The sequence below is a fragment of the Pseudochaenichthys georgianus genome, chromosome 9 (assembly GCF_902827115.2).
Source record: "Pseudochaenichthys georgianus chromosome 9, fPseGeo1.2, whole genome shotgun sequence".
In the NCBI taxonomy this organism is placed as follows: Eukaryota; Metazoa; Chordata; class Actinopteri; order Perciformes; family Channichthyidae; genus Pseudochaenichthys; species Pseudochaenichthys georgianus.
In genome coordinates, this window is record NC_047511.1 from 15,132,865 (window position 1) to 15,235,435 (window position 102,571).

General features: G+C 41.5%; 3 protein-coding genes across 6 annotated transcripts; all 3 read left to right on the plus strand.

Moving 5' to 3' along the window:
* Window positions 1-9,846: 9,846 nt before the first annotated feature.
* nos1 (nitric oxide synthase 1 (neuronal)) lies at window positions 9,847-59,719 on the plus strand. The gene is made up of 29 exons (XM_034090960.2): window positions 9,847-10,352; window positions 13,081-13,850; window positions 17,487-17,589; window positions 23,908-24,045; window positions 30,147-30,286; window positions 31,120-31,282; window positions 31,468-31,559; window positions 33,557-33,698; window positions 33,795-33,934; window positions 34,827-35,001; window positions 35,570-35,671; window positions 39,253-39,447; window positions 40,072-40,157; window positions 40,707-40,851; window positions 42,350-42,454; window positions 42,542-42,600; window positions 42,691-42,807; window positions 44,271-44,445; window positions 45,387-45,525; window positions 46,185-46,263; window positions 46,463-46,656; window positions 47,367-47,536; window positions 49,167-49,377; window positions 51,281-51,368; window positions 53,289-53,410; window positions 53,694-53,842; window positions 54,556-54,750; window positions 55,512-55,630; window positions 56,759-59,719. The coding sequence occupies exons 2-29, from the start codon at window positions 13,162-13,164 to the stop codon at window positions 56,772-56,774; spliced, it is 4,248 nt and encodes a 1,415-aa protein (XP_033946851.1). The 5' UTR covers window positions 9,847-10,352; window positions 13,081-13,161; the 3' UTR covers window positions 56,775-59,719.
* A 268-nt stretch (window positions 59,720-59,987) lies between these two features.
* On the plus strand, window positions 59,988-78,599 carry lrrc74b (leucine rich repeat containing 74B). Of its 4 annotated transcripts, none has more exons than XM_034090274.2 (10): window positions 59,989-60,237; window positions 61,709-61,892; window positions 62,496-62,629; window positions 69,572-69,704; window positions 71,311-71,517; window positions 73,143-73,252; window positions 76,743-76,858; window positions 77,300-77,378; window positions 78,158-78,253; window positions 78,352-78,598. In XM_034090274.2, exons 2-10 carry the CDS (start codon window positions 61,715-61,717, stop codon window positions 78,466-78,468), a joined length of 1,170 nt encoding a protein of 389 aa, XP_033946165.1. In that variant the 5' UTR covers window positions 59,989-60,237; window positions 61,709-61,714; the 3' UTR covers window positions 78,469-78,598. The 4 variants fall into 4 exon arrangements, with proteins under 4 accessions (XP_071060445.1, XP_033946165.1, XP_033946164.1 ...); XM_034090273.2 differs by having other exon boundaries at window positions 59,989-60,205; XM_071204344.1 differs by lacking the exon at window positions 77,300-77,378 and having other exon boundaries at window positions 59,988-60,205; window positions 76,743-76,853; window positions 78,352-78,599.
* A 5,082-nt stretch (window positions 78,600-83,681) lies between these two features.
* On the plus strand, window positions 83,682-92,458 carry nipsnap1 (nipsnap homolog 1 (C. elegans)). The gene is made up of 10 exons (XM_034091967.2): window positions 83,682-85,118; window positions 86,598-86,725; window positions 87,399-87,444; window positions 87,876-87,970; window positions 88,793-88,863; window positions 89,044-89,184; window positions 90,555-90,586; window positions 90,719-90,813; window positions 90,996-91,079; window positions 91,846-92,458. Exons 1-10 carry the CDS (start codon window positions 85,048-85,050, stop codon window positions 91,908-91,910), a joined length of 828 nt encoding a protein of 275 aa, XP_033947858.1. The 5' UTR covers window positions 83,682-85,047; the 3' UTR covers window positions 91,911-92,458.
* Window positions 92,459-102,571: the final 10,113 nt, after the last annotated feature.

Sequence of the window (102,571 nt, forward strand, 5' to 3'; positions counted from 1 at the left end):
CTCAAATATGTTGATTACTCTCTGCGAAACCAGTTAAATGGGCTAATGAGAGAGAGGCGCTCCAGATTTGACGTGGCAACTCTACCGTGAAGTCAGAACCTCTGACTCTTGGACTTGTGATGTGAATTCTCCGGCCGAAGCTCCAAATAAATCATCAGTGTTTGACATCAAAGCTCCTGCTCTTCCCGTGTCTCTTTCCTGAGTCGGTGACTCCCACTGCATTGCTGCTACACAGAAGTTTCCTCTACAACAGGTGCTCATGCTATTTTGACTACCACACTGACCTAGGTATGTAATATTGCAACAAAAACATAAGCTGCTCAAAATCAAATTTGATTAATGTATTCCACAATATCATGTACGTGTTGTAGCAACACACTCTCACTCCCTAAGCGTCCAATAGCGACGTTTGGTCAGTGTCTGTGGCGTCCAATTGTGACGCTCCTAGGCTCCTTCACCTTAAAGGTAATGTGAGCGTCCATTCCCATTGGATAATGGAGAATTGTACACCCGGATGTAAGTATTCCTCTTACTGTCGATTGATTTTACAGTGATATCTGCACTACTCATCGACTAAAAAACACCAGATTATCCTTGTTAAATACACAACATTGATTGGCTTAAATTGTGTGCAATGCTTTTGTATTTTTCCCCTTCGATTCGGAGAAACAAATATTTGTTCTGAGTAAAGGATGGCAGAAGACACTACACTACCCAGAATCCCCAGCTATCGTTTGGACTACACCATGTGCTCTGTTTGACAAACCCCGATAGTCCTCAAGCTCTGTGATTGGAGAGTGTGCTCCGAGGGTTAAGCCGATTCTCGAACAGCACTTGAAATGGGATGGAACCACAGCAGACTGTCCAAAACTGGATTTGAACGGGTCCACCGCGTCCCCCCTCCCCCACCCCGTCCCCAGAACTACACATGCTGGCTATTCTGTTTCGCAACATGTTCTCTATGGCACGTCTCTACTGGGAGTTGTAGTTTTAAAAGACGTTTTCGTATTTCCCATAATAAGAAGTTGCCAGTATTAAACTGTGTACATCCCTGGAGGTTTAGGGGACAGGAAACACTCATATTTAAAACATATAATTAATAAATGGGTGAAAATTGCTTGTGCCCATTATGGGCAGCATTAATATATACCCACATGCCAGCTAAGGTCAGAAGAGCTTTATTTGACAGCTGCTCTTATGTTTGTGACCCCTCCTGTTGTTAATTGATAACATTACATTAATTGATAAGCCTGAAACATGCACTTGTCAAGGTTCAGAGGCACATTTTGCAAATATAGCAGTAGCCATCGATCATCTTAAGATAAGATATACTTTATTGATCCCAAGTTGGAACATTTGCGTTACATCAGCATGTGTAACAGTTGTAAATATGCGAATTAGTGTTGATACTGCAAGGAGACGTATTGTGTGAAAAGAAATGTAATATGTTGTTTAATGGCTGATATATTTATGATCCACGTCACGTTTTCAGTTTTGGCGGCAGTTCTTCCTGTTTGTCTAGAAGTCTTCTCAGCAGGACTCTATAAATACAGAACTACGGCAGATATGTAATATTTAATGCAGCCGAACCGTGTATTACAATGCCGTTATGTGATGACTTTCAAAGAGAAAAGCAAGCACACTCGGAATAAAGTATTATTATTTTTTTTTTTAAATGTTTTCGGTCTGTTTCCGGTATTTGTTAATGACGATGTGCTCTGAGATGTGAGACTGGAATTGCACAGGGGAAAATAACGTAGGCTATCTTTAGATGCGGATTTTGTTAAACTAATATGTTTAGGCTGTGAACCAACACTATACATTGACAGGGAAGGGGGTAGCAATAACGATAACACCATTAAACAGTTACACAACATAACAGAAATAATATCGATAGCAGCGTCCCTAGCAACCACCTTGGTAACAATGAAAACGTCGCGATTTCCTGAAGTAATCTTCGTAATAACTAGCAAACTACAGATCATGTACATCCACTGCACACATAATCTGAAATAACAACTCCTATTTCTCGCATCAAATGACATCAAAACGCATTTTAATGGCCAAACTAACTTTAAAATAGGCATTTCCCACCGAGAATAAAACGAAGTTCGGCCATGTTTTCTTTTTCTGCAGGGAGAAATGTGAAGATCATGTGACATAGACGCCAGCCATCAAATGAATGGTGAAAAAACGGGGTTTGTCAAACAGAGCACATGGTGTAGTCCAAACGATAGCTGGGGATTCTGGGTAGTGTAGTGTCTTCTGCCATCCTTTACTCAGAAAAAATATTTGTTTCTCCGAATCGAAGGGGAAAAATACAAAAGCATTGCACACAATTTAAACCAATCAATGTTGTGTAATTAACAAGGATAATCTGGTGTTTTTTAGTCGATGAGTAGTGCAGATATCACTGTAAAATCAATCGACAGTAAGAGGAGTACTTACTTCCTGTTAGGATTTGTCTGTGTTGGTATTTTTCTTGTCCTTTTCTATCTTTGGGTTTCCTATTTTATTTTGTAAAGTGTTCACCCCCGTTTCCTGCCTGTTTTCTTTCTGTTGGTTTCCCTCTCTGATTTCCCAATTGTGTTCACCTGGTACCTATGTGTTTTCTCCTCCCTCCTCACCTGTCTTGTGTTTATGTGATTAGTCCTGGGTGTATTTAAGTTCTGAGTTTTCTGTCTCTCTTTGTCGGGTTGTCTTGTGTATTGGCTTGTCCTCGGTGAGTGTTCTGTTCTGTATTTGTCAGCATAGCCTTGGAATAAAGGAATTATTTTTACGTTAATCTGCATTTGGGTCCTACCTGCTTCACACACCGGAACACTTCCGGGTGTACAATTCTCCGTTATCCAATGGGAATGGACGCTCACATTGCCTTTAAGGGCAGCCGACATAAACGAATGCCGTGCTTCCATGAGCGTCAAATCCCGACGCAGATGGGAATACATTGCAATCAGTTGAAAGCTATTTGCGTCCCTTTATGACGCTGAAGGAGCCTAGGAGCGTCACAATTGGACGCCACGGACACTGACCAAACGTCGCTATTGGACGCTTAGGGAGTGAGAGTGTGTTGGTTGTAGACCACGGGTGTCAAACTCAATTTCATCACGGGCCACATCAGCATTATGGTTGCACTCAAAGGGCCGGTTGTAACTTTAAGACTATATAAAAAGACATATATAAATATTGAATATATATAAAATAATGTATTATATTACATTATTGCCTCTACATTGGATTATTATCGGAAAGGGTAATAACTTCTTAATTAACTACGTCTGAAAGCAGAAGTCTGGGGCAAATAATTGCAAGTCTCTTCAGTAAGAATGTCACAATATGATTTTAAAAGAAAAGCCACGTTCTGGAAAAACAAAAAAAGAGAAGTGACACATCTATTTATGAGAAAAAAGCTCATTTTAAAGGTCCCATGTCCTGGCCATTTCTACTGATCATAATTCCATTGTTGAGGTCTACTAGAATATATTTAAATTGTGCAATTTTCCAAACCCACATTGGTTTCTCATACAGCATCTCTGTACAGAGATCTCTGTACAGAGATGCTGTATGTCCTGTATGACGTTTAAAATGTGCCTTTTTCTCATAAATAGATGTGTCACTTCTCTTTTTTTGTTTTTCCAGAATGTGGAATCAATCTGCCTTGAAACCAGGTGTGAATCAAGAAGGTTGTTCTGATGGAGATAACAGGAGAGTTGTTTAAAGACAGTTCAAGTGTTTTAGACAGGAACGGGAGGGGAGAGACAGGCCAGTTTATAACATCAGACGGGTTTAGAGTGGGTTTCTTTAGGAGAGGGTTTACTCTTGCCTCCTGGAGACTGTTTGGAAAGTGACCAGAAGTTAGAGAAGTGTTGATGAGATGGGTGAGAAACGGTAGAAGACGATGCACATGTCCAATAAGATGCATGAGATTGTTTCAGTTATAGTTTATGGCACTTTCCTCCAATGTAAACCCTCCTCCTTCCTCCAGGAGCTGGCAGGTCAAATCCATGAAGGAGTGGCCTTTGACCATTTTGGGCCACTCTACAAAATAACAATTTGTTTGAGGCTTAAAATGAATATAATGCAAATGAGATTATAATCATTTGTTAATAACGGCTACTATAATTGTCTGTGGATCCTAGTTAAAGGCCATTACTAATTAACCAAGATTGGTGCTTTCCAATTAATCACAAGGGTAAAACTCTTTTTTATTATACGCCAGGATTGTGTTATGAATTCCAGAACAAATTAGAGACATGAAATGAAGGAACATTTTTACTTTAAAGTCAGTGTTTGTCACACACATCAGTGTAAAACAAAGAAAAACAAATAGGATAGGAGCTCAGGCTGTCAAACAGGGGAAGCTATAATACATTAAAGACTATAGCCTTACACTGGCTCCCTATAGAACACAGGATATAATTTTAAATTCTTCTTCTCGCCTACAAAGCCCTTAATGGGCAGGCGCCATCTTACCTTAAATAACTCATTATACCCTACTGTCCTACTAGGGCATTGCGTTCCAAGAATGCAGGGTTGTTGGTTGTTCCTAGAGTCTCTAAAAGTACAATGGGAGCCAGAGCCTTTTCTTATCAAGCTCCACATTTGTGGAATCAGCTTCCAGTTTGTGTTTGGGCGGCAGACACCCTATCCGTTTTTAAGAGTACGCTTAAGACCTTCCTTTTTGATAAAGCTTATAGTGATAAAATAAAATAATCTAATAAGTGTGCATTGACGTAGATACGTTGTGCCTCTTCACCTATACATTTTAGTTCTTACTCTTTCACTTAAATCCTAAAAACTTAGATCTTATATTTAAAACTTTATCCAAAACCTTTCCCCTCTCTGACCTCTCGAGGTTCTAATAGAGGGTAACAGGTTGCAGAGAAGGCCTAGCCCGGCCCGGGAGTGTGGAACGTAGCCACAGACCTACTCCTTACCTCTAACCAATTCCAGTGGGGACCTCTCTCCCTGCGTGCCTCTCCACCTCTGTTTCCCACTTCTTACTTGCTACCCTTTTCCCTCAACCTATCCTAAGGGAGTGCATGTATGTAGACACGTTAGTTTAGCTGCTATAGGCTTGGACTGTTGGGGGGTACCTTACTCCGTCTTTCTGGCTGTTTGTACTGTGTACTCTCATGTTCCGATTAACCCAGCTTCCCCCAAATCTCTTTTTTGTGTCCATATATACGCCGGGATCCTGAGTCGAGGCTGATCCTGTTGCTGTGGTCGTGTGTCCTGGATCCTCTATCCTGAGTTCTGGATCTGAGTCCTGGACTTCGAGTCGTGGCTGAACCTGTCTCTGCGCTCCTGCCAGACTCTCACCATACTACTTCCCTGATGGCTCCCACAAGATTGCTGACGTCCTCGTGGATTCATCTTCTTATTACAGACACATGCATTTCCAAACATTTGGTCTACCTATGCTGTAAATGTATTATCTCTTCGATTTACACACGGCATCTATTGCACGTCCGTCCGTCCTGGGCAAGGCACTCTCACTCCCTAAGCGTCCAGGAGCGACGTTTGGTCAGTGTCCGTGGCGTCCAGTTGTGACGCTCCTAGGCTCCTTCAGCGTCATAAAAGGACGTAAATAGCTTTCAACTGATTGCAATGTATTCCCATCTGCGGCGGGATTTGACGCTCATGGAAGGACGGCATTCGTTTGTGTCGGCTGCCCTTAAAGGCAATGTGAGCATCCATTCCCATTGGATAACGGAGAATTGTACACCCGGAAGTAAGTATTCCTCTTTCTGTCGATTGATTTTACAGTGATATCTGCACTACTTATCGACTAAAAAAACACCAGATTATCCTTGTTAATTACACAACATTGATTGGTTTAAATTGTGTGCAATGCTTTTGTATTTTTCCCCTTCGATTCGGAGAAACAAATATTTTTTCTGAGTAAAGGATGGCAGAATACACTACACTACCCAGAATCCCCAGCTATCGTTTGGACTACACCATGTGCTCTGTTTGACAAACCCCGTTTTTTTTCACCATTCATTCCAATGGCTGGCGTCTATGTCACATGATCTTCAAATTTCTCCCTGCAGAAAAAGAAAACATGGCCGAACTTCGTTTTATTCTCGGTGTAAAATGCCTATTTTAAAGTTAGTTTGGCCATTAAAATGCGTTTTGATGTCATTTGATGCGAGAAATAGGAGTTGTTATTTCAGATTATGTGTGCAGTGGATGTACATGATCCTTAGTTTGCTAGTTATTACAAAGATTACTTCAGGAAATTGCGACGTTTTCATTGTTACCAAGGTGGTTGCTAGGGACGCTGCTATCGATATTATTTCTGTTATGTTGTGTAACTGTTTAATGGTGTTATCTTTATTGCTACCCCCTTCCCCGTCAATGTATAGTGTTGGTCCACAGCGCAAACATATTAGTTTAACAAAATCTGCATCTAAAGATAGCCTACGTTATTTTCCCCTGTGCAATTCCAGTCTCACATCTCACAGCACATCGTCATTAACAAATACCGGAAACAGACCGAAAACATTTAAAAAAAATAAAATAATACTTTATTCCGAGTGTGCTTGCTTTTCTCCTTGAAAGTCATCACATAACGGCATTGTAATACACGGTTCGGCTGCATTAAATATTACATATCTGCCGTAGTTCTGTATTTATAGAACCCTGATGAGAAGACTTCTAGACAAACCTGAGGAACTGAAAACGTGACGTGTATCATAAATATATCAGCCATTAAACAACATCTTACATTTCTTTTCACACAATACGTCTCCTTGCAGTATCAACACTAATTCGGCTGACTTTTATATTTGATCCAATTGGTAGATAGGCTGTATTTACACCATAAAGGTGCACAGCTGATATAAAGGGACACCTAGTGGTTAAAGCATGTTATTGAATTTCATTATTTTTATTATTAGATATTAATAGGATCCCTATAAAGTATATTCATTACTCTTTATTCTCTACTAATAGTTAATTAAAGACTGTATATAATGACTATTTTGCACATCCCTTTCAAGATTTCAAGATGTTCTAAGGTTTATTGACATATCATATGTCACATCCTACACAACTATGGTGTAGTTATGCATTGAATAAAAAACTTGGGTCGCAGGTTCCTCAATAGTGCATTACAAGACATCTATCAATATGTGTGCATACCTCCAGCAATGTTAACTATGTTGAAGCACTTATTTTAACTGATATTATACATAATGTATTATACTCTTATAAGATGTATGTAGATATTTCATCTCCGGCCTTGTCAGGTATTGAACAATCAATAAATAAAGAACACAGAATTGTTAAATATAAAGCACAGAATTTGTGTGATTATACTAAATGATTTACAAATAAACACAACTGCATATTTACAACTGTTACACATGCTGATGTAACGCAAATGTTCCAACTTGGGATCAATAAAGTATATCTAATCTTAAGCTGATCGATGGCTACTGCCATATTTGCAAAATGTGCCTCTGAACCTTGACAAGTGCATGTTTCAGGCTTATCAATTAATGTAATGTAATGTAATGTTATCAATGAACAAGAGGAGGGGTCACACACATAAGACCAGCTGTTAAATAAAGCTCTTCTGACCTTAGCTGGCATGTGTGTATATATATTAATGCTGCCCATTATGGGCACAAGCAATTTTCACCCATTTATTAATTATATGTTTTAAATGTGAGTGTTTCCTATCCCCTAAACCTCCAGGGATGTACACAGTTTAATACTGGCAACTTCTTATTATGGGAAATACGAAAACGTCTTTTAAAACTACAACTCCCAGTAGAGACATGCCATAGATAGAGAACATGTTGCGAAACAGAATAGCCAGCATGTGTAGTTCTGGGGACGGGGTGGGGGAGGGGGGACGCGGTGGACCCGTTCAAATCCAGTTTTGGACAGTCTGCCGTGGTTCCATCCCATTTCAAGTGCTGTTCGAGAATCGGCGTAACCCTGAGCACACTCTCCAATCACAGAGCTTGAGGACTATCTCACGGGGTTTGTCAAACAGAGCACATGGTGTAGTCCAAATGATAGCTGGGGATTCTGGGTAGTGTAGTGTCTTCTGCCATCCTTTACTCCTGGGAATGGACGAATGAAATGGAATTTGTATGAAAAATACAAAAGCATTGCACACAATTTAAACCAATCAATGTTGTGTAATTAACAAGGATAATCTGGTGTTTTTTAGTCGATGAGTAGTGCAGATATCACTGTGAAATCAATCGACAGTAAGAGGAGTACTTACTTCCGGGTGTACAATTCTCCGTTATCCAATGAGAATGGACGCTCACATTGCCTTTAAGGGCAGCTGACACAAAATAATGCCATGCTTCCATGAGCGTCAAATCCCGCCGCAGATGGGAATACATTGCAATCAGTTGAAAGCTATTTGCGTCCCTTTATGACGCTGAAGGAGCCTAGGAGCGTCACAACTGCACGCCACGGACACTGACCAAACGTCGCTCCTGGACGCTTAGGGAGTGAGAGTGTGTTGTCCTGGGAGAGGGATCCCTCCTCTGTTACTCTCCCTGAGGTTTCTCCCATTTTTCCCTTTAAACTGTGGGTTTTCTCGGGAAGTTTTTCCTTGTAAATGTAACATTTGTGATATTGGGCTATATAAATAAACATTGATTGATATAGGCAACATGCACCAACAGCTAATCATCTAAAACTCAATATAACAGGAGGATTTGTCTAAATTAAATATATTCATTATTATGTTTGTCTCTTTCAAAGTTGCTCTTTACATTGACCCGGGACATGACCTCCTCAAGCATGCATCAAAAATACATCTGTTTTGCGATATATTTTAAAAACTTGTTACAAAAGGGAGTATTCTGCAAATGGATTGTAAGGTCATCAGGTTAGCTGATTTACAGCTTTTGAGGGTCATCTCAAAAGAAGTTGTGCAGTGTGCAGGATGACTGTGCTTTTATTGCACAAGAATGGTTACCCTCATCCTTCCTGTCTTTTAATGAAGGTGGATTAAACCTTAAACCTTTGAATATTCACCTTTGTATTGGTCATTTTGTTCTTCATTGAAACCATGTTGATATAAATTGTTAGAAAAAAATAATCACTTAATTCATAGCAACCTTCATTCATAGCAGTTTCATTACATTTCTTAAAAAGCTGGTAGTCCCCTTTTTAAAATTGGTTTCGATTGAGTGCATTTAGTGAGCTGAAGAGCTTCCGTCTATTTGAAGCTCCCCGCATAGTTATCTAAAAATGGATTCCCTAAGGGTACAATTTAAAAACCGTGTAAAGGTAAATCCTCAATAAATACTGTTTTTTTTTAGCTGTGGTCTCATTTACAGTTTCTTTTAATCTGCACTTTGTACAGGGCTCTCAATGGGATTTTCTCTGGGCTGGATGAAGGCTAAATATAATGAATAACATCTCGAGAAAAGTGTTTAGCGTCTGCACTGTTGGTCTCCTGGTGCTCATTGATCTGCCATCATACAATTGGATATTAATGGAGTATTGCCATACATGCCAAAGCAACATACATAAGGGTTGAGTGAACCAGGCAGGACCCAAATGCAGAATAAACAGAAAATACCTTTATTTCAAGGCTAAATAGTAACATACAGAACTCTTCCCCGTGAACACAGTCAAAGACAAACAAGGATCTCACAAAGACTAACAGAACACACAGAACCTAAATGCACACAGGACTAATCAAACAAACAAGACACAGGTGAGGAGGGAGGAGAAAACACAGGGCACAAGGTGCACACAGTCGGGTAATCAGGCAATGAGGGAACACAGACAGGAATCCAAAAGATAGATCTAGACAAGACAAAACACAATACAGACAGATCGTGACAGGTTGTTTAATCCCAGAGTTGCAGTTCAACCTTCTGCCCTGTACGAAACGTTTTGACAATGCTCAAAACTTCACCCCCAACTGGACTAATGTGACTTTATTGCAAGTTCAAAAAGGTTAACAGTCAATAGTCTGCATGTTGGTGTGACACGCCTTGCCTTCCCCTTCCCTCCCTCCGAAGGATCTAATGGGACTGAGTATGTGAAGAGGGACGGGTGTTGCATGCTGAGTGATGACGATAGCCGACCTAACTAAACCCACCCACAGTTAATTTGAATGCCCGCGCACGGCTCTCTCCCTGCGCGTCACCGTGTCTCCCGTTGCTCCGCGTTTATAAGGCGCCCCGGTGCGCAGAAAGGCACAAGCATGCCTCGTCTCTAGAGAGGCAGAGCGCATCGAAGTGACTTGGAGACATTGTTGGATGACAGACCTGTGCGGCTGCTGCTGAGGAAGAGACGCGCAGGAGTTGTATCCAAGTTCACTGCAGCGGGTCGTTGTGAGAGTGACTCTGTTCTCAGGGGTGAGTAGTTGGATTTATTTACCCGTGCTCCCTTTATTTGTTCTTTCTGTGGTTGCGCATTCCCCTGGTTGGTTCGGCTGTAGAAATCTGTAATGGAGAGATGGAGCGTCCACTAATGTGCGGACCTGCGGCTAAGAAAGGATGCATTTATTTTGAAAAATGTCTTCGTCTCAACAAATATAGAAGTTTTAAGCCTTTTTAGTTTAGTGGTTTTTCGTATTTTTGTCAAACAAGTGTCGACTGAACTTGTTGCTCTTAAATTAACGCTCGATGGGAACATCTCGTGCATTTTCGCCGATTGCATTTTCGCAGGGTATGAAATCAGATGCATTTTAATTACTTTTTCTTCCATGTTTATCCGAAAATGTCTTTCACATTTTTTTATTTTGTTTTAAAGGATATTTATATCATGTTATCTTAGCATGTTGGGATTGTAGCAGTACGCAGTTCTGTAGCTGCTTGTAGGCTGCGTTTGGAGTTATTGTGATATCAGAAATACCAGGGGAAGGATTTGTTGTTTTTTGCAGTCAGGGAAATATATGACCAAATGGTAGCACCATCAGGTTTATCAGATGAACTGATGCATGGATTTGAAACCTGAATTGCTGTATCGTAATTTATGTTAATGAACAAAAACTAAGCCAACCTGACTGTGAGATCCCAAACAATTAAACTCATATTTATTTAGTAAAGGTCGCCGTGTAAACAATATAAACATATAAAAATTAAGCTCAGGCCCCCACTACAGAAAAACGCCATATCCAAAGCAAAAACGTTACAACGGAGGGAAATCCCTTAGTATTTAGAGAAACAAATCTGGAATGCACTTTTAATAACTGGAAACTACCGGAGTGTAGAATAGACGGAGAATCATCATCAGATCATATAACCCTGTGGGAATTGGTCTCACCTGTAACATATATTTTTAATACATATTAATAGAGAATCTACCTCCCCAAGCCAGACGCAGCAGCATTCTGAAAAAAAGAGTTAATATTCAGAGCACATTTCCATCAATATATTCACCTCCATTATTGGTAATTTATGATCTTCGTAGGGGGCAGCAAAGAGTGAAGATTAAAGGCCCGCCTGCTGAAGTTATTCCTGTGCCCCAGGACAGTTCTTATGAACCTGCGTCACTTTTTCCACTTTAAAGGCCACGAACTGTTAACCAAAGCCCTGACCTGACCAGGTCAATGTTTGATTGAATCAGTGGGTGAGGATTTCATTTGGTTGAATTACTTTTTTTATTTTACTTGAGGCAAGAATATGAACCTTTTCGTGTGTGGAAGTTGGATTTTTATCACAGACTCATAGCCATTACCTCTGCTGTTGGAATAAATACAAAAAACAACCTTTGAGAACTGAAGCAGAGGTGTAGAGAAAACAAAAAGTGGCAACGTTGACAGGCAGCTGTGAAGTCGGAGCGCTGACCTTGGTGCTGAATTGTTCCCTCTATATGGCGCATGCCTGCCCTCATTTACTGACTGCGTAGCACACGTACATTTTTTCTTTTTTTGACGTACTATACATTCCACGCAACGCCACCCACGCGGCCAGATGCTACGACTTCAAAGGAGGTAGAAAGCTTTATTAGCGTCTGGCAGTGCTTGTATGAGGGAAGAGGCTTCTTTTTGTTTCTTGAGTTAATTTTGAGAGCAGGAACAATGAGGCCCGAGGGGACATAATGGGGCTCGAGGAGCGGAGGGACCGGCTTTAGTTGCATGCCTTCTTGTTTGGCTCAAAAGTTAAGATTATGCAAAGACACAAGCGAACATAATGTGGCAGTGCATTAATACCAGAAGAGGCTGATGTATTGGCATTTCTTAGGAGTGCACATGTTGTGTTTATTAGAGGAAATTAGCCCTGTTTATTCTCAATATTTGAGGAGATACTTTCTTTATAAACACCATAAGTAAAGTTAGTATAGTTTCAAAGGTCTCTCAACTTTGTGGGGAATAAAAACGATTATCTTGGAGATGGAGTAGGAAAGTATATCAAACTTTGATTATTCAGTCATTTTAAAAGTCCTACACCCACACCAGCAAAATACTGTAGTATATCTGAAAGATTATATGCTCATCATTATGCTGTCTGCACCTATACGATGATAACATTTGATGGGTTAACCGTTAAATACACCGTCTGGTGGTTTAATCTATAATAATCCATCATACAGTATTTATCACTGATCATGTGTTTCCCATTTCAAATGTAATATGCCGTAACTATAGCTGTTAAATAAACATAGCAGAGTTAAAGGTGCAATATTTCCGTTTATTCAAATTCAGTGACATAGAGGTGATAAGGAGCATAACATATACATGCCACACAATTGTACCAATTAATTGAGTGTGTGTGTATATATATATATATATATATATATATATATATATATATATACACACTTCATCATTGGAAAAAAGAGACTGCAGTTGCTCACTTCTCTAGTTTGATCAATATTTATCTTTGGAGTCTTACAGTTTGGTACATGTTTGGCCACTGTAATGACAGTATTGATGATCACAGAAGTACCAGCAGGCTGGATGATAGACTTTGATGTGCATGACCACATTTGTATTGGTAGCTCAATAGCAATTAATGATCCCTATCATATTACACTCTCCTTGAGTGACTCATATACCCGCTTTGACTTATCAACACACTGTAAACAAATCATGCAGCAAAGGTAATTTCTATTTCCTCTCCTCCTTCTGTTGCTTTTCAGACAAATCCCTGGGGACACACATATACCCAGACTCAAACACACACGGGCGATCACACACACACACACACACACACGGGCACCATGCAGGAGTCAGAGCCCACAGTGTGCCAGCTGCAGCCCAACATCATCTCAGTGCGTCTTTTTAAGAGGAAGGTCGGTGGGCTGGGCTTCCTGGTGAAGCAGAGGGTGTCCAAGCCGCCTGTCATTGTGTCGGACCTGATCCGCGGGGGGGCGGCAGAGGAGTGCGGCCTGGTGCAGGTGGGCGACATCGTTTTGGCGGTCAACAACAAGCCCCTGGTGGAGCTGTCCTACGAGCGGGCCCTGGAGACGCTGAAGAACGTGATGGTCGAGAGCCACGCCGTGCTGATCCTCCGCGGGCCTGAGGGCTTCACCACCCACCTGGAGACCACCCTCTCCGGAGATGGCCGCCAACGCACAGTGAGGGTCACACGTCCCGCCTTCCCACCCTCCAAGTCCTACGAGCACTGCTCCCCTCTGAGCCCCTTCAGCCCTGGGCAGCAGCAGCAGGTCAACAAGGACCCCCAGCTGAGGGCCATTGAGAACCTGTCCACTCCCTCCATCACCCAGTCCATCCCCCAGGACCCCCTGCTGAGCCGCGGGGCGCTCCTGTGCAACGGGATGGAGGAGAACAACGAGCTCCTGAAGGAGATCGAACCAGTGCTGCGCCTCATCAAAAACAGCAAAAAGGAGATCAATGGAGAAGGCCAGAGGAACGTGGGGAGAAGAGATGCCCAGATTCAAGTGGCCAGGTAATATGTGATGTGATGCTTAATGATCCCTCATTTAAAGGAATACCTCACCTATGAAATGACATGCGAATATCAACTACTGCCCTGTTTAACCTTATATTCTTGCGAGCACTATGTCTTGCAGGCTTCTTCGGTGAACGAAGGAACAAAAAACTGAGAAAAGTATTAAATGGGGATTTTTTTTTGGTAAACTTTAGAAACATTTATGCAGTCTCAGTTATCCAGTCATACGCTAACAACTTCCTTAACAAATTAATTATTTATTAATTACTGTATGAAACACTACTTGCCCATGCTAGTCCAAAATGCATTTGGCTGTCTTAGAAAGGTCTCCCATTTATTTCAGTTCAAGACTTTTCTCAAATGTTTGACTCTTCCTTCATCGTGGCGGCATGTGAGACAAACAAAGTTTTGTGAAACACCTAGTAACACCTAGTAAGGAATTGATATACACATGGTCATTTTCTGTGTGTAGTATTCCTTAAGAGTGTCTTTGTGCTTGGTCCCTTTCACATTGCAGGTTGGTGTCAGAGGCTAGGGAGGATAAGAATCACAATTTAGATCAAGAACTCATCAACAAGGTGGTTATTAAGTGTACACCTGGCCCTCTGAAAGGAAGTCCCACTCACTTTGACACCCTGCCGTCCCTAAACTACTTGACCCAGCTATATTGTATTAGCAGCTACAGACAGGCTCTAATATGACTCAGAGTACAGTGCTAAGTAATTACTGTCTACATGCTGAGCTCAGACAAACATCAATTAAGAATACATGGCACAGAACATTCATCAGGTCTACTTAGTTTGCTATTCTTCCATTACTGGGGCTCTTTCTATAGGTTCATATGAACTTCTTTAAACCAAAAATGTAGCTTGCCCATGGCAGTTTCAAAATATACCAAAAGCAGCGAATAAGACCGATGAAGTTTATATTATTATTGTTGCCGATGGTTGTTGTAGAGGAGCTGTAGATTTTGCACTAAAATCTGTATCATGGTCAGTAGCGTCTGGAGCACGAACGCAACCCTGTGATCCGCCATTGTTGTTGTTGTTGGCGAAATGCATCAGCAATGACGCGGGGGTGAGCAGCAGAGGTGGGGAAAGGCGGGGCTATGGCGTCATCGTTTTCAGGAAATTATCCTATAGGACGTACACCGCAAGCGTTTCGTCCTCAGACCTACCCACTTTGGGAGCCGTCATCAAAAGGCATCGAATTCGGGCTCCGAATCCGAGTTTCCGTTTCAGCCTCGTGTGGACGAACCGTCTATACGATAGAGAACGTTAGCGGATTCAACTGATATCGTCTCCGTGTGGACGGGGCCTTAGTTTGATGCTACAGTTAATAAGATGGACAGCATTTGTTTCATTAGTGTCGGTTTCAATGTCACAAAGTAGACCCCAGTTGGCGTACACAAAGCTCGACTCACACTCGTCATTAGACCGTTCATTATCATCTTCCAAGACAGCGAATCGTTTCTAAACAGTCCTTCTTGGTTTGTGAGGTCATTTGCAGCAATGTTTCATCAGGCAATTCGTGGAGGAGTGTGAAAATCTGTATATGCCGCACGTCTCCTTTTCAAATATTTTGAAGGAAGACTGACAAATGTTAGACTTAAATTGCTTTTAGCTTGTCTTAAGTGTTCATTCTGTACCAGCGCTTCACAGGGCTTCACAGTCTGAGCCCATATTCTACCCCCGACTCTAAGTGGTCTGCACAGTGTACTGTTGATATTGACGTCTCAGTTATCTGCTATTGTACTCCTACGACCAATTGAAATCCAATTGAGGCTTCAGTCTCCTTCAATCAATATGTCATTATTGACCAACCCATGTATATCCTCCTCTCTTTCATAAATACACTTTTAAGTGGTTAATTGAATTGTACAAACATGGGGAACGGTGAGGTCTTGTTAAATGGCTTTCTTAATAGGGTTCAAGCGTATATATTATTTAAAAACATGTTGACATTTGGTCGGCACTAGGAGAGAGCTTACCTTATTTGATTTACTCTTATGGCTTTGAAAAAATGTGTATGAGAACAATCATTAGTATTTATTATTATATATTATTTTGAAAGGGCATCAATATCGAATAAACCCTAAAATAATTGTAATCGATTTGCTTGGAAAGGAATGGCACATTATTGCTGATTTTATTTTTTAACAATTCAGCATGAGGCTGATGACGCTCTTCGTCAGAGCTAATGACTAGTGACATATGCAACTTCTCTGCATGTTTCTGCATGTCTGAACTCCACTTCTGAATGGAGGGGGATAATCATCCTCATGCAGATTGCTATGATAAAGAGATATAGTGTGACAGGGAGTGTGAAGGGAAGCCTGTAAGGATTTACAATTAGCATAGACACGTGATGATAAGAAAGTTAGGAGGGTGGGAAACTGAATACAGTAGACTGGAACTGCGTTTGGGCGGTTTTGATTGGAGGAACGCAAACTGTGTTTATTCGTTTATTCATGTCTCGTGTTGTTTAACACAGCGGCGTCACAGTGTCCTCCCTTCCCCCTTCTGCTTTAGTCTCTTACGTTCTTATAGTTACAGCTCAGTGAGAGACCTCCCTGTTCATGTCGTAAACTGTATCCAATGTTAAACGAAAGTCAAACATCTATATTGGAACTTGGTTATGACATGTTTAAATGACCAAATGGGATTAAGCCAGAAAGAGCTTCACTTGCAAGCCGTCAGCCGTATCTATTTCCTAATTCACACTGAAAATAAATTGATGTTTTTTTATATGTATGGAAATGGATGTCAAACTGCAAAGAAATAGTATCAAAAAAGACTGTGCCTTTTTATTAAGAAAGACCTCATATCCTTGAAACATTTTTCAATGTTTTGGGACTTATTTAATCTGATAAATAGTATTTGTTATCTGTAGCCTCAGGTCATTTGAAATGGCCTACAGGCAAAACGAATTGAATAGCAGACTTAACATGTTCTCACATGTCTAAATGCAGAGAGCAAAGTATGTTAGCTACTGCTGAGAAACCTTAGTAAAGTTTTAACTTCCTGGGTAAACTCAGTTCATGTCGTGAAAGTGCTATAGTGAATTTTCTTTTCCATACTTACAGCGTACCTAAACAAATATTACAAAACATTATTGAAATGCAATGACACATGCAATGACAACACACCTTTTGCAATTCACTTTTACTGTACTGTAGGTCTCCGTCCCCGTCGTACAAGGGTCTTTCCTTAGGAGCTTTTGTAGCATACGCCCACTTCTTTGAGTGAATTTAGAGCACAGCTGTGGAGAAAAAAGACTTAGGCTGACCTCCATGAAGGATCACATTGTCCCAATGCAGCACCGCAACAAGTGTAAACAAGAAACACTGGAGAGCCTGATGGAAGCCAAACGATCCCATCTACACACCCACGGAGGCCTGAAGAGAGAAAACACCTATGTGGGTGTGCAGAGATCCCTGAGTAAAAAGCATTTTGCAGCGTGTACAAGTCCCTGGTTCATTTATTTGTAAAGACAGAAGAAAGGTGGCTTGTTCACTGTTTCAATGCCATTCCAAGTGTGGCATTTTTTTTTTTCTTTTACATGAAATGAAATAACTATATTGCACCAGATGTGAGCAAACACACCTGACAGAAAATTGTTTATGACTCCCAGGGACCTTGGCGTGGGAAATGGCACGTCTCCCCAGCTGGCGTCAGATAACAACAGAATGCTGGAAAACATGCCGGTGGTGCTCCACAACGCTGACACTAACAAGGTAAACATGAAACAAATGTTCAAGCCTTCAAATGATTTTCCGATTAAGAAACATCACTTGTAAGCACACAATTGTGTAGCTCTAATCTTTCAGATCAATAACCTGCAAATCCTCCCTGTGTTTATGAGCAGGCCGGCTACAGTTAGCAAATCTTTGCAGCTGTGTAATACATGTGCATCCATGTCTGAGTATTTTTTGTAGCCCTTTGCCTTCATCCACACGATTGGCACTTGCGATGCTTTCAGAAACTGAGCCCGCACATCTGTGTTGCTTCTTTGCTCATCGTAGTAAAGCCTTTGCTTAAGATCCCATCACCTAGGCATTAGATCCTTCCGGGAGGTAAGCTTGTGCGGCATTAAACCCCGCTTATGCCTTCCACATAGAAGGGTCTGGTCACAAGTCTGTGACAGGGATAGTGTCGTAATCTGCACATGGTCTGCGTTATCTACCCACTTGTGACGCCGCTCGATCCCTTCTCAATGGGACCGGATGGGGCAAAATGATTCCAGGAGGTCTAATGAATACATGCAGCTGCTGATCCGTCACTCTATCAAGTGTGTCTCCTGTAGAAACGTTCCAGCCCCTCAGACCTGCAGAGAAGAGAGTGTTAATGTGCATGCTTATGAGAATAATTGTGTGAGAGTGATGGAAAGAGGAAGGGAAGAAGGGGGGTGGGTGGGTGGGGTGGGGTTGGGTTGGTTTGGGTGATGCATTCTCAGCAGTGGCACTAGAGGATATGTACGTATGATAGCTAGATATTTGTCTTGGGAGTGTGTGCTCGGACTGAGGACATGCATGCTTTTAGAAAAGTGTGGGAAGTGAAAGCAGTGTGTGTGTGTGTGTGTGTGTGTGTGTGTATCAGTGTCCAGTATATGCATGTGTACTGACTCATGCAGCAAGAAGCTCCCCTGCAGGCGTTTCTCCAGACACTGATGCTGACTTTGATGGCTCATCGCTAAGTGTTTAATTCGATAGACTCAAGTCAGACGGTAAAAGAAATGTCAGGAAATGTAAGGCAGATGTACATGGATTGCTATGTTAACGGCCAACACGTTTCTCACTTTGGAGAAGGATATGCTCTTGTTTTTGCTTCTGCTGCTGCCTGATATAATGTTTGAAAAGCCTGTTGTCTAAAAAAGGTGGTTAATGTTCCGTCAAATTCCACCAGCTAGCTTTTGATTATCCATTAAAAACAGAGAATATGTTCTCTTTCTATACACGCACGGGCTTAATCACCACTAATTAAATCCCGATTGTCAAACCATAAATGCACATGACTAAACCATATAAATATTTAACGCGTACCATGTCTTTCCATTTCTCCGGCTGTCAGTCTCACTTTCTTCTTTTCTCGTTTCCCATTTACCCCCTACCGTGCGCTCATCATCTCCATTTCCCATCAGACATTTTAATTGATGGGTGTTTAAGGGAACTTTTATTCTATAACTGCATTTACCAGAATGACTGTGGTCATTACGCCCCGTTATGAAATTATCTTTATCAGATTATCTCCAATTATCTTAATTTCTAGCTCCATAGATGCTTCCTACTGTTACATCCACACCTTATTTTTGACATTGAGGCTTGATGACATATGATGGGGTTTCAAAAGTTTGCGTGGTCCAGCAACTTCTCCCAGTAATATGGACAAGATCAGGGAAGTGTGTCTCACAAAGAGACTGGACTTTGTGCATTCGAACACAGATCGATTACAATCAGTTTATTATCTCTTTATATTAGGATAAACTATAATGTCAGATATTTTTCTCTACATTTGTAGAGCTTTACAATATTATCGTGGCAGATTTTGACTCTTGACTCTCAGTAGGTATGTTTCTAGGTTGTTGATTTCAGTCAGAAGTAGATAAAAGCATGCTGTCATGTCGTGGGAGACTGATTTCGGACTTCAATGAAAACTGTTGCTGCCTGATTTTGAGTCAGCTGTAGCTAGCTAGGTAAGTTAACGTGAGTGGGTTTAAAAATGTGTTCAGCTAACTTTAGTTTTTTGTTTAAACTTCTCGTTTTACATTGAACAACAGGAACTAGGCACAGGTAACTCTTAATGTCAGGATCCAGTGTTAAGGAATATTTTGCGTAGATACCTGCCTTTGACCCAGTTCATTCTTTACTTGGTCTCTCATGCTGCCTTGGGGTATTGATATTATCTCTCATACCCTAGTTACTTTAGTCAATCATACTCACATATGCTTTATTTGACTAAGGATTGTGCAAGATGGAATCTATGGCCCGACCTTGGCTCTTACATCTTGGTATCATGAATGTGTACTGATACTTCACTGTCCGTGGTGCTGAAGCAGCAGATGGATTTGTAACTCTGTAATATTCTCTCAGTCTCTGCCTTTTTGTGAGTTTTGTTTTTAATATATTATATTCCCATAGCTTACAGGTATAACTTTAAGACACCCACTAAGTATAGGGGATTACTTAAATGTTCTCAATACAAAATTAAGAGCGTAAGGATTTTCTACACACAAAGGATTTCTCTATACAATACTAACTTGACTAAATTATGCTTTTGATTTTGCAAAGGCTAACAAAAGACACCAGTCTTAAAAAAGAACCTTGAAATGTGGAGAAATCCAAAGCTTGGCTGTGTCGGGGATCAATCCCTATTTACTATAGAGTGCACAGTATTTACCATCTGCCATCTGATTGTCCAAATTGTGAGTAAGTCAACCCACTATAAAGTGCTTACAAATTCCACATTGTAATAAGTAAAATAATGACTTTGAAGAATCCCACAATGCAAAACTACTGCTCAGCAACACTTCAGCAGACATGATTAGCGTTTAATGACTAAACCATTGCACATCTATTATTTAGGGAGTTTTGAATAAGTGAAAAAGAGAGTAATTTTGCCATTTAACAAGTCAGCTGAACCTACTGGATCAGGGGTGTCAAACTCAAGGCCCGGGGGCCAAATCCAGCCCGCGACTTCATTTTGTGTGGCCCCACAAGAGCTTGCAAAGAATATAATATGTTTATTATACGGTTACATGCTACTTTACAGAAGCACATTGCCCATAAACAATGTCCCACAATGCATCTCAAATTCGACTTTTTCTCAGAATTTGACTTTTTCTCATAGATTTTTTTTTTCTTCAAAATGTCACTTATTTTTTGGTTTTTCCAGAATGTGGCTTTTCTTTTAAAATCATATTGTGACATTCTTATTGAAGAGACTTGCAATTATTTGACCCAGACTTCTGCTTTCAGACGTAGTAGTTAATTAAGAAGTTATTACCCTATCCGATAATAATCCAATGCAGAGGCAATAATGTAATATAATACATTATTTTATATATATTTATATATGTCTTTTTTATATAGTCTTAAAGTTACAACCGGCCCTTTGAGTGAAACCATAATGCTGATGTAGTGTGCTGGACTTCAAATTAGGGGGTAGCACGTTCAAGTCCCACTGCAGTCAGCATGTCGTTGTGTCCCTGGGCAAGACACTTCACCCCAATTTGCTCCTGTGGGGACTACCACAGTACAGTACGCTTTGGATACAAGTGTCTAACAAATGACATGTAATGTGGACCGTGATGAAATTGAGTTGGACACCCCTGATTTAGGGGAAGGAGAAGCCCAACTGTAACTGTGTACATGATAGGATGTATGATTACCCAGAAGAGCATCAGCAGGGGCGCTGTTTGCCGGCAGGCAACAGCTTGGGGCCCCGGACCAGAAGGGGGCCCCCAAAGAAGGTCGATAAAATCGGTCCAAAGTTGTGTATATTTACAGGGACTGTTGCAAAAACCAAGCAGCTTATAAACATCAGATTTTAAAACAAAAAGTGTTTAACAAAAAGGAAACGCCATTAAAGATGTTTGGGGTTATTTTTAATCCAAGATATGCTGGTTTGAAACTGTTGTTACGAAAAGTTCCAGCATTTCCTGTTTCTGCCAGAGAGAGGGGAGTTCGTCCCTAAGCTTGCCGCTGTTTTTACACTCTCCACCTGGAAGAAGGGAGCCTCGTGACAACAGACGGAGTTCACTCCATCACGGAGGGGAAGTAGCTAGGGTGTGGTTTGGAATTGGGCCTCAGTTTCGCAATTGGGCCTCAGTTTCGCAATCTCCACTCCGCCAGGTTTTTTTGGGATATTGTAAGACCTGATTTACAAGAAATGCACTGGGTGGGTGGGGTGGTTTTTGGCCTCAACATTTGCATGGTTTTAGAGCCTAAATCTTTAGGGCCTAAATCCATGCAAATGTTGAGAGGCTCTGTATAGTTGCAACATCTATACAATATATATATATATATATATATATATATATATATATATATATATATATATATATATATATATACTCCCCCTTGTGGCCAAAGGGGGACATAACTCTTGTCTTCAGGTGTATGCTTGAGTGCAGTCACGTTACTTCTCTCACGGCATGGTATAAGCGACGATCGACACGACTGTCTGCTCAGTGAGTTCGTTCTTTGGCACAAATCACACCTCATAGATGTACTACAGCAAAAGTATTCTCCGTCGGGACTTCAGTGGGAACACCACGCCGTTATCTTGATTCTGATTGGCCAGAAGACATTATCAAAGATGTTCTATTGAGAAGACGATCACTACGTGACAAAAGTTTTCAAAACCGTTTCTAGTCTTCGGTATTTCCAGACAAGTGGCTACTGAAATCAATCTTACTAATTACTATCTGTGCAATTTACTCTGCGAGTTGGCGGACTTTATTTTGCTCACTTTAACATCATTTTTCATGGTGGGGCTAAGCCATTTCTTGGTATGGGTGTAGCCTACCCCAGCCATACCCTGGCGCTGCCACTGGTGGGATGTATGGGGCGGGCCATTCTGCGCATGCGTTAAATATTTTAACGCAATTAATTCAAAAAATAATTACCGCCGTTAACGCGATAATTTTGACAGCATTAATATTTATATATGTCTTTTTATATAGTCTTAAAGTTACAACCGGCCCTTTGAGTGCAACTATAATGCTGATGTGGCCCGTGATGAAATTGCGTTTGACACCCCTGTACTAGATGCATTTGCCAAGCTATGATTGGACAATCTCTTTTAGCGGGAGGGATCTCAATTGAGCAATATATTTGACACACAATGACCTCCCTATCTATCCTGGCTGATGTCAGTCCTTTCCAAACATGTAGTTAATGGTCACTCAATAGCTGACTTTCCGCTCATATAAATGTTTTCAGGGGCGAGAAAAGATGCTACTTTAACTCTGACATTTTAAAATGACATCAGAACGTGTGTATTAATGAGGGAAAAGTAAACTGACATTTACAGGTTGTTCATATAAACAGACTTTGTTAAACGTAAATGCCAGAGCTATAGCTTCCGGTCAGTGCGCAACAAGCATTTATAAATGTTCATACACATAACTGCTCTGCTTTTCCTGTCCCGGCTTTAATTCTCTGATTTTTCTTTGCCTGTTTGACTGAGAGATTGTTACGCTCCGATGGTCTTCCTTCCTGGCCACAACCTCAGTGATAATGTGGCATATCTGAGCCGCACCGTCGGGGTTACTGCTGTTGGCGCATGAACACACAGGAACTAAGCGCTTTACTATCAGTATGTGCAAAATCCAATTCAATCCATCTCCTTCCTCTCCGATGTTTGAGAGGATGCAAAATAACAATGCGGCTCAACTGGCGTGACTCTGTCGGTATTCAGGTCCCAGACGAGTGTGATGATTGTGGCACAGTTGTTCAGGAGATGCTCCACTGTCATTAACAATGGAGATGATGAAAGGGCTTCCAAGGTGTGGGATTGATTGCGTTGCTAATTGGACATCTCTCTGTGCCTTTCTCTTGGAACGTGTACAGTTTGCTTCGGGGTAAAATTGCAGGCACTCATTTTAGTCAATACAGCCACCATATTGGAAAACCAAGTGAGCCAAAGTAAGCTTGCCATCAACCTGCTGTTAAATGTTGATTGCCTTTATCCTTGAGTGGGAACTAAACCAGAACTGGATAGGGGAGGCAATATGAAGAGTTTCTGTGTTGGTGAGGCTTGAACACAATGACAAACTGATGATTCCCGGAGAAGAAATGGTCTGTGTTCCACCAAGAAAGCCTCCAAATGGTTGCAAAAGTTCCTCCATATATTGTTTGTTATTCCCATCTTAAACCTGCCAATCAATGTCCATTAGAGGTAGTTTGAGGACAATGAATGACTGTCTCACAGTATGACTCATAAACAATGTATCCAGCTTGGAGCAAAGGTATCTCAGAGGTCAGAACCCATTAGCCATTATTCAAAGGCATGACGTAATGACTCGTGTGTCCTTTTCTGTGTGCTCTTTCCAGCCCCCGGCTCAGGGTAGGACCTCACCCACTAAGTCACTTCAGAATGGAAGCCCCTCCAAATGCCCCCGCTTCATTAAGGTCAAGAACTGGGAAACTGGCACCCACTACAATGACACACTCCACCACAGCTCCAGCAAGGTAAGCCATATGGAAATCCGCTCAATTAAGGGTTAGATTAAGCCGTCTGCTTCAACATTTACATTTGTTGCTGTGGCAACCATACCGGCAAGGATAAGAAAGATGTTGTGATTCAAGTCGTCATATAATATCCAGGATTTCTATGCCAGAGATGAACCTTATGAACATGAATACATTAGGAAAATGTTTGCTGAAATAAGAAATGAGAATTCCATCTAATTAAAGGACAAACCGGGCCGTGCCTTCCAAATTGACACACAACATTTCCTGAGAAAAGACAACTCTCGATAAGACAACATTGGCTATTGAAAATCAAGACTATTTTCTAATCTAACATTGCAAAGGTTAAGGCACAGTTAGGGTTAGGAAAAGATACTGATATGGGTTATTACTTGGCTAATGTTGGGGTACCTTCATCATCATGGTTACAATAATACACATTTAGTCTATGAGAAATTACAAACATTTCCTGACAAGTTTATGATTTCAATCACTGGTTTCAAGATTCTTTAATATGGCATGATGTTCATTTTGCGAATGATGGTATTTGCTTTAGGGCGGGGCTACCTTGTTAACAAAAGGTTACTGCAATGGACCAGTTTTGGTGCTCTTTGACTTTTAATTTTACAGTGTGTTTTCAGCTCATGAAAGTTAATTGTAATATGTTGGTAATCTAAAACCGTGCTTACTCTATCCCTTACTTTAGAAACAATGTGCCTTTGTGAGTGAACAACTCATGCTTCGGTTTTTCTTGACCCATGCATGTTGACTTTCGGACACCTGAAATGGTTATTTCCCAAAACCTAGAAAACAAAAAGTTTGAATGACGTTTTATCCCTTTTCATCATCGGTTGTTATCATGCAGCCAAAGCTTCTCCCTCTAGTTAATAAGCCAGTCTAACAAGCACAAGGTGAACCCCGCCGTTTAAGCATTCACCCCCAAATCACAGCAGCCATTTGTGAACAGCAAACAGCAGCCTAATTGTTAATTACTTTGGTGACTTATCGAACACAGACTGTGCATCCCCAATGTATGGCCTCTAATGGCATATTCAGATGTATTATATATCACAGACGCTGCTGTATTCGAGGATGATCCGTCTTTTACGAAAAGGACAGCTGGCTGGCATGAATGCCCAGAGCGGTATAATGAGCGGACGTGCTGGAGCACGAGTGATTCCTTTGTTTTATTTTTAACACTCCCTGCTTTACTCATCCATTACCCCTTTTCACTCGGTCACCTCTTTCTGTTTATATCTTTCCTTCTCTCTTGTTGACAACACTCTTTCCTCGGCTTCCCTTTTCTTTCAAATTATCCCTTTTATCTTTGTTATTACTGAATCTTTCGCGCATTTTAACTCGATTTACATTTAAATTTTTGTTGACTGGCTGTGATGGTCTGTTTGTTGTGTTGCTCAACATATTTGTTTCTCTGTTTTTGTCGAGCGAGGGTTGGATTTGTTGGAAGGCACACAGGGAAGTTTATTTTGGACGGACTGCCGGTCCACGTCTGAGTGTTTGGACAGTGCAAGTGTGTGGTTCAGCGTAACAAAGCCAATTTTAGTAGCGATGGGGTCAGTGTCAAATTTCCTCTTCGGCTGCACGCCTGCGCTATCCGTCCTGTTGTCCGCTCTGGCTCCCTCATTCCATCTCTCTCTAAGCTGGTGAAGGCATTTAGGCAAACCAAAGTGACAGCTGACTTCATCTCTAATCATATTAAACTGACCACACAAGGTTGCTCTCAGCTATGAGCAATTTTCTCCCTGCATCTCTCTGTTTACTTGTTTTCTCTTTGTTTTCCTCGCTCTTTCAGTCTTCCTGCCCTGCTTAAAAGAAGGATACCAATCCATGACTCACCGACTTACTCATTCATTAACATGCGTGCCAGCCATGTGTGAATAATATCATGAAAGAAATTGTAAAATAGTTATGATCCCTTGTTTGCAGTCAGAGTCCGGAGCTTAAAAACATGACCTTGCGTCTGAACCCTGTGGGACTAAATATCAAGATGAACACTTGTCAGTGCAGTTGGATGTGATCCTGCCTGTAGGCCTTTACCTATTAAAATATGTATTTGTTCTAGTTTATTTCTTATTGACACTTTATTTATCCTTGAAAACACATTTAAAAGAGAGGCTTACTCATAGGCACCCTGAGAGCCTTCTCTCAGAGGGATAAAGAAGTGAGGAGATTATGGCTCACACACACAGTAAGAAAAGGAAAAAGTGAATACAATAGGAAAACACTTGCGTAATTCAAGCATGCCCTGGGTCTGTGTCATATCAAGCAGAGACCTAGCGGGTTAATCTAAAATGAATAGAGGGGGAATATGATAGCTCTCCATCCATCCATCTTCTCCCGCTTATCCGTGGTCGGGTCGCGGGGGTAGCAGTTCCAGCAGAGAGCCCCAAACTTTCTTTTCCCTGGCGACATCAACCAGCTCTGACTGGGGGATCCCAAGGCGCTCCCAGGCCAGCGAAGAGATATAATCCCTCCACCTGATCCTAGGTCTACCCCTTGGTCTCTTCCCAGCTGGACGTGCCTGGAACGCCTCCCTAGGGAGGCGCCCAGGTGGCATCCTAACTAGGTGCCCGAACCACCTCAACTGGCTTCTTTCGACGCGAAGGAGGAGCGGTTCAACTCCGAGTCCCTCCCTGATGACCGAACTTCTCACCTTATCTCTAAGGGAGACACCAGCCACCCGGCGGAGGAAACCCATCTCGGCCGCTTGTATCCGCGATCTCGTTCTTTCGGTCATGACCCATCCTTCATGACCATAGGTGAGGGTAGGAACGAAAATGGCCCGGTAGACAGAGAGCTTTGCCTTCCGGCTCAGCTCCCTTTTCGTCACAACGGTGCGGTAAAGCGACTGCAGTACCGCTCCCGCTGCTCCGATTCTCCGGCCCATCTCACTCTCCATTGATCCCTCACTCGAGAACAAGACCCCGAGATACTTGAACTCCTTCACTTGGGGTAAGGACTCATTCCCTACTTGGAGTGGACAGTCCATCGGTTTCCTGCTGAGAACCATGGCCTCAGATTTGGAGGTGCTGATCCTCATCCCAGCCGCTTCACACTCGGTTGCGAACCGATCCAGTGAGTGCTGAAGGTCGCAGACCGATGAAGCCATCAGAACCACATCATCTGCAAAAAGCAGTGGTGCAATCCTTAGTCCACCGAACTGCAGACCCCCCCCCCCCCCCACGACTACACCTCGAAATCCGATCCATGTATATTACAAACGGGATTGGTGACAAAGCGCAGCCCTGGCGGAGGCCAACCCTCACCGGAAATGGGTCCGACTTACTGCCGAGGACCCGGACACAGCTCTCGCTTTGGGAGTACAGAGATTGGATGGCCCTGAGTAGAGACCCCCTCACCCCATACTCCCGCAGCACCTCCCACAGTAACTCCCTGGGAACCCGGTCATACGCCTTCTCCAAGTCTACAAAACACATGTAGACCGGATAAGCGTACTCCCAGGCCCCCTCCAGGATCCTTGCGAGAGTAAAAAGCTGATCCGTCGTTCCACGACCAGGACGGAATCCGCATTGTTCCTCCTCAATCTGAGGTTCGACAATCGGCCTGACCCTCCTTTCGAGTACCTTGGAGTAAACTTTCCCGGGGAGGCTGAGTAGTGTGATGCCTCTGTAATTGGCACACACCCTCTGATCCCCCTTTTTGAAAAGGGGAACCACCACCCCGGTCTGCCACTCCTTCGGTACTGTTTCCGACTTCCACGCAACGTTGATGAGACGTGTCAACCATGACAGTCCCTCAACACCCAGAGCCTTCAGCATTTCCGGGCGGATCTCATCCACCCCCGGGGCTTTGCCACTGTGGAGTTGTTTGACGACCTCAGTGACCTCCCCCCCGGGAGATTGGCGTTGATCCCCCGTCATACTCCAGCTCTGCCTCTAACATAGAGGGCGGAGTTGTCGGGTTCAGGAGTTCCTCAAAGTGTTCCTGCCAACGCCCTAACACTCCATCAGTTGAGGTCAACAACGTCCCATCCTTACTGTACACAGCTTGGATGGTTCCCTGCTTCCCCCTCCTGAGGTGTCGGACAGTTTTCCAGAACAACTTTGGTGCCGCCCGAAAGTCCTTCTCCATGTCTTCTCCGAACTTCTCCCACACCCGCTGCTTTGCCTCGGCCACGGATGAGGCTGCTGCCCTTCGGGCCTGTCGGTACCTTGCAACTGCCTCGGGAGTCCCCCGGGATAACAAATCCCTGAAGGCCTCCTTCTTCAGTCGGACAGCTTCCCTGACCACCGGTGTCCACCAGGAGGTTCGAGGGTTACCGCCCCTTGAGGCACCTAGGACCTTGAGACCACAGCTCCCTGCCGCGGCTTCGGCAATAGAGGCTTTGAACACCGACCACTCTGGTTCAATGTCCCCAACCTCCACAGGAATGCCCGAAAAGCTCCGCCGGAGGTGTGAGTTGAAGGCCTCCTGAACTTGGGCCTCCTCCAGACGTTCCAAGTTCACCCGAACTACACGTTTGGGCTTACCAGGTCTATCCAGAGGCTTCCCCCGCCACTCGACCCAACTCACCACCAGATGGTGATCAGTTGACAACTCCGCCCCTCTCTTTACCCGAGTGTCCAAAACATACGGCCTCAGGTCCGATGATACGATAACGAAATCGATCATGGACCTTCTGCCTAGGGTGCTCTGGTACCACGTACACTTATGAGCATCCTTATGTTCGAACATGGTGTTTGTTATGGCCAATCCATGACTAGCACAGAAGTCCAGTAACAAACCACCACTCCGGTTCAGATCAGGGGGGCCGTTCCTCCCAATCACGCCCCTCCAAGTGTCTCCATCATTGCCCACATGTGCGTTGAAGTCTCCCAGCAAGACTAAGGAGTCCCCTTCAGGAGCCCCATACAGGACTCTTTCCAGGGTCTCCAAGAAGGCCGAATACTCTGAACTGCTGTTGGGTGCATAAGCACACACAACAGTCAGAGTTTTCCCCCCCATAACCCGCAGGCGTAGGGAGGCGACCCTCTCGTCCACTGGGGTAAACTCCAACAACGAAGCACCTAACCGGGGACTTGTGAGTATCCCCACACCCGCCCGGCGCCTCACACCTTGAGCAACTCCGGAGAAGAATAGAGTCCAACCCCTATCCAGAAGTAAGGTTCCAGAGCCGACGCTGTGCGTAGAGGTGAGCCCAACCAGATCCAACTGGTACCGCTCCACCTCCCGCACAAGCTCCGGCTCCGGCTCCTTCCCCCCCCAGAGAGGTGACGTTCCACGTCCCCAAAGCCAGCTTCTGCCGCCCGGGTCTGGTCCGTCGAGACCCTCCGCTTTCACTGCCACCCTTCTGGCAGCGCACCCGACCCCATCGATGTTTCCCGTAGGTGGTGGGCCCGCGGGACGGAGAAGCGGAGGTGTTGCCCACGTTGCCTTTTCGGGCTGTGCCCGGCCGGGCTCCGTGCCACCGGGCCCGGCCACCAGACGCTCGCCGACGAGTCCTCCTTCTGGGCCTGGCTCCAGAAGGGGACCCCGGGCTTCCTCCGGGCCGGGTATCCTCACTTCCTGTGTCGTCTTTCATGAGGTCTTTTGAACCAATCTTAGTCTGGCCCCTTGCCTGAGACCAATTTGCCATGGGAGACCCTACCAGGAACACAAGGTTCCAGACAACACAGCCCCCAGGTTCATCAGGGCACACAAACCGCTCTACCACGGTAAGGTGCTGGTTCTTCGGAGAGATGATAGCTCTGCCTTTTGTAAATGAATAGGATGCCATTTTGCATCTAGTCGCAACACAGAGATGAGTACAGAAACTGGCTCTAGTCAGTGAACAGTAATCCCGAAGACCTCTGAAATATGTTGAATAATTCTTCGTCCAATTAAAAGAAAGGAACACCTCTACGTTGTGAACTGGGAGGCAGCATTGTGTCTTCTGTTAGTCTTTTCCTTTAGTTGAAAGTAAATGTTGAGGATATTTGCTGATATAATATCAGAGAGCTGTACCGTATATGCAATGATCTCCTGGCTCTTCAGATGGATTTTTGGCACTAACGAAAAACAAACAAGCAGATTTAAACCCCCGAAATCCTACCTGATTTGTCATAATATTGTCTCATCAGATGCCACTCTGTAATGAGAACGTGTGCATGGGCTCCGTGATGATGCCCCCTGTCCGCAAACCAGACGAGTTCAGAACCAAAGAGGAGCTTCTTCCACTGGCCACTGACTTCATAGACCAGTACTACACCTCTATCAAAAGGTAAGCACGGCCTGTAACAGCTGATAGTTGTGACTCAATGGAGTGCTGCAGAAAATGCATTTGTGTTCGGCCAACCAGAAAGTAGGCGTCACACTGGTTCCCTTCACAAAAAGCCAATAGGATTTTTTAAATGCAATTTTAGAGTGAGTGGGTTGGATAGACTGGACATTAAAGGGTAGGGTAATTACTGACATATTTTTACGTCAGAATATCACAAAAAAGTTAAATCTCTAAAGCTTGTTGGCCGCTGAAGTTATTTTAGGAATCTTTTCAAAACCTCATTCAAACGACCCATTGACTTGTGTTAAAGGGACTTCTGCGCAACAATGATGACACTTCTGGGTTTCAGAACTCACTCCTGCATGTTTGGGTAGAGGAAAATAATAAAATATAAAGGTTAAAGAAGACATAAATACCTATTTGTATTGTTTTTTATCTTATAATAATAATAATACATGGGACTTATTATAGCGTTTTTCATGAAACTCAAAGACGCTTTGACAGAGAATTAAGAGGAGAAAAAAAAAGACAAGAGAAAATAAAATAAATAGATAACAAAGAAATAAACAGAACAGAAAATATCTTCTTTCTTTTATCCACTAATGTCTGTGTAGTAAATGCTAACATGGCTGATAGCTACTCGTTAGTGTTAGCTAATGAGCCTGGTTCAACATGGTAGCTTAATTTTCCTAGCTTACATAACAACAGCAAGCAACAAGTACTGGGATATTTTACAAAAGTAAAAACTCGGTTAATTGAAATAATTCAACTCAATTAGAAGTTCAAATGTTCTCTTCTATTCTGTTGTGTCTCCGTACCTGTTCTGCCTACAGGTTCGGCTCTAAGGCTCATGTGGACAGGCTGGAGGAAGTAACCAAGGAGATTGAAATTTCGGACACTTACCAGCTGAAAGACACTGAACTGATTTATGGAGCCAAGCACGCCTGGAGGAATGCTGCCCGATGTGTAGGGAGGATCCAGTGGTCCAAACTGCAGGTACTATACAGCATGCACAAGTAATATGGAAAGTCAACAAGATGCATTTGCTGTTTCATATAACATCCAAGATACTCAGAAACATAGCTTTGCAGTCATATATCATCTTGCATAAAATATCAGACTGTACTACTATTTTATTCTAACATTGAAAACATCCATTCTTCTTTTGTTTTGCTTTCCAGCTGTTTGATGCTAGAGACTGCACAACAGCTCATGGAATGTACAACTACATCTGTAACCACATCAAGTACGCCACCAACAAAGGCAATCTGAGGTAAACAACAACACACACACATTGCTCAGCTATTTACCTATGTCTTGTTTCCTTTTATTCTACTCTGCTCCTGTTCCTCAGACTACATGTGTTTCTCTCCCCATCTGTTGCTTCATATATCTCATCCCCCTCTCTCTCCATCTCTTTCTGCCCTGACATGACCCTCTGTCCCATCTGTCAGCCTGTGCTCTGTCTCTTAATGCTTTATCTGACACTATCTGCTGCCTGCAGTGTCTCTGCACCAATCAATGCCCTCTTGGTGAGGCGGCGGGCCTTGCTAACAAGCAGTCAGACCTGCTCGCTCACTTTCTGCCAAGTGCTAATCACATGTGACACCTCATTTACTTCTTGAATGATGGATAGCTTCTGAATCCTTACTAGACTTAGCCTGGCCTTCTGGAGGAGAGCTGAGAGCACAACATCCTCTCTCCGTCTGGCTCGCTTCGACATAGATAAATACAGAAACATAAATAAAGACATGCAACGTGTTGCAATAGTTTTGAAATCATTCTGCTCATCCTCAAACACCTGTCAACATGACAAAATATAAATAAAAATGTCAGGAAGGATGATAAATGCTGCAAAGAAAAGACGATAAGTCAGTGGTTTTTAGGTTCAGGATTAATTGGAAGAACATGATATTATGTCTTCAATACATTACAACATGTTGAATTTCACTGCACACTTCTCTTCAGGCACCCTTTTATGAAGGTTTTTTTAGTTGTAACAAATTCATCGATTATTTACTAAACCTTTACAGTTAAAGTGATCCGTAAGTCATCAATGTGTTGCCATTGTTGGGTTGCAAGGTTGTGGACGATTCCATTTGGTGACGTTTATCCTTTCTATTTTATACTAATGCAGTTTGAAATGGTTTTTTTAAGCAATAAAGTAGAGTCAAGGGGCTTATCTTTTATTGTAAGCCTCATACCTGCAGACAGAGCCAGCAGATGAGGAGTTTAAAAGGCAGGTTTATTTACATAAAAAGGAAGTCAACAATTTACAAAATGTACAAACATTGATGGAAACTATGACAGTAGTCCACGGTAGTAAACATAACTTAATGTAAGGACCTACTGTATACTTCTGAAAAACAATTTAATACCTAAGTACAAAAAAAATTGCATTATCGGTATTAATATTCAATCAATTAACCATATCAAAAGTTTCAATGTACAATCTAAACAAAGTATTAAACAAAATCTCTTGACATGAATTTGCAACCTTTACCCCTGCAGGTAATTGATACATTCCGATTGAGCACTTCCTGTATTTAAGAGTTCTGCTTTTGGGTGTGTATCTTTTGCTCCGGCCTGTCAGGATGTCCCTTCAGCAGCAGCAGCAACACACAGCCCTTAGAACTCGTGAATGTCAACAATGTACTTCATTAGATATTGGCAGCAAGAGGACATATTGTAATGAAATGTGTTGTTGGCACATTAAAGTCTGAAGGCACAGACTGTTGATTTTGCTGTTCACACCAGTTTCCAAGCTTTACTGCAGATGTTGTTTTCTAGCACAACTGGCCCAGATTCTTAGCAGCTGCTCCCCCTCCTCAGTGACTTAGCACCAGCTTAGTAGTGTTAACACTTTCACCCGTTCATGGCATTACAAACACCACTGGGATGTAGAGCAGACTAAAGAATAATAATATTGGGAGGGATGAAACCCTCTTTAATGATCACACATGCAGAGCACACGGCACACACAGTGTAATGTGTTCTCTGCTTTTAACCCATCCTAGTACCAGGAGTCTAGTCCTAGGAGCCGGTAGCTAAGCTGTGACAAAGCATAATTGAAAATATATTTTATGAGGATTACATGTACGATGCCAACCATCTGTTGCAATCTAGTTGATTAATACACATAAACTATACTCCATTTAATGTTTCCCTCACACCGTATACATTATAATGTAGGTACAGATATGCCACCGAATTTAGATTCTTCTTTGAAACCAAGTTATATTTTTCTAAATGTGTTTTTGTTTTTTGCAGGTCGGCTATCACCATATTCCCTCAGAGGATAGATGGAAAACATGACTATCGAGTGTGGAACTGTCAGCTGATTCGCTACGCTGGATACAAAATGCCTGATGGAAAGATCCAAGGGGACCCTGCTAATGTCGAATTTACTGAGGTACACAAGTGGAGCTGAAGTCAATGTGGTAAATGGCAATGTCACTTTGAAACAAATGTCCTATTTGCACTCTGCTTTGTTGCTATTCGTCCCCAGATCTGCACGCAGCTGGGATGGAAAGGTCCAAAGGGTCGTTTTGATGTCCTGCCCCTCCTGCTGCAAGCCAATGGAAATGATCCCGAGCTGTTCGAAATTCCCGAAGACCTCATCCTGGAGGTGCCATTCACACACCCTAAGTGAGTTCTGCTTTCCCTCTGAAGCATGCATACATCTAGCAACAATAAAAACAGAGGGGGTTACATATAAAAGACATCCACCCACTCACACATCTCCTAACAACACTTCTTATACAATGGGTTACTTTTACAACAATAAGTCTGATGGGGTTATTGTGACATTCAAACTGTGCTGAAGGCTCCCAGAAAACACAACAAGCCATACTTGATCTGTTGCTATGCCAGCTTTTGTGGTAACCATGGGACTTGAAAGTGAGGTTTCAAGCTTTGCCTTTTTTGTATGCGTTTACTTTATTTTAAGAAAACTGACCCTGTATGAAACCACAATGTGTTGGAGCAGCATAATGCTTAAGATGTCAATCTTATACTGATAATCACATTAAAAACTGCAGCTACACTAGATATCATAAATACAGATGCACACCGAGCCATCACTACATCTCTGCACGCTAGCACTTAAAAACCCACTCTGATCTCCCACCAGACTACTCTCCCCAAAATTGGCATCTCTTGCTCCATTCCTCGCTTCAACTGGCCCTCAGCTCTGGCAGCAGCTTGGCACAGGAGTCGACCGCCAACGGCGCCTCATCATTACATGAGATTAGACCCGACTCTTCCAATAATACACTGAAAGCAATGTTATCAATCCCCCTAGAGGGTGCAAGGAGCGAGCAGTGGGAGGTTGATGTACACCCTGCCTGCTCTGTCCAGCACTGAAAAGCTCTCAAAAACGGTTTCTTTTTGTTAATGTTGGTTTTGGCTGCTCTGTTTTTTTTAATTATTTGTGTCTCAGGAATACATTTGTGTGCTCAAACAGACCGATGCAAATTGTTGTGGTTGATGAGCTTTACCTACAGTTCCCACCTGGCAATCCCCTGTTTGCTCTGCCCAGGTACGACTGGTTCAAGGACCTGGGTCTGAAGTGGTACACCCTCCCGGCGGTCTCCAACATGCTGCTTGAAATCGGGGGTCTGGAGTTCACTGGCTGCCCCTTCAGTGGCTGGTACATGGGCACAGAGATCGGCGTGAGAGACTTCTGTGACAGCTCGCGCTACAACATTCTGGAGGTAATGTGTCGTGCCAGAGTATGGAGTCATGCTCCATAGGAACCACAGATTGACTGACGCCTTGTGTCGAGGGGAGCATGTGTTGTGTCACCAAATGGTCAATTCAGGATGCCATTCCTCTGCCAATTGTGCACTCTGACGAAAAAACTGCTGAACAGCATTTAAAGCCTCCTTTTGTATTGGCACAGACACTCATAACATAAATTATACATTGTTAATTTGAATATTGTTACAACATGTGTACATAGTTAAATGTTGATATATTTATGCAGTCATATACTGTAAGTCATGTATTTAGAGAAGCTAATGGAAGTGAATAGTAAACGCTTCAAAGTTAAATATTTTATATATGTGACATAATTAGGGCAATTACCTAAATGTGCATGTTTCCTTTTGAGTCAAGTTTAAAAGAGAGGGAGAAATACTTTTTTGCACTCTCAAAAATGATCTATTACTATAAACAAACACCTGTTGGAGGCGTGAAAAGTACTTCAATGTCACACTTGATTTAATTTGGACAGATACTTTTCATATTTGCAACGGTCACATTTATTTTTATATCATGTAGGAAGTTGCTGACAAGATGGCCTTAGACACCAGGAAGACGTCCTCCCTTTGGAAAGACCAGGCATGTGTGGAAATCAACATTGCTGTTCTCTACAGCTTCCAGGTACACTTTACTTTATAATAAACAATGTTTTGAATATGTTGCCACAACCCCGCTATGGGCTCACTCTGAAAAGTTTGCATGTTCCGAACACTCTTATTCTTTGTGAGAATTTTCTTAACATGTTTGTCTCTAGAGCTCTCACTTTTTAAGTTTAGTTTAACATAGACATACTTTATTGTCATTTCAACAAGACACAGAGTGTACTATTAAAACGAAATTTCGTTGTACTGGCTTACAGGAACAGGACAATATAAAAACTTGCTAAAATTGTACATATAAATAATAGTGACGTGGTGCTGATAAAATTAAAGATAAAGTGTGCGTTTAAAATATAAAGACTTACTATACATATCAATCAAACGGACATACTATATAAAAAAATATGTGCTCTTTACACAGCGTAATGTAATCTTTATTTATAACATGAGGTGCATCCAATGTCAGCAGGCATAAAAGATTTGCCTTTAATGTAACTGATGAAATGGAACATATTTGGTTGTGAAATGCACATCATCTTTGTAAACAGATTCTGAATATGAATGCAGAGCAGGCTTTGGTCAAATGCAGGTTCACATTCCCTGTAGAGAATTAAAGAGGATTTGCCTGAAATGCAAGCTCTTAACCGTTCAGCCATCAAATGACAATGAATTTGCTTTAATTGGATGGTAACTCTTAGATGGAGCGATGAACTGGAATATGATGATGAAGCTAGAGAACATAGGCGGCGCGTGAGGCTCAGGTTTGGGAATGCTAAATCACTTTTTTTTTACCTGACGCTGCCTGCCTCCGGCGTCTATAGAAAAGAGATCAACTCAGTGAAAGCACCGCCTGCTGACCAATCAGAGCTCAGTGTGCGGAGTTTAAATCTATCAAGTCATATTACAGGAGAAAGGAAATACAGTTTAAACTGCTGTATGCAGAGAAGACGCCGACGTGTCGCACTTATCATTCATATCACGTTCAATCAGATCATTGATCATATAATATCATAGCCTATATTATCTCCTTATCTGAGTCAGCTGAGCCGTATCTGGCCGTGCAACACTCAGTGTCACATACTGTATGCAGAAGTATTATTTTAAGCAACACATTAGGTTGACGAAACACTCCACTCAAATGTAATTAAAGTCAGATCCACTCGTGTCTTAGACGGGGCAGTGATATCATAAAACTGTTACGCTTTCAAACACTCGGTAGTTTATTTATTTTGTAACCAGTTGTTCTGTATTCCCCTTGCAGGTGGCTTGTATCCTGGATTATTATGTTTAAATCATGGATGACTAATATTAGACAAATATGAACTTTAAAGTTCATATTTGTCTAATATTAGTTTACTTTTCATTAATGAAGTATGACGCTGTGCTGTCAGTACACTTGTACCTGTTTGTGATTGGTCAAATGTTTCTAACCCTTTCACGTGAGCGCGCTCTCAGCTGGTGAGAGAAGCCCTGGCTTGATTTACGGAGTTGATATTAACCAGCGTCGAGATCTCGTTTAGGGTTAGTTTCGATAACTCAAATCCAGGGTTTGAACTGGCTTAGCCTTCCCTAGCCTACAGCACCCGCCACCCCTGCTAGAGAACTGACACTGGAGGTTTGTTGGGCGATTCTAGTGAAGCTCCTGCCCCAACCAATTATGTGATTCAAATCCTCTCACAGCGCCTACTTAACACACCCAAAAAGGACAACTAACGCTCTATCAACAGCCAGAAATGTCTTTCACAAAGAAGCTGGCTCCAGAAAGCACTGGTCTGATTAAACGTACTCTCTGATCCTCAGCAGAAACGTTGTGTTTATGTCTTTGCTTTAGACACATTCAGGGTTTAAAGACAGGTCTTCTCTTTACCAGCTACTGTTGAGGCCCCAATGGCTGAGAGTAGTCTGCTTTATCATACAAAAGGAGGTTTCAGCCTTAAGGCCATGATAATTAAAGACTAGTTTAATAATTCCCTAAAGCCCATGTCACACTGTCCCGGAATTGACACCAGATAGACACACGATAAAGGAAATGTTCACATTCGGCTCCGATTGTAAGGCCAGCGTGAGGGCATCTTGTCAAATCGTGTCATCTTAGTCTATACTTTGTGTGATCATCGGTGCCATCGGGCATTTTTCGCCTCACGAAGACAATACGAAGGAAACTAGAAGCTGCCCGATTGTCTTAGAAAGGCAACACGACTACGTGAAGCCCTCGCAATGCCGTCGTGTAGCCATCGTATTATAATACGATGACATCGAGATGGGACTATATAAGAGAAAGTGATAATGCGGTGTGCTTCTTCTGTGGCTCTGCTATTGAAAGAAGCTCGTCAGTGCAGACAAGATCAGGGATGGGAGTTTTGTGAAAGGAGGGTTTAACAACTGGCGAAAGGCAGGGGAAACATTTAGGGAGCATGAGAAGTCCCATCAACACACAGGCCGTCAACAAACTGGCACCGATGAATTCACTGCTCTCACAAGCTGTTGCTAAAGACCAAATGACTGCATTTAATATGACGTTATTATACAGGGCCGCCCCTCCCTACACGCAGATCACGCAGACCCCTCGCGGATGGGGCCTCATTTTGCGGAGGGAACCTGCTCTGAAGCGCAATTGCGGCGCACCTACAGTGTAGCGCGCCACAGTTTTTCCGCTGCGAGGCTCCATTAGCACCCCTCCCCCCAACCGCACCCCCAACTCTGACTGACTTCCCGCGTCCTCGCTTCTCTGGTTGTTTTATTGCACAACAAAATCATGTCAAACTGAAAAGGATATTACATTGTTTTTGTTACTTTCGTTGCAGTTGTATGTCTTAAATGTAATTTAGGTTAACTTCCGGTTTTATTTAGATGCTTTTATTTTGAAGGTGAGTTTACGCTGTTGACAGGAAGTTGTTATTGTTGCTATGGAAGCAACATGACGGAGAAAACTTAATATCTTTTACATATAAAGACGGAGAAAGTAAAGAACAAAGTCTGAAAATATCAGTGGCAATTTTTATTATATAAAATCTCAAGTTTCCAAATTGTAAAGTCCCATAGTACTTTAACATTTGTTTTTGTTAATTTCGTTGCAGTTGTATGTCTTAAATGTAATGTAAATGTTGCCTTTGTGTGTGGTTCGGGCGCCATCGTGTGGCCTTCTGTAGGCATCGTACTTGTTTCGGCTGTTGCTTGGACGTTGACCAAGTTCGGGGCCATCTTTGTGCGAAATTCACAATTCCATATTCGTGTGTCCATCTGGTGTCAATTATGGGACAGTGATGCAGGCTTTACAAAATATTATTTGTTAAAGGACCCCTTGTGAAACAAATTGGTCGTTTCATGTTGTTTTCCCACTTAAACTCCATGCCGCGCATATTTTAACTATTGCTAATCGAACTGAAAATAATGAGCAGTGCACTGAAGGAAGTCTTCGCCCTGATATCTGCTAGCTAGATGGAACCCCAAAAAGATTACCCCTCACCCTGAGAGGATATTGTCACCAGACCAATAGCCAATGGGTTACGAGATACTGTATTTGATCTATAGTAGTTAAAGAAAGCATCAAAGAATATGCAGAGATACTTAAATGAGCTCATTGTGTGTATCCTTTATTTTCAGCTGTGCAAAGTCACCATAGTGGACCATCACTCAGCCACAGAGTCCTTCATGAAGCACATGGAGAATGAGTACCGGGTGCGAGGTGGCTGCCCCGGAGACTGGGTGTGGATTGTGCCTCCCATGTCAGGAAGTATCACACCGGTGTTCCACCAAGAAATGATCAACTATCGCCTCACCCCTTCCTTTGAGTACCAGGTGAGGCCATAAAACGGAGATAAGAATACCTGCTTTGACATTAGCTTCCAAGGCCGTAACGCAACTCATGGGGTGCTGTGTGTTATTGGCAGATGGTACTGCCACAAGTACAGCACTTATGTTCACAAACTGCTTGGTTGAAGAGCTATATTAAGGAAGTCATAAAGGTAAATGTTGGGAATCATTAGTAAAAGTAGACCAAAGATAATAAAGGAAAGTTTGTACAGGAAGTTGCACCTCTTGAATACACTGAATGTCACAGAAGATGTCTCAGTGTCTGGTAATGGATTCTAGCCCTAAAGAGTGTGTTTGTGTTTTGGGGGTTTTCCCTTTCCTGTAGTCTGATATATAGATGTGTTTGCATGTAGATGGACTCCATAGGCTAAACTCACTAATTTAATGTCAGTACAAGTGGTTGTGCATTTACAACACAGCCGGCCGGCTAACCAAAGCAGACTGGGTTTTGGTTTTAGACAGATGGTGAACATAGATGCTGAAGTATGAGAGAAGTAAAGACCTTTTTGAACATCAAAGCATGTGAACAAAATACAAATATGAACCTGAAAATCTGCATAATAGGGCCCCTTTAAACAAACTTGAATTTCTTGTTCCATATGCAAAAAGCTCGATCCCTGGAATACCTATGTGTGGAAGGGAGCCAACGGGACGCCGACAAAGAAAAGAACCATTGGATTCAAGAAGCTTGCCAAGTGAGTATGCAGTCACACAGAAAGATTTGAAAAAACAAGGTTTAGTGTTTGTTAAATGTATGACTTGTTTTTCTTCCTTTGTTCTCCCTGCATTTTTAAAGTCAAGGTTAAATTGCATCATCAAATGCCAAAGATAATTTAGTGGAGGGTGTGTCTAATCTAATGCCAAACTAGTAATCACTTTACTGACAAAGGTGAGACGCATTGGAAGGAAACTGGTGTGATCAGCGGTGCAATTTATTCAATCAACCCCTCAGGGAGTAATCAAAGCTTTGTCAGTGTTTTGTCTGAGCAGGCATGCATGGTCACGCCCATGTTCTGCTTTTAATGTTTTTCCTCAAGGATATGACAAGCTATGTAATCATTATTGTCATCCATCCCCCTTGACACATTTGTTTTCCCGCTTCTAAGTGTACCACACTAGTCTCAAAACCAAATTATCTATCCGCATACTGTGCCCCTAAATCAATGGTCTTTGTTTTTCTAAATGTCTTACCCTTTGATTTTCTGTGCTTCTCAATTTTAACCATCTCTTTCTTTGCTTTGCAGGGCTGTGAAGTTTTCAGCCAAGCTCATGGGCCAAGCCATGGCCAAGAGGGTGAAAGCCACCATACTGTTTGCAACGGAGACGGGCAAATCGCAAGATTATGCCAAAACTCTGTGTGAAATCTTCAAGCACGCATTCGACGCAAAGGTACCCTTGCTCCTGCCTTGCATCATGTTATCGAGAAATTCAAAGACATCGTTCCTACACCCCCCGCTTCCATCCCCTCTACCCCCTCTGTGGCTGACGAAGCCGGGCAGATGCCAGCTGAGTACAGGCAACGAGAGCATACAAGAATAAAGTGTATCTTTTGTCACATTTTCTTCTTCTCTCATGCAGTAAAGTGCCGCGGGTTGGAGGCAACATTTAACCACTGATGCGTTGAGCGGTGCAGTAGTTTAAGACAAGATCCCGAAGCACCCCTGGCTGTGCAAATCTGTTTAGAAAAATAGAGAGGAAAAAAATGCTAAACACGCTGCTCTCAATCATACACTGCATGCTTTTCCTTCAGGTCATGTCTAATTTTCCCTTCCTGTTTTCCCAGTGTGATCAATCGTACAAGAAGAGATTCGTGTGTGTGGATGTGTGTGTCACTAAGAGTGGGTGTCTGTAGATGGCTCGCAGGGCAGATTTGAGTGCCGGGGGCAAATCTTCGTTGTCGTGGGGCTAAAGCCTGTTTCCTCTTTGTGTGTGTGTGTGTGTGTGTGTGTGTGTGTGTGTGTGTGTGTGTGTCCTGTGGCAGACTAACACATTCATGTTGAGCAGTATGCATGCATCATGGATGCTCGTTGTGTGGCAGCAGCATATTATCATCTCGTTAGAGGCGAGGACGGAGTGTTCATTACAACCTCTTGTTGTTCGCCAACGGCTGTGTGTTCAGCCTTATTTTACACGCTCTGGTCATCTGTCTTTAGAAATGTGTGTCTCGAGAGCAAGCTTAAAAAGGCGAGGGTTGATTTTCCCAGTTCTTTTTTATTTAGGCTTAGTCAAATGTCTTTGTGAGTTAAAACAAAATCATAATTAGCCAGCCTTATTTGTTATTTATGTGGTTTAGTTCCACTGAAAGTTAGTCAAAGAAAAAAGTTGATTTTGTTCTATTTTACTCATAAATGCTTTTGACAATTAAGTCTGTTTTCAGTCAATGTAGTTTAGCCAAAGCAAATATTGTTGTCATTTTGGTCAAATATATGTAGCATAAAATGTTTGTGCTCATTATTGTTGGGTCATTAGCACCCAACCAGCCTGTAATGAGAGCCATGCAACGCCCAACATGGAAAAACACTGGAAATGTAATTTAAATAAAGTAGCACAATGATCAGGACAGAGGAGAATTGAGACAATGGCTGATCTCTAGGCTCACATGGTGTGTTTGAGAGAGTGTGGGAAAGAAAGGGAAAAGTGACAAATATAGAGGTTCTCATGTAATGTTTTCCTTTTTTTTTTTAAAACTACATTTAAGTCTCTCCTTTTTCCTTTGGTGTTTAATGACGTCATCTTCATCATCTTGTCCGAGGATGACAAGGAAGTTTACATAAATATATTGTCCCATTTTTCCTTCAACAGTAGTCTTCAATTCACACTGAAGACTACACCCTGTACGTGGAGGCTAATATTTCATTTGCATGATGCCCTGTTTTGTTATCCGCAGGTCATGTCGATGGATGAATACGATGTGGTGGACCTGGAGCACGAGACGCTGGTGTTAGCGGTGACCAGCACATTCGGCAATGGTGATCCACCAGAGAATGGAGAGGTATGTATATTTATATATTCACAACTCTGACTATTTAACACTAGGCAGATGCATGGATTACTAACAGTCCTTCTTTGGCTACTGAAGAAATTTGGAGCTGCCTTAATGGAGATGCGCCACCCAACATCCAACACAGAAGATAGAAAGTGAGTTCGTATTGCATTGTGGATTTTTCTCCTTTTTCCTTGAGTTATGTGTCCATGCTTTTAATCTCTCCGCTTTTGCCTCCCATCCAGGAGCTACAAGGTCCGCTTCAACAGCGTGTCCTCCTACTCTGACACTCGCAAGTCCTCCAGTGACGAGCCAGAACCCAGGATTAACTTTGAGAGCACCGGACCACTCGCAAATGTCAGGTAAACAAAAATGAGCCATACAATAAGACTTTAACAACTTGTCAAATATACTGTCCAAATACAAACTGTTCAGTTTTGATAGTCTTATTCTACTTTCCCGAGTTCGATTGGTATTCAGAATCATTCACAATTCTACAACACCACCGTTGAGGGGCTTTTTTCAGTTTTGCCGTGAGCAGTTGCAGAAACTCCAGATCTGCATCAAATGCAGATCTAACCATCCCTCTGAGGCGCACTGCCTTTGGACGATCAGCATTTTCGTTTACAGCCATCAAGCACTGGAATACTCTTCCAGTTGAACTTAAAACCTGTACTGATTTTAACTCGTTTTCCTATGGTGCAAAAAAATGATATTAAGCAACCAGTCATGACAACATTAATTACACTGTAATCTGAGTTTTTATTTTTTTTATTTGAACTGTATTGTCATACTATATCGTAGATATTTTATTTAAGTGTATTTGAAGTGTACCAAGTGTTATTTCGTAACCTGAATTTAAATCAGGCTTTGTAATTATTTGAGTGACCGAGATCATGTAGTATTTCAAGTGTACTATGTATTAATTTATTGAGCTATACTTAAATCAGGTTTTAAAATTGTTTGACTGATAGAGATCATGCAATATTATTGTTTGTTTATTGATTGTTATGAACCTGTCTGAGGACCACAGATGGAAATTAGCTATTAGCTATAATCTGGCATATTGCATCTCTTCTCTTTGCTGAGATTAATGTTTTTGTATGCATGGTCCTTCTATAAATAAATAAAAAAAAGAAAAAAAAAAAGCCATCCCACACTGAAAAACAACTGAAACGTTGACTTAAATGCATGTATTATGTCAACAAATGACACATACACTAATTGTATTAGGTTATTTGAAAGCAATAATATTAATATTATATTGCTTTCATCTAATCTAATACAATTATGTATAACTTGAAGGACATGTTTATTTTTTCACTGCACACAGTAGGCAATACTGTGGTAATTTACAGTTTATAATTTCAAGGTAATTCTCACTAGTCATTATAGTTTAAACAATGGTTATACGTAGCCTTTTCTGTATGTCTTATCAATTGAGCATTTCATTTGTCATTTGCATGTGTTTTGCATGTTAAACTTATTTTCTGGATTTCAAATCTAATTGCAGTGGACAGATTCCTGACATTTTGAATATTAAAGAAACACAAATGTGTCTCCCTACGTTCAAGTAAGTTGTGAAGCTGTGGTTTGAATCTCCTGCCCTCTGAAAACTCAGCTCATTCACTTTTTTACCTAATCAAAAGCTCTAACACTACTAATTCTGGGGATTCAGACATGGCTTTGTTGGCGGTGATTTGCCAACGCTGGTTTGTGTTTGGATTTTTTTTTTTTAACGCTATCTTTTTTTAACGCTATCTGCCTCTCACACTTGTTCTCTCTCTCTTCCTTCTTGTGTATGTGTTTGTGTGTCTCTGTTTAGGTTCTCAGTGTTTGGCCTTGGCTCCAGGGCCTACCCACACTTCTGCGCCTTTGCCCACGCTGTGGACACGCTGTTTGAAGAGCTGGGGGGGGAGCGCATCCTACGTATGGGAGAGGGAGATGAGCTGTGTGGCCAGGAGGAGTCATTCAGAACCTGGGCCAAGAAGGTTTTTAAGGTCTGTTTCATGGTTTAAGACCCTTTGGGCTTGGTTAAATGAATATTGATTCTTGATTCAAAGGGATTTCCGATTCAGTTATCTTAGTGATGTTAATTTCAGCATTTATCCATTATAATAATAATAATAATAAAGGGGTTTTGGCAAATTATGGCATGATGAAGTGTGAACACGATTTTAGAGTTCTCATGTCAAAATTATATTATTCATTGATTATAATAACATTAACACACAAAGGTAAACCGAGGACAAAAGGTGACATTTAATCATGCCAACTTTTCACGACTAGAACTATTACAATTACTATTTCTCACTACCATTTTCACCGCAAAATACAAATGCTGCCCGTCACATAAATACAATTGGTGTGCTTAGGCTTTCTGGCTTTTTCTCAGAAACATATAGGAAGCACAACAACACTGCAAAATGTGTATGTTCCGTCATGTCAAAAAATTATGTTGACACAACTTTGACTCAGTGTGTAGGGTTATGGGCAGTCAGTCAGTAAAAAAGGATGCTTATTTTATTGAAAACTAAATATTAACATTAATCTACTTTTGGAATTGTGAATTGGTTCTAGAATAAGACTCTAGATTCGTACATGTTGTTCAAATGGGAACAACATGCACATCATTTTTAACTTTAATTCATGACACATTAAAATCTAATTGGGTATTTTCCAAGACTTCATTTTGAAATGGGTCCCAATTTTTCTGTGCTACCACAACGAAGAAAACTAAATCAGAAGGCACCCTCATCCCTTTAGAACAACCCCACAGTGGTGTTGTTTGACCATGGATGGCCACACACTGACCTTGAGTTGGTGGGGGCAGTCCTACTTTGAATGCAGAGATAATTTTCCAAATCCTTTGTTATTCCTTTGAGGGCACACTTTGAAAAATGTTCATTTCTTTCCTTTTCCCCGGTTGTTACATGTCAAGGCTGCCTGTGAAGTGTTTTGTGTTGGCGATGACGTGAACATCGAGAAGGCCAACGACTCCTTGATCAGTAACGACCGCAGCTGGAAGAAGAGCAAGTTCCGTATGACGTACACAGCCGAGGCCCCGGCCCTCACAGAAGGTGCATAATAATCCAGTGGGAGCTAAGTGAAAATTATTGATGGCGTCTTGATCCCCACTATAATGTATCTGCAAAGGGGCATCAAGGTTATTGATCAAGTGCAGTGACTCATCCAAAATGTCAACTAGAGCTGAGATTTGGTCATTTTCTTTAGTTGTTGGACTCTTTTACATTATAAAGAGAAGGGGGTTTACTGTAGTTAATTTACATAGCCTTATAGGTAGTCTAAAAAGGCAGTCTTTGAGTTCAGTATGACAAAAAAACCTAACATACCATTATTGGTTGTCGTTTTAGTAATATCATTTGTGTCAATTACTTAGTTACAATTTTAGTTTAGTTACTAGTTTGAGTTACTTTGGCCAAGGTTACAGGAATGTATTTTCTACATGATTTATACAGTCAAACTGTGATTTGATTTGATTTCTAATCTTTTTTTTTTTTTAGCATAATTTCTTTCTGTAAATGATTTACAATTGTATTCAATTCAATTATTGAAAAAAACAAACGATAACATGATCAATTCTTCTTTTGGAAGGGGGGCACAAAGCGCTCTAAGCTCAATACTACAGGGGCATTGGCTCCTGTTGGGCCCCCCTTAGAGCCGCCCATGGAACAGTCTGTTTCTGTAAAAATATAATTGTGTTTTTGTCTATCAACAGCATTGCACAGTGTTCACAAGAAGATGGTGTACGGTGCAAAGATGCTAGAATCTCAAAACTTGCAAAGTTCTAAATCCAAGTAAGTATGTTTTTTAAAACAGGACAATAATAAGTCACATGTTAACGGTTTTGTAAGCTTGTAAAAATATATATTCTTATTTGATGTAATGCACTCTGGTTTCCAACTCCTTCATTTGGTTTAATGTGCTACACAAACTAAATGGAACAGACTGAAAATGGTGCGTCGCTGTTCCCCAAATACTGTATCTCTTTTGCAGTCGCTCCACCATATTTGTGCGGCTCCACACTAACAACCACGACAAGCTGAGCTACCAGCCCGGCGACCATCTGGGCATCTTCCCTGGCAACCACGAGGACCTGGTGACAGCACTCATAGATAAACTGGAGGATGCTCCGCCTGTCAATCAAATTGTGAAAGTGGAGTTCCTGGATGAGAGGAACACTGCCCTAGGTGGGTGATGCTATCAGCAACGTCATGGTACTTTACGGATACGGCAGGCGTGCAAACTGGAGGGTAGCAGTTGGAATCTGGGCAGGATGTCATAATCTGAACATGAATAAGAAACGGACTCTCTTGAATCAACAGACGAGATGATGTCAGACACAGTTGTGGTGACACCGTGTGACATAAGTGTGATTTTAACTGTGGCTGTGAAGCAAGGTGTTTTTCAAACACATCACATGAGCTTAAACAAACGTTACCTTAACACATAAAGCCATCCTGTGTCGTGGCATTTATAAGCAGCATATAAGAACTTTACTAATAAATAAATAAAATAATAAATACAAATAGTTTTTCATATGAAGCTAATTTAATAAAGTTTCAATGGGTATTGAAATCCTTGTCTATATATAATATGTAGTACGTGATATGTAATTGCCTATGAACAACTAAGTATGTGAAACCATTGTGTGCCCTTTTGGTGCTGGGCAGAAAAATGGGTTTATTTGTGATTTTTCAGTAAATTTTCAGGCCAGAAAAACAAAAAATTCAAAGGTAGAAGCGTAAACTCTGCATGGAGTTAAGGGGAATTCACAGTTGGGTGTTTTGCGGTGAATTTTCGGTGGGTTCCACACCACTAGCTCATCAGTTAGACATGAATTCACTGAGGATGAAAAATATGAATGCATGCAGCTTGAATCTTTGTTTCCTTACTACAGGTGTTATCACTAACTGGACCAATGAAACTCGGATCCCTCCCTGCACCATCTACCAGGCCTTCCAGTACTTCCTGGACATCACCACCCCACCTAGCCCTGTGCTGCTGCAGCAGTTTGCTGCTCTGGCAACCATTGACAAACAGAAAAAGAAACTGGAGGTCCTCAGCAAGGTAAATTCAGTCTAACTGAGCTAAATGTTGGATTTGAAATGTATGTGCGTAGGCTATATCCAAAATTAGGCTCTCTTTTCTTGCGTGCCAAGTGTCTGCAGATATTTATACTGAAGCACATTTTGAAGCACAGTTCTAGAAAGAGTCGACATGTGTTTAAGGCACAACAATAACTAACGCATTTCTCATGTTTGCCATCAGAATATGGGACAAGGTTTTCTGTGTCTGAATGCCGATTTGTTGCACTTTGCTCCGACAGAAATATGTACAGCAGGAGTGAGCTGGCGCCAAATTATAGCCGTTGTTCGTTCTAAACCAGAGCCATTCCCCCATGCAGTGCCTCCCACAATTCACTCTCCATTTCTGTCAATGTGTGGAGAAGGCTGGCTGAGGCCAAGCAGTGACTCATATGCTCATACATCGAATCATTGTCACCAAAGCAAGAGGAATTCAGAAACGGTACTGTAGAATCAGCACTGCAGATAATTTTAATTTGTATATGCCCTAATTTCAAGCTCATTTCCGGACTAAAGCATGGATCTCTGACATTCCTAGTCTTTTTAATCATATCAAGCATTTGAGAACATTCACGCTGTTACGTTTGTTTTGTTATTGTGTTCTTTTTATGTATTTTCAAAAGCACGAAAGAGGGAATTGCCTTAAAAATGATTGCATATTCATAAGCAATCTCAAAACGGTTCATGAAAAGACCCCCTACAACCCCATCTGTGCATCAAGGTTAAAAAAACACAGGCCCAAGAGTATTTTTTTGTTAAACTTTTGCTAATTGTTCACACCGCGCTTTTAACAGTGCTTCGCCTTCTTCAAGGGACTGTCGCTCATTAGCACTTTGAAAACAAAGCAAAAGCTGGGGATATATCAAAGTTTTTAAGCCTTGTGACAGTGCTCTAAATGAATCCCACCCAAATGGAAGTGATGACACACTAAAACAGTTAGGCAGTGAATGGTGAATGGCTCCGCTTGTGGCTGCCTCCTGCTCTCGAGTCAGACGTTTTCCAAAAGAGGAAACCACCCCCCATTTTCTTTCTGTAATCATGGCAGCTACTCAGGTTTCTTAATTAGGACAACAACAATTCAAAAACTAACTTGGACAGAAATTAAATCTGATACATATCCATCTGAACTTATCCAGTGCTGCAATGAAACTAAGTACGTTAACTCATGTGCCATACTTAAGTACTATTTTGACACAATCTTACTTCGAGTAATTCTATGTTATGCTACATTATACTTCCCCACTGCTTCACTTCAGAGGCAAATATCTAACTTTGTACTCCTCTGCTGTATCTTGTAACTAAAATCGGCTCCACATTGACAAACTCCAACATTAAAAGGCTCTTACATATATTTATTAGGTACAAAACAGGATAGTATCATGATGTTTTACCATATATAGGGAGATGTTCTGCATTAAGACTACCTAAACTGTATTTAGTAGTATATACCTGATAATAATTCTGTCGCAAATAAACATGTTACATGTAGGACTGTTACTTGTAATGAAGTATTTTAAGAATATAGTATTCATACTTTTACTCTAGTAAAGGATCCAAGTACTTCTTCAACCTCTGTACTTATCCCACCTTGTCTTTTTCTCATCACCCCCCAGGGCTTGCAGGAGTACGAGGAGTGGAAGTGGTTCAATGATCCGACGCTGGTGGAGGTGCTGGAGGAGTTCCCCTCCATTCAGATGCCCTCCACTCTGCTGCTCACCCAGCTGCCCCTGCTGCAGCCTCGCTACTACTCCATCAGCTCCTCTCCAGACCTGCACCCAGAGGAGATCCACCTCACCGTGTCTGTGGTCTCTTACCGTGCTCGGGGTAAGGACCCCACTTGGCTCTCTGAGCATTAGTTGCTGTGTCTCCAAGGATTTTAAGACTGTGTGGGTTGTATCCGTTGGTATTTTCTGCTGCTCTCTTTGAGGATGAACTTTAATCCCCATTAGGCTTTTGAAGGTCTGGAATTGGTCTCTTTCTTTCTTGGCATTTTGTATTGCCACTTTCTTGACATTTAGCTCAACCATGATTGTGGTTTAAACTGTATTTAGCAGTAAGCATGGTTCCCTTACAGTAGGTCCTTAAAATAAGGCAAGTTTGTGAATTTGGTTGGGATTAAACAAAAAGCTTATTCATGATGTATAAAGTGTTTACAATAAGACTACCCTTATAAAGGGTTTACAAATAGTTTGTAATTCATTTATTAATTAGGTTTTTAACACTTTATAAATCATGAATAAGCTTTTATAAGACATGAGATAAACGGGGCAACTGTGACCGGTTGCTTGCCAAATAGTGAGCACACATTTATCTGTACTGCTAAGCCTTATATTGGCTACTTAGCTTACTTCGTCTTCATCAGCCAGCATCCTTGGTATCTGTTGCTCACTGAGTTTATTCTCGCTAGGTCGCCAATATAAGGCTTAGTCATCTTGCCAAATAGTGAGACTGTGTTGATGTATGCAAACTATTAATCATTAAGAACCATTTATAAACCAGTTTTAACAAAGTGTTAATAACCTAATTATGAATCCTTTATAAGGGTAGTCTTATTGTAAAGTGCTACCGGATAATCATGCCATTAAAGTATTTGAAAATGGATATGAATAGATATTGTTTCATAAAAAAATCACCATTGATGCTTTCAAAATATATTAACACAATGAGAGTTTTGTTAAAAAAAATCATAAGCATGGTAGAAGTAATGACGGAATGGGTGAAGGCAAATAATAGAAGAGCTAGGAAAATCTGGAGAGTTCAGTAAATGACATCACCTTACTGCAATGCAGCCTTTACAGTATAACCAGGCAAAGAGGTATGCCATAATACCATTGTACAATATGCAACATCTAGCATCATATCAATATATCAACAGATTGCCCAGCCAGTTAGTATATGCAATGCCTGCTGTCTGCATGTGCCTCGTGCAGTCATTGTTTCGCAACCAACCCTGATTAAATCATTTCACATAAACTAGCAATAATAATAATAAAATAATAATATATTTTATTTATAAGCGCACTTTTCATTTGCGTAAACAAAACTCAAAAGTGCTACAAAATTAAAAATTAAAAAGAAATACAATTAAATAAGAGCCTATCCTGTGTATATATTTTTCCTTTAGTTCAGTTTGAGCCAAGGATAAAAGGCACTGTGCTGTGGCTCTTTCAAGGTTGCTGAAAAGACTGAGTCAAATGACTCAGCCTCTGTGAGAACCCTCCGATGGCTCAAAGAAAATTGATTGGAAGTTATCATGGAAAGCCGGTCTGCTTCATAGGGCAACCAGACCACAACTGTAATTACAAGAAACGTAGATTTAGAAACGCCTCAGGAAGAGCCTATATCTACAAACATATTCTAGTTACAGACACAAATAAGAGGAAACACTGCAGGTATATCAGTCTGTCTGACACTATATTAAAATGACTATGGCTATTCAAGTTTCGTGGATACTGTAGCATGAATATCACAAGGCTCTTATATTACAAACATTACCAGATGCTAACCCTGCTATTTTCTTTCATAAGTGTCATTTGTACCCGTGGAAACAATATAACTTGTAAAGGTAACCTTTGAATTCATGTAATTTACCTTGAGGGGGAGAGCAGCCCTGGCCTTGGAAAACGTGTTGGGGCCACTCTTCTTCTGTTGGTTTTTGCTCTTAAAGAGAGTGGGAGGTGGAGAGAAAATGGTAAAGTGCCTGCTTGGTAATAATCATCCCTTTCAGATGGAGTGGGACCTATTCACCATGGAGTGTGTTCCTCGTGGCTCAACAGCATAGAGAAGGGGGAAATGGTGCCATGCTTTGTCAGAGGGTAAATATCATAAAATAGGTTTTTTTTTCCCCCAAACGTTTTTTTTATGTCAGCTGAGTCAGTATTGTTTGTTAAAAGAAAATGTTGACATTTTGAGGGAAAAAGCTAATCTTCTTTCTCAGAAAAGATAACACTTTGATGTCTGCATGCTAAATGTGAACTACCACCAGCAGCTAGCTTACTTTAGCTGAGCACAAAGAAACCAGGAAAACAGCTATCTCATTCTAAAGTAACAAACTCTACAAACAAGCACCTCTAAAGCTCACTAATTAACATGTTTGATCTGAACATGTTTATCAACAATAAAACAACCACGCTGTTTCCCAGTCAGAGCCAGTAACTTCCTGGAGTCTCCACTGGTAGCATACCAAGAGATAAAACCATATACATCCATGTAAAACAGCCATTTATCATTATAGACTAGACAAACAAAACATAATGTGCTGGGGCCTCATTTATAAAGGGATATACGCTCAAAAAATGGCGTACGCCAGTTTCTACGCAATGTTTGGGTTTTATAAAATACTAACTTTACGGGAAAATGTGCGGTCCTCCACGCAAACTCTAACCCATGCGTACGCACTAAGCAGAACAACGGGAGAAACTGAGACACCGGGTTTGCAGAAAGAAGAATGGAGAGAAATATGTGGAAATAATACCATAAGCAAAATGTTACCTCTCATTTATCATATATGAAGAATTCATTTTCACAAATTGATTAAAGCCAATCTTAAAATGATTTAACAAACGCCTGTTTGCGACTCCTCAGTGCACACAAAAACATAACTTGGAGAAATAAATAAATACGGATATGTTATTGAAAACCACCTCGAATATGTTGTGTTAATGTTATGAAATGTTTTCTCATAAATGATGCGGTGAGCAGAAGGACAGAATTACGTCTAAACTGACGCCGTTTTGCATTTCAGGTTGTAGATACGAGCATGGTTTTATATACTAGCCTATCATGTTTAATCGTGTTTTATGCCGTTTGCCAAGACTTGATAAGTCGCTCGTAAAACACAGGAGGTATGGAAGCTAAGAACACCATATGTGGTAAATTGTACAGCTAATATAACACATTAGTTGTATTTCCAGTCGTCATGACTCCACACCGGGGGGGATTCCCCGTTCACTTCTTACAGTTTCTCATCAAGGGTGTGTCTCCTGTCCCCGGTACAAACACACTGCCTGAGGAAGGCTGTGTATTTATGTTGTCATTAACCTTTTTCGGGCCATTTATTTATTTATATTGGTGACGATCCGACCTCCATGCTGCTACTCTGGTTCAAACTGCATCCACCAAACAATATGATTTATCTCCACCTCCCCAAAATAACCAAAATCTGACACGGTGTGAGATGTCTGTTTTAGCTGTTCTGTCGTCATTTCCTGCTATCTTCTTCATGCAGTCAGTCAAAATGAATGAATGAATGGGCGTTTCTTTGACTGTTTATAGGCAAATATGGGCGTTACGTGAAGCCCGCAAAAGCTGCACCGCATTTCGAGTCGGTTGTGATTTATAAAGGGAAACCGGCGTAGGAAGTGCTGTACGCACTTTCCTCGCCGGTACGCAATGTTAGGTGAATCGGAAAATGTCGGGAAATTTCTGTACCTATTTTTTGGATTTCTACTACGTAAGCAACCTACGCACGGCGTTATAAATGAGGCCTCTGATCAGTGGGCTTTGTAGGTTTTTTGTTCATGTTGGACAGACCCAGGGTAGCTGCTTCCAGTCTGTCTACTAAACTAAGTAAGCCAGCTGCTGCAGTTTCATATTCAGCTGGCAGACACCAGAGATCATGTTCTTTTGTCAGACAATCCAGAAACAGAATACACTTTTTCCCCAATGTCGAAAGATTAGTCATCTCTTTTATTACATGTTTGCTTCATTTTTTTTTGTCTAATGAATTACTTTAGTGCACCATCATTCCGACTTCCCAAAGACAAACAAGCACCTTGTATCCTGGTGGGCCCGGGAACAGGTATCGCCCCTTTCAGAAGCTTCTGGCAACAAAGACTATTTGACATTGAACACAACGGTTGGTTGTTTTTCTCCTTCCTTATGTATTGTTATCTTTGAGAGAGGCGTTGCGTTGGATTGTCCCTGTTGAACATGAACTAGCTAAAGGAATGTATTGATTGATGGCTTATTATAAGAATATCAAGGATAAATGCTATCATGTGCACCTCGCATATATATCGTATTAATGGAAGTCGTATCAGAGATCAAGATTATACACAAAACGGCAGATTGTTTCTTCATCACCATTCAGAGCAGCAAAGTAATAATTCATAATTATAAATAAATGTCATAATTTTTAGGAATGGAGTCGTGCCCCATGACCCTGGTGTTCGGTTGTCGGCAGTCTGAGATGGACCACATCTACAACGAGGAGACCATCCAGGCCAAGAACAAACAAGCGTTCAAGGAGCTCTACACGGCCTATTCAAGAGAGCCCGGCAAACCAAAGGTACAAGCACTAAACATTCCATAGCTGTGGATGAGTCAGCAGAATGTTGGGTTGCTGTGTGGGTTTAAAATAAAATTAGAGTAGAGCAAAGGCTGTATAAAAATGCTGTGCTTGTATTCAGGAGATAGTTCACTCCGATTCTCAATTTGGCGATTTTCTACAGTTGATCCCAAGGTAAAGTTATTATCTCTGCAGAGGAGGTTATGCTTTCGATTAATTAGCAGGATTTATGAACATGAAGATGAAGATTGGATAAAGGAAGAACACATTAATTGGAAAGCTGTTCCAAATCATGTGGTGGATAAACTAGTAATGTTTAAATGCTGTTAACATTGTGAGATAGGGCATTTGTGCTGCTTTTATTTAATGTTGGAATAAGTGGACAAAATGTGTTCTTTGGGAAATTCCTCACTATGGAAATGCCCAAGGAGCACTTGACTGCACAATCAACCTTGGCTTAGGTATGGACTCTCTAATTGCCTTTTATATCTAGCATTTAGTTTGTATCCATCTTCTAGGTCCTCCTTATATAGAAAGATACTTTTCCAATGTATCCAACACGCTTTGAGCTTGCAGTTTGCTACTTTATTTAACTTTTTTCCCTTTCTGTCATTGTACAGTACTTCTGACTTTTCACATCGTTTGCTTCCCTTACTTGTCTCACACTTGACTTCCTAATTCACGCCCATCATTCCCCATTGCCTCTCTGTCAGAAATACGTACAGGATGTACTGCGGGAGCAGCTGTCAGAGACGGTGTACCAGTGCCTGAGGGAGGAGGGAGGACACATCTACGTGTGTGGGGATGTTACAATGGCTGGGGATGTTCTCAAGACCATCCAGCAAATCATCAGGCAGCAAGGCAAAATGACCCTGGAGGATGCTGGCTTCTTCATCAGCAAGCTGCGGGTAAGAACAAGTAGAGGTCACCGTGCAACATTATCACAATGATGTTCACCATTATAGGGTTGGAATATTGGTACTGTTAGGGTCAAAGGTTTGAATCCTAGATGAGCTGTGAAAAAAGTGAATATGAACAGGCGAGGTGTTACAGGTTAGCTTCTTCACATGAATGTAACTGAGTGCTAGCGTGGAGCAGTCGAAAAACAGAAGGTGTGTTGAGTCAGGATAACTTGTGAAAATGAAGGTTAAAAACACCCCCACTGGCTCATATATTCATGTGAACTCAAGGGTAACAGGCTATAAATAGAAAAAATGACATGTTTCAACAAGCCTACAATTAACACACTTACATGTGTGGAATACAAATTGACTGAAGAGGCGTTTTGACTGTTCAGTGAATCTGTCCATTATAACAACTGCAGGCTTGTAAACACAGTCCGTAACTCTGTCTTTCTATATTGTAAGAGTGGATAAAGATATCTTTAAAATCTCTAAACTTTAAATAAAAAGTACAATTTACTTATACATTTTAAATTCCATGTATGACATTAAGACTCCCAAAGCGAGCTAAGAAGTATTCTGAAACTATAATATATCTTAATTGCATGCTCTTATTGTAAAAGTCTCCTCTGGCTGTGTTTAAGATTTGATTATACATGGTATTATTTTCCTTCTTTAAAATCAGTCCTGTCATTTACTGTGTAACAATATAAATTTCATATTCGTGTCCCCTTTTCTCTTTACTTTCACCTTCCCACCGTATCCAGGATGAGAACCGCTACCATGAAGACATCTTTGGAGTCACCCTGCGGACCTATGAGGTCACCAACAGGCTTCGCTCAGAGTCCATAGCCTTCATTGAGGAGAGCAAAAAGGACTCAGATGAGTAAGTGTGTTATTCCATTTTCCCTAGGGTAATTCAAAAGTTTATCCTAAAGCCAATATGTATGTCCTTAGCACATTTCAAGGCAATAATCTTAGTGGATAAAGACTTATCTTGCCTGTAACATTTTGGCTTTTGCATGACACGAAAGGCATCCATAGTAATGGTATAGTAACTTTCCCAGTAGATTTTGACATATCTTATCTACAAATGGATAGTTGGAGTCACCAGAAACGGAAGGATTCATCCGCTTTGAGTCATAAAAATAAGCATCATTTCTTATAAAATATCTTCCTCAGTTATTTAGCCTTTTGCTAATTTGGTTATCCAAACGTGCTGACTCAGGCATGAATCATTTTATTTTTTTCATTTGTCCATTCATGTCCCCCTTTGCTTCATCATTCATCTTTTGGATTCGTTGTGGAATTTAGGACGCATGGTAATGTCTTTAACCTTGAAACCAGGATTACTCACTCAACTCATCCACAACACAGCTGAACAGCGTGGGATGCTTAAGATCTATGATGTGCTTTAGTAATCATGTTATTTATTTTTATTTACCAGACATCATTTTTTAACCACTCCGATATGCCAGATGGGTAACTCATATTATAAGAGAGAAAATGTTTTTTTGGCACAGCCCATTTAGATTTATCTCATTGATTGACTAGGGCAGTTTTTCCTCTGAAAGACATTTGTATAACTCCAATCTCCAACCTGTAGTTGTTGGCGGCCCCGATGTGTTATCGCTCCTCATTTCAGATGAAAACAGAGTGGGTAACCATAGAAACCCATGGAGAGGGGCCTTTAAACTAACAGGATTAGAGTGAAAGCGAGTGGGTCTGCTCCATTTCTGTTTTTGTTTGTCGTCATTTGTGCACATTGAAGATTAGACACTTCATATACTCTTGCCATGAGAGCAAAACAAGGGCCCTACATATCCACTATGGCTCATTAAGCCCCAACATAATGCATCACAGACGATGGCTCCTGTGTGGATTGTCACTTGAATTTCACATTTGGCCATCAAAGCCCCGGTTCGTTGGATGAGTAATGACTGTAACATCTCTATTTCCATGTCTCTGCTCTCTCTGTCCATCTTTCTGTCTCTCCTTCTGTCTCCTCTCTCAGGGTTTTCTGCGTGTAGGTCCATGAAGCGGCGGCTTTCTGTCGACAACCAATCTGGAGGACAAAGCAACACTGGTTAAAAAATACTGTGCCAATTTTTGTACTGTAAAAAAAAAAGAAAACAGGTTTCTTTCTTTTTTTATACCACTTTAATGTTTTTGTTGGGCTCTGCGATTTTGTCTGTAGCAAGTTGGAAATGTTCTGTTCTCTGAAAATCTGTTTTGCTTGTTGATGATACTTCCAAAAATTATTAATTGATCATTTTGATTCATAATGTGTGCACCTAGTGTAATGACCTGCCTCATTGTGAATGCATGACCAAGAAGAGAATATACTCAAGAAATATAATATACTCGGTGTTATTGTTACAGTTAAAAGGCTTTTATTGGGGTTTCCTATTTAAGAGTTAAAGTATGGCATTGATAACAAACCCGCAGATGTTTCAGAAATACGAATTAAAGGGACATTCAGAAAGGATTCAAATCTATTGGAGCTGGGGTTTTATTTAGTTTAATGAAAAAGTCAAATGGAGAGATGATTCAAAGATGTACAGGCATGCAGATAGAAACAGCTGAAAGACAGATATTGTGCAAGCTCATTTGGCATGCTAACAGGCAGCCCTGATTATGAAAACAGCGATTTTGTCACAGCCTAAACTACCATATTATATAGCTATTTACTGGCACTCAATCAAAGCGCATCAGCCTCTGTGCTAGCTCTCTTTTTATTGGCCTATCCATTCTCCCAACATCATTATGGTACTCTGTCTCCCAGCTGGTGTTTGTCCCACCAACAGCAGCTGCATAGGAATTTGGAGGTCAACCAAGAAGCAAAAAGGCTTAACCTGATTCATATTTAAAGAACTCTAGTCAATTCATTTTCAGATTTTAACTATCTAATCATTGATGTGTTTGCCCCAATCAAATATTATCCTAATCATATATCAATCATATAATAATGCTGGATGCAACATTGTTTTGACATTTCTTGATTTGCATATTATTGTTCAATGATCGAATCATTAGTTTATAAGTTAAAGGTGTTATGTTGGGTATACATTGATCTCTATTGCCAGGAGTAAGATAAGAATATTGATACCACTACTTTTTGCTATGGTTAATGAGAAGCTACATTCAACAGCCCGTTTGAGGCATTCAGACAGACAAAGCAAGGATTTCTTTGATTCAGGGGTGTTCTTTCATGTCTAAATGCAGCATTAGCTTAGCATAAACAGTGGAACCCTAGGGAAATGCAACAATATCTCCCTACCAGTGCCCTAAAGGTGAACTGTTTCCCCCCCGTCACGCTGCGTTATCATATGGGGACATTACATATGTGGTTAAACTCCATTATGCTAAACTAAGACCTGCGTCCTCATTTGTTGACATGTTTTTCCTGCCATCTGTGGTAGCAGAAGCATATTACACAAATCAGAGTTAAAACAACATGGCAGTCATCTCAACACACCAATCCTACAGCCAATTCTGAAACAAATGGAGGCTTGGTGTAAGTTGTATGATTTGTTATAGTTTGGCTTCCAACAAAAGTGCTGTGTTTCAAATAGTTAGCCTTAAACATGTTGTTTATTCAGTTACATTTGGATAGCAAAGCTAACCGTTTCCCAGTCTTTATTCTAAGCTATGCTAAGGCTCCTGGCTGTAGCGTCATATTTACCATAGCACAACATCAATCTTACTCTGTGAAACGTTTCCTTTAAAAATGACATGTAACAAAACATTTTAAGCTATTGAGTTTTGAAATGTTTATTTATCCACATCATAACCCCCTATTCCTCTTGCCTTACATTAACTATCTGCCTAGATACAGCATATCCATTCTCTTTTGCCCCTCTGCATGATTGTGCACAACCCTAGGCTTACACGCCACCCTTTCACTGTGATCTCACACACCTGCTCAGTAGCATCCGCATGCGTGTGTATGTGCGCGTATGTGCCATAACAATTCAGAAGTGTGTATCTCTATAGGAGTGGGATTCAAACATGCATGTGCTCAGGTGTATGTTTTACATGACGATTCTGCTTGTTTGTTACCTTGTCAAACAGTCACATTTAAAATAAGCATACATTTGTTGCTCTGTGAGTCACACAAGCCTGCAAATCTTACAGATGGTATTTTGGTGGAAGGAAACTGCCCACATGGCTTTTTAAGTTTTGATCTCAGCAGTTCAGTACTATTGTTATGATAAGTACCAGTGATGTTTTTCATTCAGGGTCAAAAGGCAATCCCGCTGTGGTCATGTTCTGCTTTCCAATGCATCAGGGTTGTACATTGAATATATTGGTGGAGGGGCCACATTGTTTCTTGATCACCCACTCTGCAGTAACTTGTGGCTTTTCTTGTCTGCTTCTGAGTCTTGTCTGTTCTCTTTATTTGTCTTTGATTCAAATGTAAAGGTGACTGTTAGCATGATAAACAGATTTCAATGTGATTTTCAAACGTCCCTCACAGCTTTTCGTTTTCAAGACAAACAATTGATACATATAGCTTCTATATATAGCTTCTATAGATATATATTCAAAGTATAAAATACAAAGAGTACTACTTCGATCTTTTCTAAGAATGTATTTTGATTATGTAAAGGAGCACTTTGATTCTGCTTGATTTAAAAAAAAAAAGAACAAAAAAAAGCCTATTCTGCGGTTTAGGGTTAAAACGGCAGCATTAACTAAATGCATGGCGATCTTCTCTCTCCTGCTTATATTTTAAAAGCTCTGTCTATTTACCAGCACTGTCAGTCAGTGAGACTGTATTGTGATGGGGGAGGGGGTTTCTTTGTCTGTGTTTGCATATTGCTGCTGCTATAAACAACTCTGATCCAATCAGCCTCTGCTATAATGACCTTTGTTGTGTAATTGATTGAGGATATTCCATTTTAATGCATCCACTGCAAGGACTTTGCATTTACTTTCAAATAAAGAGAAACATTTACAGAATATGTCAACACATGTGTTTTGTCTGTGATTCTTGTTTATATAAGAGAGAAGCGGGACTGAACAGGTTTATTCCTGCAGTATATTGTTTAATTTTGAAGCATTTTAGATGGTCAGATTTAGATGTTGATACAGAGTCGATGCAAACAAGCCATTTACTTCCACTGTTCTTCCTGCCTCTTTAAGTGCTGGTAGTCATGGCTTAGAGAGTCTAAACTCAGAGCACAAATACCTTTCATCACCATGGAAACGTGTCAACACAAGAGGTCCAAACTTTACAATAAAGGACTCTGATTGGTGACTGGCTACCGGGAAGAGAAGCATTGGCCTCGATCATTAGCCCAAAGAGAGAAGACCCTCCTTTTGAGGAAGATGACACATACCTGCTAGTCAAATGCAGTGCAGTGATTTTAATATTGATAACAAAAAAGCTAAATTATAGCAACCTTCTTTGCTGGAAGCCGATGATTTGGAAAGTGAGATGCTGCAACTGGGAGAGGTAGGAAGGATCATTGAAGTGTGAACAACCAGGTAGGCAAGTGGAGACTTGTACAAGTGTTCAGGTAGATGTTCTATATTGTAGAGATTGATTAGTACATAAGAGAAGGACTTGATGAGAATTCAAAGCATGTCCTTGATCTGCAAGAGTGTATCAAGCTTAAAAATTGAGGTCTAGACCATAACACCTTCTATAGACACAACATAACGCCTTCTATAGACATAGCTGAGGTCTTTCTATGCCTAGGGCAAGGCTAAAAAATACAGGCGAGAGACCTGCTATTCTTCTTTTAATAGATCGTTCTTTTGACCTGTGTACTTGCATGAATTATTTAACAGGGGGGACTCGGAGTGTCACCCTGAAAGTTTGACTTAATTACACTTTAATGCAATCTAATCGGAGGCCTGCATGCTCTATTGTAAGTGTCAGAAAAACATCATGGAGGCAGCTTAGTTTTTATAATTTTTAAATGTTGAATGTCCACACATAGGGCCTCAGAAAGAACGTATGAGAATGATCACCCAAGTCTGTAGCTTTTCTTGGTTTTACTCTGGTATCATCACTTTCTGTGAAAAAGCTTCACCAGCACAAGGGCAAAGTTGGCAGCTACCTTGTGATTAAAGCCAGACATCTTCCCCTAGGAGATGGTGGAGACCAAAAAGACGGTTTAAAGCAGGGGTGTCAAACTCAAGGCCCGGGGGCCAAATCCAGCCCGCGACTTCATTTTATGTGGCCCCACAAGAGCTTGCAAATAATATAATATGTTTATTATACGGTTACATGCTACTTTAAAGAAGCATGTTGCCCATAAACTACATGTCCCACAATGCATCTCAAATTTGACTTTTTCTCAGAATTTGACTTTTTTTGTCATATGCCTTTTTTCTTAGAATTAGCCTTTTTCTCATAGATTTTTTTTTTTCCAAATGTTACTTCTCTTTTTCAAAATGTCACTTTTTTCTTTTTTTCAGAATGTGGCTTTTCTTTTAAAATCATATTGTGACATTCTTACTGAAGAGACTTGCAATTATTTGCCCCAGACTTCTTCTTTCAGACGTAGTTAATTATGAAGTTATTACCCTTTCCGATAATAATCCAATGTAGAGGCAATAATGTAATATAATACATTATTTTATATATATTCAATATTTATATATGACTTTTTATATAGTCTTGAAGTTATAACCGTTTGACACTAAAGACAATAAATATTGGACTTACTTTTGCCTTGTTGCCAGACTGATTTATTCCTGAATATAACAATATAATGCTAGTTTGAAAAGGAAATGTAGTGGACATGCCTTAGGCCTTGAAAAAGGGGGTGAAAGACGGCAAAAACAGCCTCTGGCGAAAGAGAGGTGGGAAGGCAAAATAAGTAGTTACAAAAACTTGGAGAACAGTGTGATACAATCCAACCATATTGATGGAAACAGTTGTTCAAAATCCATCCAATCTCCTCACTTTTAGGAGTCACGATGTCTTATTTTCTCATTCTCCATCCAGGAAAGAATGAGCCAGACAGAGGTCGACGTGCGTGGGCCAAAGGACCAACGCTCAAGTCTGTGCGGGAATTTGCTAGACAGGGGTGAAAGAGAGGTTGAAGAGGAAGAAGATCAAGAGGAAGTGCTGGGAGGGGAAGACTGTGTGATCCCCAATGAGGACTACGACACAGACTTGGAGCTCGGAGGTAAAAGAAGGGAGATAAAGGGTGGGAAAGCTATTCATGTTATAATACAGGGTGTGATGTTCCCTGTTATAATAAAAATGAGGAAAAGGCTTGGTGATGTGTCACATTTTTTAAAAGAACAATTTCATCATGTTATTTTGTGGCTTGTATTTATTATATATTGTATACCAGGCTCCAGCAGCAAGTACTTTGAATCTGAATTTGATCTTGATCAGAACATGCATTGATAAAGTGAAGCCCTCGTGTCATCCCATCTGTTAATCTTCTCCCTTCTGCTATTACGTTTTCTCATTCTCTAAATGATTTCAGGAAATAAACAAAACAGTAACTCCTACGCACGCCTGCTGCCCACACATGTAAAGCTCTGTTCTGCATCTTAATGATTACATCTCAGCCTTTGCGTCAGGCCTCCTTTTTCGCTAGAAGTGAAAACTATCTGGTATGAATGAGATCCACTGACGGGGCGAAATCAGCCACGAGGGAGTTTTCAATATCCCACTCAAAAGGTCTTCCTCCGGGGAGAAGGTGCCACATCTCGCTTTTCATAAAGAGGTATTGATAGCGAACAATTCAGCAGGCTATTGTCTTTTTTTCCTATTGCAGATCTAGAGGAGGCGTATGATCCGACGGGCTACATGGAGGCGTGCGAAGTGTTACAGGTGGTGCCTGCCTATAACTTCCTGAGGAACATGCACAATAGCGAGCTATCCATGATGCATCGCTGTCTGGGGCCTCAGGTACTTTAACCATAAATTAGGGTTTGCATCTCTAAGTCACAAACATTTTATAATTGCTATATTTATATCAGCAATATATATCACATGGCATTGTGAAGACAATATGAAAGGGGTTTGCTCCTGATGATGAACCTACAGAGAATTATCACCTGAATTTGAAGCACCTCTCGCAACTTTCAGCTTATTTTTTTATGTCTGGCAACTTTACTGCTTTAGTTCACTCTGGTAAATGTCATCACTTAATGTGACAAAGCTAAAGAAGACTCACTGTCCACTTGCTGCTCAGCCCCAAACAGCACAAAGTTAGCATCTACCCGAGGCAGAGAACAAAAACCGAGCTAAAGGAGAAAGAAACCCAACTACAAATAAATGATAATCTTGCTTTGAAACTGCTGGATGTGTTAATAAGCAACTGTTTGCTAACAAGTCCCCCATATCACTGATTATCATATAAATAATGTTCCGACACCTTATTTCTGCCAACTCCATGGCTTTCAGTTACACCCGGGGTAAGGTATTTGAATCGTACTTGCTTTTTCCTTCCTTACTCTCTAATGCTATTTTAGAACATTTAATGATTCATTAATTCAAAGTCACATTCCCCTCCAGGGGACTGCACTGATCATGACAAAGTCTGGGGAGCACCGTGTTAACTGCACGCAACTGAGCTTCAAGTAGCGTTCAATGTTTCTCCCCAGGAAATAGATCATGCACGTACATATCTTTGCCATACACAACACTTGACATAAAAAATGGCACATTTCTAGTTCACTGTATTGATCATACCGGTGCACGTATAAGTGTAGAGCCCCTATCCAAAAAGAGAGCTCATTATGCAGATGTTAATGTTAATTGACATCTGGGGAAAGGTTCTCATGTTTTATCTAAATGACAGAAAGTATAGCTTTATTATTTGGTCTTGTTACAGCATAATATCAATATTACATATACATGTTTGAGCTTCTTTATTATCCAAAATACACACACAGTAGATGCAGATCCACAAAAACATAATCAAAGATGCTATTGGCAGGTTTAGACCAAACAGGAAATCCATTCCATGACATGTTGTATAAACCCAATGGATCGTTTTAAGTCAACCCTGTCTCCTACAAATTACATTCCCACAGAACTAAACTGCATTCTCAATTACGTTTAGCTAGAAACTTATTTTCTCCCACGTTACGTTTGTTATGAACGTATCTCAAATACGTTTATTTTCTACATATCTTTGCCATTTATTGTCTTGCTTATAATAATGATAATAGTTATTTATAAATATCATTTTAGAGCACACATTTGAAATCGAGAATCGGGCTCGATATATGGTTAAATTAAAATCAGTAGGCGAGGCTGTAATTTCTCCAGCTGTTCCTCTCATCAGCGAGGCAGAACATAATAGTTTTAACATGACAAAAAGCTGCTGTGTCGTTTATTGCACCTCAAACATTAAAACAAATCCAGAGTTACGTGTTTCTGTACTTCCTCTAAGAAGAAAGGACAGTAACAGAAGATCTCTGTGGCTTCAGGCTTGATCGCTGTTCAAATGACAGCGTTGGTTTCCCCAAAAGTGGGCGGGGCTTTAAAGTGATGTAGATTTTACTCTCATCTATTATTCAAAACCATTCTATTTATTCTAACGTAAATTACATGCCAGTGTTTTATCTTTTTATTTATTTGTTTTTATTTTAAATCGTATAATGTCGGACTTTTTTTCCCGTCTGTGAGGAAAAGAAATGGCTCAGAGCCTCAGAATACTGAAATCTGTATTTTTTAAAATCTTTTCCTTCTAATTTGTTATTCTTTTCTAAATAACACGCTGTTATTTACTCAACAATAACACACAATTATCCTTGTTTTTATTTATTCATTTAATTCTATAATCTTGGGCTTTTTAGCCATAAATAAAGTCACCAGAAACAGACGGGACATTTCGAGCGATACACACCACAAACCCACCAAACTGATTACCCAAGATCCTCAGCTTGAAGCTCGTTGATTGGATGTTTTAGCCGCAATGCACGCTGGTATATGGTGTTAATAAGATATGATATCCGACAACGAAAAATAAAATAATACCTAATTCAGAGTGTGCTTGCTTTTCTCTTTGGAAGTCATCACATAACGGCATTGTAATACATGGTTCGGCTGTATTAAATATTACACATCTGCCGTAGTTCTTTATTTATAGAGCCCTGATGAGAAGACTTCTGGACAAACAGGAGAACTGCTGCCAAAACTGAATACTTGACGTGGATCATAAATATATCAACAATTAAACAACATATTCAATTTATTTTGCCAAAATACGTCTCCTTGCAGTATCAATAGTAATTCGGCTGACTTTTATATTTGATGGTGCACAGCTGATAGAAAAGGACTTGTAGTTTTTAAAGATATTACTGATTTTCTTTGAATATCAGAATGTAAATACTGAGTTGAGAGAATAGTCAGGGGATTTGGGTGATGGGAGACACATCTATGGAATCACAATTTCAATAGCTTTCCATTAAATGACGGATATGCCTTTCTGTGTGATGTTTTACAAATCAGATATTAATGTGTAGAAGTAAAACAAGAGAATAGTATAGTAATATCCTGTAAAATTATGTAAAAACATGAATAAAACTACACATCTTCAGATGTTATACATACATAAGTGTCTACATGCTGTGTGTACCTTGTGTGCACCGCCTAGTGGTTAAAGCATGTTATTGAATTATTTTTGTTGAATAATGTTATCTGATTAAAACAATATTAAGAGTACATACTTTCATAGGGGGAAAGTAGAAGGTCAATGATAGAAATATTATATAGAATATAAAAAGTCAAGAAGATACTAAGTGATCTCTACAATAAAACAGTTTAGTGCCGGATGTACACAGATATTAATAGGAGGAGGTGCAAAACAGAAAAACGAATTAACCTTTATTAACACATTAAAGAATACTTTAGGTTAAGGTCTTCTTTTAAACAAGAAAAAAGCTTTTGGGGTATCGATCTACAGATGAATATTAAGCCTGACAAAGTACTTAACATCTACAATATTGCTTTCCTGCAATGTTAACTATGTTGAAGCACTTATTTTAACTGACATTATACACATTAATTATACTCTTATGTATGTAGTAGATAGTATAAGAAATGTTCAGAATATGACAGTTTAATGGTATACAGTACACACATATTGATAGATGTCTGTTGAGGAACCTGCGACCCAAGTTGTGTATAAGATCAATACACCTTAGAAAATCTTGAAATCTTGAAAGGGATGTGCAAAATAGCCATTATACAGTTTTTAATTAACTATTAGTAGCTAATAACGAGTAATGCATATACTTTATAAAGATCTGCAGATAAATGTTTAGTCTTCTCAAGCACCAACTATCAAATATCTCTCCTGATTGTTGGCACTTGACAATCACCTTCCCTGAATTTTACTCAGGTGTAACTAAAGTCTGCTTTAAGGGTTGTTTATATTCCACATCATTAATCAGAATCTGCAAAGTAACTAAACTAAATGTAGTGAAGTAAAAATACCAGGTTAACCTCTGAATTGTAGTGGAGTAGAATTACAAAGTAACAATGAGCTGTCGTGTGGGTATATATTAATGCTGCCCATTATGGATACAAGCGATTTTCACCCATTTAGTAATTACATGTTTTAAATGTGTACACACCAATGTGTCTTTTAAAACTACAATTCCCAGTAGAGACGTGCCATAGAGAACATGTTGCGAAACACAATAGCCAGCATGTGTAGTTCTCGGGGGACGTTCGAGTCCAGTTTTGAATAGGTTTCGTTCCATTTCAAAGAGCTTGAAGCTCGGCGTAACCTTGGCGCAACATCACGGGGTTTGTCAACGGGACTGTAGTCCCAAACGATAGCTGGGGATTATGGGTAGTGTAGTGTCTTCGGCCATCCTAAATCTTGAAATGTCCCGTCTGTTTCTGGTGACTTTATTTACGGCTAAAAAGCATGCTAAAAAGCCCAAGATTATAGAATTAAAAGAATAAATAAAAACAAGGATAATTGTGTGTTATTGTTGAGTAAATAACAGTGTGTTATTTAGAAAAGAATAACAAATTAGAAGGAAGAGATTTGAAAAAATACAGATTTCAGTATTTTGAGGCTCTAAACCCCATTTCTTTTCCTCAAAGACGACAAAAAAAGTCCGACATTATACGATTTAAAATAAAAAACAAATACATTAAAAAGATAAAACACTGGCATGTAATTTACGTTAGAATAAATAGAATGGTTTTGAATAATAGATGAGAGTAAAATCTACTTCACTTTACAGCCCCACCCATTTTTGGGGAAACCAACGCTGTCATTTGAGCAGCGATCAAGCCTGAAGCCACAGAGCTCTTCTGTTACTGTCCTTTCTTCTTAGAGGAAGTACAGAAACACGTAACTCTGGATTTGTTTTAATGTTTGAGGTGCAATAAACGACACAGCAGCTTTTTGTCATGTTAAAACTATTATTTTCTGCCTCGCTCATGAGAATAGGCTTGTTTGAGACACATTGCGGCTCGCCTCGAAAGTAGACGAGAGTAGCCGATCGCAGCCGGGGGAGGTGTCAAAAAGCTCGTCTTAAATCGGACAGCTCGGACTCGGAGTCGGCTTGACTGGCTGGGTTTGCAATGGCGGAAATTGCGTTGGCGTTTTTCGTTGCAGATGAAGTGGATGCAATAGATTTTATTTGAATGATTTGGTTTAACTTAAAGAGAAACTTTATTGTTATTGCACATATTACAGGTACTGAGACAACGAAATGCAGTTTAGCTTCTAACCAGGTGCAACAAGCAGTGAAGTGGAAAGTAATGTACACAATCTACAGAATAACATATAGAATGAATTGAATGATGAATAAACAGTGGGGTATGAATACACTAGATATCAGCCTGTGAGCAGTATGAACAGTGTGTATGAATATGCTAAGATATATAAAGTATGAAAACGGTAAGCAGTATAGTATCAAATATATAGATATTAATTTCATGATGATAAACATTGTGGAACAATGATGAAAAATGGGAATGGATGTGGCGACGTAAAACTGACACAAAACAACAACAAACTTTTGCCAGCCAATTGGAGAGTTTCATCAGCAGCACGTGGTAAACACCACCAATGAGCGCTCAGCTCGAGATACCAGCGAGCCGTTCCGCAGCTCGTGGAGAGCAACTGCGCCAACTCGCCTCGCTCTCAAGGCTGCGGGCATCTTTGTCCCGCGAGATTTCAAAGTCTCATGTGCGCGAGCCTCCAGAGCAAGTCGGACAAAATGACTAACCATCATGCAACGCACTAGCAAGACGTTGATCGCAACTGCGCAGGTCTGCGCAGGTCTTGCTTGTCTCAAACAAGCCTAGTAACAGCTGGCGAAATTACAGCCTCGCCTACTGATTTTAATTTAACCATATATCGAGCCCGATTGTCGATTTCAAAGGTGTGCTCTAAAATGATATTTATAAATGACTATTATCATTATTATAAGCAAGACAATAAATGGCACAGATATGTAGAAAATAAAGGTATTTAAGATACGTTCATAAGGAACGTAACTTGGGAGAAAATATGTTTCTAGAAGATATGTAGAAAATAAACGTATTTGTGATACATTCATAACGAACGTAACGTGGGAGTAAATACGTTTCTAGCTAAACGTAATTCAGAATGCAGTTTAGTTCTGTGGGAACGTAATTTTTAGGAGACAGGGTTGTTTAAGTACATGCAAAACAATGCATTATTTACTTTTTGCAATAAAATACAGAGAAACATAAACAAAACAAGCTTTTGAGACGTTTTTATATTCTCGAACTCTCCAATAGCCTAATTTTAGACCAAAATATCTGAAATGCACTTGTATCTAAATTTGTTAGCAGTAAATCAAAGTAAAATTGTTGTATAACTCCGACTGAGGGGAGAGTACATGCTCTACACGTGTAAAAAAGGCATTGCCTGGAGCTCTTAGAAACACAGTTTGACATTTTACATGCTTCTATCACGCGTCCATCACGCTGTAAATCAAAGTTGTGAAAGTAAATCCATTCCTCAACAAGCCGTTTCCCGCGGTTTCTGCCTCAGCGACATTATTCAGACAGATTCAATTGGATTTCAAATAAGTCTGACCTGTCCATTGCAGAGAGTAGTAAAGTAAGTGCAACTGCCAAAGGTTATTTGTTAAAATGCAGACTGATATGCTTCTTGTGGGGGAAACTTCTGTGTAGCAATGCAGGAGGAGTCACCGACTCAAAGGAGACACGGGGAGAGCTGGAGCTTTGATGGCAAACACTAATGGGTTTATTTGGAGCTTCGGCCGGAGAATTCACAGAACAAGTCAAAGAGTCAGAGGTTCTGACTTCACGGTAGAGTAGCCACGTCAATTCTGAAGAACTCTACCCATGTATTTAGCTAGTTCAGAGAGAATAATCAACATTGTGCATAACAAGACAGAATCATAACACCTCTATCAGCTGACAACAACAGGCAGGAACAGGGAGACAAAACACTGAGAGCACAGCAGCCAAGGTTACAGGTGCTTGTGCTCAGTCAGGACAGTTTGAACTGATACAATGGGTCAAAGTTATGGGCCTTGTAAAATATTTCCCCAACACTTCTGAAATCTAAGAGAAAGATACTCTGCATGCATTTCGACACACTTTTTAGTTTAGCTCCATGCAGCCAACTTTCTCATTAGCCGTGCTGGAAACTATAATTTTCATGTTTTGCGAGCTTCATATCTGACCCACGCCTCCACACAGCTCCCTTCTGCTTCATTTGTTTCACACAGGTTTAATATCCCCCCCCCCCTCTCTCGCTCTCTGCCCACCTGCATATCTGCTCTTCTAACTGAAATACTGATAAGAAAATGTACTGCAGTGAGGAATTTTACTTTAAGGGGTGGTGGGGGGGGGGGGGTGGTTGTGTGTTTGCAGGGCACCAAAGCACTGGCAGTTCCCCTGGTAACCAACACTTCAATACTGAGGCTGAACCTGCGAGATAATTGGATGGAAGGAATGGGCGGAGCTGCTATCGCCGAGATGTTAAAGGAAAATTGTTACATTACAGGTGGTTTTGCTGGGCACTCAAGCATCCTCACATTATCTCTCCCTTTTTCCTCAGCCTGCCTCATATTTTTCTAGCAGAATGCCACCCTCACTCCCACTCATGTGCCATTGTCACCCCAATTATAAGCCATGATATCTGGGGTACATGTGTCATATTCGTGCAGTTCAGGAACCTGGGGAGGGATCAATTTAGAATTACTACTGTGAGGCACGCAGGTTCTTCGGGGTGGTATTATTTTTTTTAACATTGTTTTTCATACATTATATAAATCCCAATAATGAAATAATTTCCTGAAAATGTCATTTCGTCTGAACTTTTGGACCTATTATACCTACCTGATTGCAACTTGATATAATTCTATAGTTTGACCAATAAAGTAAAAACGTTTCGCCTGATACTGTAATACCAATTTTGAGATTTTTTATTTTATTTCCTGGTATAGGTCATTGTTTTTTGGGAAGTTTAGGCAGTGATGATCAAGATTTTTGGTCAGGACCTACTTTAAAATTAGAAAATGTGTCTTTAGATCCCCCAACATGAGTAAAAGTCAATTAACTTCCAATTCGATTTTTGAAACACTTTTTTAATACAGGATATGTCATAAGATCAGGCGAAACGATGGATACACTACATTCAATAAGAATCACTGTTGACTCAAATGACAATAAAGATTTGAGAACGCTTCGTGTGACGTTAGCAATCAACTGATGGTGTCTTACATAAGGTCCACTTTGCTCTAATGAAGGATCCTTGCACAACAAGCAATCAGCATGGGTGTGTGCAAGTTTATTTTTGTTAAACTTTGCAAATTTCACATTTCTTGTAAGAAAACAATACTTTTACTAATTATTACATCAATGTCAAATCATCCATAATATCAGTCAGGAAGTTGTATTACATTATATAGTTTAATTACATTTTAGGTTTAGGTGTACATCTTATCATCCTACAGTTCAGGAAATGATAAATTACTGGGTGCTACTGTACAAACCACTATTCAAATTCCAGAGGTAATTGTATGCATATAGTCAACATAAAACCTCAAAAACCTAAATAAAAAACAAGTTGCCAATATATATTTTGCTGATGCAGTAGCAGACATTTGCCCACACGCATTATTTTTGCATTTCAAATACAGGCATACAAAACAATTGATAGCTCTGAAAGGTTAGAGATTAGTAATCATTGATTTTACAGGTATACCAACGTATTGAACACATTTAAGATTTCTGATGGTGCTTCATAAAAAGTTTCGAACCACTAAGATTGTAATCAAATAATCAAAAAACGCTAGATGAATTAGGAGAGACTTAATTTAAGAGTGACATCATTGAATTGATATGTTGCACTCAAGCTGTTGGTGTAAAGGGTGTGATATATTCCAATGAGCCTGATAAATGCAATATCTGATATATGCAAGATAAACTATCAAACTTGTAACAACCATTCTACAGTATAAATCGATAAAACATTACAGAATTGTGAAAAAAAAACCTACCCTACTTCCCCTATGTCGGTCTTTCCCTCTTTGCAATTGGAAACACATCAGCTGTTGTTTCCACTGGCCTATTTGCATCATAACCTGTGTACTTGTGTGTCATCTCAGAGGTGGACCTCTCCGACAACAGCCTTGGGGATCATGGGGCCGGAGCCATAGCTAGTATGCTAAAGGAGAACAGCACCCTGTTGAACCTCAATCTGTCGGGAAACCATTTCACAGACCGGTCCGTTGAACACCTCGGCCCAGCTCTGATCACCAACTCTCGGCTGCAGCACCTCGACCTCAGCCACAACGCTCTGGGAGAGCAAGCAGGTAGAACAACAATTAGTTCTTTATTGTAAAGGTCACATATATTCTGTGAGCACTTAGTCTTTCAAGGAATGTAACTCTACCCATGGATCCCATCTGTATTTCAGACATTTAGCATAAAGGTAATTTGAAATACATTTGGGACCCATAAATGATATGGGTGATCATTGAAAAAGCAAAGGACATGAAAGAGGTGTGCTGGGCCAAAAGTATGGAATCAAGCATGTGGACATTCAAACGTTACACCCATATGGACCGTTTAACACTTCAGGTAGTTCTGATTAATTCCAAAAGTCTTGCATGGGATGGAGATTAATGCTCAAAGTTTAATACAACATTATGTAAGTATGTTACTTTAATATATGGGAGGCTGTGGCTCAGTGGATAGCAAGTTCGAGTCCCACTGCAGTCAGCATGTCGTTGTGGTCCTGGGCAAGACACTTCACCCCAAATTTCTCCTGTGGGGATTGACCACAGTACTGAATGTATGTAAGTCGCTTTGGATAAAAGCAACATGACATGTAATGTAATATTGGCTTTAGTTCAAATTGACCTAACATGGTGTGTAAATGTATGTGAATGGTCATTTCCCTCACCACCCTCACCTTGTAGGGCAGGCTCTCCCTCTATGAATTCAGTTGATTTACCATCTATACATTTGAATAAACATTAGAGGTCTATAAATTGACCATTTGCTATGAGTGCAGAATATTTTTAATTAAGGCAATATCTAGTATCTCCTATTATTAGATCATTGAAAAAACATTCGGAAACATGCAGGCCGCAGCAGACTTTGGCATTCAAAGGTCAAGAACATTTCGCCTGGATTAAAACCCCTTTTAATTGTGTAATTACCATCTGGATGAGCTTTGTGACAGGCACCTTGTGGGAGAATGTCAGACCAGGAAGCAATGAGCGTCTGATGTATACATAATTGAAAATAACTCTGAATGAGGAAAAGGTGCACCACCATTTTTCATTGCTGCTATGATTCATCCCGAAATATCCAATTGTGTTAAATATCAAAGGACATCTTCATGCTTTTTGAGTGCACTCTTCCATATCGAAGAAAGTGCACCAATAAAACACTCTGAGAATTCATGCTATGGTTCTATTTCATTTTCGATCAAGCACGTTTTGAGCGTATCCATTGGTTATGATCCACTAAGTGTTGTGCCCATTCTTATTCTTGAGCTACATTTAGTGAAATGATGATGGGGATCATTCTTTTTAGGATCCTCACAGACTTGTGCTTTTAGACCATGAGACACACAATCATACCATCTCAGTGGAATCTACCATCTGGAGATAAGATGAGTTTAAGCATGAAGTCTGAGTTTGATTTGAAGTACTTCTGATTATGCTTTCTGACCAGTAAAATATCAATCATTGAGATTTATTTCCCCCTCCACCTGTCTGGATGTGTATATTTTTTCCAAATTCAGATTGCACCTATTTGAGAAATTGTCCCGAAGGCTTGAAGCTGAGTTGTGTATATTAATTCAGAACAAGCCCTTGTATGTTACCAAGGTTTTTAGCTATTTTCTTGGTTTTACAATGGAAAAAATGTAGCCTTTAAAATGTGTCATACTGACATTATTCCTTCTTATTTTGTCCTCTCCTTTAAGGGCAGAGCCTGGGACAGGCTCTGTCAGAGAACACAGGGTTGAGATCACTAAATCTGGCCTGGAACTGCATCCGAGGGAGAGGAGCTGCGATATTGGCTAATGGCCTAGGGGTAATCCACCTGGAGGTTTAAAGTTTGAACACCATATTAGTTTTTCAACTCATTCAAGCAAAAGGTGGTCTTCAGGTAATAATGTGTGAGGTAAAACCAGGACAGTTCTGTGAACTTGTATCATATGAAGCAATACAATAAATATTCATATGAATTCAATTATAATACAATTCAAATTAAGAACATTGCTAATGAAAAGCACTCTGAATTAATGCATACATTTTGAATCAGTCAATATTTGCTAATGTGGTTTTTGTTATGCAAGGCAAAAAAAAACGCAATATCATACTACCCAGGTGCATAGCCTTTTGTTCTTACAGCAAATGGTCAATTGGCTATAGGGCCAATTTTTGACAAGGGATAGAGGATTTCTAAAACCAGAATCTGAAATGTGCTACAGTAACTGTAAGAACAAAATCATGATATACTCTGATGACACCATTTAAGAATGTGTTTATAATGTGTATATTAAGTCTTTTCATGATGCCGGTTGATTAATGCTACTTGAGCATGCCAGGCTAACTCGCTCATCCTATTTCTGAAACAGCCCCCTGGTCATGTATTCATTACACAGCAGGAGGGACTGTGTATAAGTCAGGGTTCCTGCAGATTTCACCAACTCAAATTTTTTAAGACCACTTTGAATAGAATTTAAGACCTATTTCACAGCAAAAAAGTATGAAGGAAAATTGCTAGGAAAGAAGGAATACGACCCATAATTACTTACAAAGTAAATGTATTCATGTTCAACATAAGAACGATGACTGAACATAACAGTATCAGTACACAGAACTGTGTTAGCGTGTTAGACAAAAAGTGTATGTGTGCGTGTGCGCGCGTGTGCGCGCGTGTGTGTGTGTGTGTGTGTGTGTGTGTGTGTGTGTGTGTGTGTGTGTGTGTGTGTGTGTGTGTGTGTGTGTGTGTGTGTGTGTGTGTGTGTGTGTGTGTGTGTGTGTGTGTGTGTGTGTGTGTGTGTGTGTGTGTGTGTGTGTGTGTGTGTGTGAGTGAGTGACAAGAGCTACAGTCAGAGCTCTGCTGTTGTATGGGTGTTTAGATACAGCGTTTAGCGTCCACAGCACCTCCGCTTTTAGGGTTGACGTAGACTCAAACGTCGCCCAGAGGTCCCCCAGTGTTGTTACGGGAGTAGCTGCACTAGCTAACGCTGCATTAGCAAAACAAACGCTAATTTTGTTTGTAAAAGGTGCAGCGGGCTTCTAACACGTCCCCCTACGGTTGAACTTACACTTCCCCATATTTATTTGTAATAGTCCAGCAGATATGTGAAATAATTGTGCTTTTGATGATAAAAGCATGACATTTAGCACACTGTTAGAGCATGCCCTAAGGAAGATTTTGCCATCGCAAATGTGTCCAATAATAACAACCAATGGTCATTGGTTGTTATTTTACCAGTAGTTTAAGATCTAGACCACCTAGGAACTTGATTCTGGTGGCTAATCCTACATTTTCAAGGATGGGGAATGCATTAGTACTATTTAAAACATGCTAGAATGTAGCTAGAATGTAGCTAGATTAGAAGATACCTAATTTCTGACTGCCGATAGCTGAAGCTTGGTTGCTAGGTTACTAGCTGGGTGTTCTCCGATAAGGGGCCGGGGGAAACAAAGTTAATGGTTACTGGTTCCATGTTGATTTATTTCAATACAAATTGTTGGAGGGAACTGAAAGGCTATTGCAGTACTGGTTACTTTGCAGCCCGGACCTCTCCATGGGAGCCTGCCTGCAGGCCTCCACTCTTTATATGTCTATGCCTCCACTCTCAGGACAGTTCCGGTGTAGGCTCCACTCTCAGTACAGGAAGTGACGATTATGACGAACACGTTTTTTCCCCCGCCCCCCGAAGGACTCGTCTAATTGAAGTTTTCAAATCACAATTGGAGACTCATCACGGAGGTGATGAGTCCGCTCACCATGCACTTTGGAGGAATGTAACGGGAGTTGACAGGGGATTCTGCCCGCCGCAGCAAAACCTCCCGGCCATCAGAGTCGAACCCGCAGTTCGGAGGAACCGACCGCACTAGGCCGAGCTGGCAGAGGCCCTCCGATGGTGGGTCGCGTTTGCCATTCGATCAGTGAGAGGAGAGGAGAAAAATGCAACAAAAATGGTCAAAATCCGTTAATATGTCAATGAGTGGGGGGGGGAAACGGCTGGACACAGGCCGTGGGGGACACCAGAGACAGGGCAGTGTCCCCGGTGGAAGGAACCAGGTGAAATAGTCAAAAAAAAAAAAAAAAAATGAATAGAACTGGGGAAAAGTGAAAAAAAGTGTCTGAAAATAGGCACTCGTGAGGCGGGCAGAGTCTCCTGTCAACTCCCGTTACATTCCTCCATGGTGTCATTTGTGCGGGGAAAAAAAGTCAACTTTTACGAGAACCAGGCTGGGGGGGTCAAAAGGGCTTGACCAAGGCCAACCCAAAGTGCATGGTGAGTGGACTCATCACCTCCGTGATGAGTCTCCATTGTGATTTGAAAACTTCAATCAGACGAGTCCTTCGGGGGGCGGGGAAAAAAACCTGTTTGTCAGAATCGTCACTTCCTGTACTGAGAGTGGAGGTGTCCTGAGAGTGGAGCCTACACCGGAACTGTCTTGAGAGTGGAGTCCTGCAGGCAGACCCCTCTCAACATTTCCCCCAAAACACATTTAGACGTGATCGCAACACAGAAGTACCTTTTAAATCCCATCATTTTATCATAAGACCCCGCGGGAACCCTGTAAGTGGTTCGTCCTATCTTAATGATCAAGGAGGTCAAGAGGACCCGGATCAGTAAGCTGCACTGACGGGTGTGATTGATTTAGTTCCTGAGAAACTGATTACATCAGGATCAATACTTCTGCACCCCCACTCTAAATTAAAGTCTTCCTTTGGTCCTCACTCAGTTGATCACATCAGAGAAGTCGTTCAAGTATTTCTTGTGATTGCATTTAAATGCTTACTTTAAGCACACTGTCCCGAAATTGACACCAGATGGACACACAAATATGGAATTGTGAATTTTGCACGAAGATGGCCTCGAAGTTGGTCAAAAGCCAAGCAACAGCCGAAGCAAGTACGATGCCTACAGAAGGCCACACGATGGCACCCGAACCACACGCGTGATTTAGCCAGACTCAACGTAAGAGCTTGTGCCTCTTCGGGGGGTGCTAACATTTAAACATACACTTTATTCTTTACTTTCTCCGTCTTTATATGTAGATTAGAAAATATTACTTATCTCCGTCAACAACTTCCTGTCAACAGTGTACATTCGCCTTCAAAATAAAAGCATCTAAATAAAACAGGAAGTTAACCTAAATTACATTTAAGACATACAACTGCGGTCATACGATGGCTTAAGATGCCCTCACGAATGGCCCGATGTTGTTACGATCAGAGCCGAATTTGAACATTTCCTTTATCGTGTGTCCATCTGGTGTCAATTTCGGGACAGTGTGACAGGGGCTTTACAAATGATTATTTCTGTTTTTAGGTAAACATTTGCCTAAGGACAGTGGATCTGTCATTCAATGGCCTTGGTGAAGAAGGAGCCAGTGCTTTAGGAAAGGCTCTGAAAGAAAACACTGTTCTGGAGGAGTTGAATGTGAGGTATGAGTATCTGGTAATCAGATTATGTTATGCTCGCTCTGAGTTACAAATTCAGTTTAGGTCATTCGTATCATGAATCAGATCAAATGCTGGTCTGTAGCTTACTGTGAGGCCAAACTAATACAAAACATCCTCCATGAGACTCCTAATAAGGCCCACCTGCTGTATCAGATTTGCAATTGTACTGTCAAATTTTAAACACTGGTGACATTTTTTCTTAAAGTGAGACTGTAAGCGTTAACAAAGTTGAGGTAATTGAGTTTCTTTTGCCTTTCTCTTAACATCTGAAGCAAAACAAAGCATGCATCACAGATTTCCAGATCATGTGTGCACTTCTGTACATGGATGAATAATGCCATTTCTGAAAAAAAACAACACTTTATGATTGCTTTCCTCACACTCTAACACTTTATTTGTTCTCTCAAACAATTCTCGCCACAGTAACAACCGAATACCCCCTGAAGGAGCTATCCACCTAGCCATGGGCCTCAAAGTAAACAAGACAATCAAATCCCTGAATGTAAGCTGTTAAAAGATTGATTCTAGCTTCAAAGGCAAGGCAATGGGGGGCATCAGTGGATAAAATGGGATAAATAACAGGATCACTGTATTTGTTTTAATGTCAGCGCCACAAGGACTTACTTCAACTGCCTAAAACAAGTTAGGAATTGTAAAGTTGTGGTGAATAAATACATTGATATTGAGTTACAGTTTAAGCATTTATTGTTGATGACATGTGCACTCCTACATTGCAAATGTAGTTGGGGTAAGAATAAACAAGTCTGAAGTAGAAGTCACGCCATGACCAGCTGAATGTAGATAGTGCACGATTTGATTTTGTAATTTGTTGAACATTTTTTAAAGGAATAGTTTGACCTTTTTGGAAAATGCGCAGACGTAGTCTCTGTGACGCCACCCATACTTTACTAAGAGTTGTTGTGAAGCTCAATGTGGTTGGCTCTTAATGTTAACGCTCAAGCCATCATCAAATTATGAAATTATCTCATGAGAACAAACATGTTTATTGTTAACAATTTTTTTTTCCCGGGTTGGGTAAAGTTGGGCATTTCAACTTTGGCGTATACAGTAGGATTGATCTTTGTAACCAGCTATTGGCAGACCTGCGGTTTTGGGTAATTGGTCGTTGATTTCATTTTTCAGCACCATTGGTTGCTTGTCTGTTTCCCAAAATGCTTAACTATTCCTCATATGGCTATAGGAGGATTATTTTAGATGTTTGGTGTTAATCATTTGCACTATTGCAATTTTCTCACATTATTAATGTTTGTCTTTGGCCAGATGGGTAGGAACCCCATCCAGAATGCTGGGTGCTTTACCATCCTCAAGTCTGTACAAGAAAACCCAGATTCAGCCATGGAAGCAATATACTTCTCGGTAACTCACCATCATTTCCGCCTCCATCTTCATGAGACTTTCTGCAAATATTCTCCCTTTCAAACTTATTCACTGCTTTTCTGTATCACTCTCTCTAGGACATCACGGTGAACCAGGATTTTGAAGATTTGTATAGGGCAGTGAAAGAAATATTCCCTGCGCTTACAGTTAATCATGGGGGCAGAATTGGCACATTCAGAAAAGCAAAAGCTTGAAAAGTGTTACTGTAATTGCTTACATTTTATGCCAGAAAAGATGGAATAAGTCTTGTCAAAGCACTGTGGAAGTTCTCATTCATAACACTCCGTTTGATGTCTCACTATGGGATGCGCCTCATCGCGGAGCAAACAGAAGCATCAATCTCATTACGCCCTGGTGGCTGGTGATCTTGACATCAGCGTCAGGGAATTCACCCCCTATAAGTAGCTTGCGCCACAACGCATGTGTCATTCAAACACCTCTTCTCGCTTCAGAGCACATCTCTATAGTAGCCGGACAAGCTTAACGGTCCACAGACTGAACCCAAATATCCATTTCGGTCGACGGGCGCTCGCCGGCTACTCCTTCTGCTTTGCAGGAAGACGGTAATACTAACGCCAGTTAGTATTGAAATCGACCTCGCCCTTCTCTTCCCCGGAAAGTAAGATAGGTCTGATTTTTTCAAGCTAGCAGCACACCTGTTGCTAGCTCGCTCCCTCACTATCGACACCACGGTAGCGAGGAAGTTTTTTCTTTTCTCTTCTCCAAGGAGGAGGAAAGGATTAAAGGAGCATACTGTCACACCAGTCAGTATTCTCCGGGAATAAAAGACCCACACCGTCCTTTTCTCCGGATTAAGGACAGGGTGGTAACACCTTTTTCTCCCAATTTACCTGTTGAGAGCGGGTCCTCTCCACGCCACGAGGCGAACAAGATGGACGCCTCTCTCCCTCACACCAGAGGAGTCAGGGACTCGGTGGCTCAACTCTGCGGCTGCGGGTTGAAGATCTCGGGCACAGACACACACCAGGTCTGCTCGTCCTGCCTCGGGCTGGAACACGCCCAAGGCGCTATCGACAACCCCGGCTCGTGCGGACATTGTGTCCGCTTCACCGTGAAGAGCCTCCGCCGACGGCTAGCACGCCAAGCTAGCCTGTCGGAGCAGGACCCCCCCATGTCCACTGATCTGCCGGCCGGCAGTCAAGACGCGGGGGCGTCCGCCGCAGAGAGTGAACCCCTCTCCGTGTCGGTCTGGGGCTCATTATCTGCAATGGCTGCAGAACCGGTGACGGCAAGACACGCGGGAACGGGACCCCACGCTTTACCGAGCTGGGGCTCCCGGTTAGACCTCACCATGGTCTCACCCGCAGAGGATGTCCTCGAGCTGGACTACGATGAGGACGAAGAGGACGCCTCGGTGTTCCTCCTGTCCGAGTCGGATGAACATGAAGAGGACATCTTCATGTCATCGGCTCAGGCTGCAAAGCCTGGAGCGAGGGCTGCTCGGCCCACCTCCTACCGAGGATGGGCCCGTCACCAAGCAGGAACCCCACGCTGCAAGCAAAGTCGGACCGATTTCAGTCGACAATGACTGAACGGTCCTACAAAGTCACAGCGTTGTCCGCCAGGGCCCTGAATGTGTCCTCGCTGCTAACCGCTTACCAAGTGGAGCTCTGCGAGGACCTGTCGGGTAACCGGGGCAGCCACTCTGGATGAGATGGCAGCGGTCACGGACATTTGTCTCCGTGTCCAACGCTGCGCCGTCCAGGCCACGGGCAAGGCAATGGGGATCATGGTGGTGCAGGAAAGAGCGAGATGGCTCAACCTCACCAACCTCCCAGACCGGGAAAAGGAGGATGTGCTGGATATGCCCATCGTTCCCGAGGGAATTTTCGGCTCCGCTCTCGCCTCCATGCAAAGGAGGTGTGAGTCGAAAAAGAAGGAGGACGAGGCACTCCACCTCTGCCTCCCTCGAAGGGTCCAGCCGCTGCCTTCGCAGCAGCAGTCCTTCGCAGCAGCAGTCCTTCACAGCAGCAGTCCTTCGCAGCAGCAGTCCTTCGCCCAAGCTGCCTCGAACCCTGCTCGGTTTAAAACACCGAAGACGCAGAGGTCGCAGCCCGCCCCTCTGGCCTAGAAAATCTCCGGTTCCGGCTGCAGCTCAGGCGCAGCCAACCCAGAATTTCGGCCAGCAGTCGAGGAAGAAGAAGCGAGTGGCGTGACAGCCCCTCCTTCTCCCCTCTGTGACAGAGCTGGAAGTCCACGGTTCCCCAGCTCTAAATGTGTTCCCGCCGCCTCGAGAGATGCCTCAACACCATCCTCAAGTCCGCACAAACACATGTCACACATTTGTTGATTTTTCTGTCATAAAACATTTGCCGCTGACGCATCCAGGCTTCAGGCCGAGGGCGCAGCTCAAAAAAATGAAAAGAAAAACAATAAAACCAATAAACAGCCCGTCAACTGTTCCCCTTCTGAGAGCAGCTACGACATCTCTCAAAAGGCGGATTACAGGCGGGTCTGTGAAGGCACCACCGCCACGCGCATGCGCAGTGCTGGCTGGGGTTGTGAAGGCACCACCGTCATGCGCATGCGCAGTGTCGGTGGGGATTGTCGAAAATGGGCACCACTGTGCTCAGACACTAGAGGGCCCCATAACACAACAAATAGAGACTCAGAGGGGAAGAGACGTGACATCTCCACTGGCTCTAAGGAGCATGCAGTGGAAGATGCTCACATCATCTGCTTGGGTTTTCAAGACAGTAACACGGGGCTACAGACTCCAATTCGCTGTCACCCCCCCTCGCTTCTCGGGCATTCTGCATTCGCAGGCCCGAGGAGAGTCAGCCCATATTCTGGAGAGAGAGATTCTCTCACTCCTAGAAAAGAGGGCTATATCTATTGTACCCGCCGAGCAGAGTCAGGGCGGCTTCTATTCCAAGTACTTCCTCGTTCCCAAACGGGGAGGGAACGGAATTCGGCCAATACTTGATTTGAGGGCTCTGAACACATCTCTGCTGCGGCTCGTGCGACAAGACGACTGGTTTACATCAGTCGACCTGAAAGATGCGTATTTTCACATCCCAGTATATTACCCACACAGGAAATATCTGAGATTCGCATTTCAGGGGATCTGTTATGAATACAGAGTACTCCCCTTCGGTCTGTCTCTCAGTCCAAGGGTGTTTGTACGATGTACGGAAGCCGCGATAGCCCCGTTAAGACAACAGGGTATTCGCCTGGCGACCTACCTGGACGACTGGCTGCTTCTCGCACAGTCGGAGCAGGAGGCTGTTACGCACACAAATGTCCTCGTAAAGCACCTGCTCAACCTGGGTTTCATAATAAACACAGAGAAGAGCATGTTGTGCCCCGTGCAGACTATACTCTTCCTGGGTTTACGCCTGAACTCGGTGCCCTTTTCAGCTCGCTTGTCAGCGGAAAGAGTGAAAGCTTTCAGAGCTTGTCTCGCTCTTTTCCAGCTGCGCAAACATGTTCTCTTCAGATCATGCCTGCGATTGCTGGGGCTCATGGCGTCAGCCATCCTGGTCGTACGACTGGGACGCTTACACATGAGGGAGTTTCAGCGCTGGGTGGCCGCCCTAAAACTAAACCCTGTGCGCCATGGCGCACGGAGAGTGATGGTTACTGTGAAATGCGTAAAAGGCACTGCGCCACTGGCTGCACCCGACTTTTTTTAGTACGAGGTGTGCCTATGGGTGCTGTCCTTTCACGGAAAGTGGTCACCACGGACGCATGTCTGACAGGTTGGGGAGGTATTTATGAAGGTCGCCCGGTGAGGGGTCTCTGGAGCAGAGACCTCCAGCGGACGCACATAAATTACCTGGAGCTTTTAGCGGTGTTTCTCACCCTGAAATGCTTTCTGCCTTTCCTCAGGGGACATCACGTCCTCGTGAGGACAGACAATACGACCACAATATCGTATATTAACCGCGAAGGGGGTTTGCGTTCTCTCCAGTTACACACACTGGCGCGCAAACTGATCCTATGGAGCGGTAGACGTCTCCTCTCTCTGAGAGCGACGCACGTACCGGGAGTGATGAACCTCGGGGAAGATCTACTGTCCAGAGGTATACCACTTTATGCAGACTGGACTCTACATCCAAGGATTGTGAGCCAGCTGTGGGTGCGTTACGGCAGAGCCGCGGTGGGGCAGAGCCGCGGTGGATCTGTTTGCATCGAAAGACAACGCTCAGTGTCAGCTGTTCTTTTCGATGCGCGATCTAAATGCACCGTTAGGTGTGGATGCACTCGTGCACGATTGGCCCCCGGGCCTTCTGTACGCGTTCCCACCCCTGGCTCTGATACCCCCAACTCTGGCCAGAGTGAGAGAGCAACGCCACACACTTATCCTGATAGCTCCGCACTGGTCAACTATGTACTGGCTAGCGGAGATATATCAGCTGCTGTGCGGGCAGCCATGGCAGCTCCCACTACGCAGGGACATACTGTCCCAAGCGGGGGGGGCGATCTTTCACCCACACCCAGAGCACTTGGCTCTATGGGCCTGGCCCGTGAGTGGTACAATCTGAATACAGTGTGACATGAAGCTGACCCTGGCAGCTGCCAAGCGAGCCAGTGGCACTCATGCGCTATCTGAACAGTCTTCATGCACTCAGTTCGCCCCAGGGCAAACAGAGTGTGGTTGAAGCCCAACCCTGCTTTTATCTTAAGGCGGTTGGTTCAGGTACCACATTTGACATTGAGGCATCCTCCCCGCCACTGTATTCCTCCGGGGAACAGCGGCCGGATTTGCTGTGTCTAGCCCGTGCTTTACGCACGTACAGAGACAGATCAAGGGTGCTTCGTCATAATGACCAACCCCTTGTGTCCTGGGCTAACCCTTATAAGGGCAAGCCTGTTACTAAGCAACGGCTCTCCCACTGGTTTGTGGAAGCAATGGCTTTGGGGCCCATACGAGTCAGAGTTCGCAGTCACCCTCGGGTCCGCGAGCTCTTTCGACTCAGGGTCTGGCTGCATCCTGGGCTCTGTCCAGGATGTCTCCCATCCAAGACATTGGTGCGGCGGCGAGCTGGTCCTCGCCGCTCACTTTTGTCCGCCTCTTAACAGGCTGGACGTTCTGCTCCCAGTGTGACTCAAGCAGTGCTGGGCACCTGGTTGAGTCAGAGCTCTACCTGTTAAGTTCTGGTTGGTTTGGTGATTTTCGAGATAAGCTCGTCTGACAATACGGGAGCTACAATTTCCCATAGTGAGACATCGAACGGAGTGTTATGAATGAGAACTATAGGTTACTTACGTAACCCCAGCCCTCAGAGTAACATGAAGTGAGATGTCTCACCAGACGGCCCTCCTTGCTATGGTGAAGCGAGAAGAGGTGCTTATTTTGAATGACGCATGCGTTGTGGCGCAAGCTACTTATAGGGGGTGAATTCCCTGACGCTGACATCAAGATCACCAGCAAATCAGGATTGGCGTAATGAGATTGATGCTTCTGTTTGCTCCGCGATGAGGTGCATCCCATAGTGAGACATCTCACTTCATGTTACTCTGAGTACTGGGGTTACGTAAGTAACCTATAGTTTTCATCGACAAATTAACCAAAGGATGGATGTATGCAACGATATCATTTAAAAAACATGTAAATTCAACAAATATATTCCACTACACTGTAAATGAAAGGTTTTTAATGCCAGATAATCTAACGTAAATATAATTAAGAGACTGTTTCTTTGTTTTAAAAATGTTGAGTACTGCATGTGTGTGTGCTTAAAATATGGTGTTGTTAAAGTCATTGCACACTGGCATACAATACAGGTATTGAGGAATCTTTTTAGGTATGATCTGATTTGATGTTATATAATGTCAGTGGGTAGAATGATAGAGAGGATCAGAGAGCACCCCATTGTGTATGAAAAGAAGTGAAAGTGGGTTGCACAAAAAGGATATAAGTACTGCATGACTAGTCTAATAGAGAAACCAGCTTTGAAAGAATGATCCACTGTTAGATAAGAGGCTTGTTTACTGCAGCAGAACAACTCCAACAGCGTTAGATACAGGTTGTCTTATTTAAATCCAGGGATAGAAAGGTGCTAAACCATTTATACTTAGGCTACAGTATAGATACTTAATGGTCTTTGCTTGAGTTTTATATTTTCTGCACTGCATAGTAATTATTTTGTTAAAGGTTGTAGTTCTTGTTTCTTTGTCTGTAGTTGCTTTGCAGGGAAAGGTTTTAAGGTAGCCTATCTGGATTTTGTTTTTGACCAAAAGAGCAAATATAGCTACCAGCTGCTAAACTATAGTTACAACCTTTCAGATTGTACATTTAGTCATTTAATTTAAATCTTTGAATGGTTTCATCCCCCATACAGTAGGCTATTTGGACTTACAATAATGTATTTTCTAATATAATGTATGCTTTATTTTTTAGGGATGAACATTTACATAACTACTCTGTAGCTATGTTCGTATGAGAAATAAAGAACCTTGAACCTTGATGACTTAACTTAATGCCTGTAATATACAAATGCTCCAAATACCAAAGCATTAAATTGCCAAGCCTATAGAATGGCATGAATAAAAAGGCCTACAATTAAATTAAATATGCATTTCCTGCAAACAATTAAAGCATCACATTCATGTTTTAAGTAAACTCATCGACCCCTGCGTAACTGCGTCACAGAGTCTCGCGTGTTTTTAAATCCCCGGCGGGCTAACCCCCTTTAGCAGTTGAAGGGTTAGCCCGGCGTCACAAGACAGAGGGCAGCGCCAGGAGGTAAACATTAACCACACTGCTGCTTTTACGTGTCCAAATAAGTTTTTCGTTGACAGAGAACATGGCCACGACTGTGTGGTCCAGAGGACAGATGTTGTTCGGGTATTCCTCGAGGCTGCACCGAGCAACCAGGTAAATAAGTTATTTTAACTGTACAGCATAATTACACGTTTATTAAAAAGCCTGTGCAACGTTCTGTATGTTTACCTTTTAAGTGTAAGAGTAGGTTACATTTTAAAATCTAACCTTACATGCCTGAACTTGGAAATTATGTGCGATAGTTTGCTATAAAAACGTTACCAAACAAAAATATTGCTAAACAGAATTTTCTGTGTCTATGCAACACAAACCAAGTTTTTTTGTTTATTTCAGCCTGCATCTTAACTTTTTATCTATATTTGTATCCACATCAAGTTTAAGAACTGAATGGTAAAGTGGGTCAATGTGTGCGTGTAATAGCCTACATTAAATATGCTGAAGTAAACACCTTCTATGTAAGACAGCAGGGTCATTATTAACTAAACAACCAGGCAGTTTTCCAAAGCAGCTTTAATCATTTGCTGGACCTCTGAACTTTGTCCTGTAAAGCTTCACTTAGTTTAACCACCACTTGTTGACATCTTATCTGTGCCTCTACACTGTATGCATCTCCCCTGTATCTGGCTTTATCCAGCAACATATTTTCTAGCTCGATTACTACTTTTGTTATGTTTCAGAGGAGCCATGGTACATTCTAATTATAGTTTCTAATTAAAGCCCTTAAGGTTAATACAAAAGAAGTCTCTCTGACCTTGAAAGTTTGATTGGGGATTTCAGAATATTAAATAAAGCCTTAGAAAGTGTCTGTGAATTAAAAAGTAAACGTATGCACAATATAGCTTCTTCTTAATCCATTAGTGGACATATACCAACTATCCTCTCTGGACTGTTCTTGGTCCAACACACACAGAAATCCCTAAATTGAAGTTAATGTTGACATTGAAGCAGCTTTAAAAAAATGTTTTAGAATTCAAAGTCCATTAAAAGGGAATCCTTAAACTGTCCTTGGATTGAATGTCATTCTCAGCGTTGAAGCAATATTTAGCATTACATAGCTCTATACAACCAATTACATTTATGGATTGTTTTTGTGATTATTCAAGCCTTAAATAATATTTTTTTACCTCAACGTATTAGTATCAAAAGTGCAATTGTCCCTGTTTGCTGTAATGCCACCATTCTATTCCTTTCCAGTTTATTTTCTTTAGCCCAGTTCCTTTTAAAATACCCAACCGATTAAATGAGTATATACCTGTCCCCTCTGACTTTGAGAAACTGTTATTCATTCCTTAATACTGATTAAGTAACAATAGTTACTAAAGTGATTACAATTCCCCTTATCCACTCCACAGTGGTTGAGAAGAGGTGTTACTGTTTTCCTGAAGACACAAGCTACTATTCATCCCACTCACTCCTACAGTATGCATGTTTTCATATCAAAGAATGTTACCATCTTTTAGCTGATATGTCACGCAGATCTCCACGTTTGAGTTTTTCCTTTTTAAATCCAAAAACTTTTTACGTTGTTGCTTTGAGCCTTTATGATACTTCTGTCATCTCGTTTCTGTGTAGGAGGTTTTCGGAAAGCGGAGACAAAGGCTGGTTCCGTTCCGTCTTTGCGCACAAACTGGATGCCAGGAAAGATGCCCACTCCAACCTGTTGTCAAAGAAAGAGACCAGCAACCTGTATAAAATTCAATGTAGGCATAAAGATCTATACTTTGGTTCAAGTGAAGGTTTGACTTCATTCAGTGTGAGGCTGCACAGGGCCAGACACAAGTCAATGGGATACATGTGTTGCATCATATTATAATGAAATGTATTCTGTTTTATGTTTCAACAGTCTATCATCCATTTATCTCTGTAGAAAATGGCTAAACAAATAATGTTGATACAATTAAATCTGGCTTCAGTGACCTCAGAGAGAACTATATGTTACATGACATTACGGACAAGCACAGCTTTGCACTTTAACACATTGTTGTTATATCATACATGTGAAACATACAGGCAGCAACAAGTCAATATATTATAGTGTGAGGTGAGGTGTCAAGTCTGTACAGTTTTAAAGCGACATCAAAACAACGTTTTCCTTTGAGTCTGTGGTGATAACTGTGTCTGTCTCTTGTACAGAAATCTATCATTCTTCCTAGGGCTTTGATCTTTTTTGTGGCATACATCACACCATGTGGGGATTTCAATTTGAACACTCTATCGGCCCGTAGCGTATAACCTATTGAAAGCAAATCAGTTTTTTGAATAGGAGCCTGTGCTGAATCGGAGTGTGAAATTACTTTGTTGAGACATTTTAAGGGTTGCTTTTATAAAAAAAAAAAGCACCTCTTTGTGATATGACTGTCTTTTTTTTTCCAGTTCACAACGTCAAACCAGAGTGCATGGAAGCATACAACAGTCTAGAGTGAGTGTGTTCACTGCTTTAAAATGTGTCTTGCATTTATTGAAACAATATAGTATATTTCGAGAAGTACGAAATCCTTTGCATGTCTAATTAGGTTTTTTTCAAACGTACATTTTGAAAACCTGCATTTCCACATAATTAAAGACAGATTACTGAGATTAGGTAAATTATGCTTTCAGTTAATGAGCTGCTAATTACATTTTGTTTCGTATAATTCTGAGATGGAAATTATTGCATAATAGTCCTGCAGAATCTCAAGAGTAATTCATTGTAAACTTGAAGTGATCTCTTGGGTGTAACAGCAAGATGGATATTTGTGGACTTATTACTCTCTGAGGGCCTTCGAGTTGTTCCTGGTGACAGTATATTATGGCTTCTGGCACATTCACGCAATTGATCAAATATCGTAATATTTGTTATGCTGCCCTTAGGGCTGAGGTGCAAACCAGGCTCCATCAGAACCAGGATTACCCATGTGAGGTGGTCGGAAGCTGGAATACCTGGTATGGAGAACAGGACCAAGCAGGTAAGCAGCAATCACAACAGTAAACAGACAACATGTTAAAAAATAAATAAAAAAGTGTCACATCTTGTTGATCACATTCACCGTTTGTTTGAGGGTTAGTACCTTTTTTCTGGCCCCATGAATGTTCATAGCTGCAGTGAATTGTTTGGCAGAGCATGACAGAGAAATGTACAGACACTACCAGATGACTCACGCCAGCGCTTCTCCCCCTACACATGCTCATTTACACTGTATAATGTACATTAGGATCATTATCGGGATGGGTGGCGCAGTGGTCTGTGCATCCGATCATCAGATCAAGGGGGAGTGCTGGGGAACTCCAGTTCGAAACCCGCTCCTGCCACCACTGCGTCAGGCCGTTGTGTCCTTGGGCAAGACACTTCACCCGGATTTGCTCCTGTGGGTATTGTCCACAGTACATGTATAATACCAATGTGTACTTGTAAAAGCGCCTCGATGACCTCGAGGCGTGAAGATGGACGGTGTGGCGCAGTGCACTGTGCAATGATCATCAGATCAAGGTGAAACCCGCCGCTGCTGCGTCTGTAAAGCCGGTGTGTCCTTGGGCAAGACACTTCACCTGAACTTGCTCCTGTGGGTATTGTCCACAGTATCTGACCATTGCATGTATGATATATGTGTAATGTGTGTATATGTAAAACGCTTTTAGTCATTGAAAAAGCGCTATAATAAATGTAAGGAATTATTATTCAGTGACAGGCAGAAGTGATCACAATGCATTGGACTGTGTCTGTTTGCGGTGTGGGTGGCTTCAGTCCTCCCACAGTGCTGCAGTGACATCTGCTGCTCTGTTTGTTGCAGTGCATCTATGGCGATACAGAGGAGGATACCCGGCCTTGACTGAATGCCTGAAGAAGCTGAACAATGACAAGGTTGACTGAACTGTTTCTTAAGCGTTAACCTTCTTGCACAGAATGGAAAAACTGATATTTAAAATGCAATTTACACTGATTTGAGTTTCTTATCAGCATTCCAGAATTTCCTTTTTCAATTGAGCACAATAAAATAACTGTATAGTATATCTTATTGAAAACATTTTTATCTCCCTTCAGGCGTATTTCGAGTTTCGCAAAGAGAGGGCAAAAATGTTGATTTCAAGGCGAAATCAGCTCCTCCTGGAATTCAGTTTCTGGAATGAACCCGTGCCCAGACCAGGACCAAACATCTATGAAATGCGAACATATTTTCTCAAGGTATATCCACATATATTGTACACATTAATGCCATGACTAACATGTTCCTGCACTTTACACTATAGATTTTATTTTCAGAATGATATAGAATTGACATGAGTCAGTTCTCTCAGTTGGGTAGTTTCATTCAAGTAAAAATACCAATGAATTTACTGATTTAACCCCCGTGAAAATGATAAAAATGTCGGATGTAAATTCTCTGTGCAGCAGATCTTTTATTTTGTAATGGTCATCTCATAATAAATTAACCCATACTTAAAGGTGGGGTAGGTCATTTTGGAGAAACCAGCTCGAGTGTGCTAGAATTTAAAAATACACAACCGGAAAAAATCTGCCACTTCCTTCCAGAGCCCCTCCTCCAACACACATATGACCAATGAGGGCACGAGATAAGTTTGTGCACAGATGGAAGGCTGACAGGCAGGAAGGCCATCCAGTTATTTTAGCCGGGCCGTCTAAAACGATTGGTCGTGCTTTTTACAGCGCTACGCAGATGACATTTTGTTATGGATTTTTTGTCAAAGCACTTAAGATATTCATTGCTATCGGGATGTTAAGAGCATTCCATGGAATATAACAAAAAGTGTATCTCGAGCCGGTTTCTCAAATGTACCTACCCCACCTTTAATATTGCAGTTCCAAATTGTTGCAAAAACATATTTTTTACAGGAACACTAATATTTATAATTACATATTCTTTGAGTGTCTATCATGGCTTAGCTGACACTGATGAATTTTGTTTACCAAAGTATGTAATCTAACCATTTGTATCACAGAGCAGCCTGTCCATAAACTGAATGTAAGAGCCACTTTGTACACATACAGGTATTATTAACATGAGGATGAAGAGGTAGGTGGCTTTTAAATTAGGCTGAAATGTTCAAGCCTATGAGCCAAGGGGATCTTTGTCCACGCTAGTTGTTTACCATCACTGTTTAATAGAGTGTTATGGTACTATACACATAACTGACAAAATCTTTTGCATACCTTTGGTCTTCCTGTTGTCTTGAAATAATTATATTTGTTTCCTCTTTTCTCTCACATTAATGCCAAGAGGTTAGGAATTTGTTCAATCATACTTGTATTCCACCCTGCCCATGCTCAGACAAGCCCTTACAAATGCTAAGAGTGTGATTTTACACCTTTTGTTATTCACAGTTGACTTATTGGGTTAGGTAGTGAGCTGTCCACACATTTAGAGGTGTACTTGATAAAGTGGTTAAAAACACAACTATGATCAAATCTGTGTGCAACCAAATCTGAAGTTCTTCCTGCATATGGGCTTATTGAGTTGGTCGGTCCGTGTAAAATAAACAAGCTATGTCATGTTTGAATTGTTTTAATAATTTACCTCCACACTTGTGTTTCAGCCAGGAACCATGATTGAATGGGGAAACCACTGGTAAGGCTTAATATTTTCCTAAAAATAGATAATATCAGCCGCCTGAACTTTTTCAGAAGATAGCATTAAGTATAACCGGTGTTACTGTTTAGGTGATCATTATACCCCTGAAAATAACATGTCTCACAACAGGGCGAGGGCAATCATGCACAGACAGGAAAACAACGAAGCAATCGGCGGCTTCTTCTCACAGATCGGGGACCTATATGTTGTTCATCATTTGTGGGGTGAGTATGTTACATAACAAGACATTCAATTATTTGGTAAATCTGCCGCTAGAAGTTATTTATACAGCCAAAACTACAATTTGCCTGATCCCTTAACTTAGGGAAGCTAAAGGTTTTATATAAGTATCATTTATTTATTTACTCACAATGTAACATTCGGTTTTGGTTACTTTTGTTTGCAGCGTATGAAAGCCTCCAGTCCCGAGAGGACACCAGGAGCTCTGCCTGGCTGAAGGACGGATGGGATGCAAATGTGTATTATACCGGTATGAGAGAAGCAAACAACCACACATACACTCCCAAGAAAATCATCCACAGTTAAACTAAAAGTGTCATATCATCATATATTTGTATGATGGGGATTCAGATCAAATCAGTGACTGAATTTGTGGCTTAACTTCCATGATTGCAATAAGAAGTGTTGCTTCAAATACGATGGATAGGATTGCAGATACTGTAGGAGCTTAATCAGCCTGTAAAATAAACATACTTTACATTTGAAGCACTGCAGACATTTTACTTCACAGATGCAGTGAGTTTAAAGTACATAGAGAACTGGTGTATTGAAATATAAAGTGAACTGGACTATCACTTCCTGTGAAGTGTTTTAAGCAACAGATGAGAATATAGGAAGAGATCATCCTCAGTGGTTTTGGAGAGGAGAGCCCACAGGTGGATGCTGAGGAAGTGAAAGGAGCAACGATTTATTTACCAAGAGAAATCTTTTAGCAGCAAAGTGAGCAGGTAAGCACAGGGTTATATGTGAGTTAGCATATTAGGGAGACGCTTTCTTGCCTGTTTAAAACATACATGCAAGTACTCAGCCTCAGCTCATTAAGACACATTTATAGCTACAGTAGATAAATATCTCAATTAGCAATATAAGTATTTTCTGAGATTGTAAAACATGGTGAAAACAGTGAACATGATGTGACTAGAGTATAACAATGTAAATAATGTAACAGTTGCAGCAAATTACCCTTCATTGTATTGTCTTTAAGATAACGGGTTACTCTCTCTCTCTCTCCTCAGTGCCATTGATCAGAAGCATGGAGTCTAGGATAATGATCCCCACAAAAAGTTCACCCTTACAATAAGAAGATGGTGGAACCTGGGAGCATGAACTAAATCTCATTCACCTACTGCCAGAGCAAAATGCAATAATAATAATAATACATTTTATTTATCAGGTGCTCAATTTGTCAGATTGTTTTCATCTGCTGGATGATCTGTATGTAAACTGATTCAATAATTGCACAGCAGCCAGCCAGTTATGCAAAGTAATGGTGAAGAGTAGACTTTGAGGATCCTGAAATGCCCCCAGTTCAAGAAGTTTAGGTAAAATATGTAAAACACGACAATACTGGCCCCATTCTAATACCACATGGTATTTCTTCCACTACTTGCATGTATGTTACGCTATAGATTGTGAATTACATTTCAAGTGAGGTGTGTATCCTGCTTTTTGTTTTTAGGATGAATAATGGTAATGGACCGTGTATTTGTATTTCACAATAGTCTCTACCCAGGCTTTTATGATTGCACTTTTATGACTGGAAATGAATCATAGTGAATGAGATCACAATGAGCTTCACAGCTGTTTGATTGAAAATAAAACTTGTCGAACCTCACACAAATATCTGATCATTTCGCTGTTTCAACAGTAAGATAATAATTTCAATTGTTATAGCGCCTTTCAAGAGACCCAAGGACGCTTTACAATGGGAAACAAAACAACAAAAATAATAATAAGATGCGGAACTGAGGCAGTCTGTATCTTCGTAAAAAAAAGTTGACAAAACAGCGGTGTGGTCCTTGTAATACCCATGACTAATGTTATTAAGACTAGTATAAAGGCTTAATATAAATTAAGCAAAACTAAGTTAAACTGAATTTGAATGGGTAGCCTAGGCCAGTGTTTTTCAAAGTGGGGGCCGCCAGGAGGTTCACGCAAAGTTTGAGGGAAAGGGGAATTATTTTCTTTTTTTAAAGTTACATTTTTCTTTTTTTTAGATGTTATTAATAACTGCATATTATCTATCAATCTGTGTGTCCTTTGATGCCAATCTTTTACTATTTTTTATTTATTAACATTTTATTTTTTATTTTCTAAATCACAAGACCGCCCTTCAAGCCAATCAGAATCGAGCTGCCGCTACTGAGCAGACGTCTCCTCTCTCTTGCCCCTTTCACACCAGCGCCTTTTCAGCTCCGGCTCGGAGCAAGAGCCTGAAAAGCGCCGGGTTTTCCAGTTCACACCGGAGCTGCGGAAGCTCCGGAATCCGCTTCATTTCCAGCTCCAAAAAATTGTCGGTCCAGAGGCAAGAGCTTTGGAGCTAAGAGGTGACGTCGCTTACGTCGAGGCGTGCAGGAAACTAAACCCACCTCCCATGGGTCGACTGTTATGCCTGCCTACAAGCAGTAGTGCCTATAAACACACTTTATAAAGTCAGGCAACACTAACCAGGCTTCGTGTGATTCTGTTTATGTGTGCCTTACTTTGACCATCCGTTCGCTGTTATCGATCATTGTGGAGAGAGGCAGACGTGTTGTTTTGTATTATTGCAGCTATCGGATGCAAGTAGTCAGTTTAGCTTCGGTTGCTATGCTAACATCACCCGTTTTATACCAGAGAAACTTTCATAACAGCGTTGTGATACCAAACAGTGTCAATTCAGACTGACACACATTCACTTATGCATCAGCTGCTTGTGTGAGTCGGACAGTGAATACTTTAGAGCGGCCGCTGCAGTGTGAGCTAACCGGGAGCTAACGGGAGAATAAACTCCTGTGGAAGAGCAGCACTGCAGCGGTCGGTAAATGCTGCAGAAACACATTAATAAACAATGAACCACGGCACTCTGGAGAAAAGTATAAGGTTGGAGAAGTCGTTATTCAATTTATTCTGGCTTCGTGTGATTAAAAGCAACACGATCATCGACCCGACGCAGTTGTTGTTGTTGTGAGCTGCCGTTGGGGGGCAAATCAGCGATGTAAACGGTGACGTCATGACGCAGCAGAGGCAGCTCTGGGGCGCCAGTGGGCGGTGTGCACAGAGCGGGAGCTGAAAAGGGAAACCGGAGCTGAACCAGAAAAGCTCCCGCTCGGAGCTAGAAACTGAAAAGCGCTGGTGTGAAAGCCGCATCTGAGAGCGACACAGGTACCGGGAGTGATGCACCTCGGGACAGAACTACTGTCCAGAGGTGCACCACTCTATGCAGACTGGACTCCACATCCAAGGATCGTGAGTCCGCTGTGGGTGCGTTACGGCAGAGCCGCGTTAAATCTGTTCGCATAAAGAAAAAATGCTCAATGACAGCTGTTCTCTTTAATGCACGATTTAAACGCACTGTTAGGCGGGGACGCACTCGTACACGATTGACCTCCGGGTCCTCTGTACGCGTTCCCACCCCTGGCTCTGTTACCCCCAACTGGCCAGAGTGAAGGAGCAACGCCACACACTTATCCTGATGGTTCCGCCCTAGCCCGCAACGTACGGACTGACGGAGATATATCAGCTGTTGTGCGGGCAGCCATCGCAGCCCCCACCACGCAGGGACAGGCGGGTGGGGCGATCCTTCACCCACGCCCAGAGCGCGGGGCACTATGGGCCTGACCCGTGAGTGGTACAATCTGAATACAGTGGGACTCCCTCAGAAGGTGATAAACACTATTCAGAGTGCAAAATCTTCCTCCACCAGGTCTCTTTACGACTGTAATGCCCCTTTCACACCAGCGCTTTTTCAGTTCCGGCTCGGAGCTGGAGCTGAAAAGCGCCGGTTTTTCCTGTTCACACCGCAGCGGCGCCGGCTCTTAGCTCCGGAATCGGGTTCACTTCCAGCTCCAAAGAATTGTCGGTCTAGAGGCAAGAGCTTCGGAGCTAAGAGGTGGCGTCGCTTACGTCTCTCTTACGTCGAGGCGTGCAGGAAACTAAACCCACCTCCCCTGAACATGGGTCGACTGTTATGCCTGCCTACAAGCAGTAGTGCCTATAAACACACTTTATAAAGTCAGGCAACACTAACCAGGCTTCGTGTGATTCTGTTTATTTGTACCTTACTTTGACCATCCGTTCACTGTTATCGATCATTGTGGAGAGAGGCAGACGTGTTGTTTTGTATTATTGCAGCTATCAGATGCAAGTAGTCAGTTTAGCTTCGGTTGCTATGGTAACATCACCCGTTTTATACCAGAGAAACTTTCATAACAGCGTTGTGATACCAAACAGTGTCAATTCAGACTGACACACATTCACTTAGGCTAAGGGGAACTGGGGATATGCATCAGCTGCTTGTGTGAGTCGGACAGTGAATACTTTAGAGCGGCCGCTGCAGTGTGAGCTAACCGGGAGCTAACGGGAGAATAAACTCCCGCGGAAGAGCAGCCAGCACTGCAGCGGTCGGTAAATGCTGCAGAAACACATTAATAAACAATGAACCACGGCACTCTGGAGCAAAGTATAAGGTTGGAGAAGTCGTTATTCAATTTATTCTGGCTTCGTGTGATTAAAAGCAACACGATCATCGACCCGACGCAGTTGTTGTTGTTGTTGTTGTTGTGAGCGCCGTAATGGCTGCCGTTGGGGAGCAAATCAGCGATGTAAACGGTGACGTCATGACGCAGCAGGGGCAGCTCTGGGGCGCCAGTGGGCGGTGTGAACAGAGCGGGAGCTGAAAAGGGAAACCGGAGCTGAACCAGAAAAGCTCCCGCTCGGAGCTAGAAACTGAAAAGCGCTGGTGTGAAAGCCGCATAAGTGGAGGATGTTTGAGGAGTGGTGCCTTTAAGAAGGACACATCTCTTTTCAATGTCCTGTCGGGGTGATTTTATCATTTCTACGGGACTTGATCGATAAACACAGAGCTTTCTCCACGATCAAGGTGTATCTGGCTGCTATTGCTGGATGCCATGTGGGCTTTGAGGGTAAGACGGCTAGCCAACATCCTTTGGTTTGCCGTTTTATGAAGGGAACTCGCAGGCTCCTCCCTGTCTCCAGGTCGCTGGTGCCCTTATGGGACTTGGCAGTGGTTTTAAATGGGCTCAGAATGACCCCATTTGAACCCCTGGAAGGAGCTGACATGAAACATCTGTCACTCAAGACAGTGCTGTTACTGGCCCTGGCATCCGCCAAGCGGGTCAGTGATATTCATGCACTGTCTGTACATCCGTCATGCACTCAGTTCGCCCCAGGGCAAACGAGATTGTTGTTGAAGCCCAAACCTGCCTTTACACCAAAGGTGGTTGGTTGGTGTACCCCAATTGACATTGAGGCATTTCCTCCGCCGCTGGTTTCCTCCGGGGAGAAGCAGCAGGATCTGTTGTGTCCAGTCCGGGCTTTACACACATATATGGACAGATCAAAAGAGCTTCGTCTTAATGACCAACTCTTTGTGTCCTGGGCTAACCCTCACAAGGGCAAGCCTGTTACTAAGCAACGGCTCTCCCACTGGATTGTGGAGGCAATTGCTTTGGCCTATACGAGTCAGAGTTTGCAAGCACCTTCGGGTCTGCGGGCTCACTCGACTCGGGGCCTGGCTACATCCTGGGCTTTGTTCAAGGGTGTTTCCATCCAAGACATCTGTGCAGCGGCGAGCTGGTCCTCGCCGCTCACTTTTGTCCGCTTTTACAGGCTTGACGTCTCCGCTCCAAGCGTGGCCCGAGCAGTGCTGGGCACTTTGTTGAGTCGGGACTCTACCTGTTAAATTCTGGTTGATCGGTGATTTTCGAGATAAGCTCGTCTGGCAATACGGGAGCTACAATTTCCCATAGTGAGACATCGAACAGAGTGTTATGAACGAGAACTATAGGTTACTTACGTAACCCCAGAAATCAGAGTAACATGAAGTGAGATGTCTCACCAGACGGCCCTCCTTGCTATGGTGAAGCGAGAAGAGGTGCTTATTTTGAATGACGCATGCGTTGTGGCGCAAGCTACTTATAGGGGGTGATTTCCCTGACGCTGACGTCAAGATCACCAGCCAATCAGGATTGGCGTAATGAGATTGATGCTTCTGTTTGCTCCGCGATGAGGCGCATCCCATAGTGAGACATCTCACTTCATGTTACTCTGAGACTGGGGTTACGTAAGTAACCTATAGTTATAGCCAGTGTGTTATCCAAAGTCCTGGAAATAATTTTGTTAGATAGACTATGTTCTTATTTATGTACCTCAGATAACCAGTTTGGCTTCAAGGCTAAGCATGGTACTGAGCTATCTATGCTTTGAAGGAAATGGTAGAAACATATAGAAGACAGAATTCCACTGTTCTGATTGGTTTCATTGATGCCTCTAAGGCAGGGGTAACCAACAGGTCGATCGTGATCGAATGGTCGATCTTCAAAGCCTTCACTGTCGATCCCTAGCATTTAAAAATAATAATAATAATAATATTTTCCAAAAAAAAAATATTTTCCAAATAAAATAAAAATGTTCATGCTCTGGTTGGTTGGTTGGTTGTTTAAACAAACTTTTTTTCGATGCCTGAAATCCAACAACACGAACATATTAAATGCAGGAATGTGTATTGGAGATTAGAAAGAAATCAGAAAGCATTAGTTGTTGGAATAACCTGTTGTTAAAGGAGCAGAAGTAGTTACATAAAAAGATAGGATACATATGCACCTTCACAAAATTACACTATGCTGATATTATGCAAAATATATTATTGTTATTAAAATATATTCTGGTCAAAAAATGACAAATCTGTGATTTTTTTAAAATGTTGTCATTTACATTATGCACAAAAAAAAATCATATCACCAATATGAAATGTTCAATTCGTTTTTCTTTGTAGACCCAGTGTGACTCATGTGGAAGGTGGTTCCATTACATGTGCCTAACAGCAACCCAGATGGTACATGTTCCAAAAGAACTGGCACAATGGCAATGTACCCTGTGCGATAACCAATACATCTATTTGATTTCCTGTTCATATGTAAATATTTCACATCGTTATAAGTTGTATTTATTTAATTACTTAGTGTGTGTAAAAAGTACACATAAATAAAGTATAGCCTGCCTACATTTTTTGTATGCTAACTTGTATAATATATAGTTCACAGGTATGTTTTGATATCGGTAGGTGAAAAGGTCAAGCCGCATAATAGATTTATAGCATTTAACATAAAAAAGTTGTATAAAATCAAAGGTTTTTTTTTTCTTTGACAAAAGAAGCCTTGTGTTAGGGCAGTTAGCTGAGTTCATCAGATGTGTTTTGACATGGGTAGGTGAAAAGGTCAAGCCGCATAATAGATGTATAGCATTTTTTAACATTAAAAAAATAGTATAAAATCAAAAGGTGGGTTTTTTGACAAAAGAAGCTTTGTGTTATATAGGCAGGCCTTGTATTAACACATCGAAGTTGGTTTGACAAAAATTCGTGTTAAATAGATTTTTCGAATGTGTCGAATATCCAACGTCCAATATAAAACCAAATTTACCACGGTCAGTTTGTGGACCACTCAGTTAAGACATGCAAGGCTGACACACTTCCCAAATCTTGAAAAGGTGTCACAAAACCTCACAGACAAAACTGCTTTCCATCCTGAATAATTCTGCGCCCATTTTAACAAACTGACATCAGAATTTGGTGCTCGATTTGTAGAGCTACAAGACATGGGGCAAGTAGTTGGTTTTGTATCAAACCCTTTCCTCAGCGTTGACATTGAACAGCTGTCAGCTAAAATGCAGGAGGTGTTTACATTACCTATGGGTGTTGACATGGAGATCATTGAAATGCAAAGTGACATTGAATTGAAGGCCAGAGCAAGAGATCAGGACTTTTGGTCACTCGTGACTGAGTAGAGCGAGGTATCCACTGATTGCGTCATGTGCGCTTAAACATTACCTCCGGCTGGCAATCACTAACTATCAGCCAGATTTCAAAAGGCTTACAGATAATGTGCAGTCACAGCAGTCTCATTAAAGGCAGGCTGATTGAGCAACTTGAGCATTGAAAATATATTGTGCTTTGAACAGAGAAACTTAATATGGATTACATTGAACTGTAGGCTAATATCTGTACATGTGAATATTACTAATTGAACTGAGAAACTAAATATAGTGCATTGAACAGATACTGTAAATATTAATAGTTTGTATTGAACAGATATGCCGTAAATATGAATATTGTACATTGCACAGATAACTGTGCATAACTGTGTCTTTCTTTGTGTGCATCTTTACACGTACATTGAGCCTGTTGTAACATAAATTGATTGCACAAATAAACATGACGATGAATAGTCTTACTCCTAAGTGGGTTTTTTGGAAGATATCGGATTGGTAGATCTCAGTTTACATTTTGGAATAAAAAGTGATCTTGGGCTTGCAAAGGTTGGTTACCACTGCTCTAAGGCTTTTGACCGAGTTAACCATCATAAACTGTTTTTAAAATGGAGACAAAGGGGTGTGCCTAACAGTATAATTAGGATCCTGGCTTATTGGTATGCCAACCAGAGCATGCGGATCAAATGGGGGAATGCAGTCTCGGCGCCATTTGGTGTTGGTAATGGAGTCCGCCAGGGGGGGCTCCTCTCACCATGCCTTTTTAATATCTATATGAATGATCTATCAGATGATTTAAGTGTCTGTAAAACAGGGTGTGTGATTGGTAATGTGATTGTAAACCATCTTATGTACAGTATGCTGATGATCTGGCAATTGTTTCTCCTAGCAGTGTTGGTTTTCAACAGTTGCTAAATGTTTGTTCTGATTACGGAGTCAAATTTGCCGTTAAATACAATGCTAAGAAGAGCGCTGTAATGATCTGCAGAGCAAAAGGGGATAAGAACCTTTGTTTTCCAACATTCTATCTATCAGGACAGGTGCTGTCTGTTTGCTGTAACACTTAGTATCTGGGACACATCACAGATGAAATGGCTGATGATGATGATGACATGTATAGACAGCGGCGTGTCTTATATATACAAGCTAACATGTTGGCTAGAAAATTCTCTTGGTGTTCAGATAAGGTTAAGGTGAACCTCTTTAGAGCTTATTGCACTCTTCTCTGCCCCCTTGTGGGTCAAGTATAAGAAGGCGAGCCTCCGGAAGCTCCAGGTTGCATAATGACTGTTTGCGTATACTGCTTAGAAAACCAAGGTGGTGCAGTGCAAGTGAAATGTTCTGTAATGCACGAGTCAACACGTTCCATGCTCTTTTGAGAAATCTAATGTACAAATTCATCTGTCGATTGAATGTTTCTCATAACTCTGTCATTATGCTGCTTTAAAATCCGTGTTTCAGTGCTGTACGATACCAGTCACCTCTGTGGAAACATTGGTATAACTGCCTTTTTTAATTTATATTTGAGTGTTGTATGTTTTGTAATAATGGACCAAGAGTCTCTTTAAATAAAGAAGAAGATGATGATGATGATGATGATGATGATGATGATGATGATGATGATGATGATGATGATGATGATGATGATGAGTACTGTCACCGGTGTGATCATTCTATAATACACAATTTAAGCCCGGGGGAGAAATGCTAACACTAGCATCGGCGATCTTTTCTACTTCATTCTATCTGCACAAATGGTTGACATTAAACATTAAAAAGACCAGACAGTTCAGACAGAATCAAAGGAAGGCAGGCAGGCAGCTTTGCATGACATTCTTCTGGACGTGTTTCATTGTGGTGATAGTAGAACATGTATTAAGCTGTTGTAGTACCGAGAGATAGGGAGTCAGAGGCGGTGCAATGAAGGTGCAAAAGGGAACTTTATTAGAGCATAATACAGGTCATGTTGTCTGGTTGCAGTCCGGGAAGAAAAGAGAGAAGACAGGAGGGCACACAACATATATAGACAACACATAAAATGTCCGTGTGGAAACAAAACCCCAACTTTAGTTCCATGTGTGAATTATGAACCAGTGTATTAATAGGTGGTCACCACACTGTATGATTAATTTGTCATATTTTCCATCATAATGTACTCATTTAAAAAAAAAATTGCAACAGGGGGGTCGCCGACAGAGAATAATGCTATATGGGGGTCCTTGGCATGGCAACGTTTGGGAACCCCTGGGCTGTGCCAGTTTATTTGGGAGAATTTGTAATCGCTTTCTCATCCATGGCACCAGCATCTCTGAAATAAACTAAGTTATATCGGTTCTTTTGTCTGTACAAAAACCAAATTGCTTTAAAAAAGACGATGTGTGTACGTAGCTTGCAACCACCAGAAAGTTCTGGAAGTATAGGCACATAATGCTGACTGTTAAACCACAACATGTCGTTTTTAAATTAAACATGTCTTTACACATTTTTGATAATTTGTAACCAGTGTTGGGCAAGTTACTTCCAAAATGTAATATATTACATATTACTTATTACTCTCTTTTGAAAGTAATAAGTTACATTACAAAATTACTGTCTCTGAAATGTAATGAGTTACACTACTTTAGTTACTTTTCTAGTTACTTTCACCAAAATAACCGCAAAAGAATGGCTAGGTATTTTAAATGCTAAAATGTAGTTTAGTGCAGCTCATTATACATCCAGTGAAGGGCAATGTGGTGTAGCATAACAACTGTGTAGGCCTAACAACTTGTATAACACGGGTTAGTTGAATACTCGATTCTGATTGTAAATTCTTAACATGTGACACGTTGTTAATACAGTCGTACAGACCACTGTCAAGGACTATAATGAAGGTTGCTAAGGAGGATCAAGAAAGAGAAAGGAAAAGAGGTTAAAAGACGGAGTGCTGGACGTCAGATAAACCACCAGAAGAAGGCAGACAGGAAGTAAACACTAACAGGACACGGAATGGGCTCTGTATTTTGTTTAGTATATGGCCGTGTGCAGGCCCGGCTCCAGAACAACATGACTCAGGGTGCCTCTGAGGTCACAGGGGCGCAGCAGCAGTAGGTTTACATGAGCAATAGTGGCCGGCAACAGCAATGAAAAATAGCATTCATGGTCCCCAATGAACAGATTATGGCATTTGTTATGTTTTGAAACCAAGCAAGTGAGAACATTTCAAGTGAGTTAAAAGTGCAATCCTGTAATATTTCATATAGTCCAAAGTGGACTGTGGCAAAGAAAAGCACAACAGCTTCAAAACTGTACTGATAAAACAAATGAGAACATATTGTAAATCAAGGCAAATATTATTTGAACCAGCTCATGGTTTGAAATGGCAAACATTGAAAAGCAAAAGTATTATTAAAACCATGTAGCCTATTAAATCATCACTTTGGTCCCATCATATACTCTGGGAAGAGAGTATTTACTGTGCTTGAAAACTGGATCACATCATCATGTGAGGTTGACTTTGTGACCTGGAGATCATTTCAGCTGCAACATTAGCTTGTTGATAAACTTGGGATATGAGATATTTGTGTAGCCATTCGTGGTGAAGGCATCTGTGCTATTGTATGCATTATTTTTGACCCAACAGGCAGGGCAGGGCAGAATATGGCACTATTTTCACATATTCTAGCCCTTGTCTATTTGTATACCACGAGCTGCAAAATGACCACCTAACCCCACTGTACAGGCGGGTACTTGTTTAGATTTACCTGAGCAGGCTCTGTTTTGCCGTGGTATCCTGGCTGGCACCTGCGGGCCGCAGAGAGGCGGCGTAGTTTCGGGCAACGAAGAGTGCTGCTCCGGGGTTGAGGGCGGCGAGTCAGGCGGGAGTAAGCTAGTGTCCACAACGGAGGGTAACGTGATGTCCCCATCTGACCTGTTGCTGCAGTCTGCAGTAGATGCAGTGTTGCTGGCGTTTAGTGATGGTTGCTTTAACCATTT

Excerpts from the sequence above, each read along its gene's own strand:
- nos1 (XM_034090960.2), top strand. The coding sequence starts at position 13,162 with ATGCAGGAGTCAGAGCCCACAGTGTGCCAGCTGCAGCCCAACATCATC. Across the intron at positions 33,935-34,826 it reads GTGCCATTCACACACCCTAA|GTACGACTGGTTCAAGGACC; the intron begins GTGAGTTCTGCT and ends TGCTCTGCCCAG. Across the intron at positions 40,158-40,706 it reads GGATTCAAGAAGCTTGCCAA|GGCTGTGAAGTTTTCAGCCA; the intron begins GTGAGTATGCAG and ends TTTGCTTTGCAG.
- lrrc74b (XM_034090273.2), top strand. Across the intron at positions 69,705-71,310 it reads GGAAAATTGTTACATTACAG|AGGTGGACCTCTCCGACAAC; the intron begins GTGGTTTTGCTG and ends GTGTCATCTCAG. Across the intron at positions 73,253-76,742 it reads TATTGGCTAATGGCCTAGGG|GTAAACATTTGCCTAAGGAC; the intron begins GTAATCCACCTG and ends TTCTGTTTTTAG.
- nipsnap1 (XM_034091967.2), top strand. The coding sequence starts at position 85,048 with ATGGCCACGACTGTGTGGTCCAGAGGACAGATGTTGTTCGGGTATTCC. Across the intron at positions 86,726-87,398 it reads CAACCTGTATAAAATTCAAT|TTCACAACGTCAAACCAGAG; the intron begins GTAGGCATAAAG and ends TTTTTTTTCCAG. Across the intron at positions 90,587-90,718 it reads ATTGAATGGGGAAACCACTG|GGCGAGGGCAATCATGCACA; the intron begins GTAAGGCTTAAT and ends GTCTCACAACAG.